This window comes from Squalius cephalus (genome assembly GCF_949319135.1).
Source record: "Squalius cephalus genome assembly, chromosome: 3".
Taxonomy (NCBI): Eukaryota; Metazoa; Chordata; class Actinopteri; order Cypriniformes; family Leuciscidae; genus Squalius; species Squalius cephalus.
Window position 1 is genome coordinate 22,877,803 of NC_137124.1, and position 144,179 is coordinate 23,021,981.

The 144,179-nt window shown below is 38.2% G+C and overlaps 3 protein-coding genes across 3 annotated transcripts in view; 2 read left to right on the plus strand and 1 right to left on the minus strand.

The window, feature by feature from the left end:
• Positions 1-2,012, minus strand: part of anp32a (acidic (leucine-rich) nuclear phosphoprotein 32 family, member A) — a 5,793-nt gene extending 3,781 nt beyond the window's left edge. The window contains exons 1-2 of the mRNA XM_079866923.1: positions 1,510-2,012; positions 147-211 (exon numbers count right to left, since the gene is read on the minus strand). Coding sequence (XP_079723049.1) covers positions 147-211; positions 1,510-1,525 — 81 coding nt within the window. The 5' untranslated portion in view covers positions 1,526-2,012. The remainder of the gene's footprint in view (positions 1-146; positions 212-1,509) is intronic.
• A 25,934-nt stretch (positions 2,013-27,946) lies between these two features.
• Positions 27,947-89,161, plus strand: glceb (glucuronic acid epimerase b). Its single transcript, XM_079866661.1, has 5 exons — positions 27,947-28,083; positions 68,428-68,542; positions 77,494-77,999; positions 82,853-83,092; positions 86,750-89,161. The coding sequence occupies exons 3-5, from the start codon at positions 77,504-77,506 to the stop codon at positions 87,772-87,774; spliced, it is 1,761 nt and encodes a 586-aa protein (XP_079722787.1). The 5' UTR covers positions 27,947-28,083; positions 68,428-68,542; positions 77,494-77,503; the 3' UTR covers positions 87,775-89,161.
• A 7,480-nt stretch (positions 89,162-96,641) lies between these two features.
• On the plus strand, positions 96,642-104,423 carry paqr5b (progestin and adipoQ receptor family member Vb). The gene is made up of 7 exons (XM_079867954.1): positions 96,642-96,761; positions 97,056-97,183; positions 99,009-99,214; positions 100,016-100,142; positions 101,708-101,804; positions 101,971-102,115; positions 103,135-104,423. The coding sequence occupies exons 1-7, from the start codon at positions 96,666-96,668 to the stop codon at positions 103,392-103,394; spliced, it is 1,059 nt and encodes a 352-aa protein (XP_079724080.1). The 5' UTR covers positions 96,642-96,665; the 3' UTR covers positions 103,395-104,423.
• Positions 104,424-144,179: the final 39,756 nt, after the last annotated feature.

Below are 144,179 nucleotides of genomic sequence, written 5' to 3' on the forward strand. Positions count from 1 at the left end.
TAGGCTTGTAACAAAGTCGCCGCAAACTTTTCATTCAAGACATCAACTTGACGCGTGCACATCTAGCGTTGTCCATCCACGCAGAACTACTCTAACCAACAGTTTTAATAAAATCATATCACTCAGCAATTAATAAAGATGCTTACGTCTGACGGCGTCCGGTTCCGCAACTCCAGGTGAATTCTCTTTTTCATATCCATGTTATTGAACTCTAAATGAGTGATTTAAACCAAAGAGCGCAGTTTAGACTTGGAGTCTTTGCTGCACATTCAGCTATAGCCTCTTAACAAACTAGCTATTGCGAGTCTCACAAACATGATGCCCCAGTGGGTGGGAGTTGGGTGTGGGATTGTCGTCACCGGCGACCAATTAGAAACGCGGAATGAAATGTGAAAACGCTCACAACTACACTGGCGACCAATCAGCGTTCGATCACAAGCTGGGTGGGGTTACAGGGACTGTTAGGTTGATCCAGCGAATCTGTTTTAGGGTGACATCTATGCGATAAAATCAACCGAACTGTCGAAGGCGCCAGAGACTAAGCAGGGTTATGGTAGTTACTTTTGTTTTGATTGGATTTATCTACACTTAGACGGGAACATATGGGTTATAGGAATACAAGGACATTTCGAAATACACTGACTGACGCGTTGGTTAAATAAAATGCTACGGTCGGGTAAATGAGGGCTGTGCATATATGTAATATTTAGTCAAACTGCTTCTTCTGTCTTGAAGCGTTTTCCTGGCAGGTAAGTACAGTCACTTTGGACTGATGGATGGTGGTGGACCGTCAGGAAAACACGACCCCTCCCCCTTTTGGAGGGAATGCACGGCGGCGACCACCGAGACTATCTGCGCTAAAAATCTTTATTACTTCTCGTCTAACGTTAGATTAGGCAGTGAACATATCTCACTATGTGTCAGAATAAAGTGGGTTTCCCGCATTGAAAGATTTACATTATTTGGTCCCGTTTTTATAAACGCTGATATGTCAATTGTATTAATGGTTTAAACAGATGAAGCATAATAATTCAACAAGAACGAAGGGACGGTTGCATAACAAAATGGACAAGCCAAACCCGTAAGACATATAATAGCGTGATATATATATATATAGATAGACATATAAAGCGAATAGAGGTGATATGACATATATCGACGTAATTATTTTTCAGTTATTACAAGTGAGCACCGCTACGGCAGAGCCCATAAGTTACCAGTAGCCACTGGTCTTATTAAAAACAAGTTTGTGTCACATGCACTTGACTGCCACATCGCACACTCCAACCACGGGCCCACGCTTTTTCCTACAGTTCAAACAAGCCAATCGTATTTCAGGGGGAGCATTCACTTCCGTTTCTCGCTTTGACTATTGTTGGTATTGAGGGGAAAAAAACAAGGTCACCTGACTGTGCCCGGCGCCATCTTGATTCGCAAAATACAACACATTCAAATAATTATAATACCATTTATTGACTCTTAAAACGAACAAAAAGCAATAGACTTTACCTATATTTGATGTCATGTCTGTGTGTCGCTCCGCTACCCCTTAGAAAAAACTGTAGAGCAACTGCTTGGCGCATGATTGTTTTCACAAAAGTGCACCGGCTGGGTTGTTTGTTGAGAGAGCGCATTTCACTGGCGACTCTGTCGTTTTACAACGTTATTTCGAAATCACTTCATACCAGGACATTTTGCCCTTGAAGAAAACAGAAAAAAAATCTTCTTCTCTCGATCTGGCCACTGACTCCAACCCGCGCAAGCAGGCTATTCTCAAGCCCTTTTGATTGTGCTTGCGCATTAGTTGAGACCATTTTTCCTCTGGGTGTGTCTCACTCGTTGTCTGAACGTACTTGCTAGCAGTACTGCATCAAATGTGTGTGTGTGTGGATTGCATTGCAGAGTGCGTCCACGATGTGCGCAGAGCCAAATCGTATTCGCACGCTTTGTGGCACACACACGTACACGGTCGCTCCTTTTCACACCACCGACGGCTAACTTTTGTGCGTGAATGACGAGGAACGTCATCTGGTCAAAACGTAGAAAATTAGCGAACGTGGACGAACATGTGAATTAGAAATCACATCAAGGTCAAAGGAAACATTTAATTTTTTTATTTTTTTGCGCGGAAGACTTTATCGTTTTGAGAATGACAATGAACACCACATATCATGTGACAATCACCTAGATTCGTCAGAAATTTGAATAAAAAGGCATTTGGTAAACCGTTAGGCTATTTTAATATGACAGATGGATTGATGAACATTTGCACCGTCTGTTATGCTAAAGCAGCAATTCAAAGGATCAACTCGTGAAGTGTTCAATCAACAAGCAATTAGTTGGTGTAATCTCAAAACAATGCTTCTCTATTTAGTAATATCTTCCTTACCCAAGATCATTCATTTTGTAAGGCACCATATCAGAGGCATTCACTGTGTTTTCACAAAACTGGAGTAGCCTGTGTTGAGTTTTATTTATCACAACAGCACTGTAGGCTATGCAAAAATGAGATTACACACATTTTCAGAGGGTGCGGACAACATTAATAGGGCAGAACCCGTTTCCGAATCATGTCACAAATGTGTGGTTCTTGCCACTTACTCCATCAGTTACAGGCCTAATGGATACCTCATGTCACAAAAGTCCCATTTCAATTTATTTACTCCTTGTCAAGCATTTAGTCATAGCTAGACTTCTCTACCACACATAACACCCCATCTCTTTGCACCAAAGAATAGCCAGACCACAACATTTGAAAATGTACCATGCTATTGGATCTGACTGTTTCAGGGTGTTTCTGAAGTGACCTGGGACTGTAATAAAGAAACTTCCTATCTTACGTCTCTGTTAAGATTTGACGAGTTCAGTTTTCTAAATGACATCCTAACTGAAAATGTTTCTGTAATAAGACCCCTGTTCTATTATTTTGACTGTTTTAGGGCTGTATTCACAATTGGTGAATGGCTTACATAATTTTATTACAGATATCGTGAACTCTTGAGGCCAATTAGCTACCTGCTAAATCCTGCTTATGCTGTATGTGCATATTTTAAGTTTTGCACTTTATTAAGAAAGTTTCTTAACTTTATTAAGAAAGCATCAAATAACAACATGAATGTATGGAGAGATTTGGGGAGTATTCAGTACAGATATTATCACTCCAGAGGCTGTTTAATGTCACAATGAAATCAAAATGGACAATTATTTAATATATATAGAATATTGCAACATTTATTATAAATTACTTATTTGTGGGCAAACCACAATGATCCAATCAATTCCTGATGGACAAAAAGAGAAGAGATGTAAAAAAAATGTCTTGCCCGAGAATCCATTTCACCACATCACAATAGGGAAGAAAAGATTATCGCAACTTATGTTTCATGCCAACTTTAAGCAGACGCAAGAGAAGCTGCTTTTTGCTGACTGAAGTTTGTTTGTGATCTGAAGCATCTTTCATCAGGAAGATTTCCTGGGTGGAAGGTTTTGGCAGTAATATTGTCTTCATACTTCATCCCTTTTGTGTCGTGTAGGGCATTGATAGAGGGCAGCTGACAGCCAGTGTTGTGAGAATGCAAACCAAATCGAAGGAAGTCTGGTCTGGATAAAACTTGATTGGCTCAACAATATTTCTCTATATCAGTAACAAGATAATGGAATATGATGAGCTATATATAGGTAAATACATTTCTGAAGTGTGCTGTTTAGGGCTCACTTTGTATATGACTGTCCACAGAGTTATTCAGAAGAATATGGGTGAAAGACGGTGACCTAAATGGGTCAGCCATGATTTAGGTTGTAACTAGTCAACATGGCTAAACGCATTCTGCTGAAACACCACTAGATGACAGTCTTTCATAGGCTGAAAACTTTAGCTCTGCATACCCAATTTAACTTCTATATTTTTTCAAACGTTTCAAACTCTGTTAGAGAAATTTGGTGTATCAGCCGCTTATTAAAATGTAATGGGGCGATTAGATCTCTGTCAGATGGAGATAAACTGTCCATCCATCTTCTTCCGCTTATCCGGGACCGAGTTGTTTAATAATATTTAATTACTGTTTCTATTATTTATGACTAGATGACTTAAAAATGAGCCATCAAAATAAATTGATGTTATTCTATTATTCATGTTCCTATAACTTATTTTCATTACATTACACAAAAAAAAAATATATAGATGCCGCTTAGGACGTCAGTATACAGGCCTTTTATGAGGATTAATCTAAAAACGTTATGTATTTAGGGCTGATCCTTTCAGTGACCACTAAACTGATTATAGCCTTTCACGATCAATAAACTTCAAAATTGAAATTTTTTCATAAAATTAAAAAATCTTCTCTCGCCTTTCTTTGTTTCTCAACAAGCACATGAAAGACCATTGGCATATTGCTGCCATCTAGTGGTTAGTTAGTTAGTTATACATGGCATACAAACATAATCAGATTAATCACCATCTTTTTGCCTCCTGCCGCTTACTGTTCGAGTTCATGAAAGCTAAATATCCACAAAAGATTACCTTTCTATTATAGAGTAATGTATACAGTTTTTCCTTTCCCTTTTTTGAAGATAGGCCCATATAGGCATTGTTCACGTCTAACCTTTTTAACACAAACAAACAAGTATATTTGCTGTTAAATCATACATTTACAATAAAAATATACAGCAGAGTACGACTTACAACCTTATAAATATCCTTTTTTATACGCTACGAGTACTTTCTTGAGTCATCATTGCAGTAAAATATATTGACCACAAGAGGGCAATCTAAGAAAACAATTGTGAACACTTTAGGACGAGTAGGCTATAAATATAAATGGCGAGGACTGTATTCAGGAGTCATATCTTCAGAGATTCTGCTGCTTTGATGTGTCTCAATAAATATTCCCAGAGGAATCTGATAGAAAATGAGAATCATTACGAACACTTCATCCATTAGGGTGAGAAACACGTGTACAAATTCTATATCTCTTATTTACTTAAAGTCCCCCTGTAGTCAATAATTGTATCCCTTATAGCCTACTCATCATTGATCACCAAAATGACATATTTAAAGTTTTTTTCCTTGAAAAAAATGTCTCCATACCTTAAAATAGCTTGAATGTTACTCTACACCCTTGCCTAATTTAGTATAGCCTACGCGGTTCTATGAATATGCAAATAGTCCCGCCTCCACTCACTCACACCAGCTCAGATGCCGCGTTCCAGGCAACCTGTAACCCGTGTTTTTCCAACTCGTAACTAGTACATCGATCTAGTACGAGTTCACGGGTGGGAAGTTACGGGTTTTACTGCTGTTCCAGTGCACTTTCACGGGTATAAGGTTGGAAAAACACAGTTACAGGTTGCCTGGAACAATGTACTCCCAGTTACGAGTTGGAAAAACACGGGTTACAGGTTGCCTGGAACAATGTACTCCCAGTTACGAGTTGGAAAAACACGGGTTACAGGTTGCCTGGAACAATGTACTCCCAGTTACGAGTTGGAAAAACACGGGTTACAGGTTGCCTGGAACAATGTACTCCCAGTTACGAGTTGGAAAAACACAGTTACAGGTTGCCTGGAACAATGTACTCCCAGTTACGAGTTGGAAAAACACGGGTTACAGGTTGCCTGGAACAATGTACTCCCAGTTACGAGTTGGAAAAACACGGGTTACAGGTTGCCTGGAACAATGTACTCCCAGTTACGAGTTGGAAAAACACGGGTTACAGGTTGCCTGGAACGCGGCATCTCCACTGGTTGACGATCACACGTTGACTTGATTGGTTACAAGGTAGATTGTGACGTCAGAAACACCAGCATTTCAAACCGCTTTTCTGAGACTGTCTTTGATTCACTGCAGTTTTAAAGAGAAAATACTCAGCAATGGTGTTGACTAATGAATTTGCACATGGTTTGTCTTATACCACATAGACATATAAACAACATTAAAAGCTTGATTTTCACCACAGGGGGACTTTAAATCAGAGGCTAACTGTATTTTTTCTTTGAAAAAAAAAAAAAGTAGGCTACTCTATGTCAATTCTAAATGTCCACAAATAGAAATAGTTTGGCTGGATATACCCATGCATTTATTAATGTCATCTAGATATACCCATGCATGTATTAATGTCATCAAGCTCAATAACAAAGACTTTCTGACAACATCAAGAAGGAGTGATGGCCAAAAAGGGGTGACTTGGGGGATGTGTTTGTCAGATGAAACAAACTGAAATAAACCCATGCATTCATTATTAATGTTAATTGACTTTTGGATCAGATCTAAGACAGAGCTTGTAATTTGATATCCACTTAGAGAGAGGGTAATGAATATCCTGCTCTACGAAAGCATTCTAGACCATGTGGCTGAATCAAATTATGCTGTCTAATAGTAACATTACATGTGGCTAAGATAGTTACATGACTTAGAAGGGCAATGATTCAGATTTTAGGAATTATAATGAATACACAACTACTAAGGGTTGAATTCTACAGTACTCAAAACTTTAACAGTGCTCTATATTATACCTCCGTGTAAACAAACATTCTTCTTTTGTGCTCCATGGACTAAATATCACCATATGAGTAGAATGACATGAGGAGGAGTAAATCATGACAGAATGTAACACCACATGCTTGGAGAACAAACATAATTCAATAATTCAGAAACTTTCCATGATTCACTCACATGGGCGACATGAACATGCCCACGTCTTTTTTTGTGATTAGTCTTGAGCACAGATCACAAAAGATTATGTTGTATGTAGTTTTATCATGTTAATTTCCTAAAATGTGTTATTTTGTGGTTATGTTGGTGAATGAATAATAATAAAAAGAAACAGATGGCCGTAATAAAGTGCTGAAAATGAAAAAAAAAGCAAGATAAGTAAAAAGAGAGTGTGGCTCTATAAAGTTATGTTCTTTATTATTAACAATGCAGCTCTCAGCCCATCTTCTCAAACATTCATGAAGATTTCTCAGTCCAACAGGATCATGAAATGTCGTTTGTCTTCAGCTGTCCTGTCTTCAAGTTCCTCCCCCACATTTTTTTAAATGTTACCTCTTGCTCTGACTCAGTGCTTTATTGTGCTTTATTGTCATGACATAATTGCACGTTTGTATTGCCAAAACTGTTGCAGCTTACAAAGCAACCAAGAATAAGGCAGGAATCTGAAGTTAGGAAAACGATAGTTATTAAAGTTATTAAAAATAAATATGAAATGATTTATATTAGACATTAGAGAATAAAAAGTAGAGGCGAAGGCAAAGAAAAGACATAAATAAGGAATAGAAAGAAACTAATAAGGAAGAGCATAGCCTAATAAACTGATTTTATTTCTCTTGATGGTGCCAATACATATATGAAATACACACTGCATACACTGCAGAAATGAGTTTACTTTACATATCCCTTTGTTTAAGGCCTAACTGTATCCACGTTTCCCAGTCATTTAACCAAGCCACTATGATCTATTGACACGCGTTTTCATTCATCTGGTGCTATACAGACTGGAGGAGAGAGCTGTGATGGCTCTCTGTGTCTGATAATCATATAAGACTGATCTGCACAACAAGCTCTTTCACTCAGATTGCTTGTGCATCATTTTGTATTCCCCAGCATCTGTGTCTGCTAACATTGGTGTGGTGCATTATATTAGAACTGCTTCCTGTCTGTGTGTACTTAACAAAAAGATCATACATAAATGAAGATACACATGCACACACATACGCAAACAGACAGTTTTTTGTTTTTGTTTTGTTATTATAAACTCTCTTTCTATCTCGCTTTTTTCTCTTTTCTAATATCTCTCTCTTGATCCATATTATGTGTATGACTCCATCCTCCAACATGTAGATAATCACATTGTAGCACAGCAGTGGATTTGTAATTGTATATTTACTGTCTGCAATAGGCCACACTGGTGCCAGAAGGACTAAACCAGACAGACAGTAACTTTTGGCTCTGTAAATGGAAATCTGCCAGACGGTATAGATATTGCAAGTGTGGCTCTTGCTATTCGGTTATCAAATAATAAAGATGATGGACTGCTTTTTATTGAGGGAGCACCTTTTTTAAATCTAACAGTTCACATTTAAACAGAGGCCAGCGGATTTTGTTGAGAGGATATCCCAAGGCTGAACACAATTATGGAAAATAAAGGAAAAGGTGATTTTAGAGTATAAGATTAAAAACCATCCCGCCCTGTAATAAATCAGCACTGTCCTCTGAAAGTGTACAAAAGTTTCTCCCTGCAGAAACTTGGCTTCTCTCCAATTGCTCCCTTGTCCTCTACTCCTGCTTCACTAGCATGAAAGTAAGATTCACGATTCATGATAAGGAAAACTGATTTACTTACAATGACAGTCATGGTGTCCTTGAGCACTGCCCTGCCAAGAACACCAGCATAAATGGCCACCGGGATATGAGTTTTAGATAATGGTCCAAAACAATAGGTAGTGTATAAATATGATAAGTTTGATAAAACTGTGCTTGGCAGATCTTTACCATATAGGGGATGGTGCTTTGGTGACAAAGAGCACACACCCACACTGATACCATCAGCAAACTAACAAAATACTATCAGACTAACACACAACACCAAAATAATGCAATAAATGTAAATTAGCTTCTAAATATAATAAGAAAATATCTGGTTATATGCTGATACTGTTAGGGGATTTAACAGTTTACAGACCCAAGGAAATATGATTAAATAAGACCCGGAGTCAGAAGTGCAGTCAATTTAAGACAAGAGTCAGAATTATAATAAATTAAAGAATTTTTTTACTGAAGATAGTTTGCAGTTTCATCAGCAGAAGTCAGCTTCAAGACTCACAAGGAGTTCGTAGGCCGGCCCGCGCTTACAGTTACAAAGATCACTGTACACCAAGGTCTAAGCTACATCCTTGCTTCAGGTTGAATGATTCTCATTGGAAGAAATAGATAAACACACATTTTCCACACATGGACAGATAGACTAAAGCATATCTCCATTGATTATGCTGCTGACACTCGGACCCTGGCTTTAGGCACGTCGTGACCTTCCAGGTCGTAGATCTGGGTTGCAACATGTTGAAGAAAACAAGTCAGTTAATCTCCAATAATGCCAGTTGTTCCTTAACCTGTAACCATACTAACACACACACCGACACACAGCTTCTTCAAGGTTGGATTTGGCCGGGCTCTAACTATAAACAGGAGAGTCTTCTCAAAACATCAAGATAATACGTTCTTTCTCTCAAGGAGAGGACACTTTTAATCTACATGTAACAGTAAAGTAAAGACTTTAACGAAGAAATGGTCACTTAAACTGTTGGTTCCAATGACCCTTGAGACCTATAGTCGTCATGGTGAGCTAGAAGAACACACACATATATATATTAACACGTTGAAGACCTTTCTCAAACACAAAACGAGTCCATACTTCATTTCTGGAAGCCGGGCTAAATGAGCAAGCACTGTTTCTGCATTCCTGGCATTTGAGCCAGACCCTTCAGTCACCTCTCAGATATTTAATACAGACTTTAGAGAATACATGAAAAGAACATTTTCAATTATCACATTGGTCTTCTATAACTAAGTAAAATCTCATAAGCCTAGAGAAGTCATTCACTCATGTGATATTTAGAAGGAAAAATATTGATTAATACCCCTTCAGTACTATTTGCTCTAGACTAGCTGTAAGTTTGTTCTGCCCACCTTAGAGGTTCTGTGACACTTTAGAGACAAACTAGAGTGCATTTGCATGTTGTGTGTATATATATGAGCAGAGAATTTGTCGCTCATCGTACCCTGCACTAGGAGACAGTCTTTGAGATGCAGAAAGAAGAAAGAAGCAGAGATCTGGCAGACTCAGAAATATAATAGATGGATTTGTGCAAAGGCTTGGGAGAGGAGCTCATGATGAGAGTAAGAAAGTAGAAAGACAGCCTGCCTGTCATACATACAGACACTGAGAAGAGGATTTAATGAGTATGTGCATGTAGGGGGAGGGATGAGAGAAAGATGGGGATTTGATGAGCAGTAGCGTTCCTGTTGCCACCGTCTTCTCAAGCTCCCTCACCCCCAAACCTCTCTTTTTCTCTTTCTCTCGCAATCCTTCTGTGTGTCACCCATGAGAGGAATGCACATCTGCTTAACATGCAGCAGATATACACAACCACATACACAGTGACTGGTGAGGATGCAGTTTGCTCCAGTGTGGCATATTGCAGACAGCCTGTTAAATTCAAGCCCTAGAAAGGGGTCTGAATTGATAAAATGTTTACATTCACTGTTAAAATTATCCTGTTAAATGTAGGTTATAGACAAAAATCTGAATTAATGAGAAAATGGATTTTAATGATGAAATATAATATCTTACAATAGACTATTTTGCCAAGAAAATTGCCAAGGGCTTTCTATCATTAGGCTCTTATAGCAACATTTTAGTTAAGGACAGTCTGCTTCAGAAAGTCACATTTTGATTGGCACATTTGACACACGAACTCCCCGCGCCACGAAGAATGCAGCTCTACTGAGTAGGCTAAAGGTTTAATGAAATCTTTTTTTCATGTTTAGAGGGCTAGAAAATTTGTCGTCGTTGATTATTTCACTGTATTGTTATTGTTTGTCATCAGTTGCAGTTCAGGCCGTTCTCACTTACCATCAAATTATGCATCTGTTAAACGGGTCGCAATGAGTGTACATTAGTGAAGAGGTGTTTTATAAAGTAAAGCAGACAGTTAATTGCTTTTGGTGGTGGTGGTACCATGGTAATCATGGCAAAACCACTCAAATTGTGAAGTTTTTATATGGTGATCTAAAATGTGTTTATTTCATGGATATTGATGGGTCAAGTTTTTGAATGTGTTGGCCTATTTTCCTTTTTGTTTAGCCTAATATTGTTTAATGCCCTGCCATATATATTTTTTAATATATATGTAGCTTTTTTTCATAGTTGTAGAGACAGGTTTGTTTACGGTCTGACAAGTATCTGAATGGGCCACATATTTTTTTTCTAGCTGGGGATACTTTGTGTTACGTCATCACCCCCTTTCATTACTTTAGACACCCACTCTTCAGTGCTCTGCTGGCCATTGGGATGCCATTTATAAGGGATGCCTGTATGTTTTACAACTTATTAACTTATATTTCATTACATTAAGTAATATAATGTTATTATTCCAATCTCTTTCATTACATTAAGTAATATAATGTTATTATTCCAATCTACTTGGACTTCCAAAACCTGCATGCACCTTAAAACATGCAGATAACCACACAGGTAGTAAATCACAGTAAGCCATCCAAAGTCATACTCAAAGACAAAACATAATCGGGGTAACACAAACCAAAATAATTCAAAAAAGAAAGAAAGAAATACAGAATTATAAGTGATGACAAATAATAACATACAAAACTGATTATATAAAACAAAGCCAGATAACTCATGCAAGAACTTGTTCCTTGTTTAACAAATTCAGAATCTTTTTATTATTATTATTTGAATACAAACCCAAATCAAGAAAAGTTGGGACATTTTGTAAAACGCAATTAAATCAAGAATCTGTGATTTGTTCATTCTCTTTCAACTTCATTTAACTGACAAAAGTACAAAGAAAATATTTCCAATGTTTTCACTGAACAACTTAATTGTATTTTGTAAATATAAACAGATTTTGATTTTGATGGCTGCAACACACTCCAAAAAAGTTGGGACCGAGGCACGTTACCACTGTGTTACATCACCTTTCCTTTTAATTACACTTTTTAATATTTGGAATCTAGGATACTAATTGTTGCACCGTTTGCACTGATGCACCCCCATACCGTGACAGATGTTTGCTTATACCTGTCAGTGATGAAAGTCTGGATGGTCCCTTTCGCCTTGGTTAATGAGAACTCAGTTTCCGTTTTTCCCAAAAACAAGCTGAAACGTGGACTCATCTGACCACAGCACACATTTCCACTGTCTTTTAGACCATGAGATGAGTTTGGGCCCAGACAACTCGGTGGCATCTCTGTATAGAACTGATGCATAGCTTTCTCCTTGCATTACAGAGATTGATGTTGCATTTCTTGATACAGCGTCAAACTGTGTTAAATGACAATGGTTTTCCAAAGTACTCCCACAGACTGAGATTTCTCTGGATTCCCTGAATCTTTTCACAATATTATGTATGGTAGATGGCGAAAGACCTTTTTCTGCAATCTTGCATTGAGAAATGTGATTTTTTAAATGATTGACAATTCCTCACCTATTACCATGTCACCTACTTATTGTGGACTGTTTCAAAAGAGATTAACTTGTATATTACTGTATATAATCTTTTCACTTCTATTTTGCCTCAGTCCCAACTTTTTTGAAGTGTGTTGCAGCCATCAAAATTCGTTTATATTTACTAAATAAAATGATGTTTTTCAGTGAAAACATTGGAAATATATATATATATATATACAGTATATAACTCTTGTCAGTTAAATAAAGCTGAAAGAGAATTAACAAACATTCTTGATTTTATTGCATTTTACAAAAAAAAATGCAGAAAATTCTGTTACTCACCCTCATGTTGTTCCAACCCCGTAAGACTTTTGTTCATCTTCGGAACACAAATTAAGACATTTTTGATGAAATCTGAGTTAGGCTTCTCTGTTATTGAAACAGTGACTACAGTGGCTCAACCATAAGTTTATCAAGCGACGAGAACCACCCCCCCTCCCCCCGCAGCGAAACGTCAGAACGTAGGCTCACTATTGGCCAGCATCACACACATGACCAGCGTCGGCCAATAGTGAGCCTACGTTCTGACGTTGCGCTGCGCTGCACTACGTGAACTCACTCAGAGGCCCACACAGAAGAAAATGAATAGTTGAATAAAGTAGTTATTTTGGGGTTTTTTTGTGCACAAAAAGTATTCTCATCACTTGATAGACTTATGGTTGAGCCACTGTAGTCATTTGGACTATTTTAAACATTGTCTTTACTAACTTTCTGGGCCGGCAAGTTTCAATAACAGAGAAGCATATGAAGTAGTGAGCCAGCTCTCAGATTTCATCAAAAATATCTTAATTTGTGTTCCGAAGATGAACAAAAGTCTTACGGGGTTGGAACAACATGAGGGTGAGTAATTACTAACAGAATTTTTGGGTGAACTAACCCTTAAATTAAAATGAATACATTTAATCGTTTATTAGTGGAAAATATATAAACTGCAAGTTTGAATATCTGTCAACATCCACTGAATGACATGCTTCAGTAACACCAGTAGTGGATTTGATGAGGAAAAGAGCATTGCCATGAGTGCTTGGTCTGTTATTGCTGGTGTCATGGTGATGTCAGTCTTGTTCAAGCAGATGTGACTGGTCGGGTGCCTATAGTAGTTCAACAAGCATGTCTCATGCAGTGACCCACAGCTGTCTTAACTACTCACTTTCCTTTAGAAGTTTTGTAAACAGTGTGTGTGTGTGTGTGTGTGTGTGTGCGTTTGGTGGATGCACGTCTATGCTTATTTATTTCTCATTGACAAATAAGCATGCTGGGTGTATTTAAGTGTGTATGTTTAGCAACTGATCAAATCTCTAACCTACTTATTATGAGAAATACCCAACAATTCCTAAAAAATAAGCTGGTATTCTTTCCATTCTGTCATCATTACATCCTTTCAGATTGCCTAGTTTTCAGCCAGTGTCACTTTGGCCTCTTCATGGCAGCGTGATCTCAGAAAGAGTGTGACAGCAATAAGCAAAGAAATACAGAGAAGAGGAAAGCAGAAGGAAGAAGAGGCCAGGCGTAGTAAATATTTATGAAGGGGCGGCTGATGTTCTCTGGCTTGGTGGTGCAGCGCATTGAAGTACATTAACAAACACAGTAAGCATTCTGCATGAATCTTTTATATGCTTTGGAGGTCAACGACAATAAAAGACAACAAAGGATTGCAGCAAGCACACACAGCAACCCTGAAATCAATCAGCTGTCAGCCCCCTTCGCTCTCCCCAACAGGATGTACCATGTGAAAGAAAACAAAATAATGTTTAAGAGCTGGATTTGGCTAATTGTGTGGATTATTCTAGTAGTAAAATATATGTGCTAAAATAAATTGAACATGTTTGATTGTTGATAAAGAAAATGTAGCGTTTTAATTGTGATTAAATCAAAACAGAATTTGTCATTTATTCTGTGTTTTGAGGCATATTATAAGATAAAACTAACTAAACTTGATTTAGTTTTAGAACATATTTACAATTTTAATACATTTTATTTAATTTAAATCAACAGTCTTTCTCTTAGAAACAAATACATCAAAAAAATATTTTTAAATCAGCACTTTGGTAGGTTTTGCCCAAATCTCCTAATTCAATAGATAATTTGTCAACAGAAAATACATCTGTACTTTTAAAATGATTTCATGGGGCCTCTAAGTTTTTTATTTGACAGCGCTAGTATTAAACTTAAACAGCATTATTTAAATAGTGTGGTATTTTGATACAGAATTGGCAAAAAATTATGTCCAGGGGGGATATTTGTTTTTAAAGACCATACAAATTTGATTAAACCATAAAAATGTGGAAAATATTTTATGCATTTTAAATATGAGGAAAGAACACAACACTAAACTTAGTTAAGGTATTCACAAAATTAATTGACAAAAAAAACAAAAAAACAAAACAAAAAAAACACAACAACATACATAGCTACAGGTTTTAATTTTAGCATTTAAAAAAAAAAACTGCATGGAAAAACAAGGCTCACAGAACAAAGCACACATTAATCAGTTAATATTTTGTTGGTTCTCTTTTGTTTGCATGCGTTCATAATTTCAGTGACAGCCTGGCCAAAGATTAGCCATGTCTGCAAATTTGGCATGTTTCATTGTGTTAATTACAAATAGCAGAACTGACTACGCAATATGTGCTTGCAAAAATCTTTAACAAATTTAATAATATTTGGGAAAAAAAAAAATGGTGAGGATGTGAATTTTAGGTGTTACATGCATCCAGATCCAAATGCAGCTTTGAGTGTAATCCATAAAACAGGCAGAAGGTCAAAACCACAGAATAAACCATCCATAACAAAAGTCCAAGGCAAATGTAAACAGTGAAATCCAGGGAGACAGGCAAAAGATCAAGACCATGCCACGGAAACCAGCTGTCATGGCCACCATGCCAGAGCCTCTATACACCATGACCGCCACGCCAGAGTCTTCAGCTGTCATTGCCACCACGTCAGAGTCGATGCTCAGTCCAAACGCTCCTGAGACAGTCAGATAAACTCAACAGAACCAGAAGGTCTGGAATCCATCACAGCTTGGATGGATCACCCAGGAGGACATTTGACTGACATGTAACGCAACCAATCACAGTTCGCTTTGTTCTGTGTCATGTTCAGGGTCGTGTAAAATGTAAAGTCAATATCTCTACGATAACAGACTGGCATGCATCAAATAAATTATTCATTCAAGAACATTTTGCAAGTTTACTGCAACAATGGAGCCTGGAAAGCGCTTATTGTCACAGGTGTAAACGGCTTTCTTCTTCCACAAGGGGGTTTGGCGTTACAATGGCTTTGTTTCCAGGCGGACCGTTAAAGAACGCTACAAACACGTCTCCTGGATATCCTGGAGAATCTGACCAATCAGATGACCACTTTGAAAATCCTGAAGGGTTTCCAGTTAAAGTGTTCCATATCCGACGTTCAGCCAATGGTCCGTGGTCGTATCTCGGCAGACAGGAAAACCTAGGCAGACAATCCATAATCGTAATCCATAATTGTTATCTATAAAACAGGCAAAAGGTCAAAACCACAGAACAAACCATCCATATAATAATAAAAGTCCAAGGCAAAGGCAAACAGGGAATTCCAGGGAGACAGGCAAGAGATCATGACCATGACACAAAAACCAGAAGAAGCACTCAGAAATGCAGCATAACACCAACAAGACTTCACAGTGAGCCAAAGAGCACACATATTTTAAACTGGCAAACATAAGCGAGATAATGACAAACAGGTGGCAGTAATCCATACATATTGTGTCCAGGCAATGGGTTATGGGAAATGTAGTTCATGAAGCGGTAAAATAGATGGAAGGAGTGCCCTCTGGTGGTCATCATGGGCACTACAGCTTGCAGGTGTAACACTAGGCCGAACATCACTTTTGGCCACTACTGTAATTATTATATTTAAAGGGATAGTTCACCCACAAATCAATCTCATATTGTTCAAAACCTGTATGACTTTATTTCTTCTGTGGAACATTAAAAAAGATTATTTGAGAAATATCTTCATGTTTTTGTCCATAGAATGAAAGTCAATGGTAATTTTTTCATGAGGGTGAGTAAATGATGACAACATTTCATATTGTGTGGATTATCCCGTTGAGAGAATTACAGATTCAAAATATACAATATTCTGGAAATGTCTCATTTTCTTTGATGTGTTTGAATGTTATTGGATTTATTGCCTTCAATCATTTCTCTCCACAATCCTCTCTTTTTCTAAGTTGAATGTTTTTCTTTTCCATTAAGGTGATAATCACAAAAGGACATCAGAGCATCAAAAGAGAGCCTCATCATTCTCTGAGAGGAAATGAGAAGCTGACGTGGACTATAAATATCCAGGGTCTAACTTATCTCTGTCATTCAGTCTTCTTTGCTGAATTACTGAAACTACAAATACCTCAAGAACAAATGCACTATTTTCCTCACACACACACGCGTGCACACACACACACACACACACACACACACACACACACACACACACACACACACACACACACACACACACACACACACACACACACACACACACACACACACACACACACACACACACACACTGCAAGATAACATCAGCCATCTTTGTGTTGAGCATTTCCACACTGCTTTTTTTCCTTTCACTTGTAATTCTTCTGCAGCTGTGGAGGAGCAAAGAAACTACAGTCCCCGAGGATTACACTGACTGTGATGGCTCAAGAAGACTCTGAATGGACCATTTTCCAGACCCAAGACTGCCCTGTCTTCAAGACTGTTTTTGGCATTCAACAAATGGATAGAGGGAAACAGATTTCATAGAAATGATATTCTAATTTGCAGCTGCATGACTAGAGTCTAACAGGTAAAGAAGCCATGGACTATAGTTCATAAAAAAAAAAAAAAAGTTTTTATTTTTTTTAAGTAAAATATTTTATTTCATAATAATAACATGTAAAAAAAACTAAAAACAACTACAATAGCTCAGGCCATTTATTTGTAGTAGCTAGGAGGACATGTCATGTCTACCTAATACAGCTGAACACAGATATAAAAAGACTAAAAAGACTCCCACTCTTCCCCGAGAGAGCTGTCAAGATAGAAGATTAGGCTTTTAAAGTTGTTCTAAAGGCTTTTGTTTCTTAACTTTAGCATATTTTAAAAGGAAGTAGTTAATTCAACATCACAGCCCTCTATGGTGAAACAGTGTGTGGGTGCATAATCGCAACATTTTGTGACTGATGGCGCAGCTTGACATGCTTTTGCTGGGGAACTCATAAGGGTCATGGGGCTGGTCATTAGGATTGCTTCCAGAAGGATCGTGGGTAGTGATGCAGTACAGTGACAGTGTACCCTTCACTCTGAAAACTAACACAATGAGTCAGTTTTTAGAGTCGCATATGGATAGATGTTTATTTTTAAGATGCTTCTCAAACAGGACAAAATAAAGTTCTTCACAGCATTCTTACCATTCATTGTGACCACAGCAACAGTCTTTCCTGGACTGACCCTCAATGACTCCGGTGAACAACCACAGATTTTGTCAGGCATCTGCACAGGTATAAGCTGCACTGAAAAAGATCATGCAGTACATGTGAATTATGATAATTTGTATTGACTGAGTGATATAAGATTGAAATGGATCAATGGTAATGATGCACATTGCTGAAAAAGTACACAAGATATGCTCAGAAAGCTGACTGACAGAGTATTCACATAAATTCAAAATCAAACAATAAGAGAAAAAAGAGCTTAACTGTTCTGAGAATGACATATATATGTTGTACACACACAAACCAGAACTTACCACAATGGGAAAGAGCCTTATCCACCTCGAAAGTTGTTGGAGGCAATGGCTGGAAGAATCCAGTAGCCATGGCATCTCTGTTGTGGATGCTGATGTCACATTCAGCACAGAAGAAGAGACGTGGTCGACAGTCACAACACCGGACAGCAGCTGGATTTCTCCCACACTGTTGGCAGATGTGTGTTGCCACATTTTCTTGTGCCGCACCAGACGGGGTCTCTCTGCCCTCCACCTCTCTTAAAAGAGACTTTGTTGTGTGCTCCAGTTAGTGTCAGGAGCATTGAAGAGAGGATCAGTGTTCCAAATGTGATCAGCTGTAGAGGATAAAAACAACACAAATCAACATTTATTACTTTTAAATTTCCAACTTGTCCCAAAGCTAGTGGCACATTTTTAGCCTGGTTACCACCAGCCTGAAATGGTGCAAGCTCACGGCTTGACATATAGAAAAAAAAAGTCTAGTATACTTTTTATTTCCCAAACCCTAACATGGACAGTCCAATTACTGTCGGTTATCTGCCTATAATGTGTCATATAGATGATGGCAGCAAATTAGAATGCTTATAGAAGCATATTAAAAAGAATCAGGTTGACTGGCCATTGACAACACACTCTGAAGAACAAACTGTTTCAAACACAAGACCAATAACTTGCAAGATATTTAGTATGATGGTAACCAGGCTAGCACATTTTATTGCATAACCATAATATTGACAAGATTTCCTGACAATGTCATTACAGCCCACAATTAAACATTTTTTTATGCGCTAATTTTGTAGTTTATACTGCTTTACACACAAATATGTCATATTAACCTTAATGTGTATCTTCACTTAATACAAGACTAGTGACATCTTTAATAAATCTACTTTTTATGTCAAAAATCAAATGATTGGTTCTGATTTGATTGTTTCCCTGACATATCAAGCTAAACGTGTATTCCTTGATTTGATACACTCATAAGTTCCTAAACAATGTAGATCTTCAAAATAGCAAAATATCTGCATGTGATATTGATTTTATACAGTCCAATAAACAAAAAGTTAATATTGTTAATTACATTTCAGACAAATATTATAAAAACTAGACAAAAATTGTTGATAATGAATGTTTTTCTCTAGTTCCAAACAAAGCCACAGCAGAACTGCTAAAAATTATATGAATCAGTCAATAAGTTATGACAACATTACTTATTAATTATACACATGAATTGTTTTATTTCATTTTAAAAAATTGTGATGAGCCACAATAATGTTGTTGTTATGATTTTATTTGTATTGTTATTATAGATAATATTTGGGTGTTTATAATATCATTTTTTGTGGATTTGAAACAATTAATGGGCTGGAAAACATACCAATCTGGCAACACTGTTCTTCTTCTGAACATTTATAATGTTGGCTAAAGTGGCTTAAAGGGCACCTATTATGCAAAATTCACTTTTACATGGTGTTTGAACATAAATGTGTGTTGGCAGTGTGTGTACACAACCACCCTATGATAAAAATCCACCATGTGCTTTTTTTAAAATCCCCATAATTCATAAGCACTGTCTCAGAACGAGCTGTTCTCAGATTCGGGGCAATGTGACGTCACTTTGCACAGGCCCCTCCCACGACTGTTGATTGACACTGCAGTTTGAGCATAGACCCACCCTAAGTGAGCTGGACACAGAGTCCGCCATTGTTTCCATGCTGGAGCAACTGTACACAAGAATGTCTCCTAAGAGATTGAGGTGTTTTGTTGATGGATCTAAGAATGAACATAGCAGTCTTCATTTACTCTCATTGTTACTCGAGGATGGATCTGTACTGTTCATGATCCAGCTCACAGTCTCCAGAGCGACAGGCCTAACGTCACTGACCACGGCAAAAATGAAAGTGAGAGCACGCACTTTATGACAGCTCATCGAGTCATTTTACGGATATAAGGTTTACCAGTTTATTGAGCACCCACTGAAAAGGTGTGTATATATTTGTTTACTGTTAGTTGTAACGAGTGTTTTGTGTACTTCGCTGTGTATGTTGATGATAATGAAAGGGAGAGAGAGAGAGTTTATGGATAAGACTTTAATGCGCACTTCTTTTACTGTTTATTCAGCTCTAACAGTGATTATCTGGAGTAAAACTAAGGCTTCATCATTTGTGTGATGTACAATAAACTTCACTGAACTCGTCAGTATATTTTGGTCATCATTCGGACGGGGTCTGCTACAGCAGGCTTGTATTGATAGTGGATAAAAGCAGATGACAAGTAAATTATAACCATAATTAAACTAAACTATACCTGTTCTATCTCCATACAGCATATATTCTCTGAGTCGAAATGAACACCGCAACTGAGAGTTTCTGTTCTGATATTATCAGATGAGATTGTCCTGGCTCTGAGTAGTGTTGCCAGATTGGGACGGTGATTTCCAGCCCAAAAGCTCACCAAAACCCGCACACTACAAGAAAAAAACACCCAAAATTTTACTGCCAAAATAATGTGATATAATTTCATTACCATGTCATTCAAGGTTGATAAGCACAATTTGTATCTCCTTAAAACAAAATAACGATGATAAAATAAATACATTTTCCAGGAAAACAGATCAAAACAGGGCAATAATTAAGGAGAATTAGCCAATATGACTAAAATGTCCAGGTGGGCACTGTGGACACTGTGGACGGCAATCAAGAAATGAACCGATGACTTTAACCCTCGGAAGTACACATTGCAGAACATAACGCAGAATTTAGCAGTCAAAACGGATTCATCGTTGATTCAAACCTTTTTCAGCAGCTGTCAGTCGAGTAGAGTGCATGCAGTCTGGATGGTGTAAAAGTTGCAGATGTCTGGTTAGGCTAGTGTGCACATGACTCGGGACCAGTACAATATGGGCGTGATGGCACTCCTCATTATAGTTTTAAAACAAGACGATGATTATCTAGTCGCTCAGTCAAGGTTTAGTTACAACTCTGCACTAATGCAATATGGAAAGCAATGTATTGTTGACTATTGATGGGCTCCATTGAATTTAAAATGTTGATTGGCTGGAGATTCTGGTCAATATGGATGCACATCCCTCAGTAAATAATAACCATCAAGTATCAAGAATTAATTTTATCATTTAAAACACAGTGACATGCTATGGCGCCATTTTAGCTTTTATTCATTCACAGGATATGCATTTTTGATATCAATAATTCAATTTGTACTATTTAAAATGTGAATTCTTGATATTAAGAATGAACTTTTTACTAGTAACAATGTCTTCTGATATCAGGAATTACATTTTCACTAGAACTAGTTAAAGGAGGGATTGTAGTGGGAACACTGGGGTGTGTCAGGTGTGACTGTGTGGCAATGGCAAATGGTTCATGGCTCACGGGCAGAGGCGGACAGAGTACACAGCTACATGAGTAAAAGTACAGATACCCCTTGCTAAATTTTACTCAAGTACAAGTAAAAGTACTACAGTCAGATGTCTACTTAAGTAAAAGTACTAAAGTACTTGTTTTTAAAAGTACTTGAGTATCAAGAGTACAAGAGTACATTTTCTAAATATTGCATTACTACTGCCACAGTGCTTACATTGGTAAACACAGCAAACACTTGAAGCGAAAACTATCATTAACTTGTTCAGAAAATTGAAATAGTCTGGCGAGGTGGGGCCACGGCTTGGCACATTCCCGGGATGCAATATTTTTTTTCCCAGGATGGTAGGGGAAGACTCATGGATATTCATTAGGGAAGTCATCCCTGATTGGTCTGATGACCTACCCCTAAACCCACCCCTAAACCTATCCGTCACTGGGGGTCTTATGACCTCTATAACCCCGCCCCTAAATCTACCCGTCACTGGGGTTAAGACCAGGGATGACTTCCCTAATGAATATTCACGAGTCTTCCCCTACCATCCTGGGAAAAAAAATATCGCTCCCGGGATGGACCTGCTGCGTCTTCATCCATTGTTTTGTCCATGGTTTCGTCTCTTATCTAAATCTGACCATGGAGTTGACTTTGGCGGAAAGCTGAAGGTGATTGCTTATAGGCTGTCCCAATCAGTGGCGCCTGCACAATCCTATCACATTTGAGAGGGTTTCCGAGATGTTTCTTTTTTCCTTTTTTTTTTATTTTTATTTTTTAGAAGAAGTAACGGGTACTCACAGTTATGGATAGAAATGTAGTGGAGTAAAGAGTACAATATTTGCCTCTCAAATGTACTTGAGTAAAGTCATGTACTCCCCAAAAATGATACTCGAGTAAAGTACAGATCCCTTAAAATTGTACTTAACTACTGTACTCAAGTAAATGTACTCAGTTACTGTCCGGCTCTGCTCAAGGGTCAGGTATGAGGGCCCCTAAACAGAATTTTGCTTAGGGTCCCAGGGAGGTCAGGATCGGCTCTGCACATGACCATGGACAGGACTCGTCCCATATTTGATTTCAATTCAAGTCATTCAACTGTGCTCTCCTCTCAGAGTTATAGTCACCATCGATATCTCCCACCACGTGTACGTTTTTAGAGTTGCACACTATCTCACTCTTTACTGTAGATACAACTTACTGTATAGTAGGTTAGATCACTTTGGCATTAGCGATCACTTTGAATATACAGCTACAACTTATCACGCTCAATCGCATCTGCCTGCTGATCGCTGATTGGCTAAAAGTGCGTGCTCGTCGGTGATGTCAACACCAACGCCAGCTGACTCTGCATGGGCGTACAGTAATGTCATGATGACTGATTTTTTGGACTACATGCACACTTTAGTTTAGTTTTTTAACCAATTAGACTTTAAAATGTAGATGTTTGAAAACTGCCGAACTGACCCCAAACCAGCCCAAATTTTGTCCAACCGCCCAAACCCTTTTTTACCCGCACAATCAAATTCAAAAACGCCCAATTGGGCGGGAACCCGCCCAATCTGGCAACACTGGCTCTGAGTGCGAGCTTGTGATGCTCCGCCCCCTGGGCCAGCAGCAGCAGTTCATTTGCATTTAAAGGGATACACACTAAAACAGCATGTTTTTCTGAGCTCCAAAAAATGACAATTTAAACATGCTGTAAAAAATTATCTGTTGGGTATTTTGAGCTAAAACTTCACATACATACTCTGTGGACATCAGAGACGTATTTTACATCTTGTGATAAGAGTCATAATAGGTGCCCTTTAATAGTTCTGAGCTATGTGATTTACATTCCCCGCCCTATGATTGTACCTTGCATGATTATATGCAAAAAAACACTGCACATTTGGTGCAGAAAGCTATTTTTATAATGTCTTCTATCATTTACCGTCATAAGAAATTGCCACCTTACATTTAGAACACTAAAGGTGATGATACAGGGCAACTTTTTGAGCAATGTTGCTGGGCAATCTTGCAGAGCGATTGTTGCTTGGGCACTTTCCCATTGAAAATGGGCAATACATTTCTATCTGGATCATTTAGACCGGTCGTGGGCCCTGTGTCACGGTTCATGAATCCACTGTCTCCCTCTTGTGTGTTTGTGTGTGTGTGTGGGCGTGGTTATCCAATCTCAGGCTGATTATTAGCGCCAGCTGTAATCAATTCCCTTTCCCTTTATATGTTCAGTGATCACTATCTCATGTTGTCAGATTGTTGTGGCTTCCCCGGTGTTGTGTCCATTTCCAGTGTGCTTCTCTTGCCTTCCTCGTGTGGATTATCTTCGCTGTGCTTCATCTTCGTTTGGATTGTTTGTTCCCTGGATTCCTGTGCACGCCATCCCCAGGTTGCCCGTCGAAGTCCCTGCGTCATTTGTCACCTGAGTGTTTTGTCCTCTGACCTGTTATCTCGAAGCTCCAATAAACCGTTGTACTTGCATTTGCATCCGTCTCTGTATCATTACACCCTGTGTCTCACCTGGTTGCCCGTTGACAGCAACATTGCTAAAAAAGTTGCCCTGTGTATCATCACCTTAAAGATTCTAAACACAACTTGTCATGATTCACCATTTTTTGTTGTGTAAATTTAAGAATTGTCTCCATGTCTTTTATTTAACTCTTCTACTTACCGAGTGGAGAATCGCAATGGACAATCGTAACATAATAGCCTATATATATTTATCAACATCAACCAACCTCCGATAAAAATACGTTATCCAGCATTAGGGCTTGCATAGACTAGTCGAGTAGTAGATAGATCGACTACCTCAACCACTAGTCGACGCTGTCGGAAACAATCGACTACTCGACCGTTCATTAACCATAAATGAATTAAAAATGGCGAACGTCACCAACAGACACCACACGTCAGATGTGTTAAAGTATTTCATCAAGGATAACACAAATATTGTAATTGGCCAACTCTGCAAGAGGCCGTTCACATATTGCGTCTAAAAACGTGTGGAAGCCGTGCCGCTGTCTCCTACAAGCGCTTGCGCTCCCATGGCGTCTGTCGTTGCTATGCAACCAACCATGAACTGCGCTCTCCATGATGACGAGGAAGAAGTATCAGCAAAGCTTTACTACTAGATATATTTCTGGAGATGAGAAGGAAAAACGCCCTGTACAGCTACGATCAGCTGTTCGGCCGAGCTTTCGATGATGTTACGGAAAGGCCGAAGCTGATTGGTTTTTGTCGCATGACCTGCTGTGCTTATAGCTTGAGGCATTCTGAAAAGTTGAGATGTTTTCATCTCGCCGCGGCATCGGCGCGCCTGAAAAACTAGCGCACCACGTTGCTTCCATTATGAGCGTGCTCGCCGCGCGCCTACATTTGAAATAACGAACTTGAGCGTGAAAAAGACGCGATATGTGAACGGCCCCTAGAAGCAGACGTCTGAAATGAAAGGCAAGAACAGCTATTTATTTGGCTTTAGACTGTTACATGAAAATTTCTAAATGAAATGTCATAATTATAATGTTTTGAGAGTTTACTTATGTAATTGTTGCATTAGGCTATGAATTAATAAATGTTTATTGATAAGATCTAGCTATTTCATGTCTTTTCATTTACAGTAGCATGAACCACGAGTAGTCGAGTAACTCGAGTGTTGTTTTGATAAGAAATCGACTAGCAGAAATCAGTAGTCGTGCAACCCCTATCCAGCATGCATCACCTCTAGTTAAAGCCTTACCAAACTGCTTAGGCCTACTTGTACGCGCCGTGGAGCGTTGTTAAACTCACATCTGAATGCTGTTGCCTATGAATGCTAAACCTTTGCACAGAGGGCACTTTGATAACATATTGCGAGGGTTTTTTAACATCAAAAACCAGTTGGAGGGCCAGATAAGGATGATCTGGGGCCGCCATTTGACTAGCCCTGGCACAGATCATTTATTGTAGCCAATTCCTTTTTATTTTATTTATAGTCTCGAGCCATACACAGCAACGGGCTGTGGTGTGCTGACGTCAAATTTAAATGCAGCAGGCTCCGGTTCAGAGTTCTAGGGACTACCCTGCACGTTGAAACATGACGCCAGGTGTACTCAGTGCATTAAACAGTGACGCCAAGGGGTCCTGGCCAAGTGTCCATAGCCTATGTGACGAGTTGGGAGTGAGAATGTGTTGGCACATGCACATGTTCTAGCAAGAGAGACGGAAATGTCTCTAATAATGGGTCTCTCTCTTAGGTCAAACTTTCCACAGAGGAAGCAGTTAAAAAAAAAAAAAAAAAACTGTTTTGAAGCATATAAATCATAATAATAAAAAAAGTTGTTTTATTTTCTGGATTAATCAACTTGCCACTAATGCTGCTTATTTGTTGAATGTTGTCTTGAACTTGGAATATTCCTAAAAAGTAATAAATATTGCCGTAGTATTATGGGATATTCACAAAAGCTTTCTTCATTACCTTAATTAAGTTGGGCTTTTTTTGAAAAAGGTTCAATAAAACAAACTCTAGTAATCCACATGAAGAAAGGCACCATGACAGCGTGTAGAGCAAAACAATACCGGAAACTGAATGGAGCACAAAGTGGAACTTATGCTGCCTTCATGTGTTATAGTAATTATTGTAAAAACTAGTTTTAGTTAAAAAATTTGACATGAACGCCCTTTCAAGTCAAATTTTGAATACGATGTGCTCGTAATCATGACTTCAGAAATAGGAGGAAATTTCCAATAGCATGTGAAGGCAGCATTGAATATACAAGTGATGATGACAAAATAATGAGTGTCCATGGCAACTACTGACTGGCAGGAAACAGGAACACATGAAACACATGAAACAGGTAGGCCTAATTGATGAATACAAACTAAAAGTCCATGAAAATGAAACTAAACACACAGATCGTGACAGGTGAAAAATTCAGATGCATTCAAACAAATCAAATAAGCAACCAATTTGAAAGTATTTTTATATGAAACAATTGTTTAGCAAATTAAGTTGCAACATATTTGAAGATGTGTATGTGTGTGTGTTTGTTCTGATAAAGCTCTTGGTACTTTAGCAGATAGCGCTCTAGACATTTGACACCTTAAATCAGCCTCCTCATGAATTTAAAGTATACGTTTAAGTCCCTTAAGCTATTTAGAAGATTCCACCAAATAAAGCCTAATGTAATGTTCAGTACGTTAATTCCTAAGACCTCTAAATTATCAACAAGATCAAAACATTTTGCACAAAATCTATGCCTTCAGTCCTCTGATTGAGTTCATACTTTTTTTGAAGAGAAAAAAGTGTCTTTCTCTTGTGAATTGTTTAAATTATTTTTATAAAGTAAACATATAATACCTTTATATTGTTAGTACATTTCAAGATGAACACTTACTGGACTGACAAGTCTTTATGTGATTCATAATCCATTTATTATGTTTTTACTTGCAACATGCTTTTGAGGAATGTTTATTGTACATCTTACAATTGTATTGTAGCCATCTATCATTTTTGTATTGCATTGCATCATATGTTTTGCCCTCAATTCAAATTACAGAGCTCTGCTAAGACATATTATTGGGAGATGTTGTGACAACTGATATTTATATGCATTGTATGTAAGTAGACTGCTATAGTTTTATAAAAATCTCATTGATTTACAATATATCAGAATTACATCATTTTGGCCACATAAATAAAAACAATTGAACCAAATATTATATTTTTGCTCAGTTTGGGCCTCTGAATAAAAAAAAAAAAAAAAAATATATATATATAGCCTACATATATAATATATATCAAATATAGGCCAAAAGAAAATTATATGCAAACTTTTTTTTAAATAAAATTTAGGGTGAATTCAAGTTGATTTGAAAACTTTTTTTTTTGCCATTGAGATGACAGGGGAAAAATGTACATATATATATATATATATATATATATATATATATATATATATATATATATATATATATATATATATATATATATATATAGTCTAAAGGTTCTATAAACTGTTCCTTAAAAAAAGAAAATAAGATTTTTCGGACTATTATTTCATTTAGTTAATAGTTTATAGTATAGTTAAAGTCCAAATGAAATCAAAATTGACCCTATTTACTTTGTTAGCGCATATTACTAGTCTTGTGGTGAAAAATTAACCCGTGCAAGTTAATACACAGAAAAAAATTGTTTGCCGTCGTAATCTTTAATAGCCTGAGTTATGAGTTGGGTTTGCATAACAACACACTCGGGCCTGTCATACATGGTTTTAAAGTCTGAAAATGTCTCATATCTGCTTTTCGGCATTCCTGTGTTTGGTTTGGCAAAACTCTTTGACATATTACACACTGCAGTTCCCTCAGAGTCTCCTCAATCTTGCAAACAAATTAGAACAGAAGATTGAGCTCTAAATTACTCTAGATGTCGAGGATGTCAATCATATCGAACTGACCAATAATGCCGAACATGTCTTACCCCCGCTTTCTTATTGGACGACGTTTCTTGAGTATGATTGGTCAGTTCAGCGCCGTCAGTAGTGTTGTGATATCGCGATATTTCAGGCATATGTTCTCTCGCTGCAGCGCTGTAGCGGGCTGAGTGTGGGTGCTTGACTGCCAGTGGAGCCACCGTCTCTCTCTCAAGCGAACTGCAACCTGAGACATTGAGGCTCTGTTTACACTGCCTTTTAACTTTTGAAGGGCCCGAGGAACAGTGTGCTTGAATGTTTCAAAGGTAAGTGATTACTGCTTCTCTGCTTCTTGGAGAATAGGAGTGTTTTTGCTCATTTAGTTGCAGTGCTAACATGTCGACAGTGCGGTGCCTTTCAGTTGAGCACCAGGACTGCTAGCAGCTAGTCTCAGTCATTCTAGTTCGTTAAACTCTTAATTACTGAAAATCAATAAATGACCAACTCCAGTTCCCATAGCAACATCACTGTACTCGTCCCTTTGACAGCATGTCCTTGCGACTCTCGGGGAATGTAAAGTTCCTGTAACTTAACGTTACCCTTGCTAATCAGTGCTAGTGTGGAATAAACAGAGTTAAAGCTCACATTTGTGTGATGACAGTTCCGTAACATTGACAACAACAGAAATGAGCTCTTCTATCTCTCCAGGGTCTGTCAGTGTTTGTCTTGCGTGTACGTGGCTTGTGCTCGACTATCAGTGATCGGACAGTGCTCTCTCACTGATAATGAATCTTTGCAGAATTGCCTCGTTTTGCCATATGGTTTTGTTTACAAGATAGTATAGATACATTGATAAGCACGTTTTGTTTGACTATCTGCTTTTCACCGAAATGACAACAGTTATTTGTGCTTTTATCAGCTGAAGTGGTCCTTGGCATAGTGCAGAGATTAACGTTACATGTTGAATGAGCACATACTTGAAAAATGAAATTACTATTGTATTATAAAGGTGTACACTGTACTGTTTGTATCATTTAAAAAAAAAAAAGTTTAGTCGAGAAATCTAATTAAACTTACGTGTACATATGAAATAAAGACTTTAGACCTAGACCTCTAGATCAATCTTTTCCAAAAAAAAACAAAAAAAAAACCTGTTTTATTCAACGTCAACATGCATTCGCCATGACATCACATGACCAGCTCCAGTTGATAAGATCATAGCAACTACATTAATAATACGTCTTCTTTCTTTATTACATGATGGCTCTGTGAAATACTTGATTCTGGTTGGTCAATTGCGGTGAGATATTTTCCAATATTCGCTGTCGTTCACGATCCAGGAACTTATTTTAGTATTATCTATATTCATATACTATATTGCCTTTATTTATATTTTTTAATTTTCATTTTATTTTTAATTAACTATTAGTAGCTATTTTTAGGTCCTTATTTCTGTAAGATTTTTTTTTAATATTTATATTATTAACCATTTAACTATAAAAATAGATATTTTAGTACTTCAACTTGCACTTATTTCAGTTAGTTTCCTACATTTTCTACATCCTACAGTCAACACTTCTAAATTTCTTAATTTTTTTCCCATCTATATAATATTTATATTTCATTTTAATGCATTTCCACAAAAAAATAGCATCGTAAATAGAACAAAAAAAATATATTTTATAAACGTAACACTATACTTTGTGTTATATTACTCTGGCATTAAATTACAAAAACAGTCAAAACTGCTGCCGTGAGGTTTGCTACTGAAGGAATGACTGTAAATTTGGCATCTTCCTCTCTTCTCACGGGTGTAACCCATCTCTCTCTTTATTATTTCCTTCCGAGGAAATGCAATGGCAACTTTTTTTTTTTTGTTTTTGGAGGGAATGGGAATAATAATAGGCTATTTGCTATACTCTCCATTGTAAATCTATAGAAGTTTAGACTTCTGTAGTTATATACTTAAGCCTTTCAACCTGAAAATGTGAAAATGTGCAAAACCATTCTGTTGAAAGGAGTCAGGTGTTGTAGTGAAGGACTTTTATAGCAAGAATGTTATGAATAGTTCTGTGAATTGTTTCAGATTGCCACTATAATAGCAGCTAGCTCCCAATTTGTGACTATGCATGCTGGGCTAACACTCTCATTTGTGCATGGCAGTCACCTGGAGCTGTAACAACTTGGCTGCGGTATGGGCTTTACATTAGCTAAGTGCTATCTGAAATGGCTACATGAATCGGTTATAGTTTCAGGGATCAGGTGTTTAAACTGGACAGAACGGAGTCATCATTTTAGGGCTGTGTGGAATTGGCAAATTGTCCATCTGATAGCCTCACTTGCAGAAAAGAGTCCACCAAGATACGATTTGTGGAACTATTTTTTTCAGTTCTAGGTTGTGCCAGCTCTGCTGTCTCCAGAAAGAAACAAATAGATAGCCTATTCTGTGCTGCTCTTCTTCAAGTAGAGAGTCTGGAGTCACCACTCGGGTGTCAATGGGGCAGTAAAAAGTAGGTGAAGTCTTCATTTCACAAGTATGTGATGTAGCCTAAACGTTGGGGTGGTTAATTTGTGATGTTGTGTTTTTCAACGAACTTTGAAATGTTTCTCTAGAACAGGGATGGGCAACTTCGGTCCTGGAGGGCCACTGTCCTACAGAGTTTAGCTCCAACCCTGAAAAAATCACCTGCCTGTAACTTTCTAGTAATCCTGAGGACCTTGATTAGTTTGTTCAGGTGTGTTTGATTAGGGTTGGAGCTAAACTCTGTAGGACATTGGCCCTCCAGGACCGAAGTTGCCCATCCCTGCTCTAGAATAACGTCTGCATTTGTGTAGGCTAGTAGCAGTAGTGTGTTAAAAGCAAAATAAATGATTTAGTGATAATAATTGTGAGGGAAGAAAAGCTCCAGGTTTGCTGTGCTTGTTTGTAGGGCTGCACAATTTGGCCAAAGATGGTTGGCGCAAGTTGCGTTCCCAAAGTTCCCAGTTGCGTCAATGCACGTTATAAGCAACCCAAACTCAGAGCTGATTCAAAGATGGAGTTGCTCTGAGATGTTAAGAACACAGTACATATATTTATTTATTTATTTATTCACAGCCTTTGTTATTTGATAATCACACTAAGCCATATCACGATTTTGTTTTTATTTCAATTAGTTGTGCAACACTAATAGGGAGGGAGAGTGTCCCTGACTTTGATAATGTGTCTGTACTGTAACCTGTAACTGAGGCAAACAATTCTCAATGGCTCTGTCACGTTCCACTGTCTCTGATCAGCTTTATCACATGCAGCACATTTGCACTAAGAAATGAATTAAAACAATCTAATTTCATTTTCTCACATAAGCATAACAAGTCGGTCTCCTCTCATAACAAAACACCACCTTCAATTTTCCTGATCTCTTGTCTTACTTGTCTTTTTTTTATCAACCTTTTATCACAACTTAACGAGATTACTTCAAACCCCCTATAGTTCAGTTTGATTAAGAGGCATATGATATTTTGTCACACTAATTATAGTGGAAGGTACATGGGAGAATTCTTGCTGATTTTGGCCAAGGGGGAAATTTGGAGCACAAAAGAGTGTAGTAAGAAAAGAGGACAAGTAAATTGGCAGGAGCTCGAACTCATTATGAGTCCTGGTTTTCGAAAGGCCGCTGAGACTATGTTGGTGTTCAGCTTCTGTGGCTGCATTGTTATGTGGGTGGAGGAAGAAGACCTTCAGCTGTTCATAACAATAAAGCACTGTCATAGTCATCATGGGGATGTGTCTACATAAAGTCACTGCAGATAATGCTTTCAGGCTACTATTCACTACTATTAGTAGTATTCAGGCTTCAACATGAAAAGGCACTATTCACCTGTTCTAAAAAAAGTAGTATGTTGATTTGGAAAGCATTGTGTGTGCCATACTCAAGCTGACAGAGTCCGTTAATGTATGGTTCTCTGTGATACTGTTGTAAGCAAGCACATGGCCAGGGCCTCCTGTGGGGACTAATAACAGTCAAATATGGGAAGTCGGTCCCACTTGGCCCTTGGCTGGACACTTCCTGAGCCCTTGGACACAGGGGGCACTCGTAATTTGGATCACTTGGATGCTCTTGATGACTGGAAAGCTGGCCAAGGAATAGTTCTGATGCAGGCCCTCTGCCAGCATCGCTAATCCACCGCTGCCGCTCTCCCCCCTCACAGGAAGGTTTAAAGGAAACTCGAGCGAAAGCTTGCTCTACCGAACTGGGACAGAAAACACTGAGTATGTAAAGGGCGCTAATGGATTTCAGGCATCCGAGATCAATAACACCAGGAGACAGAAAAGGTTTATGGCTTTCTTGTAACCAATATGCTAACTGTGTTGCTTGCTTTGAAATTGACATTTTTCTCAATTGAGGAATAGAAGGTTGTACTTTTCAGCAGTGTGTATGTTCTTCTGTTTGTTTCCTATGAAAGATAATATCCATTATTTTTACAGAGGGTGTGTATTTTGAAGTAGGGGCCGCTTTTAAAAGATGAATTCACTTTCTTAATAGCGTTTTCATTTGCTGTATTTACAGATTGTGTGTTTTGTTTAGTGAGATGCTCAATTCTTTTCGTTGTTTTGTATCTTTTGCACCAATAAGCGCACTGTTTAGACTTTTAATGTAAAAATTTTGTCGGACCCAAGTAATTTGTCTTTTTGAGATTCAAATGATATAGGCTAAGGCTGGAATACACTACACAGCTTTTGCCCAGATTTTTTCTTCAGTCTAGACAAGCTGACTCTAGTTATTGCTGAAAGTCAGAGCCAGTGTGCAGATTTAGAGCAGTCTAAGATTGAACGATTCTACAGAAAAGAGCATAGTGTATGATGGGCAGTTGGGCACAGACTCTGTTTCCGTCCAGTCGCACGATATCAAACACGTTTAATATTTCAATATGGTTTTAGAACACATTGTTTTCATTTGCACGTCTCCTAGAAATGAGGCATATGTTTCTTGAACGTTTCTACATCTTGAAAGTCTGTGTGATACTCAGTTGTTAAGTGTATATAATAACCAAGTGTCATATATAATGACCAATGCAATCTACCAAGAGCAGCGCAAATTAGCGTCTGGTTTAAGACATGCTTTTTTTGGGCGTTAAATAATGGAGCAAATACCAGTAAATTGACTAGCGCAAAACCTTAGTAAATCACCTTGCATTGTTCATTTAAATAGCCTACTCTTCTCCCATAAATTTTGCGTATGAAAGGGAAACTCCTGCACATGCATATGCAATAAGGTCAGCCGCAAAAAATAACCCTGTCCACACCATTTCAGCATTGTTTTTTCACTGCGTGTCTTTAGTAAATCCTGACAGAAGGTTTTTTTTATGCCAAAAGAGGGATTGCGCTAGCGCAAGGTGTTAGTAAATCTAGCCCATAGTGCGTTTAAAATTGGTTTTAAAAGTCATGGAGTCTTTTCCAGCCTATGGTTGGACTGAAATCATAACTGTTCATTTTTTGCGAATTTGCAATATCAGACCTAAATAATGGGACTGTAGTTTGGCTTCATCACACATGTATCCACATTAATGGGCTACATGTTGGCTGTACCATTGTGAGCTTTCTTTGATTGACATATTGTGTAATGTATTCTTTAACAGACAGAACAATGCTGTTGCTTAATTAAAAGTACTGTCACTGGGGGAACTGGGTTTCATTTCTTCTCTTACTCTGGTCAGCAAGAACAATAAACTTCGTCTTGACTAGCCCCTCACTCTCATATCCCCTTTTCAAATATGCATTGACAAGCCTTGATCTTAGTATTTCTCTTGGGCCGTCTTTTGTCCTTTTAGCTCTACAGCCAGTGTTAGCAGTCAATGCTGGATAATTTCTGTCTGTTTGGTAAATTACATTCATCTCATACCTTAAGGTCTGTTCTTAAAAGTCTTTTAAGCTCTGTGTCTGAGGCCTTTAATGAAGCCGTTTTAGTGCAATGCTGCCTTGTTTTTTTTCTTTCAGATCTAGTTTGCTTCTCTTTGAAATACTGTCTTCTGTAGACCACAAATTGGTTGTTAGATTCCTGACTAAATTGCTGCTCAAGTGTAAAACAAGCCATTTTTTCTTTGTTTATTTTAAAATAAACATGCTCTGCAAGTTTTTCTTTTGGTTTTCTGCTTTGTAGCCTAAATAAATAATAACAAAAAGTTTGTGTTGTGAGCTGAACTTGCAGAGGGACTGTAGACATCTCATCTTTTGTGCTACATTACATACAGTATGTAAGTGTCATTCATGGTCCATGTGGATCATTAAAGGGGGTTTGTTTATCCTGGCAGTTGAGCCCCTTGCTGTGTCACCCGGGGCACCTCTAGCCCATTTCGCTTCACAAATGCACCCATTCATATTTGAGTAATGCCAGACTGTCCTAACCTCAATAGTTCAAATCCCACCATCCATGCAGCAGAATTTGGGCCCTGTCTACTCATCAATAAAAACAGTATTTTAATAACAATACAGCTGGTATTGTTCTTTCTCTTATCTATTGTTTTAGCTGCTGAATGAACAAAGCAAATGGAGGGGGTCCAGTCTAGCAATTTTTATTTGGCCAAGCAGCCACAAGCCAGACTTTATAAGTGCGTGCCAGCTTTGTGACGTTGTCAGAGTTATGGAAGTGATCAGACTGCACACACTGGGTTTTGATTGAGGAGTTCTCATTGGCCTGCTATGTTTCCTGCTGTCCAATAAGCTGTCAAGCTATTGACATGACTGTTGGACATGTCACACCCCACCTGCTCTGCTCTGCCACCCAGCTGAGATCAGATGCAAGGGTCTGGACCCTTCCCAAGCTTCTAATTCTTTACTCTCTTTAGTGATCCATATGGCTGGGCGATGTGTAAAAAATATTAGGGCCGTCACGATTCCTAGCGTAAATTCGAATACTGGATTTTTAAAAATCCTCGATTGTAATTAGTCGACTAATCGCACGTTTATAGTAATTTAATTACTTAAATATTGGAATATAGGCCTATACCTTGCGCTCAAGCGCACTCAGAAAGATTGCCGCAAAGCACTGGCAAAAGTAATGATTATGAATGTGTCTGAAAAAATAGCAAGGAGACATTTTAATTGTTGATTAATCTAGTGTTTTCTGAGTCAGCGTTGGCTGCAAAGATGACGTTGACGATGCTGACCCGTCATCTCCGCAGTAGCCTGTGGACGCGCCTTTAGAGAGAAATGCACCTTTTATACAGTAAAACCTTACATAATCATAACGGATGATTTTTAGCATGCCCAGGAGCCACCATCATTGCGGAACATAAACAATGTGACGAATCGACGCATTCCACGTAAATCTACACCATCGATTACGTTGACGCATCGTTCTAGCCCTAGATTAATCTATATAACTTATACAGCGAAGACTAGGCAGTGCTGTTTTACATTTGATTATTAATTTTCTCTACCTGAAAATTACTGTTAGACCTGAAAAACTGAAAATCAGTGTTTATTTTATTTGTATGTTTGTTCTATTGTATTTGTGCTATTGCTCGTAATTTTTATGATTTGTTCTTATTTTATTACTGACAGTTTACTTTTCTTTAACAATATTTTATATTTTTATGAGTTAGGCTAGTAGTTTTTGGTGTCACAACCTCATTTATTAAGGTTATGGGTCAAAAACAAACGAAGACAATAACTAGGCCTATTTTACTTATTACTTTATTACTTCATTTTATTTTGTGAGGAGAACTGTTGAAGAAAATTTAACCGAACCCAATGTTAAGTTCATGGTGAAGGTGGACATTCTGGTGGGGATTGTAATAATGATTAATGCATGCTGATGCCACATAGCAATGTCTTGCACAAAAATAAAATGGATTTCATGATAATACGTTTAATTTCCTTAATTATAACATTTGTAGCACTGGTTTTAAACTTGTAGTCAATCTATAATGTACCAGTGATTAAAAACGAATTGGTTTGTTCTGAACAAAAACGGATAAGGTTATTTTTTTCATTCTGAAAATAAAAATAAAAATAAAAATAAATACTTTATTTATTTAGAAATAGAAGTAATTTAAAAATGTTATTTGTGTAATTAAATTAAAAAATATTTAGGCTGCAGTTAAAGTGGGCTATAATGCTTCCGAGCATGCATGAGATATTTAAAGCATGCATGAGATTAAAGCTTTTTGAGATTAGAAATTTAAGATTTAAAGCACCATAATTTCTTCATCTGCCTGCAACAAAGCTACAGTACTGTGCAAAAGTCTTAGGCATGTTAATATCCCCCCCCCCCCCCCCCCCCCCCCCCACACACACACAAAAATGGTTTTAAGTCATTTATTTATATCTTTTGCTGTAGTGTGTCAGTAGGAAATATCAGTTTACATTTCCAAACATTCTTTTTGCCATTAATTGTAATAATCCAGTGAGATTTTTGTATGCACAAGGAATCTGACAGCAGCCGGGATGATCTGATCTCACCATCATCGAGTCCGTCTTCGATTACATGAAGAAACAGAAAAAACTGAGACAGACTAAATCAAGAAGAACTGCGGGAACGTCTCCAAGATGCTTGAAGAAACCTTCCTGCAAAGCTACAGTACTGTGAAAAGTACTAGCACTTGTGTTAAAATGCTGTAAAGTGAGAATGCTTTCAAAAATAAAATCACAAATTGAATTTATTTATGATTTAACTTCTATTAACTAATTCAAATCAATATATGGTGTAACGACCCTTTGCGTTTAAAACGGCTTTTGTCCAGGTACACTTGCGCATAGATTTTCAGGGAGCTTTGCAGGAAGGTTACTTCAAGCGTCTCGGAGACGTTCCCGCAGTTCTTCTGGATTTAGGCCTAGTCTGTCTCAGTTTTTTCTGTTTCTTCATGTAATCACAGACTGACTCGATGATGGTGAGATCAGATCATACCGGCTGTTGTCAGACTCCTTGTGCATACACAAATCTCACTGGATTATTACAATTAATGGCAAAAAGAATGTTTGGAAATGTAAACTGATATTTCCTACTGACACACTACAGCAAAAGATATAAATAACTGACTTAAAACCATTTTTTGGGGGGGATGGGGGGGATATTAACATGCCTAAGACTTTTGCACAGTACTGTATATATATATATAAGAGTTCAGATGCAAAAGCCTCTAAGTGCCATCTGAAATATTCTTCTAGAATGATCATTTTTATCAAGCTTGTATATTTAAGTTCAGTAATTTCACTTAAATGGCAATGCAAATTACCTATTAATTGTCATTTAAGTGAAATTACTGAACTTAAATATACGAGCTTGATAAAAATGATCATTCTAGAAGAAAATTTCAGATGGCACTTAGAGGCTTTTGCATCTGAACTATTTATATATATATATATATATATATATATGTGTGTGTGTGTGTGTATGTATATATACGTATGTATATATACGTATGTATATACGCGTGTGTATATATACGTATGTGTATAGATACGTATGTATATCGATACGTATGTATATACAGTACTGTGCAAAAGTCTTAGGCATGTTAATATCAGACAGTAGACAAAGTCGACTGTGTTTACGGTGATATTTTGATATAATTTTGTGTGTATTTGTCCGTTCAAGCACAAGAAGACTAAGTATTTGCGCACTTTATGAGAGGCGGCTCTCTCTGCACACTAAAGTGTACAGCACAGAAAACAGAGCGTGAGTACAGTGAGTTTTCTCTCACATCTTGTGCTTAAAGAAAATAACATTAAAATACATACAGGAATCGATAAGCAGAATCAAAATTTGTATTTTATAACAAGTATTCGATTCTTGACCTTACGTGTCCAGTACCAAAATTAGAATCGATTTTTGATTCTCAACTAGGGCTCGGTATCAAGTTTGATACTTTTTAGGCCCCGACCGAATTGCCTCATTACCATCGAGTATCAAAAAATCTCTTGTGGTTCAGTACCAAATTCCGATACCTAAGGGGTTAATCTCGTCAGTGAGCCAATAAGCATGCAGCATGATTGGCTGTGGCGAGGCATTAAGGAAAACGCCCAGAGACGTTGCTCACATGTGAGGCTGTAGTGTGTAAGCGTCCCAACCCCCATAGATGTAAAAGATGTGAAAAAGATCAAAACTGTGGCTACATATCACCAGGCTCGATGCCAACAGCGTGTGATGCAATATTTGCAACAAGATAATTGCTGCCAAGACCAGCAACACGTCAAATCTGATGAAGTACGCGACTTATAAACTTAAGAGCAGAAAGTCTTCGACTGCAGGAAGAACTGGAGCACATCACAAACGAACCGAAACTCTGCGTATAGGCTTCTTGCCTCACAGACCTGAGAAATATGCATATAAAAAGCTTGAAATGTCTTTTAAACGAAGAACCAATTTGAATCGAAAACAAATTCTCTCTGATTCCAAATGAAAAGTGCATTTATCTCTATAGGCGCATGTGTGCGTTCACTATACTGCGGAGATGACGAGTCAGCAACGTCAACTTCATCTTTGCAGCCAATAGTGTATGCCTGATCGAGCTAGTCGCTGCACAGCTGTTGTTGTTTTTTTGGACAACATTTGCTGTTTTGAAACCAAAGTATATAACTTAAAAGAGTCCTGAAGATTTGAAGAGGTTTTTTTTTTCTTTAGAAAACATTGTACTTTTCCTGTTGTTTTCCAATTTTCAGCCAAGATATGTTGTCCTCGGACCTCCTACAAGGATCTACTTTCACGCCATGTCGCCTCTCAATAGTTTGCAGGTATGAAGAGAATAAGAATGCGAATGTCTATGAAAGACAAGGTGCAACTGTAGAGCTTTGCCTTGATCTTCAGCAAATATTGTGCTGGTGATTATCTTGAAGCTTCTTAAAATCCATCAAAGGCTTGTCACATGAGAGCTTCGGTGTCTATGACAAGCACGAACCCTTTGATTTCAGATAATACAAAGAAAGTTTCACAAATCTGTAATGCAATTTTGATGTGCTAGATTTGATGTTGGCCTGTTTTGACTGAAAAGGCTGCATTTTTGAAAAGGACAGTTCTGTCCAGACACTGCTAGGCATTGTAAATTCAATTTTGTTATTGCACCTTTTTAACAATGCATGTTTTCTGAAAGCAGATTTAGAAAGATCAATGCTTTAAACCCCCAGTGACAGTAGCAAAAGAACTCCCTTCCTTCCTATATTATCTATCCTCTGGATGATACTTATTTGTCCTTTATAGTTCTAGCCATATAATTAACAGACTACGGCAATAAAGAGTACTGGAGGAAAGCTTTGAAGTCTTATAGTGTTATTTAAGGGATGCAGAACGTAGATGAAGGATCTCCACACACTGTTTAGGTCTCACAAACACCTCTTGAACCAATTCATTTAGAGAGTCAGTTAAATATAGTTAAGTATAGTTTCTATAAAAAATCCTGTCCATTTTACATTTTTAACAGGCAAACTATTCAACCACAACTATATCAAGCAATTCTGTTCTTGGCAACTTAAAAAAAACGGCACCTAAATGTTTTAAAGTCTACAAAAACTGATGGCATTATCCAAGATATTAGTGCATTGAATAGACATAAGCTCACATTTAGCTGCAGAATAAAGATACTGATCTCAAAAATCTATTTATCATTTCCGTAGCCCCGTTTACATGCACACTTTTTAGCTATTCTGATTGAGATCGTTCTGATTGACGGATTCCGGTTGACTGTTTACATGGGATGTTATCTAAACCGATCAGGTGTTTACATGTGCTGACGCTTCCAATCGAAATCATTTTGTGACATGCGCACACAGCTTGTCTGCCGGATCTGGAAGCTCATTATTTCCCACGTTTTCAATCCTGTCAAGATGGTGCATCACTTAACGTTATGGTGCATCACTTATACGTTAGGCATTAACCGCGTTTCCAATGTCGGGCCAGTGCGATCCAGGGCTTTAAACGGGCCTTGCCAGGCTAATAGCCTCGGGCCAGTAACGTTCGCACCGTGCCCAAAATCTGCTGCGTTTCCACTGCGCAGTGGAGCCAGAAGCTCCACAGCGCTTCACTAAAACACGCCCGTAACACGCCTCTCTGGAACAACGTCACACTAACCCATCATTTCACCAATAAAATGGAAGTTTTATCAGAAAACTAATCAGAAAGAAATCACTGGAAACAGCGTGATCGCAAAACAAGAGCGACCGTTTGCTGGCATTTTTGTTGTTTAATTGAATATTTTAAACCCAAGAATATATGTTTTACCACAGGTTTACAATAAAAAGCGATACATCACAATGAATTAATTTGTGTCAAAATTGCACATTAGTCACACAGAAATAAAGTGGTTTACCGTTTATGACGTTTGTGAACGTTCACAAAAGAAAGAGGACACACAATTATTCAGTCGCGTCTGTTTCTGTTTATTTGGTAGCCTAGTTACAGGACATTTACATCACATTTAGAAAGAATGATAATTTCTACAAATATGCCACCAGAAATTTGACCTGAGGAGCTTTAGCACTCTCTCCCTGAAGGATACAGTTATATTTAAAAGAGGATAGTCCAGTATAAAGAGATAAAATAAAAACAGGATTAAGATAACTTATGATTTGTCTGATTTCTTCAAGCGTTCATATTTACCATGTTTACTATGGTAATGGTTAGCGCGCATAGTTTTTTGCATCGGGTATACATATTCCTACCTTATAGGGTGATCAGAATCCACAACGGATCACAAACAGAAGGCGTAATGTTAGCTGACAGAATTATCTGGCGCAAAACCAGGCATGCGCAGAAAGACGTACACTCAAACTAATCGGATCAGCTCGTTTACATGGTGTAATCTTTCGTTTGATCGGTTCATGAAAAGGTTTATTCCACCCCCTTCAATCCGACTGAAATTTCAATCGGTTTGAGCATTTTTATTCCGATTGAGGTGTTGACATGGAGCATTTTCATTCTGATTGGACTTTTAAACTGGTTATAATCGGAATACAATGCTACATGTAAACGGGGCTAGTGTCTGCAATAAGACTGTCTTATGATAATTGATAATGATTTCATATGAATTCAGGTGTCCTTGTTTCTAAACTTCTATTTATAAAGTTTGGCAGTTAAACAGACTTTTTCCACAGGGAGAAGCAATGCTTTTTTACAGTGCCTCACAGGGGCTTTCGGAAAAATCCCTTCAAAGTGCACAGCTCAATCGTCTGCACTTATTTGCCCATCTCTCTGCATGCATAATAGCTCTTTTTTTAAGCATCCTTTGTGCCGCTTTGTCGTCTTTGGCTGATGGAGTGCTTTGAGGTCAAGAGAACCACTATTTATCAGGCCTTCTTTAGTGAAACCTATAGGAGTGTTCTTGAAAAGCACATTTAGCCAGCACTTTGAAGCTATGCTTAAATGGATCCCTGAGCCTGCTGCCTGCCTAAAAGAAAGTCCTGTTTCATGAGGTCCATGTATTGGCCTTTTTGCAAGTCTTCGGTCTTTTGCAGAGAAGAGGAACAGTTAGCTCTAGGGGTCTAAAGGGCGTTGGGCAATGTCCAGGCCATTTTTGAGTGTCGGTCGGCTTAGTGTTCTGCAGCGTTGGCTATAGTCAGATGAATCGGCGGTGGAGCTTGTCAGTGAGAGAGATCACTCTGATTGGCTGTTCACCTTAGCCAATCAGCGCACAAGAAAAAAACGGAACTGACGAAAGCAAACAAAAGACGGAGTAAAGAGAGAACACAGTACACTTGTCATTCTTGTCATTTCATCTCATTTGAAAGGTGATTTTTAATAATAACATGGCTTTTTGGAATCAAGATGTCGAAGCTATACACAAATCCATCTGTAATGAACGAGACTGGTGTAAACAATGGTAAAAACAAGCGCTGCTTGCTTTGTATATCCACAGTTTTAGCTCTTCCGGTTTCTCTTTTTGAATGCTGAATACAGACTACTACCACCTGCTGGTATGGGAGAGTTAGGCTATATGCGCTCGCATAGGCGCAGAATGTACATGTTAGTTGGCCATCGGCTGTAGTCTGTGCGGTGTGTGCAAGCTCAGCTTTTTTGCCCTGACGCGAGACAACGCCAGGGCTTTCATCAGTGCTAGTTCTTTGGCGTCGGTTTGTTGTATCACTAAGAGCAGTTCATATGAACTTTTACTCACTTGAATGCTTCAAACTAAATTAAAAATGATCTGAACTGACAATTTCAAGCAGTGGTCTGAGTATGGTTTGCTGTAAGTGAAGCGAAAGTGTGGTGTGGTTCGCGTCTAACATGCTTTCTGAATGCAAACCCAAAGAGTAAAGCCACTTATTTTAATCTAACAAGATTGAATTTGCCTCTAAATTAAAATATAGTGTGTCCTATTTTAATGCTTTCATTTTATCTTTTAGGTTTTAGAAAAGAAAATAATAAAAATTATTTTATTGATCCCAAACAACAATAAAAGATGGGCACCTGTGCTGGTCATTATGTAGGGTGCTGATGAACTATTTACATTAATCCAGATATTTTTTTTTATGTGACTGTCCTTATTGAACTCAAATATATAATAAAGAATAAAAGTAATCATCATCATCATAATCCATAAAAAAGATGAAAGGAAAATTAACTGAGTCCCTGTCACAGGAAGTGAACAAATAATGAGATTTCGTGAGCTTAGAATTATAAGGTTCTATCTCCACTTTTGGTCGAAATTGAGTTTTTGACATAATCTGATCCATTAGGTGTTTATTAATGCCTGTGTGGTGTTATTTTTGTAAAAAAATATTTTGTTAGTAGTTATTAATAAAATAAAAAGGCCCCATCTCTCCATTGCCAGCTGGGATGTAAAAACTTTGATGCTCAATATCTCAGAACTACACTAAACGGAGATAGAACCTTATAATTCTAAGATCACGATTATGGCAAGGTGTGGAACAGTGTGAGTGTAATAAAAAAACTTTTTCATTTCATTCACTTTTTGGTTCATTTAAAGGAACTGAACTGAATTTTATTCTTTTAAAGGGGTCATAGACTGGATTATTTTATTATTTTATAATGTTTCCTGGGGTGCCCTTATAATGTTAGTATGATTTTAACATAAAAAATTGTCATAATTTATAAATAAAAGGCATTTTTCCAAGCCTGATTTTAGCCTCTGATTTGAACGCTCTGTTTTAAGGGGCGTGTCTGTGTGAGACTTCAGTGTAAACGCCCACTGCTCTGATTGGCTGACATGTTTGCATATGAAATAGCTAGTATTACATGTGGAACTCTCTCGAAAACTTTTACTACGTTTTTACTATTACAGCTATCGAGATTAAGGAAACGTGAAAAGTAGGCTATTGATCATAATGATCTATTCCCATCACATGAAAGGTTGCAGTGATGAGCCATGTGCAGATACAGACAGTCTGTTGATCGCGTATGAAATTACACCTCTGGCTTTCACCAAATAACAATGCAAACACGATGTAAAAATACAGTAAGAGCTTTGTTGTACTGTACATAACAGCGTCATGATTTTGTGATGATTGATTTCAACAAGTTTTGGCAAAACGTGTCCAGATTGGATAAACTCGCGCTGTTTGATTGACAGCTTGGGCGATTGGGTAGGGAACGTTCTTTGATCGCTTTCTTTATTAATCACAGTTTAAATAAGATTATTTTAGAGGAATGACGTGAAGTTGATTGTTTAGTCTCTGGCTTGATTTACTGATGCATAAACATTATTGAACGATATTTTGAGAGATAATCTGTCTGAACTTGAATAATTACATCAGAAATCACTGATCACAGATCAGGCATTAGAATAAACATGACTACTTACTTGACTCGTAAAAGTCTGCTTGCAAAGCCTCCGCCGAAATTTACCAAATAATCCACAGTGAAATACACTGAATACAAACAAACAATGCACTGCTGAGACATTCACATTGTTGGGAATCATCCCCCCCCCCCCCCCCCCCCCCCACTATCCTAGCATTAGGATTGTTTGTAAGGTAATGGTATTGATCCTGCATCGATCTTTTCTCATTCTCATGTCACTGTTCACTAATGCTCCAGTGGGTGGGGCCAAAGCTGAAGTGTGACGTCACAAGTCTCCACTTTTTAGATCCTGTCGTTTGCTGGCCTTGGTTTCAATAAAAGCAGTTTTTGGAATAACAAGAAAGTTTTGAGTTTTGAAACTTACAGGGTATTTTTATAGTATAACAAACTCTTAACTGTCAAAGGATCAAGGAACATTTGAATTCTCATTCTATGATCCCTTTAAGACTTTGTGGGAAAACATCCTATATCACCTCCTTTCTAAAAAAACAACTCTCAAACAAGTTTGCAAAGTTACCAGTTGCGATAATGATTGGAAACGGAATTGTCTCTATTTGATGATTGCTTTCAAAATAAGCCTGTTGTCTTTTTCTTTGGCAAGAAACAAAGTTGTTGAGAAAACTGAGGGTTTTCACCAGGAAGTACTTTCCAAGCAGACAGCCTTGAATAACCCCTGCTGTGCATCCTGTCTTCAGATATTTTGCAGAGAAACACTCATATACACGGGCATGGTAATCGTAAACCTTGCAAATACGTTTTTGTGCTCGCTTTGAAGAGGAGCAACAGCTTAGAAATCTGTTAATGTGTTGAGTGCCCTGAAAGCCCTCTGACTGAAACATGTCATTTCCATAGGAAGTTTAGATTCAGTTCCAGCAGTGTACATCAAAGAACGCTCTGAAATCTGAAAAAGCTCTCTGTGGATGCAGGATGATATGACTCATATTGGTGTGCTTGTGCTCTCCCGTTAAGTGCCCTTAAAATACAGCTGAGATTTTTCAGGATTAGATTTCAATTGTTTTAATAATCAGTATTGGCACTGTCTTTCTAATTTGCAGTTAGGTGCAGACAAGAGTGAGTTTTGCATTTTGTACCGTGCCAGTTTATTCCAGGTTCAGAGGGGCTAAAGCATATTTTCACCTTAAAATGACCCACGGTATTTCAGTCATGCACTAAAATTCTATACTTTGCTCCTCATAGTGCTGTACTGCAGGCACACACACGCTCTCAGAAACCCAGTGCACCTAGTTAGTTGTCTCTCTCCCTGCAGGCCTGTGGAATATTTCAGCCTGTTTGGAGAGTGGGGGCTGGGGAGCCCAGTGTGGGCTCTCTCACTAGGGAACAGAGTTTTTCACATGCTCAGTAAGAGGATTTTTCTCCCTGTTTACTGTCATGATGCCAGGTAGGGAGCTCAGCAGTGGGGGGTGGGGTGGGGTGGGGGACTTTTATCAGAAGGTTTAGAAGACGAGTATGGTCGAGGAGTCAAGTGGCTTCCTTAGATCACCTTTTGCACATTGCTGCTCCAGAGACAAACAGAAAGAAGAAATCTGCATTCTGTTTTATGAATATTCATGAATGTTTTGTAGCATCTCCTTGTTAATATCAAAACTAATATCAACTTTCATACCAGAGGCCGGTTGCAAAAACTTCCAAGACTAGTCTTACAAGTTAGTCATCAAATTTATTTTCTGTTAGACTGTTCATAAACTTTTTAAGTATTCAGTTATATAAAAATGTAGATTGGTCTAATTTGATACTGTAAGACTGCTTGCCCCTTGGCTAATTTCTAGTTGGTCAGACTAGTTCTTAGGACACAGTCTGTTTATGCAACTGGCCCTAGTTGACGGAGCTGTAGCTCAACTCACTGTACTTGCGTTCTTGTGTAACTGTGATTTTGTTAATCATTTACTGTGGTTTTATTAACCAAGACATCTGGAACACATGAAACAATGTTTTTATCGTTTTGTTGTAAAAAGTTTACATTATCTTCTAGACTGTCATATTTTTTGTTTTTGAGTTTGAGAATGAGTTGAGAATGAGTCATGCAAGTATCAGAAATATTTGATCATTATAAATAAATAAATAAATAAATAAATAGGCCATTTTTGGCACCACATAACAAAGTTTTCCATTAAATTATAGGCTAGTTCATACATTTATAGCTGCCATTGAGTTTCATTTATGAGTGTGAAATAGCTTGTTATTGCTAATTACAAAAAATATTGTATATATAAAATATTCAATGTTTTAAATAATAAATAATTTATAGTTAACTTTTTTGTTTTTGTTTTGCCATTTCAACCCTCTACGGCTACGCACACCAATAGAATCGCCATTGGCTAGTAATTTTTTTGTTTACTCGCCAGACTGATATATATAGCCTAATGTATATATATTTCGATTTCGCCAAATCAGTTTATGTTTTTAAGTATCTGAACATACACTCTTAACATCAGTCAATCAAGCACTATATTATGATAATCAAGCACTATTTAATGATAGAACTTTAGTAATTAGAAGTAAAACTTGGTAACCAAACCATGTATGAATGCATATTTGTCATTTTAACTCAACTAAGGACTGGTGATGCTTAAGATATTGTTGGTCATTCAGTTACTGTAAAAAAAAAGATGATAGGAATAGATAATATAAATTATTATTAAAAGATAATACTAGGCTACTACTACAAATTCTACTACAAATAACCAGTGTTGGGGAAAGTTACTTTTAAAAGTAATGCATTACAATATTGCGTTACTCCCCAAAAAAGTAACTAATTGCATTACTTAGTTACTTTTTATGAAAAGTAATGTGTTACATTACTTTTACGTTACTTTTTCTTCTCACCTGGGCTGGGCTTGCTTGTTTGTTTTTTTAATAACAAAACCAACAAAAAAGTTATATTTTTGGCAAATGTTAAGGCCCTTTCACACCAAAAGTGAACTGAATAAGCCTCAGGCTGAAGGAAATGTATATTTACGCTTGTACAGTAAAGGGTGCCGCTCGCGCTGCTGTTCTGGATTAAAGAACAATAATATACAGGAGAAGGAAGTTCAACACTCTTATTTCTAAATCTTAAGTAATTTTTGCTTATTAGTATGGTTGAATTAGATCATTGAAGGTCAGCAGCAAAGACATTAATAAAGTGAGATTAAATTCACAAAGTATATTTGTGTAATTTAATAGTTAATTATAAAAGTTGAGTAAAAAAAAAAGTTGAGATTGCATTTTACTGTTTTTATTTATTTTGAGCAGTGAGATGAGTAAGTTCACATTTACTCTAGAACTACAATAACCATCATGTTTACACAGCGCACACACCACCACCTCACTTTGTTTCTCTCAACATAGGGACAGGAGAGCTGTCAGTCAATAAATGTGAAAAAGTAACTAGCGTTACTTATTTGGAAAAGTAACTTAGATATTTTATTGCAAATTGAAAAAGTAATGCATTACTTTACTAGTTACTTGAAAAAGTAATCTGATTACGTAACTCAAGTTACTTGTAATGAGTTACCCCCAACACTGCAAATAACAATATACAACGCACTAAGGATTGATTAGCTGCTGGGTTCATGAATATTAATCACGTTGTCAGCGTTCGCTCAAACTGATTTGCTGAAATCAAAACAGGGTTGAATCCCAGCCAATGAGATTGCCATTTGCGCATTAGTTCCGCCCACTACCGGAGAAACCGACATATCTTCTAGTGATGGGCATTGTGGCTCTTTTTCATGAGCCGGCTTGTTTGACTCAGCTCACTGAAAAGAGCCGGCTCTTTTGGCTCACAAACGGCTCTTTAAAAAATAAATGTTTTAACTATGACTTTGACTATGATGGGTGTGAAAACAATTCTAATTAAATTATTAAATTAAATTATACTCATGTCTCACAATTTCTTTAAAAATGCATTGATTTGTTATGAAAAAAGAATACTATTAAACATTTGCATTTAAATTTCAACTATTTAATGTATAGAAACAACATTCAAAACAAATACAATCTGAACAACATAATAGAACCCATATTAAAGAAAAATAAATAACTGAAAGGATTAAACTGGTCCCTCTTATTCTCTCTTCTTTATTGCCATGTTATAACCAGCATGAACTATCTCGTTATGTAATGTATAACTGTAGCATGAACACACACACACACACACACACACACACACACACACACACACACACACACACACACACACACACACACAATGCTGACCATATTTTTATTTTATGAGAGATTTGCATTCAGAAATGCAAGCTGCCTCACTTTCGAGGGGCTGATGCGGTTTCTTCTCTCAGTAATTTTATTTGTCCTATTTTCGAGAAGACCCTCAGAGTGAACGTTGTTCTTCCACCAGCTCAGAGGATCTGCAGATCTTTGGAGGAGGGGCTCCTCCAAATAGGATCGGACCTCCATTATGGCATCTGCTGAGGGATTCCTTCGTGCTGCATCCCCAGTTGCTCTCTCATCAAACAGCATGCAAACAGCAGACGTTTGTGGCCCTACTGCTAGTGCTTCTGCTTCTTCTGATCCCTCTGCTTCCTGTTGCCCTGGTGTCTGAGCCAGCTGACTGCTGGGGCTGTCCCTCTCTGCTGCTGAGGTGATTCTTTGAAGAGCCTCATCATTTGCTATGGCATCACTGAAGGCTAACTTCTTAAACCTGGGGTCAAGTGCCGTGGTTTCTGATTCACGTGATTATATTCCATTCTATGGAACTTCCTGTCCATTGATGAACATAGGGTGTCCATCAACTCTTTGCTTCTCTTTGGCGGTTGGCTGTGATTCGCTGCAGACCCTTACATAGGAGTATCATTTTTGAGGCTGTCACATAGCTAAAAAGAGAGAACAGATTATATATATATAAATATAAATATTAAATATAAAATACAGGATAAAATGTAGAAATAACTGCTTACTGTACCTCTCTCCACTGATCTCCAAAGTAACCTGCTCAAAGGGCTCCAGGACTCTGCACACCTCCTCCACCACTTCCCATTCCTCTTGGATCAGAGGATCAACAGGTGCATTGACAATGGCCAGGGTATAGATGATGGCATCCTTTGACTCAAGAAACCGTTTCAACATATAAAATGTTGAATTCCACCTTGTAGTGCAGTCTTGTTTAGGCCTTAGCTCAGACATTCCCATCTGGCGTTTTTCAGCACCTACTGTGCTCCTGTGGAAGTATTCCACAGCTGCTTTTACTTTGTCCACAGTGGGCTTCATCACCTTCAGAGCATCTCTTACAATCAGGTTGATTGTGTGGGCAAGACATGGATGATGGGTCCACTTAAAAATTTTCATTGCTTTGGTTATGTTAGCTGCATTGTCACTAACACAACAGACCACTTTTCCATCTATGTGCCATTCTTTTGCCACCCTCAACAGTTCCAGAAGACAGCTAGACATTGAAAAATCTTCAATGAAGTGACATGTAACTGACATGTAATTAGTGGTTATCCTTGATGTCCAGCAGTCAGTGGTAAGGCAAACTGCAGTAGCTTTTTTGACTCTTTCCTGTACTGAAAACCTTGTGCTCTCATACAGTTGTGGAATAAGTGATTTTGAAATTACTTTCCTGCATCGAATTGTGTACATTGAATTTAGACTACTGTCCTCCATGATCGAAAATGGCTGGAAATCGGTGGCAAACATTTTAGCCAATGCAATATGAATTTGGCCTTGTTTTGCTACAGACATTGACTTCTGCATAAACTGGTCCATTATAGAAGACTGCTTTGCTGTGGGTCGTGGAGTAGGCCTACTTGACTGAGTGGATACATCTCCACGTGTGGAGGTGCTGGCTCCAGTCGCTCCACCACCATCACTAGCGGGACCGTTAGTTTCTCGAAGCTCCGCTAGCTTCACATTTGGGTGCACAATTCGCATATGCCGTTGTAGGTTGTGCGTAGAACCGGCTGTATATGAGATTTTGTTTTGGCGAATTCTACACTGTGCTTTAACATGGTCTACATCATTAAAATTATTCCAAATGCTGCTGTGCTTCCTACTCGTTTTCCTGCTTTTGTTTTCACAGCTGTTTTTCCTCTCCTCCGAGTTTCAACTACTCGTCTGACTGTGTGTGTGTGTGTGTGTGTGTGTGTGTGTGTGTGAGTTGGCTTGGCCCTCCTCCATGCAGTATAATTGGTTGACGCCGCGTGTATGATTGACAGGAACAGAATGTGAGGCTGATCGGACAGTCAAAACGAATGTGTGTGCGCCTTTAGGCCTATATCATTATTTTTTTGTTGTTCTTTGAATTAGTCAATTATTTTAAATAAAATGTAATTATTCATTATTTCATTATTACATAATGATTTAATTTCTATAGTCTATATTTTTTTTTAAAAATCGCAGGTTCGCGATATGCGAACCTGCTCCCGACGTTCACCCACAAGAGCCGGCTCATTGGCGAACGACCCATCACTAATATCTTCCGCTTGTTCTTAAAAGCTGAATAATTCAAAATGAACTCCGTTATTTTGACAGGAGAATACAACAAAGAATATTATTTACATGTAGCGCGTCGATTCTGTGTGGTATGTAAGGCTCTTGCTCTCTTTCTCTTTGCATGTGTGTGAGAAACCCAGCGCTCTCAGCAAATCGACCGTGAGTTGTGCGCCTTCAAACTAGAGTGTACTGTCTGTCAAATACAGGTACACTGCACACATCCATTGAGCTGAATAGAAATAGTTGGCTACAGATCGCTTGACTGAGAGCAAAACTCTCAAGCGCTCAGTCTGTGTGTTCACCGAGTGAAAATATGAACTTCTATTTATCCTCTAACACACACACACACACACACTGGCGAGCAAAATCTAAGAATTTATTAGCCTATAATGATAGACATTACTTAGTCGCCCAGAAAGATTTAGCCGCATGTGCGAGTGATTTGCTCGCATTGTAGAGGGTTGGGCCATTTGAAAATGTTGGCATTGGCAAGTATAAAAATCTGAAACACGAATCAAGCTTGCAGAAAGAAAACTGAATAAAGTGAATATTTATATACATTTCATGTAGGGAGTGTTTTTGGGAGAGTTTGATGAGATGGAACTAAGTATAATGCAGATTTAGCCTCCATGCGTTGATGTTTTTCCATTTGTGCTCATGGTTTCTGTCACAGTCACTCATGTTCGGCCTCTGAGAACTTGCCATATGCTGCTGTCTGAACGCATACCAAAGACTTTATATAGACTCCGATGTGTCAGCACTGTTTAATTCTGTTTTGTTTGCTAGTTTGTCGTCTCTAATTAATGTCTCTGAGTGGTTCTGACTAGTCATAATGGTTGTTTGAGTAAGCTCTGAAAACACTGACTGGGAAAAGCTCTGAAACGTCTAGGCTATGGTGTTGCAAGTCCCTGCTATGGGATTAAAGGTAATTCCTAAATGTCACCCTCTGTCACGCGCTTCATCTTATCCATCAGAAAGGACTTTCTTTGTTCAGTAGTTTTTCTTTTTGCCGCTGTTAGATAAGCTTGGCTAATCAAGCCGTGGCGGTCCTCTGAACGTCTGTGTCTGAACTCTTTCCTGATTCTACATCGGTTTAAAAAAACGGAGTCTGAGCTGCCATTTCATTTTCCTCTGGTTTCTATTGGCTTTATGATGAGAATTGGGGATGATTTTAGTGACACATTCATCTCACCTCTAATTTAAAGGTAAAACGCAGTGAACCTATTATAAAATATTATACTTGACATTGTGCATTTGTGTCTCTGAATGTGTGAATTCTTGCATATACCTAACCTCATATTATTGTGCAGTTATAACAGCCTCCTGTTACAGGGCTGCCTTTTGTTACATTTGCCTTTTATTTGTGTTCTATATAGAGGAATTTACCAGTATTGACCTATAAATGCGACTTTTTATTGTTATCAATGTTGGTCTAGGCTAATATGTAAAATAAGCCGCCTATATTTAATCAACTTAAATTTACGCACATGATTGTAGGACCCTACATTTATCTCTGTATGACCAACCTCTTTTTTGTTCTTTTATTTTACAGATGTTATATTATTCTTTGTTATAGACTTAACAAAGACATATAATATAAACAAAGGCGCTTACTAAATCCCCTATTTATGTTTTTTCTTCTGCATTTCTAGCTTGTCTACTAATCTAGTTTATATTTTAAACTTGACATTGTGTAATTTTAGGTTTTGGCATCGATCAAAGTACTGGTACTATTGATGTTGGTAGATTGTAAATAGTGGATTGGTGTAGTAGTGGTATATTTGTCCCGAACCGTCACGTTATGGACTAGGGTGTAACGGTTCGGTACGCATTTGCACCGCAGTTCACCTCAGATCTGATAATATGGTTTGTTGAAAATAACAAAGCGTAAAAAAGACAGTTCCGCTAATGTATGTTTCTTTCGAATGATGCAGATGATGGCTCACCAATAATACATTACAACAGCGATAATCAAAAAAATGTGAATTAAGTGGTCACTCTTTGTAAACATTGTTCAATGAGAGTGCCGTATGCTCGAAGATGACCAGTCATTAAGTCATCATCACCCGGGTGTTCATAGCGCAGGAACGCAGGTGAGACCTGAACAGCACACGTTTCTATCTGTGTTTAAACTAAACTCATTCAAGCCCTGCCAATTTAAACATTCGAGCGCAAGACTTTAAAGAGAACTCGCAAGCCTGTGTTTGTGTGTGTGTGTGTGTGTGCGTGTGTGGGTACTCACTGCTCTTGATTGAATAGCTTTTGTAACTTTAATAAGGATTAGCCTAATCTTTATTTTATACAGTCAAATATGTAATGTAATTTTACATTTGATTACTTTATTCGATTTATGTACCTGAAAACTAATGTTAGACCTACCTGAAAAACCTGAAATGCACTGTTTATTTTATTAGTATCTTTGCTCTGTTGTATTTATTTGTGCTGTTGCTTGTAGTTAGATTATTTGTTCTTATTTTCTTTATTTTTATTTGACAGTAGTCCTTTTTCCCCTGGACATAACACATACCGAACCGTACAGAAACCGTGATACAAACCAAACCGTGAGCTATTTGAACTGTTACACCCCTAGTATGGATGTCACAATTCGGTGCATACAGTCAGACAATGAATATGTAGTCAGTCACAGGTGAAGGGGTCCTGGGGTCAGGGGTCCTGGGGTCCTGTTTGCTAATCGCCACAACAGGAAAAAGAGCAGAAGAAGAAGAGACCAACCCAAAACAAGAGTTCAGATGGCATGCAGATGGCTTGCTAGTAGCCTATACACTGAGTTACGATTACTTTTTGCGATGCGCTCCACTAAATTTAAAGAAAGGAAATCCTGCATCCTGTTTTCTTTATTGCACAAAGACTCAAAGACCCTTTACCTTATCTGTATGACCATAAGGACAGAGTATTTTAAATTGTTTCAGCTATTATAATGAGACAAAATCATTTGGCATTGTGCCATCAGGAATCAGAAATGTACCGATTCTACCGAACTCGTATCGAACCGTGACCAAAACCGAGGTATGTACCAAACCATGACTCCTGTGTGTTGCTGCCTTTTGCATAGAAATAGCATTAAGAAACTGACAAACAGTACAGACATGCTAGAAGACTTCCAGCTGTCGTTTGTAGCCTCTGTGCAGAGAAGCTTTGTCACAATGACAAGAATAGGAATTTTCGACAGTTCTTCTGTACTTTTGGGGTTTTGTTTCAAGCATTTGATTTGTGTGGTGTCAGCCCCAGGCTTGGTAACATCCATTTGCTGCACTGAAAAGACCTCTGGAGAGACTGATGGGAAGACTTGATTCCAGATGCTCGCTGAAGATCATCATCATCTATATCTATGAAACTGCTTCTTCCATCCCCATCTCTCTCTCTCTCTCTCTCTCTCTCTCTCTCTCGCTCTCTCTCTCTCTCTCTCTCTCGCTCTCTCTCGCTCTCTCTCGCTCTCTCTCTCTCTCTCTCTCTCTCTCTCTCTCTCTCTCTCTCTCTCTCTCTCTCTCTCTGTGTCTTTGATTTCCCCCCCCACTGTGACAGTCTCTTCTCATGGAGTATGAATTATAAATCCTGATATGAATACCAAGCCTTTGATTAGTAAATAATGCCTGGCGCTTATGCAAAGTTCAGATATGGATGAATAATCCTCTCCCTCTTCCTGTCTGCTCCTCAGAAGCTCTTTCCTGCTGCATTTTGTGCATTTTGTCCTTGCCCTCATATCACCCTGACAGAGATGCTGTGATATGGCCCTGGCTTTTTGAAGCACTCTTCGCTCAAAGGCTTTTGATTTCAAGCATCAGCTGATAAATATTCCATGCAAGTTCCTTTCATAAGCAAACAAGGTGCAGAGAATGTGGCGCTTATCTCTTTGTTAACAGCTGGGAGACGTAGCCTACTTCCGCTCTCAGGACTGACACAAGGGTCAGAGGTCACAAGATGCTCCTGTGACTTTTTGTGTTTTTGTGTTTCGTATCTCTGTAATCGGCAGAAGGCTGCCATGAGTAACACTCTGCTCGGGCTGGTGGGTTGCGAGTGGGCCTGTTCGGTGCTGTCACTGAAGCATTAGCCCATCTGAACTCGTCATCAGTGAATAATCGCACACATATCCCGGCAGCCAGGCATGAGCCCACAGCCGTCTGACCGAACGTCTGTTTGTTTTGTTTGTGCGATCCCACGTCTTTGGTTTATGAGGAGGATGGAACAGCCTCCCTTTAAACCAGAACTTTGAAATCTCAGCCTCAGTGCAACTGTTTAATATGTAAGGGATCGAGTCTGGACTTAAAAAGGTACTTCTTTCTTTTTTAATTTGCTGGGCTTGGGGGCTTTGGTGACTCTGATGTAGAGCTGCACGATTTGGGATAAATTGAGAATCACATTTTTTTTTTTCAAATAGAGATTCTATAACATGTAATTTACTAGAGGTTCTGACAAAATGATAATTGCCACACTCTATTTAAATTGCTTAATGAATCTGAATGAATTATTTAAAAAAAATTGGTTTGAATGAATGATTCAATGACTTACTCATAAATACTTCATTGTTTTCATTTAGTTGGTTCACTCAGTACAACACATGACTATGGGATATCGCGCTCACTTGTGGGCCGATCTTTGGTCATGCGACACTGTTAATAGCACTGGGAGATCCAGTGAGAAATCATTTGAATTCACTGCAGAATTAATAATATTCAAATTCAGTGCAGAATTCTCTTTTATAAACCATATCAGATCAAACAGCAGTGACGTGGAAACTGAGAAATGTTTTGCCATGAATGAACAAGTTATAGAAGACTTTCCTGTCCACAAATCACCAACGTTCATCATGGATTTAGTAACGCTAACTGTAACCATTGGTAATTACATTCAATTCAGGGTTCGTACAACCTTTTGAGAGTGAAATTCAAGCACTGTTCAAGAACTTTCAAGCTCTACACAACTTTTTCCAGCACTTCAATGCTCTAAATGTGAATAATTTTGTTGCAGCTTGATTTAAGGTGTGCCCTTATACATTTTCAGTAAGAAAAAAGTTAGTCTGGAGCCCTGGCACTCTGTGTATATAGTGTTACTAATGAGTTGTCACTTGTCAGCAATCCACGTTTGCTTTTGGTGTGAGTAGCCTTTAAGCTTCCTTTTGAGCCATGTCTGCACTTGAGCACTCCAAGAGTTTCCTTCAAGGGTGTTATTTTTTTTATGGCAAGAGCTTTCAGGAGAATGCCTTGGGTCTTCAGTTCACAGTGGTGCTGCGGAAAAGGTCTCTTGTAATATGGAATGACTCTGCTTTGAATTGATTTGTACTTCAGCTGAACTTGATTGTGACAGTGCGAGATGTCAAGAAACGAAAGGAAAAAAAAATTTCCATTGCATTCTATGCCACTCTTTTTCTCACTTGAAGGCAGCTGCCTAATTTACCATGCCTAACTCTCGCAGTGATCTGAGATTTGATGATGAGTGGAAAGAGAGATCACAGTTATGAGAAACGAAGTTAAAACATCTACCACAAAATCTGCAGAAGGCAAGAATGATGGATGAATGAGAGGGGGAGGTTGTGAGAGAGAGTTCCTGAAAATCATGAGATATCTTTGAGACACTCGGCAGGGAAGCACTTATGAAGCAGCTGCTAAAGTGTCGCAGGCCTTCGATCCAGAGTGAGGATCTCCCTTCTCCATTTATGGAGAGATGGCAAGAGAAAGACCAGAGTCCAAAATTAACACACGCAAGCTCCAAATGCAAGTTTCAAATTTAATTTATTTATAAAGCACATTTAAAACAACCTTGGTTGACCAAAGTGCTGTACAAAATTGCCTATCTAACACCAAAATTAAAATAAACATTCACAAGACGTTAAAAGCACAAGAGTGCAAATGGGTTATCAAAATACTTTTAAACTCAGACACTGTGGTCACTGTTCTGATAGAAAGTGGCATTTTTTTCCATAACTTCGGGCCAGTTAGTAGTAGTCTGGATCTGGGTACCCATAGTAGATGACTTGTCTGTGATCTGTGCAATCTGACTGGATAGTGTTCAGTAAACAACTCTGAAAGGTACTGAGGAGCGAGATTGTTTAACGCTTTGTATACTAACAACTAAATTTGGAATTCAACACGATAATGAATAGGCAACCAGTGCAATGAACATAAACTAGACTCAATAAGGTCCCGTTTGCAGCGTTTTGGACCAGTTGAAGTCAATGATGAGACGGGCAGCGAATTGCAGTAATCAAGCCGTGATGAAATAAAAGCATGAATTACAATCTCAGAACTCTTAGGAAGGGTTTAACTTTTCTCTTAATTTTCTTCTAAGGTGGTAAAAGCTGGAACTGGCAACAGCATTGATTTGTTTGTTCAGCTTTAGGCCACTATCCAGAATAAAACCCAGATCCTTTGCTACAAAAGAATGATATGGAGTGAGAGAACCCAAGTCAACAGTGTATGAATTGACTTGAATTGTATTTCGCCATATTGTCTAGTTTTTGTTAGTGTTTATTTAAAAACATCCAATTATGCAAAATAAAAATATTTAATTGATGAGTTGTCAATACAATTTATAACAATGCAATCTATAGGGTTTGATTTTACCCCCAAATCCAAGATATTGACACAATATGATAACTGCAAATCCGTGTTTCGCCTGGAGATCAGTTGTTTCTGTGAATTTCAGCGATCCATTTGCTTTCTGTAGCTTTCGGCAGTCTGTACAAATATACCTCAGATTTCTTGTCAAATCCATTTGTACAGTCAGTCTCAAAGCTCTTTCCCATTTTAGATGTGTTTTGTGTTTTTCGCGCCATTCACGCTGAAAACCAATGCTGCCACTCAGTGGGCGTAACCGCTGTCACTCTGTCACGTGCATACCCTCTATAAGTGACTATACAAATCAAACCGTCTAATTACAGGGCACAACAATAACAATGGCCTATACTAGCAATAAGAGCATTTCAGGCATGTTAACAAAACATTCACTTGCTCTTTCAAGTCACTTGCTCTGTGCTGCACTGCCACTGAAATTTTGACATTCATTGATCTTGTAGCCTACATCCCCGTTTATAAATTTCAAACTTCAATGTGTTTTTTATTTATTTATGTTTTCTACATTATTATATTAATTACTTATTGACTTTGTTGTTTTTTTGGTATACACTACCAAAATTATAGGGTCAGTATGTATGTATATATATATGTATGGTGTATTGTATGTTAAGATAGGACGATATTTGGCTGAGATACAACAATTTGAAAATCTGGAATCTGAGAGTGCAAAAAAATTGAAACATTGAGAAAATCGCCTTTAAAGTTGTCCATTTATGTTTGCGATTTTGCTGAATTTACTCACAAAAATATTTGTTTTATATATTCATGGTAGGAAACTTTACAAAATATCTTCATGGAGCATAATCTTTACTTAATATCCTAATGATTTTTGGCATAAAAGAAAAATCGATAATTTTGACCCATACAATGTATTGTTGGCTATTGCCACAAATATACTCGTGCTACTTGTGACTGGTTTTGTGATCCAGGGTCACATATAATAAATGTTTTTCTATTTAAATATATTTTAAAATCGAATTTGTTCCTGTGATGGTAAAGGGGAATTTTCAGCATGACATGCATGAGAGTGTCACATGAAATGATCCTTCAGAAATCATTCTAATATGCTGATTTGGTGCTCAAGAAACATTTCCTATTATTACCACAGTCGAAAATGATTGTGATGCTTATTATTTTTGTGGAAACCGTGATGCATTTCAGGATTCTTTAAATAGAAAGTTCAAAAGAATAGTATTAGTTTGAAATAGAAATATTTTGTAACATTTTACATTTCTTTACTGTCACTTTTGATCAATGTAATGCATCCTTGCTGAATAAAAGTATTAATGTCTTTAAAAAATCGTATTGACGCGAAGTTTTTTTTAAGACATTAATTCTTGACCCCACACGTTTGAACAGTAGTGTGTATTGTTTATTAAATCAATGTAAACTACATTTTCATAGCTGGTAAAAGAGCCAGTTACCCGCTGTTAGCATGTGTGGCAAAAAGTTGATTTTGGACCCTGAGAAAGACGATGAGATGAGACTAAGAATCCCAGGAGGCAGTGCAGAGATAACGGGAGAATGTATGCAAAGCCTCTTCAAGAGCCATTGGAATTTTACAGATGAGCACCATATCCCTGAGAGACTATGACAGGCCCCACACATCTCCCCTACTGCGACACTCAAACTCCCAGCTTCTCTTTGTTCCCATAATCCACTGTGACGGTGAGGGTCGCATTTCCACTGCGAGAGGGCCTGACTGGAGGAGGGGCTGTCGGATCACACGGGCCATTTATAGGGCCACAAAAAAGTGCTGGGGCTCTGGTATGTGTCCACAGGGTCAAACAAAGAGGTCTTTCTCCTTTTTGAGACACTTGATGTTGCTTTTGTAGCTGTTGTTTTGGCTCTCTTATTGTTTTTAATGTTGTCCGTGGTATACATGGGGCAAGACGAAGTAAAGGGATGCTGGGCAATATTCAAGGAGGGGTCGGTTTCTGACTGTTTTTGAAACTGTTTATTCTCTTTTTCTATTTGAACAAAAGGCTGACCGTTTCCAGGCTCCTCCGAATCAGATATTAAGATGTTCTTGTCCAATCTATTCTCACAGGCTCTGAATCTGCCAGCCTGCAGTAAGTTAAGAATGGGGTGCTTTCAAGTGCACATCTGATAACTGGCCATATTTTATCCTCCGCTCCCCTTTCAGCTTCTTTCTACCACACTCCCACCTTCCCCGCTTTTATTCTTTCTATCATCTGAAGCTGAAACCTCCATTACTCTCGAACACAGTCTACGCAGACAGAGCTGGGGAGATGAAGTGTGAGATGATTTCCTTCAAATGTGGCCATGTGCTCACTCTCGTTACTTTCGCTCTTAATGGATTCCACACTTCTGCACATTGTGAACGTACTTGACAAGGACTCCTGGATATGTCCTTGTTCTAAAGAACATCATAGTTGCTTTTATAGAGTAGATGTGTCTAGGTGTTTTTTGTTTTCATATTCAATGCATGTCTGAGTCTCTATTGCTATGTTTGGGACATATTGCAGCTGGAAGTATGGGTTATGGCTTGGCGATATACCGGTAGACACGATTAACCAGTAGAAATTTGTCAACCGGTAGAGAATTTGGACTATGGTCTCTATCGTGGTTACGCTAACATGGCGTTGCTGTGCTAAGCTGTCATGAAAGCTCATCTTTGCATGCATTTTAAGTATTGCGGTTTAAAAACAAGTGATTTTAAACCGTTGAAGCGCCGTAAGCAGCGAAAGACAACTTATTTCGCTATATGCGCATGCTAAACATGAAGCCGCTGCTTCTAAAGCGCGTGAGAACTGAACTGAGTGCTTTGAGCTTGAACTATTAAATGCACGTACTTATGTGTCAAAGTGACCATGTCTTTGTAAGTAAACAGTCATTTATGTCTTAAGTAAACGTAAACAGTTGAGAAAGAAAGCGCACAAGTATCGGATCCGTGCAGTCAGTCTTAAAGTGGCAGCATCCAATTTACCTACTGTCATTATTAATGTTCATCAAACAACAAAAAGAATTACCGAATCACTTTTGTAACTTTAATGAGAATAATTGTATAATTTACACAGTGAAGACTATGCAGTGTTTTGTTTTTTTTCTATTTAATTACATTATACAATTTATGTAGTGTTTCTTATTTCTAGAGCTTGAAATTTTTCAGGTAGGTCTATTTCATGTGTATTCTAATGTAGTTTGTTTTCCTATATGCTTGTAATTAGTTTCTTTGCTTTCTTTATCACTGTTTACTCGTCTTCAGTAAGATTGAGTGTTTTTTTTTTAAACTTAGACTAGTATTAGTTTTTTGTGATATTGAAAATGGTGCCAAGAATTATGAAATTTCAATGGTATCAAAACCTTATTTAAAGCAAAAGTAACTCATATATATATATATATATCGTGAAATACAATTCCTCATATCGTGATGTAAGATTTTGGTCATATCGCCAGCCCTAATGTTAATGATAATTTTTCCTGTCTCTACAAAAGGAGAATTGAAGAAGCTTGTTGTGTATTCTTCAGAATAAACTCTTCAACCTCAAACTCTTGTTTTCCCCCGCCCCCAAAATCTCAACTCTTCAAAATCTCCTCCTCTCTTAGTCTTTTAAACTCCACTCTCTTCTTTTGAGATTTGTCTCAGACTAATTTCAGTTAGCTTTTTAATTGCCTTTTGTGTGTATCTGTGCGTGCAGACGTGTGATGGTGGCTGGATTTAGAAGAACCTCAGTTCATTCTAGGGATAGACGTGACCTGAGGGAGCTGCCACGTAAATGAGTGCATACCTCTCTCTCTCTTTTTCTCTCTCTCTTTTTTTCAAGCATATGGCATTTGCTCTGAACAGTAACTAACCCTCTAGGGCTTTTAGCTAAAGTACGTCCTTATTTGGTGTATGGAAAACATGAAACGCTACACATGGACAGGGTTGACAACCTGTATTTAAATGCATCATTCATTCACTTTGGATATGTTTTTTCCCCTTCATATCTTGACAAACATGAATGAATAACAAGTTTGTGTGTGTAGAAGAAACAATGGAGAAAGTTTGACCTGTTAAAATGAATAGTTAACCCCAAAAAATTGTCTATATTTATTGTCTATATATATATTTATATATATAATTGTCTATAATTGTGTACTGCAAAACTTAAGTTTTGCTTGCTTGGACTTACAGAGGAGGGACAAACATAACATAAATTATAATAATAAATTGATAATTATTATTGATTAATAATAATAAATTATGAGATTTTAAAAATAACTTAATTTGTGTTGCAAAGATGAACGAAAGTCTTACAGTTTTGAATGACTTGAGTGTGAATAATAACAGAATTTTCATCTTTGGGTGAACTAACCCTTTAATGTCACCATGAAATCAAAATTGACAATCTTCTTTGGCTCTCACATGAAACGATCATAAAAATGAAAATATGACAATTCAATTGATTCCTGATGGACAAAATCCCACCCTACATTTTTTTCTCTCGTTTGAGTGGTTTCACTCAGATGTGCCACAACAGGGAAGGAAACGGCATTCACAATTTCTTGTTTGTGCTTACTTGAAAGGGTAGTTGAATCCTAGTATTGAGCTAATTAAAATATGAGCTAAATAATTTTGTAATTTACTAGGGGTGTAACGGTTCACAAAATTCACGGTTCGGTTCGATACGACACAGCGGTGTCACGGTTCGGTACATTTCGATACGGCAAAAAGGAAGAAATGGCAGAGAAATGTCCTTGATTTTAATATATATATATATTTATTAAAATAAATTTTAAATAAGTGTGAGTTTTCCTACATCTTCAAACTTTTAGTTTTAAAAATGGGGGTAATATTTGCATACCGAACCGAAAGCCTCGTACCGAACGGTTCAATACGAATACGTGTATCGTTACACCCCTATAATTTACTCACCCTCGTTTCATTCCAAACCCTCATATGATTTCTGTTTTCCAAATCTTCTGAAGTCATCTGGTAGTTTTGAATGAGAATCAGGATGAAATTGAAGTTGTTATTCACTGAAGACTTATGATATTTGCACTAGCCTTTCCTTGGCATGTCTATAAGTGATGTTTGATTCGTGAACTGATTTTTCAGACTGAATTCGTGAATGAGATAAACTGATTAATTGAAAAGATCATGTTCAAAAGAATGATCATTTCACAAGGGATTACTATCAGTAGCTAGAAGAAGTGACCTGGCACATTGAGCTTAGCTCAAGTTTCTCATTGATACGTGATGTCACGCTTCTTTTGTTTGTAGCCCTCCTCCTTCTAGTCCATCAGAGTATGACATGAAGGAATTTCTAAATTGCTGGGATTTCATCTTTCAGCTTCTGTGATTTAGGTGAGAAACAGGCATGAAAGACGAGGCTTTTAATAGTAACCGTTGACAATGCCCAGCAGACAGCCGCACGTAAATAAGGTGTTAACAAGCACTGACTCCAAGACAGACAACCTAAAGATCAGCATCTGTGAAGTGCATTGAGAAGCATTAAATACATTTTACCATTAAAATTAGTGTTGCTTGCTTATGTAGCCTTTTAAAACCCTACTTGGCTGAATCGTCATGAATTATCTACATCATGTCTAATCATTACTGGTATATCTATTTTTTTTTAAAAATATTCTATAACATTTTTACTTTGTGACGGATGGGAGCCCTGCCAATGAGCCTTGTATCCAACATAATGTTATAAACTAGAAAATATCAGATTTAAGTGCTTTGTCAATATTCCCATTTTATGAAAAATGATCAATACCTTCTTTACGGTGTGATTTACTGCAGTTTTTAATTTAACAAGCCTCTCCTCGGGTGCCGGAAAACTGTTATGGCGGAGATTAATTGTGGGGTGAAGAGTTACAGTCACTCTCCACTCACTGTGGTTGATGGATCGTCACTACATTAACGACCAGGCTGTCGACAAGCCTGTAAATTCATCACGAATGCAATTACTAATATGTATTTGTTTCTTCTCCATCATTTATGGTCTATTTAAAGACTGTAACTCAGTGTTCCTTGACGTGAAAGTGTACTTAACGCCTAGGCCGAATGTGCTGTGCCAGTTTCATTTTCCCTCACAACAGATTTCATTTATGGATAACTGGCCAATTAGCTTGGAGTTGATCTCCTCTTAACATCTTACAACAGCATTAGCTTTGCCATTTTTTCATTTAGTCAACTAAAACAACCGCCAACACCATCAGATGATATTTCATAGTACATTTAATCTGTGGGTTGAATTTGTCCTGCTGTGGAAGCAGTTAAAGCTGTTTGCAATCAGATGTTTATCCCAGGAAGTGGATATGCCAATCGACGTAAACGAACAACCAATATACAGGCTTAGCTGGTGTTAATAGATGATATCTGAAATTGGTCACCACCTCAGAAGAGATAAGCACACAGTGATAACTTAGCCTTCAGGTTGCAGAAAATATTTTAGTGAGCTCCTTCGTTAAGTTAGGTTTGGGTACTTTATTTGTTCACGCAGGTAAATTTGTTTTGCAGTAAAATATGATAATAGCATCCATTCTTGACACACAATTTTCAAAAACACATAAAAATCCCAATATATCACAACAAAATAACAATAACATGATACATGTGCTCAAGACTCCACCACTCAAGACGTATCATAAAAAATTAGTTATATACATATATGCCCATGTATACATGTATACCTATATACATACAGTGAGGAAAATAAGTATTTGAACACCCTGCTATTTTGCAAGTTCTCCCACTTGGAAATCATGGAGGGGTCTGAAATTGTCATCGTAGGTGCATGTCCACTGTGAGAGACATAATCTAAAAAAAAAAATCCAGAAATCACAATATATGATTCATCTATTTATTTGTATGATACAGCTGCAAATAAGTATTTGAACACCTGTCTATCCGCTAGAATTCTGACCCTCAAAGACCTGTTAGTCTGCCTTTAAAATGTCCACCTCCACTCCATTTATTATCCTAAATTAGATGCACCTGTTTGAGGTCGTTAGCTGCATAAAGACACCTGTCCACCCCATACAAGCAGTAAGAATCCAACTACTAACATGGCCAAGACCAAAGAGCTGTCCAAAGACACTAGAGACAAAATTGTACACCTCCACAAGGCTGGAAAGGGCTACGGGGAAATTGCCAAGCAGCTTGGTGAAAAAAGGTCCACTGTTGGAGCAATCATTAGAAAATGGAAGAAGCTAAACATGACTGTCAATCTCCCTCGGACTGGGGCTCCATGCAAGATCTCACCTCGTGGGGTCTCGATGATCCTAAGAAAGGTGAGAAATCAGCCCAGAACTACATGGGAGGAGCTGGTCAATGACCTGAAAAGAGCTGGGACCACCGTTTCCAAGGTTACTGTTGGTAATACACTAAGATGTCATGGTTTGAAATCATGCATGGCACGGAAGTTTCCCCTGCTTAAACCAGCACATGTCAAGGCCCGTCTTAAGTTTGCCAATGACCATTTGGATGATCCAGAGGAGTCATGGGAGAAAGTCATGTGGTCAGATGAGACCAAAATAGAACTATTTGGTCATAATTCCACTAAATGCGTTTGGAGGAAGAAGAATGATGAGTACCATCCCAAGAACACCATCACTACTGTGAAGCATGGGGGTGGTAGCATCATGCTTTGGGGGTGTTTTTCTGCACATGGGACAGGGCGACTGCACTGTATTAAGGAGAGGATGACCAGGGCCATGTATTGCGAGATTTTGGGGAACAACCTCCTTCCCTCAGTTAGAGCATTGAAGATGGGTCGAGGCTGGGTCTTCCAACATGACAATGACCCGAAGCACACAGCCAGGATAACCAAGGAGTGGCTCTGTAAGAAGCATATCAAGGTTCTGGCGTGGCCTAGCCAGTCTCCAGACCTAAACCCAATAGAGAATCTTTGGAGGGAGCTCAAACTCTGTGTTTCTCAGCGACAGCCCAGAAACCTGACTGATCTAGAGAAGATCTGTGTGGAGGAGTGGGCCAAAATCCCTCCTGCAGTGTGTGCAAACCTGGTGAAAAACTACAGGAAACGTTTGACCTCTGCAATTGCAAACAAAGGCTACTGTACCAAATATTAAGATTGATTTTCTCAGGTGTTTAAATACTTATTTGCAGCTGTATCATACAAATAAATAGTTAAAAAAATCATATTGTGATTTCTGGATTTTTTTTTTTTTAGATTATGTCTCTCACAGTGGACATGCACCTACGATGACAATTTCAGACCCCTCCATGATTTCTAAGTGGGAGAACTTGCAAAATAGCAGGGTGTTCAAATACTTATTTTCCTCACTGTATACACAGACATAATACCCCTACCGTTTATTCAACAAGGTTAAAGCAGCAGGAACAAACCTGTTTTTACACCTCTTTGTTCTGCACCTTGGGACTAAAAACCTCCATCCAGAGGGAAGAAGCTGAAACTCACTGTGCAAAGGATGGGAGACATCATTTAAAATAGAAGTAGCCAACGTCTGTAACTGTCTAGTATACAGGGATGCTGGATACAACTGTGACTCACCAACCAATCGACTAGACCATTTAACTATGTGGTTTAAATGGTAAATGGTAAATGGACTGCATTTATATAGCGCTTTCACAGACCCAATGGCCACCAAAGCGCTTTACAATATTGCCTCACATTCACCCATTCACTCACTCATTCATACACCGACGGCGGTGTCAGCCATGCAAGGCGATCCAGCTCGTCGGGAGCAGCTGGGGTTAGGTGTCTTGCTCAAGGACACCTCGACACTTGGTCAGGTGGAACCGGGGATTGAACCACCAACCTTCCGGTTTGTATACAATCTACATGAACCACTGAGCCACTGCCGCCCCTTTAAGGAATTTCTTTGAATGACCAAACCATACCACCAAGGAAAAGGACAAAACTGATTAAAAAAAAAAAAGCATGATAAAACATGTTCATTATCATTTGGTCAATATGAAAGTGTAATAGTTTCCTTAAACAAGTTAAGCGCTGGTGACCCTTTTTGCACACGGCTGCACTATTAGCTTCAAAGTTAAATTTTGCATCAATAATAGTCCCAAGGTTTGCACATACTCAATGGTCTGACCTTTCATTAAAGTAGCTTCATTCATGCTATTGTTCCTACTAAAATCAATGACCATATCTTTAGTTTTTGAAAAATTAAGCTGGAGGTAAGATTCCTCACACCAGTGTACAAAATCATCAATAACTGGGCAGTTGCTAGTCTCATTCTCCGGAAGCAGACTAACAATAACCGAATCATCTGCATATTTTATGATGGTTCCATTGTCATAACTGCATATTTTATGATGGTTCCATTGTCATAACTGCTCTGACACATATTTGTGTAGAGAATAAATATCAAAGGTGACAACACACACCCTTGAGGAGACCCTATAGAAGAGCTTTTTCATTCAGACAAAATACCATTGACCCTCACTCTCTGTGTCCTATTGGTTAAAAAGTCAAGAATCCAACCCATCAGACTACTACTTAACTCAAACTGTTGTAAGAGCCTTCTGGTTAAAATGTGGGGTTGGAATATATTAAAAGCCGATGAAAAGTCTATAAATAGAAGTCTGGCATGTGTCCCATTTCCATCCAAATGTCTAAAAAGCAAATTAAGCAATGTTACTGCATCTTCCACTTCTCTGTGGATTTTATGCAAGCTGCAAGGGGTCCAGTGCATGTTCAGTCTGCCTCAAGATCTCGGACCTGACCAGTTTCTCAGAAATCTTCATTAAAACTGAAGTCAAAGTGACCGGACTGAAAATACAACCACAGTATCTTTCCAGAGGGGACTTTTGAACGTGATTTAAGTAACCGGCCACAGATATTATCATGAGCAGGGCTTTTGTTCACATTTACTGAATTAAAAGCATTGATCCTGAAGATCAATGTTGATATGCTGATTATCCATAAGTTTAAGACTCAATTCCTGAATTTCTTTGCTAAAATCCAAAATTGTCAAAAAAAACAGTTGAGAGCATTTGCAAATGCAATATCTGAGTTAAAACCATCTAACATAACAGTGAACAGTGCTGCTGTTTAAATTGTGAAGGCCTGCTATAATTTTTATACTCGCCCAAGCTGAACCAGAATTTTCTTTTTCTCCAATTCTACTTAGTAGTTTTGTTTAGTTTTCAATCTTCAACTCTTTTGTAATTCGTTACATTTACATAGCGCTTTTCTAGATACACATAAGGAAGGGGGAATCTCCTCAACCACCACCAATGTGCAGCATCCACCTGGATGATGCGACGGCAGCCATATTGCGTCAGAACGCCCACCACACACCAGCTTACTGGTGGAGAGGAGACAGTGATGAAGCCAGTCAGTGTATATATGGGGATGATTAGGGGTCCATGATGGACAGAGGCCAATGGGCAAATCTGGCCAGGATGCCGGGGTTAAACCCCTACTCCTTTTTCTGAAGGACATCCTGGGATTTTTAATGACCACAGATAATCAGGACCTCGGTTTAACGTCTCATCCGAAGGACGGTGCTCTTTGACAGTTTTAGTTCTAGGAACTAACCACCATGATGGTTCCCCGAGGACTAATGGTTCCCTTAGGAATGTTTTCTGGTTGCATTCGCACCGCCAGTAGGAACTCTGAAGTGACATAAGCCGCGCTTGTTGTTGTGACTTTTATTTTGACGGCGTGACGGACCTTTATTTTGACGGCGCTGAGAACGCCAGAGCCTGAGCAAACAAACAATGCTTGCATTCTCCGTGTTCATTAGTTTACGATCTGTCTAACAGTCCTGTCTAATATGTTATTTGATAGAACTATTATAAATAGAAATTAGACAGTAATAAAAAGTTAGTAGTGTATACCGTGTGGTTGATGTCCAGTAATGCTAGCTGAGCAGAAATACATAATCATCTTTCGCTTGGTCCCCTCAAAGTTGCGTTGGATTTTATCCTCAACGTAAAGGTTAAGAGGCCTGTCTATCACTGTTTTCCTTGATCGTAGAGTTAGTTTGTGGAGTAAATATATAGTCTATAATCTGTGTGTTTACAAAACCTTTTTAAAAATGGCAGGTGCTGGTGTTTTGCGTGCGTTCGACCAATCAGTGTACACTAATGTCACGGATAGTTCCTATAGTGCTGGTTTAGACCCTACTCTGAAGTAGGAGCTAAATTAGTTCCTTCAAAGTCCCTAGAACTAAAATAGTTCCTAGTTCCTGCGGTGCGAACGCGCCAAAATCCGGGTACTTCCGGCAATAGTTCTAGGAACTCTGAAAAGGCTCCTCCGGTGCGAAAGCCCCTATAGTGTCCCCATCACTTTACTGGGGCGTTAGGACCCACACAGACCACAGGGTGAGCGCCCCCTGCTGGCCTCACTAACACACCTTCTAGCAGCAACCTGGTTTTCCCAGGAGGTCTCACATCCAGGTACTGACCAGGCTCAATCCTGCTTAGCTTCAGTGGGCAACCAGTCTTGGGGTACAGGGTGACATGGCTGCTGGCAACTATTTTGTAGCCATATGCAATCAGAGGCTGCTCCCTGTTTAAAGGCGTTTTTTTTTTTTTTTTTTTTTTTGCAGGACTTAACAGATTTAGTAACCCATGGTTTGTTATTAGAATGTAATTTAACACGTTTACAGGGAATTTCCATGTCCCTGCAAAAAGCAACATATGAGCATGTTACATCCACCAGTGAATCCAAATCATCACCACAGGACTGTGTAAAAATGTCCCAATCAGTATACAGCTGTAACATTCCTGCAAGCGGGACATAGTTTCTTCTAACCATACTCTTATGTCATTGATCTTTGATCCTTGATCAAGAGTATGAGCAGAAGAAACTGTCTTGCTTGCAGGAATGTTCATGGATTAGGCTACAAGTTTCTTGAGGAAAAGGTCAAATTATTCTGTAAAGATTTTCTTATTTTTCTCGCCTTATTTCTGTTTCTATTTCATCTGTTTCAGGTATGACAAACTGTTCTGTGAAGCAGATCCCTAAATGAACCGGAGCAGAGTATCCTAGCTGTGGCATAGAGCACAATGACGGCACAGTCAGACGTTCACTGATGATTGGAGCTGGGTAAGAAACACGAAACAGTATTGCCATTTACAAACCTGAAGTTAGCAACTGGTTAAATCACTATTGTGTTATCCACTCACTTTTGTTAGACACTGCTTATGATAAGTTATTCACTCTGTGCTGTCTCAGTGTTGTGCCATATGAAATGGTTGAAATCACTAAATAGTTTCAGTATACTATTGTTCAATAGCATGGGGTCAGTAAATTTAAAACATTTTTTCTTGTTTCAAGTTTCTTATGCTCAGCAAGGCTCCATTTATTTGATCAAAAGTATTTGAATGTATTTGATTCCTTTGATAAACTGTGATACATTTTTTTTTCATTCTAACATTATACATTTATTTAATGCATCCTTGCTGAATAAAACTATTAATTTCTTTCAAACAATTGACTGACTCTAGAGTTTAGAACAGTGGTGTACTTGTATTTTACACTACTTTGTTGTAAATATAGACAAAGCCCACATTTAATTTACATATTACAGATCTAAGCTACATAACAAGGTACTTTGCACAAATGAAGCAGAAGTAGATTTAGCAAGGAGTCAGTGGAGAAAAGGACTTTTATACCTCCTCAGTCAGTCAGTACAGCACACAATTAAGTATATCTAAATGTGGGGTGATCTGATGTAAATTTAAGCCTCTCTACCCATAAAGTCTCGTTCACACCAACAGTGATTAAATCACTGGAAGCCGCAGTCTCTGTACTAATAGATGTAAGCAGGCTATATCTAGCCTGTGTCCAGTCTGCAATTTTGGTAGTCGTTTATTGTGAGATACCGCAAAAGACACAAGATGAGAGTACAACGGTTAAAGACGCCCGTCTAGTGTGTTTACATTGAAAAACAATGGAAAAGTAGTGCAGTGGAATGGAAAAACACATTCTGTGAACAGCCCCTAAAAGTGACTGCAGTCTGTTTGCTAGTGCTGTTTGTGTATGGGGTCATAATGACTCTGTCAGACGGTTTGCTTCTCCTGTCTTCATTTTATGAGAAGTGTTTAATCCCTCCGTTGGCCGTAAGATCGTAAGCTTTTTGGTAATATAACGGCTCTAATCCCCTGACTGCTGATGAATTTGATGAGGGGCATTACTTTCAAAGCAATTTCTCTGCTCACCCACTGCAAGAAGAGATATGCCTTGAAATACTGGTTTATGACACAGACTAGTTTAAAGACCATTGACTAGTGCATTTGATTTGGTGAGGGTATTTGTTTTATTTTAGTATTCTGGGGTTTTTTTTTTAAAGATACCAAATAATGTGCAATCATAATATACCAAAATGCTGTCATCCTGGAAATGTCCTTAATAACCCTGTTTTTTTTTAGTTCCCCCAAACAAGAATAGATGGATTTTGGGATGTACAGAACTTTCTTCCAATAAAGTGATGTATAGACCAGTGGTTCTGAACTTTTTTGATTAGAAGGCCCCCTATTGTCCAACACTTAGAACCTGTTTACACCTAGCGTTACGATGCGTTTTGGACGATCGGATCACAAGTAGATGACCTACTCTCCGCCTACTGATCTAATGTGTAAACATTATGAGAAGCGTACTAGCCAGACGGGATTTAAACTTTGTCGGCTGAAGACGCACGTTTGATTTGAAGATGAAAAATGTAACAAACACTTTATCTCACCTTTCCTAATTTGTAACATGCACTGAAGGCCATGATATACTTCAAGCAAAACCGAAGAACGAACGGCTGTGACATAATTTCGAACAAAATCAGGCCAAAACGAAGTTCGTTTTGAGAGTTCGAAACCACTTGCCTAAGCGAACTTCCCAGAAAAGTTTAAAGGCTGGTAAATACCTTTTAGTCCAGTCATTTTATGAAAAAAGGTTCAACAAATTGCAACAGAAGCAAACTCAACTGATTTTGTATCCTCAATATGTTCATTAATGAGCATTAATACATAGAGGCAGGAAGAAGTACTTTAAACCAGCCTCTGTTGCAATTTGTTCAAGGTTGACCCCCATTTTGGCTTAAAATGACTGTTGACTATTTGTACTACCATTGGTCCATAGTGGTTAGATTCATAGCTAGCATTTGTTTAAAGAAGCTATAGTAAGAAGTAAGTATATATCGCTGGTTCTGTATTTCGAACTTCATTTTATCCCTAAGCGAAGAAAACGAAAATTGCTGTGCCTACATTGGGGTTTTCGGCAGGGTTTTTAATCAGAGCAGAAATTAAAGCTGCTTGTAACGAGGTTAGTTGCCCAGGGGAAGAAGGATGCGGGAAACAGCAAACAATGAAAGACTTTAATTATAAATCAAACAAACACAAACCGAAAGTAAAAGCGGCAGCCCCTCACGGACGACTGCCACACACACATAAATAAAACATAGCCTAACATAAAATAGTTTAACTCTCTCGTCCTTTCCTGTTGTCACTCCTCCTTTTATGCTTTCGAAGCTCCTCCGTGAGAGATACGAGACCGGTGTAGCGTGCAGGTGGCACTTATCAATCAGGCCACCAGCCTCGCGCCACTCTCTCACGGTTCTGCCCCGCACTGCTTGCCACACTGCTGCTCTGGGTGTTTTTCTTTCGGATCAGGTCACGTTCATTTGTAAATCGGTTGAGCTCATTTCTACCATTAGAAAGATCTGGAAAAAAAAACATACATTTACCCACGCTTAGACCGAAGTGGTTGAAAGTGGACAAAAGAGACTGATTAAAACACCTGGTGTAAACAAGGATGTGTCTCCCTCGTCTACTTATGATACGATGAACACTTCTTAATACCAGGTGTAAATAGGGCCTTACTTTAACCCCCATATAAGGTAAGACATATCCTCCAGTATTTCTGCTATAATTATGACAAAGCTCCTTGTTTTAAATCATTGTTTTAAAATGACAACTGGAAATTAAATGGAAATAATAGGGGAAAAGCCTGGTCATACAATTGATATATACTCCTCAGGATCTCATTGGCTTCATTAGCACCCACTAGCAAAAAATACCAGGTTTTAGGGTGCTCAGAGACACTGCAACAAAGTTTTCCTCCAGGGATGAACAGGAGTATAGTCCTTGCAGTATTCTTTTTCACAACAATCGCCTACATTTCACAGTATGTGGAGCACAAGATAAGCTGCATATTTTAAGTTTGAATATTAAGCTCAAGATCTTTTTTTTTAATTTTTGTAATTTTTTAATACGGCATACATAAGATGCGTTTCTGCATTTCTGGTGTCTCAAAGGTTGAACTTTTGAAGTAAACAAGGTGAATAATAGTTTTTGAGCCATCTCTCTCTTGTCAGTCAGGTATCTTCATGAATGGCACACCTCAGCCCTTTCAAGCTGTCTTTAGTGTTGCTCTTAATTGCATTCATGTAGAAACCAGTGTTAATTGACTTCATGTACTAGCCAAAGTTGTTTTTATCAGGGCCTTCATGGTGCTGATGAACAGGTGTGTTGATTAGATCATGAATCACAGCCAGAAGGAGATCTTTGCAACATCTTCTCTTTGATCATCTTGCATTTCCAGCTATAAACTCTGGATTTGCACCCGTAGCCAGAGAGTAAATGGCACTGTACCTTTGTCTAATATCAGATCAAACCTGCAATGAGGTTCAGTCCTAGTGCATCTGATTGGCTGCGCTTGAGCCTTACTCTCCTGATATTACACCAATATGAAGGTGTAATTTTAAGACTTGACCCCAGATGCCGTGTGTGTGTGTACGTTTATGTGTGCGTGTCCTCTATAACTGCCGGGAGTTCTTCCATGCTTCCTTTCTAATGAGAATTAGACTAAATTACATCCAGTGCATTATTATTAGCCTGTCAACTGTGCTTATTATGGGCTGCATCTGTTACACAGGGGGGGGATCCCTGTGGTGTCCCTCTGGCTGTATTTTTTTCTCTAATGAGCCTAATAATGTAGCTGTTTCACACTGGAACAAAGGGGATCAGTGTGTTTTTGTTTCATTGGTTTACTTCTTTCATTTATTTTCACCCATCCTTTAGCTGCCAGGTCTGGTATCAGTAATAAACTCCTTTTGAAGCTGCTGATTGCCCTTGATTCGTCCCCAGGCTGATCAGCAGCTCAGAGGAGTTGAAATGTCCAGAGTTAAGTTCAATCTGACACACCTGAGCTCATACACATGACTCGCTTCTCAGTGCTGGCCAGAGGGCAACACATTTCCTTGGCATTGGACTTGTACTATTTCTGCTGTTGTTGGCAGATCAGACTATGTCCTCGACTAGGAGCATGCCAACACTTGACCCTGACCATTGTGCCATGAAGTTTTGCAGGAAATTATTGAAGAACATTGCAGAATATTCTTATTTTACAGTAAAGTGGAAGCAAATTTTGCTACACTTTTTCCACATTTCCTTAAAGACAAGATGAACATTGATCTTATTGACTTTAAACATTATTGTGTACAATTCATCAGTGCGCATTATTCTGAAATGGTTTTATAATTTTTTCATCAAAATGTGTTAACGTCGACACGTGGATGGAGAAAAACTAATCAGCAAAAATATTAAATCAAATCCTGATGGATAAAATCTGGCTGTTTTGTCAAAATGAATTACTCAAATGCATAAAATCTTATTTTTTTTTAGTGCTAAATGCATTAAATAAATATGTAGATTTGTGTTGTCTTAAAAAGAACAATGATGGTTTGTTTATACTGAAAAAAAAAACACATCAGCTAACATTTTTCTAGTTCTCAGTTGTAAAGGTTGAAGAAAGAAAGTCGGTCATTAAGCGCTCACCTCTAATTGGGTTGCCATGATCCAGAGCTGGATTCTGACTGCCAATTTAGCCAGGGATTTCTGTTATGCTAACAATTTTGTGCAGCTGTTTGCAGGCAGTTGGCAAATTGTAGTCTACAGCTCCAACAAGCCAATGAGTGACAAAAGACTTCAACATGGGCGTAACAGCCCTTCTGAGTCTTGCTCTTCTTTTCCAGAAGCCATATTGTGTATGATCGAAATCTTACCTCAGGAGACTTGAGGTAATGTCTTTCCTGTGTTTGGTTTGAGATGTACGAGCCAGCACAATGGCTTATATTTGAGGTATTCTGTGATTAATATGTTGTGTAATAGAGCAGGAAATCCTATTCCCTGTGGCATTTCAAAATGCTGTTGGATACCATTTAACCCTTATTAAGTTTCCTTAAATAGGTCTTCGATTCGCTATCTGTTTCTTTCACTGCCAAACCCTTGTCACAAAACCTTTCAGGTTTGAAAGAAGTTTCATAGTGGATTAAACATGCACATTAGTAAATATACCCTTTGGTTAGATTTGTCACTTTGTTTCCCATTCTAAGATTTTCTAATTCTAAAGCCAACATTTAAAGCTTTCATTCTCTTTAGCAGAATTGATTGATTACCATAACTTACTCATTATAACATGTAGCATAAATGTAAAAAAAAAAAAAACATCAGTGGGGCTCCAGCTCCTCTCTGCATTGTCTGGTGTTGCATGAAGAGCCTGTGGCAGGCCGGAGTAGGGAGGACAGGCGTGCAGTCTCAGGAGCAGGTCTGTGTGGGTTGTGGTGACAAATGAGCTGAAAGCTTGGTATTCATTGCACCCAGCTCTCCTGTGCCAGCCCTGTCCCCCCTTCACTGATGGCCTTTCATGTGTCAACAATACCTCCCACTGTTCCCTGAGCTCAAGGTGCCAACAGAGGACAGCAGCCTGGGATGGTGCGGCCTAAGGCTGGGCGGTAAGACTGTATATACCATGCGATCTTAGACATGTCAACCAGTAGAGATTTCACTGTCTTTCACACCTTGGTAGATATATTATCAGTGGGCTAGACTGCTACATATGATCAAGAAACAAAGTAATGTAGAAACAGATCAAGACAAGGAAGCCTTTGTTATTAAAGGTACTTGCACACTGAGTCCAAAATTTTCGTATGCGTTTTTGCTTATTCGTGATCCTAAAAATTTGTCTCACACAGAAACCTTGCGCTTTGAGCCAGATGCATATTAATTAATCCATTGTGGAAAAAATCGCAAAACAGTGCAAAATGGAGTCTTCAAGCCTATGCTTTGCTAGCTATACTGGAGCCACATATTAAAAAGAAGACCACCAATTTCCGTGAACCAATTGATCCTGAACAGTTCTGTTTTTTGGCGTTCGCTAATATAACTATTTGGGGTTTTTTTTGGAACTCAAATGTTACATCATCTAAAGATACTTTTGCACTAATTAATACCATTATATTGATTAATTATGAGATTACAGTTATACTGCTGTTTTTGGATTGACCAGGACAGCTGTGTGTGTCAAGGTCCTGATCCAGGTAGCAGGAAACAACTGAAGATGTGGAGAATCGATAGCAGCCTGCATTAGATGAAAGAGCAGCACATGAATCAACATAATGAGGATTCAGAGGGGGCGTGACCAGCGTCAGGTTGTCGCTGCGACTGAGACAGCGCTAAGCGCATTCTAATGGGGACTGCTCTGCTGAGATGGATGTGCTTGTTTTGAATTCTGTTTTTGAGAGCACTGTGTTTAATAAGTCAGCTCAGCTCTGTTTTCCTCAAAGGAGTCGATCGGCCACAGCTGTGGCTATGGGGACGGCACAATGTTAGACCGCATTCATCCCTGACTCCTATTACCAGCTGTAAGCCCCTCTACAAAAAGCCTTTTTCTTAAATCTAGCGTGGTATGATGCTCTCTAGGACGTGGTGTACTCTTCCTTTAAGTCCGCAATGCCACTTGTTCAGAGAAGGGATTACAACCATGTTCCTCCTGTTTTTAGTTTGATCTCTGGATTATACAGAGCTCAGCCATATCTCCTGCATATTAGTGGATTTGAATGCAAATTATCCTTGTACACAGATGCACCCTGCACTGCGTTGGGCCGCCTGATCCAGATGCTCCATCAGGCAAGCTTGATCAGGTGCTTTGCGGTAGGGTTCAGACAGGACTTTCTGAATATGTCCCTGAATCTCAGAGTAACGGCATGTGAACTCTGCCTGTGAAAGCCAAAAAGATCAAATTATTTATAGCCTCAGCAAACAAGATGAGCTGCTTATCTTTCACGATGCAGTCAGACGCTGCTCTGCTCTGCATGCTCTGAACAGTCAACGTGGGGAAGACGAAGTAAAGGGGAAAGAGATTAGAAAGAGATGGAGCGCAGGTCTGTGAAACAAGTGCAGACTCTGCAAAGAGGATTAAACGGGAAGATTGGAAGAAAGAATGATTCAGTTGCTCTGATCTTCCTTAGCAGTGAATATTTCAGAACTATATGAAATCAGGTTTCCACGTAATACACATGAAGGCCAGGATGAAGGCGTGTATGTACGGCTACCATTCATCACGGCTGGGTCCTTTTTGCTCGGTTCGTTAAATATGGAGTGTGTAGCAATATTTGGCACTTTGTTTGGGTTGATGGATTGATGCGTTTTTGTTCTCTGTTGACCTTAGTATCTTGCTGTAGTTTGACAGTGGTGTGGACTGCTAATGATGGCATTGGCATGTTGTCCATGCTAAACCCAGCACAGTAATTAGCTGTAGTGAGAGGCAGTGCTGTTCTGTGTATTGATTTTTATTCTTTGAGAAGAAGATAACATGCCAAAGAGGGAAGAGATGATATGAGTTAGAGGCTGCTGATTTGCCTTATGAGCTACGTTTACGAAGTAATGTGATTCTCTCCCTAGTGCAGAAACCGCAGAAGCACAATATGGTTTGTGAAAGAGGAAAGATGTGTAGAGAATATTGAATTCTTTCTTTCCTGTTACACTTGTCACTATTGCAAGAACAGTAGTCACAATAAACTACCTTTTGGCTTTGCATCCTTATATTTTTATGCAGAATTTGGGATATTACATAAAAAATTATGCATGTAAAAACCAAAATGTGATAAGTATCTAAAAAGAAAAAAAAGCTTCTATGCTTTCTTGAAATGTATACCTTTTTTTATTTTGTAAGAAGACCACATAAACTAAAGTGGAAACACTTTTTACAAAAAAACACATTGCATTTTTTAAAAGGCATGTGACTTTTCCTCAATAGGTTATATGAATGATTAATTTATTCTTAAATGAAAATATGATCAGACCAGTATCATTATAAATCATCTCATAAGCTTTATTCAGATTATTTTTGTGATATTACGATTTTCTTGAATGGAAACATTGTCGACTGACTGGGATGCAGAGTTGTTATTGTTAACCAAACTTAAAATTATTTTTGTTCATTTAGATGAAGGCTAAAATAAAATACAAATATTACGTTAACTTTATAAATAACGTTAAATATAATGTTAACTTACAATACTTACATTTTGCCTAGGTAACTAACTGAAATTAAATTGTTTTTTTAAAAATGTACAAAAAAAACCCCCTAAAACTGAAATAAAAAATAAAGCTGAATAGAAAACAAAACAAAACTAATCAAAAACAGAATTAATAATACCTAAACTAAAATTAAAACAGAATAAAAAAAATAAAAGCTAATGCAAAATATTGATAAATATTATAATAGTATATAAATAGTTCTTAAAATAACACTGCTGCTAACATTTTCAACAGAAGAGAATTTGCCTAAATCCAGAAACAGTCTCCATTGTGAATGTGTTTTTTTTTTTTTTTTTGACGAAGGCTACACATTATACCCATAACGATAAACAAACATAGAACAAAAAATAAATGCTTTTCCCCTGCTGCTATGAATTCTAAAAGCAAAATGCAAAACCGTGTACACAGTCATCCAGACAGATATTGAATTTCTCTAATGCTGCATTTGATTATTCATGCAGAGGGAAAAATATTGATTGGACCTTTTAAACTCTGATTAATTCCATGTAGGTATGCATAACATTTCCTCTGACTGGATTACTGATTACTCGATATCTTAAATTTAAAATGTCACTGGTGTAGTGGGGGGACTGTAAGTATATTATTGAATGTTTGCCTGTCATTGCAGTTCATGCAATGGGTGTTTCATAGAATGTGTGTTAATGTACGTTTGTGTTTACATTGTAGGTAAGCAGTGATGATGCGTTGTCTGGCAGCCCGTGTTCACTACAAGACCCTGATAGTGATCTGCGCTCTCCTCTCTCTGCTCACGGTCGTTCTGTGGAACAAGTGTACGAGTGAGAAAGCGCTGCGCTTCCTGCCCCGGCATCCCCAGCCCCCTCCCAGCCCGAAAGTAGACGGCCATCCGCAGCAAGCCCAGCCCCCCGAACCGCCACCTGTGGTCGGCGGAGTACGCTACGAAGAGATTGACTGCCTGATCAACGACGATGTCACCATTAAGGGCCGTCGAGAGGGAAGTGAGGTATACCTGCCCTTCAGCTGGATGGAGAAGTACTTTGAGGTATACGGGAAGGTGGTGCAGTACGACGGCTACGATCGATTCGAGTTTTCACACAGTTACTCCAAAGTATACACCCAGAGAGAGCAGTACCACCCCAACGGAGTCTTCATGTCCTTTGAGGGGTATAACGTGGAGGTGCGTGACAGAGTCAAGTGCATTAGTGGAGTTGAAGGTGAGTTTTGTTTTAATAGTGAAACCTTTTCACATTTGATCGGTCTTATCTGATAATGGTTTCTTAGAATTGCTATGCTGTGGTGTCTGTTAACATTTGTCAAATGTGGCCCTATGCATGAACTAGACACTGTTTACAACTGTATTTAATTGTGATTAAATTTTTGACTAAAACAGCATAAATATTCGGTTTCGGATGAAAGTTTTGGAGCACCAACATCATATAATTAATTGATTGTTAAATTAGCACTTCTGTGATGATGAATGTTGACTGTTTTATTTATTTCATGCACACAACTTGTCAACAGTGTGAACACACTTCACTAAAAATGATGGTAGAGTTGCAATTTAAAAGTACAATTTGTAAAATTTGTTTGGATGAAATATCAGGAGGCAGGTCGTTCCTGAAGAACTTCACTATGACTGGTTTAATTTATCACGTTAGAAAACAATACCCCGAACAGCATACTGGGTTCAATTACCCAAATGTAATTACCGAAACTTTATTTTTTGATATTGGTAAAAAAAATCTTTTTATAATTTTGGTGCATTATTAGTATTTAAGAATGCTCCCATGTGATGTCACCACCTGGGATGGATGTTAATGGAGTAGTTCACTTTCAAATAAAAATTTCCTGATAATTTACTCGCCCCCATGTCATCCAAGATGTCCATGTCTTTCTTTCTTCAGTCGAAAAGAAATAAAGGTTTTTGAGGAAAACATTCCAGGTTTTTTCTCCATTTAATGGACTTCAATGGCACCCAACGGTTTGAAGGTTCTAATGTCAGTCTCAATGCAGCTTCAAAGGCTCGACACGATCCCAGCCGAGAAATAAGGGTCTTATCGTTTTGCTAGATAAGACCCTTATTTCTCGACTGGGATCGTGTCGAGCCTTTGAAGAAAGAAAGACATGGACATCTTGGATGACATGGGGGTGAGTAAATTATCAGGAAATTTTTATTTGAAAGTGAACTAATCCTTTAATGCCAGATATTCAGTGGGCTAGGTTGCCATCGGTTGTTTGGGCTGTAGGTGATGATACACGGGGCAACTTTTTGGCCAATGTTTGCCGTCAATGGGCAACCAGGTGAGACACAGGGCCAACGACTGATCTAAAGTATCCAGATAGAAATTTGTTGCCCATTCTCAATGGGAAAGTGCCCGAGCAACATTGCCCAGCAACATTGCTCAAAAAAGTTGCCCTGTGTATCATCACCTTATACATTCAGTCACCAGTATGTATTCAGCTACCAATAAAAGTATAGTATTCTCAGCATACCCGTTTTACCATGTTTAAATCTGTTCTGCTGGTTTTACCCTTCACAATTAGAGCAGAAAATGTGAGAAAAGTCAGCATATTCTGCCTGGGCCTACTCATAACTGGCTCTCCTAATGTGTCTCAGTAAAATCACAGTTACTTTCTCCCTCATCATCAAGATTCACCTAAATGCATGTCACATTAAAGCAGCACTTAATTGTGGCACACTGGGAGAAGTGAGAGGCAAAGCGACCTGCCTCAGTTCTAACACAACTTGTTAGTGGCCATTAATAGTCATTTAGTGCAGTCCAAGAGGAGTTTCCTGGAAGCCAGGCTTGAATGATCTACGTCTGGTTCTTAGTGAGTAATGCACCCTCAATGGACTTTACATTAAGCAAATGAAAGTGGGATTGATTCAGCCAAGAACTGAATCACAAGAGCTGATTTGATGACCTTAGACGTAATGGAGAATAATTTTGCACTCAGACTTCCATGTGTCTTCTTGTGAATCTCAATGAGAAAAAGCAAAATCAAATTAAAGCAGAATAATTTTCTTTTTTGTTAAAGAACCTAAATGACAAGCATTTCAAAATGAACTGAGAGATGACACTCCTTGACGAGAAAAAGCTGATTATGGTGGTCTGGGTTTTGTCCTTCAGAGGCGTTTTACGCCTCTTCAGAGACTGTGTCAGTGATCCATCACTGTTTCTCTGCCCTGACAGATTACTTTCAACCATTTCCTGCTGGCTCACTCTTCTCTCCATCTCTCTATCTCTTCGTAAGGACCGTCCTTCAGTAGACAGGGTTAAGTGCCCTGTTCAAGGCATCACAGTGATAGAGCTAATCTCAGTCTCACTACATTTCTTGGATCACCTGGAATTGAACCTGCAGGCTTTGTGTTAAGAGCTCAGATCTCTGACCATCAGGCTACCACCATCATATCAAAGCTATTAACACAAAGTTTGTAATGCTTTCTGAAGAGAATAGAGATTCATTCGGTGCCTTTCACTCTTCTGTGTTCCTTTATAATGAGACTGGCTAATGAAGTAATCACTTCTTAAGGAAGTATTGAAAATGAGGTCGGTCTGATCAATACTGGAGTATAAAGAATGCCTTCCAAACCACAACATTACTATTCACTAAAGACGGTGAAGTCTCTTGCAGTGCTTCACAGGATGGCAAACAAAGTGGAAGAATTTTCTAAGAAATGAAAATGAATCAAATACAAAGCAGACTGAGTCTGTGTGTTTGCATATGCGAGTGTACATCGGTGTAACCAATGACAACCTTGTGAGCAAACCATTGCACACTTGCTTTAAAAAAACCTGAAAGCATTCTACAGTACTTTGTTAAAACGCTGAAATGCAGCACATCCAGGCATGCTGCTCTGTAAAGCTTTCACTTTTTGCAAAGTTATTGATCAGCATTCAAGATTAAACCACTTTCAACTATTCTGGTGAAAGCTTTTAAAACACGTGGACCTTGTTCCATGTCCGCATGTTCCATGTCCCATGTCCCATGTTCTTAGAATGCGGACCTTGTCCACATTCTAAGAACCCCCTTTTTTTGTAGCACCGCAAAGAAGCACATTCAGAGCATATTCCTGTGTGTCAGGTGGAAAAATTGGGTTGTCTATAAGTAGAGATGAAATCTTGAAAATGTCTGTTGCAGTTCAAAAACGATGGAGTTTGTACCAGTCCCCTTATGTTTTCTTTCTAGGCTCCTCTCCTCCATAACCAAGAGCCTGTCCATTACTCAGAGGCTGTTTACATGGAACCGCTCTCTGTTCTGCACACTACAAAGAAGCTCTGTAGCAGTAATGACTGTGTTGGAATGAAGGTGCCTGTAGGGAATCATCTGAGGTTTAAAGCATTGCCTCTGAACCTCCTCTGGTATCCATGGAAAATTAAAGCTAGAGCAGCCTCAAAGTGCAAAATAACATTTAAGCTCAGGCTTGAGTCCAGTGTATAAGGAATGTTATGGTGCCGGTGTGAAGGTCGTGCGACCTGCTCTGTCTGTCATTTTTTGATCTCACTAAGGTAGTGTTCTGTTAGCATGTATTTTTAAGTGTCCGGCACCAAATTATTACAGCAACAGAAAAGAGGTATTAATCTCCTCATCAGATTTAATCCACTGTAGTATGAAATATGTTAATTTTTGAAAGGTGTTGCAAATGCACAAAACAAAGATTAATTAGAGGTTCTGTTCCCCTCGTTCTCATCCCGGGCATCAGAGACACAAAAACAGTGTGTTGAGCTCCGAGGTAATAACCCACATGAGCCTGCGGCAGTGTGTTAGAGCAGAGCCTATTATCAGAGACAGCAGACAGACTCATCAGTCTCTACTGAAGGAGAGAGAGAGAGAGAGAGAATAAAAAGGAATGAAAAGGAGATGAGTACGGATGGTGACAGTGAAAGAGAGATCCTTTTTCCTCCTCCTTCAGTTTGAAGGATGGCATCTCCTCTAGCAGAGGATCAGAGTGCTCTGAATAGTATCTAGGCCAGAGAGCGCCTCCACAGTGCCCATATGCCTCCTGATACAGGTCCCACTTAGAGCCAGTGTGTGTGCGTCCTGGAAAGCGGGAGGCAGTCTCATTGGTGTGTTTGTCATCTATATTGCCTTGTTTTGTCTGTGTTTAACCCTGCATGTGGTTTTTTATGTGTATGTTTGTGAATAGACGCTTTAAGGCCAGCAATAAACCAGCAGTGTGGTCGCAGTGTTTTGCCTATGGCTTGATTATTGTCATGCCAGGCTGTAGAATAGATGAGCTGTGGTTAAATGGAAAAAAAAGGAGAGAGAGAGAGTTAATGAAAGCCCGCTGACCTATAATTCTGACAGCACAACTTCATGCTTGAGATCAAGGTAACTGGTACTAACTGAAGAGTGTTTGCTTCAGTGGCTTTGTCCTCCCAGTGTTCACCGCTCGTTTGTACATCTCTGGCTAATTGAAGGTTTATGTTTTCACTTGTCAGTACTTGCCAGTAAAATTGTTTAGAAGTCATGAAACCAGAAACAAGATTATTTATAATGAATGAAGATGGCATCAGTGCACAAACCACTGCTTCACATTATCAGACTCGAGTTAAAAACACAAGACCAAACAGTAAAGCTATTGTTATCAAACGGTTAACATCTTAAGACACATATTAAGCCTAAAATGGTCAAGCTAAACAGTTGGTAGATGTACACTTGTGAATGTTGAATTTTGTGTTAATAAGGCAAGTTGCTAGTGTTGCTTGGCAACCGAAAAGGAAGTCTAAAGGCTAATAACCTATATTACTCAGAGAAATAATTATTTATTGTTGTTTTTTGTTGGATTTCAATGCTGTATTTGGGTCTATATTGCGGTTGTCGCTTTCCAAAAGTTTTTTTAAGGGGGCTTTTAGGCACTTTGCTTTATTATGTGCATCACATTAGACTTTTGAGATAAGTTTGTTGGCAATATCAATGTGAGTACCACTGTGATTACTAGCAGCAGATGTTTACAACTGTAACCCCTGTAAAAAGGTTTTGAATGGTGGTGTATATAAATTTGCTTCTTTTCTCTGTTTAACACCCAGTCTCTCATATCTCTACTTCTGTTTCTTCCCTATAGGAGTACCTTTATCCACCCAATGGGGCCCTCAAGGGTATTTCTATGCTATCCAGATAGCTCAGTATGGCCTGAGTCATTACAGTAAAAACCTGACTGAGCGGCCGCCCCACATGGAGGTGTATGATACAGTGGAGGAGAGAGACAGCAGGTCTAGCACATGGACAGTCCCTAAGGGCTGCTCTCTCATCAGAGTCTACGACAAGACCAGAGCCACATCAGTACGACAGTTCAGCGCTCCCGGTAAAGAAACAGATATTGAACTACATGTTTGCAATTTATTTCATTGATCTAGTATTCTTATGTTCTTCATACACTGCATTCTGTTTTTTATTTCTGTAGGATTCTCTGTCCTCCAGCTTCACACTTAGTATGTTTACAATTCAATTTCAGTATCTTTTTAAAATGCCATGTAAATACTTTAGTCTGATGAAATCAAACCAGTACAGTTTTTTGCATCCCTACCTGTTTCCTTATCTCTTCTGTATTCTTCTATCAGCATCTTTGCATGGCCTCTTACAGTCCTGCTCCACTGGGTATTATCATAAACACCCTCAAAATGTCAAAACACACTCAACTAATGGTGCCTCATGCACTGCTATTCAAACTTTTAGGATCGGTTATATATATATTAGGGCTGGGTATTGACACAAATTTCACAATTCGATTCAATTTCGATTCACAAGCTTGCAATTCGATTCCGATTCGATTCAATATTGATTATTTTGGATATCAGGTACAATACATGGCAAATTTTGGCAAATCCAGGAAAACAAATCTCTTAACTAATGCTGTAAACTGGGAGTCTGTTGTTGGCAGCCTAGTAGGCTTCTTTAGCCTACTATATTGAAGGTAAAAATTAACTGATTTGTATACAAACACTTAAATTACACTTTTATTTATTTTTATAATAATAAAGTTATATTAAATATAAATATTTAAATGGTGGCTGTCATAAAAACTTGCCAGATTTATTCAAACATGCATTAAATATTGAAGAACATTAAACATTATAATGAATATGTAATATGGTGCATATATTTAGCAAAATGCTCCTCTCTAGAGTTAATTTTTCTAGCTGACTAACGGGTTTATGGTCACTAGATATGGTTTTTCTGAGGTAAATGTGACCTTACATGACATTTTTTACATGCTGTTTTACTGACGTCTTTCTACGGTTGAAACAGTGATTGAGCGATCCCATGTGATATGATACGGATTTCGATAAGTTGTACTCTATCTTTTAACACACTTTCAGATGTTCATTCATGTTTATTTCGCGCTGTAACTGGTATTATTAAGGCAGAAGAGAAGATCATGTGCTCTGCTGCTTCTCTTGAGCTGAGCCAGAGCGATCTCACACCAGAGCGCCAAAACGGTATTTATGTTTTTGTATTTCGTAAGAAAATGGATGTAATTTGGAGACTTTGTTTCATATCAATAGTAACAAAGCACAGCAAAGATTTGAGATTTATTGGATGGGATGTGCGCTACAATGTTCCCTTCATTCATCAACTGAAAACAGGATGACTAGCCTAATCGATTCTTGGGATTTAAGAATCGTTATCGGTTCATAAAATGAGAATCGATTAAAATCGTGAAATAGATATTTTTTACCCAGCCCTTAAAATAATAAATAATAAATAAATAATTCTTTTTTTTCTTTTTTTTTTATTACTTTTATTCAGAAAGGAGGCATTCAGTTGATCAAAAGTGACAGTCAATGCATTTATGTTATGCAACAATTTATTCATGTTTTAAATGCTGTTTTGAATTTTCTATTCATCAAAGAATCCTGGAGAAAAAAAAAATCACAATTTCCACAAAACAGTTTTTAACATTGATGATAAGAAATGTTTCTTGAGAACCAAATTGAATGTTAGAATGGATCATTAGAATTTCTCAAGGATCATGCTGAAAATTCAGCTTTGCCATCACAGGATTTATATGATATATTCAACCGCCACGGTCATCTTTTACAACTAACAAAGAGGCTATTTAATGACGAAAATGCTTGTTTGTCTGTAAAAATAGAATCATATGCTGGAAAAAAACCTTCTTTCATCAGAAAACATATTTCTTTCAACATTTGTTTGCCAAATTGCACACACAGGATTATAGGGTATCGCAGGTAGTGAAGGAGACATCTATGCTGCTTTCAGAAATCGACCAGATGGAGGCATCACAGTAGACAGTACATTCTGTTCCTCCCTCAGGATACTGCATGATAAGGCAGCATTTCTGAGGTCTTGGACACGCCGTGCTGCTTTTTAGCATTGAGCTAATCAATAGCCATTAGAATTAGCAGGGCTGTCGTGCTGGCAGGCAGTAATTGGTGTCATCACCCAGAGCATTGATTAGAGCGGAGCCAACTAGGACACACTGGGTCCAGGGCTCCAGCAGGGCGCTGCCTCCCTCCCACTCTCTCCGTCCTCCACATCACTGCTATTGATGCGAGGGTAATCAAAGCAGGACAGTACAAATCCACTTAGTCTCTGCATTGCCTTAAGTAATGGATTTATGAGTGCATTAAATAGTGATAGGGGCTGTTTGAGCCAAAATGCCCTCTACTGCCTTTTTTCTTTTCCTTTGATTGGCTTTTGTCCTTTATCCCTCTCCTGTCCCATTATCTGTCTTGCTTTTATGTTGTTGATATTACTTTGTCTTGGGTGTTTACTCTTGCTTAAGTCTTCAACCTTATTCTTTTTCTCTTGCTCTTTCATGCCTCCTTTTCTCCTCTCAGTTGAGGGTATGAATAGGTTTCCTTTTTTGTTCTGCATAACCTTGTCAGAAGGCAACACAGACAGAGGCAGCGAGAGGGATTTGACACTAACAATGAGAGATGACTTTAGGATGAAGTGTTGAATGTGCATTTCTGTAAAAAGAGAGATAAAGTACTTTGATTGAGAGTTGGGTAACTGATCTGCTCGCTTTGCAGTGAGTTGCACTGCAGTGTGTACCAAACAGTCTCCTGGAGGAGAAATGAGTTTTAGCACTGTCCAATGTCAGATAGATTGTTGTAAAGTTATTTCACGGTTATTTCACTTTCTGCCTCTCTGACACCAATGTGTCTGTTTGATTAACCCCAAGAGAAAGTGACAAATGAAACCTGTACCATCACTATTCCCAAGTACTATCTCTTAGTGTGTGTGAATCTGTACAAACAAGTGTGTCTATGCATATGATACTGTAAAGAAACGGGAGAACGTTTTTGTAGGCGTTATACCGATAGTAATACTGTGATGCAAAAATTTAAAAAAATGATGTGATATCAACATTGCACAAATTTTGTTACCAGACAACAGTTTGGTAGTTTACATGGTGTGAAGTGCAGCACATGGTGATAATGTGAAATATGGAATTTTTGTGCACAGACAAAACTAAAATGGCGAACCAAATGGCAGCAGCCTGCAAACAATACCATGTCATGCCAATATGCTGCTATACACAGGTTGACATTCATCAACAAATTAACACTTCCCTAATAATTTCAGAAAACTTTTTTAGTTTGAGCTGCATGTTTTATATTAATAATTAATCTAAAAATGAAAATTCTGTCAACAATTAATCACCCTTGTGGCATTTTATAATCAATAAAAAAAAAAAAAAATAAAAAAAAAAACGGAAAACAAAGTTTAAGGGTTATTGAAATTAAAATGCTTGGAAAAACATGCAACAAACCCTTGTACTTCCAATGGTTTTATACTGTGCGTATAATTTTCAGTTTAATCTTAATAGTCATTAAGGTTGATTATTTGTTGTTTATGGCATCGATTTAGAATCAGTACCATGAGTTTTTTGTTGTTGTACCAAAGCCAAAATTTTGCTATGGATCCAAGATTAGTAGACATCCTGTTAAATGTGTTGTGACATTTCCTTTTTCTGTTCCTTGTGTTTTAGAAAACTCAGAGGGCGTCTCACTTCCTCTTGGCAACACTAAAGATTTCATCATCTCTTTTGACCTGAAGTTCACATCTAATGGTAGCGTCTCTGTCATTTTGGAGACCACAGAGAAAGGGCCTCCGTTTGTTATCCACTATGTCACCACTACCCAGCTCATTTCTTTCAAGGACCGTGACATCACCTATGGGATCGGCCCTCGGACAGCATGGACCACGGTCACCCGTGACCTTCTCACTGATCTCCGCAAAGGCATTGGCCTCTCCAACACTAAAGCGGTCAAAGCCACCAAGACCATGCCCCGACGTGTCGTAAAGTTATTGTTGCACGGCCACGGGACGATAGACAATATCACAATCTCCACCACTTCACATATGGCGGCTTTTTTCGCCGCCAGCAACTGGTTGGTGCGCAACCAGGATGAGCGTGGTGGTTGGCCAATCATGGTGACTCGTAAACTTGGGGAAGGTTTCCGTGCGCTGGAGCCGGGTTGGTATTCGGCCATGGCGCAGGGGCAGGCCATGTCCACTTTAGTGCGTGCCTATCTGATGACAAAAGATGACATGTACTTAAAGGCTGCCCTGCGTGCCACCGGACCTTTCAAACTGCCATCGGAGCAGCACGGCGTCAAAGCCGTGTTTATGAATAAGTATGACTGGTATGAGGAGTATCCCACAATCCCTAGCTCCTTCGTTCTGAACGGGTTCATCTATTCCCTCATAGGCCTGTATGACCTGGCGCAAACCGCAGGTGAGAAACTCGGTCGGGATGCAGGTCAGCTGTACAGCAAGGGAATGGAGTCTCTGAAAGTTATGTTGCCCCTATATGACACGGGGTCGGGCACCATCTATGACCTGCGCCACTTTATACTGGGCATGGCGCCCAACCTTGCCCGTTGGGACTATCATACAACGCACATCAACCAGCTCCAGCTGCTGGGTACTATTGACAACTCACCCATCTTCAGGGACTTCGTCAAGCGCTGGAAAAGCTACCTGAAAGGAGGGAGGGCAAAGCACAACTAGAGCGGAGCACACCTCTAAGATCTCTTTAAACCCTCACGTCCTCTTCCTGACTGCCTCTGTGAGGGCCACTGTGTCTTGCATGGAGGAAAAACTGGCTGAACACTTCGGTAGTCCTCTGATTTTTCTGTTTGAGACAGTAATTGAAGTGCTTCTGGTGTCTGTGCTGAGGTTTTAATTAGGTACAAACGCAGCTGCTTGCAGCATGTGTCTGGATGAGGAAGAGGGAGGGCTTAGGTGTTTAATATTCAAAGCTCCAGATCTGCAGGTTTTTTGAGTGAGAAACACGTCTACTGAGATTTGCCACATTTGGGCCTGCTTCAGTCAAGACATGTGGGATCGAAAAACAGCTTTCAGAACCTTCTTCCAAAGTAAAGCTCGAAAAATAGTCAGTCACCAGACAGGCAAAAATATTGAAAATAAACTAAAGTTTGCTGCAATAGTCATTTAAGTTCGTAGCCTGTGAGCTTAACACTAATGCATACAAGCTACGGAGAAAAATGATGAAAAAGTGTAGCATTATTATGTTTCAGTGAAGGTTTACTTAATCGGTTTGACATTAGAAGGAAACACAACGCCTTTTGTTCAACCTACTGTCCAGCCTTCAATCTGCATTTCATGATCCTTTGCTCTGTCAAAACCTCGCCACAATCAGATTGAGCTGCCACTAATGCGGCCCAGTCCTGCCCATAATGCACTTAAAGCTTTAGAGAGTAGGTCGTAGGTCACTTGCTTCATGTTTACAACAGATTTCAGGAAACATTGCTATAGGTATTAAAACACCACTTTCCTAGATGATCAAACACAAAGCCTAGATTATAACAGTTTGGTTGCTTTTTGAGAAACCAGAGTGAGTCTGAATGGTCGTGTAGCCTGTGTTCATCCCAGTAAGAAGTCAAACCTCAGTTGAATTGTGCTACATGTAGACTGGTCATGCACTTTACTTGTGTGGCATGCGTGTGTGGTGAGGATGCCTTTATACAACCATGTGATGAATTGTGACTTAATTTCTGACATCAATCAAGTTTTTTTTCTCTCTCATGCCTTGATGGCAGTGAATCATTTTATAAGGGAATTTCCACCTTTTGTTTGCCGATTGCAAGGTTATTGTAGCTGTATCCATTTCCTCAATTTTTTTATTTTTTTAATATACAAATTGTTTTTGGACAACTGTATTAGGTCTTGTAATATTTCTTTTTTTTAGGTAACATCTAATTCACTTTGTTTTGAGTGTCAAAAACACAGTTGCCATTATGTAGAGCAAAAGCATGTTTCTTTCACATCCAGTTCAATAATTAGCATCTTAGCCAAGCAAAAGATGCAGTTTCATGTATTAAAATAAACACATTATTAGTTCTTCCTCATTAAAATAGTGAAATGATTTGCATGTAAGACTATAGCATCTGTTTTTTTGTGTGTTTTTGTTTTATCCAAAAGCATCTCCTCACATCAATATAATACTACACAGCCCTCTGACTAGTGCAGCCAAGTGTTTGAGACTGCAGATGGGAATATTTTCTCGAGTTCAAGAGTTTTGGCCGTGTCACTTCCTAATGTTTCTCAGAGCGTTCAGCCTCTTGACCTCAGCAGTCAAACCTCCACCTGGCTGAATCCTGTCGATCTTAATCTCACATAACTGCAGCCGTTAAGATGGCGAGATATTATCTCATTATCTGACAACCTGCTGTTCAGAACCATCTCAAACAGATGTTCATATTCCAGTGTGGGCTTTTGGCTTCAGATTTTCAGAAAGTAAATGTCAGAGAAGAAAAATGTGACATTTCTAAATGTTTTATTACAAAGCTTCTGGTTTGTTTGGCAGAGATAGCTTTTAGAGACTATGGGTGCTTTAGCCTGGTGGCATACCTTTGTGTTGACCTTTTTGGTTTAAAAATCATGTTTTCCCATTAAAATCTGGTTGCTCGTAGTTTCACCAACACGGATCTCACATATAATACTATGCACATTTCATACTTGTTGCTTAATGGGCAGACATATGTATGTTGAAAGGCAGAGAGCTATTTCATTTATACTGTACCAAAGTCTCTAAAGTTTGCGTTATTTTTATCTTAAACTTTAGTTTTTGTATTGTGGTATATGGAAGGCCATGGAGCATTTGTCTTTTTTTCTTCTTTTTTTTAGTTTGGAAAGATTGTGATTAATGGAACATTTTGAGGTGGTATATACATGCCTTCCTCCTCTGAAGAAATGCCTTTTGATACAGTTGCTTTTTTTTTCTTTTCTTTTTTGATCTCCAGTATAGATTTTTATAATATAGAATGAATATAGAAGGGAACTGGGAATTTAATTAATCACTGCTATCTATGGGCATGTGTGCAAATCTTGATGTAGAGCTAACGCTCAGCGCTACATATTTCAAAAGGGAAAAGAGAGACTTGGAACAGCATGTCTGATCTTGAAAGCCTGGTTTCAAAGCAGCCTCTTTTTTGAGTTGTGTTTACCAAATGTTGTTTGCATTTTAACTCCTTTGAATAAGCAATGTTAAAGCACAACTATAGTTTCTTGAATTTATTTATTCTCTCTCTCTCTCTCTCTCTCTCTCTCTCTCTCTCTCTCTCTCTCTCTCTCTCTCTCTCTCTCTCTCTTCTCTCTCTCTTTCTCTCTTTCTCTCTTTCCTCTCTCTCTCTCTCTCTCTCTCTCTCTCTCTCTCTCTCTCTCTCTCTCTCTCTCTCTCTCTCTCTCTCTCTCTCTCTCTCTCTTAATATATATTTCCAGTCTGGACAATGTGCAAAGCCTTCCTCTGCAAGCTGCTGCATTGTAGAATTGTAAAACGGTAGAAATGTGGTTGATCTTTTTCCCTCTTCTTTTTTGTCACTTATTTTTCATTCTTGAGTTATAAATTGACTTGTACTTCATGTGTATGCAATAAATGGTTGAACTGGATCGCAACAGCTGCACACCCAGAGGTTGTACAGACTTTGCAAAGGAAGCACAATATGCGATCGTTTTTATGCAGGACAAATGTTTATTAAAGTCTTTGTGCTTTAAATTGCTTTTTTTAAAGTTGTATAAATAAAGGCATTTCGTTTTATACATAAATTAGTCTACTGTGTTTATTTGAATAAAGCAGCATTTTTGACTTTAGCTCATTTATTTAGAATGTGGTTTATAATCAGCTATAAATGTATTTAGTCCCTTATCTCATTTTTAAGTCTAATCCGGTCACTCATACATACTCCCTCACTAGCTGAGCAGAAATGACCGGTGTTGAACACTGCCTTAGGGGTCTACTGCATCACCCCCCAAAAACATTTATCTCGGATGTCCCCGTTCACTATAATCCCTGTGACATTCTCTCTATCTCAGTCACACATATGGTCACTGTGGTTTAATTACTAGCTGCAGCCTGGGGTCTGATCCAGCACATTAAACTCCATTCTCATTCTTCTGTCCTGTGTCTGCCTCTGCCTCCCTCAGTAGTCTGTATGTTGTTTTAGCCAGCATTAGCTGAGCTCATACCACTGCTAGACTGTGAGTTAAGGCGCCCATGGAGCTCATCTTTTAATGACTGTCTGATCAGATTATCACTGTTTTAACCCAGACTCAGCCAGCTGACGCTTGTGGTCTGTGGTTTATATGAGTTTTTTTCTTCTTCTCTTTAATGCTGGGTAATGATAGAGGTTTCAGTTTGATTCATTTTGGCATCTGGATTTTTAGAATCAAGATCATTCAGATGAAGATCTCGATTAATAAGCAAATAGATATCTTCCCTTTCCCTCCCAACCCTACAGTTTAGTCTTTTAAGGCAATACGCTACAGGCAAAACCATAGGTTTAATCTAAAATAGGGAAGGTTTTTTTTTTTTACGCTTTTTCTATTTGCATTTGTAGATTCTGTACTGGAAAAACCGTATACCAAAATGTATTTAAAATACATTTATTTCATAATAAGTATACTATAAATCCATTAACGTGTTTACTGACGTATCGCTTGACAGTTGACACTGATATAAATATTATAATTAAACTTTATTTGGAGTATGAGTACTTCTTTTTTTGCACATTTCTTAATATTAAGCCTAAAATGTGTAAAAAAAAAAAAGCCACTAATAAGGATAGTATGATCTCTGTATAATATCAGTCTTTAAATGCAAGATATTTAAAGTGTACCAAAGTATACTTGTAATAGTTCCACTTTAGCACAATCAAATATACTTATGTATGTCTTTAGTTGGACCTCAGCACTATTTCTGGATAACTAAAGTGCATTAAGTACAAAATTAGTTGTTCCAATTTAGCAGACTTTAAGTATATCAATTTAGTATACCAACAGTACAATTGGAGGGTATTTACAGTGGGAAGAACAAGTATTTGATATACTGCCGATTTTGCAGTTTTTCCTACTTACAAAGCATGTAGAGGTCTGTCATTTTTATCATAGGTACTCTTCAATTGTGAGTGACGGAATCTAAACCAAAAATCCAGAAAATCACATTGTATGATTTTTAAAAAATTTATTTGCATTTTATTGCATGACATAAGTATTTGATCACCTACCAACCATCCGGCTCTTTCCGGCTCTCACAGACCTGTTAGTTTTTCTTTAAGAAGCCCTCCTGTTCTCCATATCATTCAACATCATTCTTTGGGGATGCTTTTAGGCAAAGGGGACAGGACGACTGCACCGTATTGAGGGGAGGATGGATGGGGCCATGTATCGCGAGATCTTGGCCAACAACCTCCTTCCCTCAGTAAGAGCATTGAAGATGGGTCATGGCTGGGTCTTCCAGCATGACAACGACTGGAAACACACAGCCAGGGCAACTAAGGAGTGGCTCCGTAAGAAGCATCTCAAGGTCCTGTAGTGGCCTAGCCAGTCTCCAGACCTGAACCCAATAGAAAATCTTTGGAGGGAGCTGAAAGTCCGTATTGCCCAGCGACAGCCCCGAAACCTGAGGGATCTGGAGAAGGTCTGTATGGAGGAGTGGGCCAAAATCCCCAGTGTGTGCAAATCTGGTCAAGAACTACAGGAAACGTATGATCTCTGTAATTGCAAACAAAGGTTTCTGTACCAAATATTAAGTTCTGCTTTTCTGATGTATCAAATACTTGTCATGCAATACAATGCAAATTAATTACTTAAAAATTATACAATGGGATTTTCTGGATTTTTGTTTTAGATTTCATCACTCACAGTTGAAGTGTACCTATGATAAAAATTACAGACCTCTACATGCTTTGTAAGTGGGAAAACCTGCAAAATCGGCAGTGTATCACTTGTTCTCCCCACTGTATATTAAGTTGCCTACATAAATATGTAAATATATTTGTAGTATACTTAGCATAAAATAAATGTATTTCAAATATATTTTGGCATATTTATTTTTTGAATAGGGTTTCAATTACAATATGAGCTGTTTTGGAATTCTCCACTTCAGTAGCACTTACACCAGGCTTTCCAGTTGTATTCTCATCTATTCTATTTCTTTTTCATATATCATTCGCCTGATTCATTTATTAATAACAACATGGTGTTTTTTTCTGGCTGTATCATTCCTATGATCCCTAGAAGAAAATGGCTTTATCCAATGTTCATAATTGTATACATCTTCTGGAAAGTTATGCACATTAGTGCATAAGACTCATTTGCTTATTTAACCATAGTATTTCAATAGCATTCAAATGTCTAATACAAAACAATTATCTTAATGTTTTGTGGTGGTTAATCGACTGTCTATTAGTTTTTTTGTGTTTTTTTTTTTACCTGTGGTGTACCTTTTTAAAACTCCACTTGTTCAGAGAAACACTCGCTCACCCAAACCTGCAATGCACAGGAAAAACAATTCCCAGACTAACACTGAACTGTCAAATATCAGTTTATTCTTGAGTGTTTCATTACATTCAACTCATGTCTGCCTCCCCGATGTCTGCTTGGTTTGCCATTGTAACAGGACACTGTGAGTGATGTGTGCTTTTGTGTCTGAAAGAGATTCCCACACACGCTTGTGTCATTTCCCATTTATGACCTAATACCTCAGCTTATGCAGAGTTCAGACTCTTCTCATCTGAGATGTTCAAATATATTTTACCCTTGGTACACTTACTGTGTCCGAGGTGACAAAAATATCCCTGCTGCAGAGCGAGACAGACAGATGTGGAGGCAGGAGTTGACGCTTGCATATTGTGCCAGTCTGGGGGGTCGTATAGGCCATGCCCATCTCTGCAGCACTGTTTGATTCGGTCTGTCTGCATCTGGCCTTCACACCGCTGCTGCTGATGTTTAATTATGCAGCAAGCAAGGCCGCACACACACATAACCCTGCTTACTCCCACAAACATCATCTCATGTTTGCCCTCCAGACGATACACACACAAACACACAGACACACTTAATGAAGCAGAAGAAAAGTGTTTGAGCTGAATAGAGAGAGAGGGGTAATGAGAGAGCTGCTGCAGTGATAAAGCAAATGTCCTTCTCTGCTAATCTAGGAACACTGGACAAGTGCCAGAGTTATGGCGGATATGTTTCTTAAATAGCCTTTTGCATCTCGATTCATTTGCAACCCTCTTCTTAAAAGATAAACTCCTGATAGGTTCAATCTAGACTAGTTGCACTTTATTTTACAGTACATGCACTTTCAATGTACTTGCAGTGTATTACCCACAAAAGTACTGAGTAGTGTAAAGTAACTACATGGGATAAGTCAAGGTTTAGGTGTAGGTTCAGGGTTAGTACCCAGTTATTACTCAGTTAGTGCCATTACTACAATAAGTACATATATGTTCATGTGAAACCGGACTGTAAGTAAAGTGCTTCCGACAGTCTTATAACATTAAATTGCAACATTCTTCATTTAAACTATTCAGTTTTGCTGCAGTTTAGTTCATCCCACATGAAGTATTTGAGTGGAGATAACATCGGTTTCCATCATGTGGAACCACTGTCCATGATTGAGTCAAGTTCAATCAGAGTTTTTATATATGTATATATGTATATGTATGTATAAATGTTTATATATATATGTATATATGTATATATGTATATGTATATATGTATGTATTTTATTTTTTGAGTGAGGGCTAATGGAGCTTTAAAAATAGCTCACATCAGTGGTGGAACAGGGAGCAATAATTTTTACCTCTTACCCTTATATATCTGTCCCTTTTAAATGCTGCCATCATGGGGTGACATTTGGCATTGCCGTTTAACTGTTGCATAACCACTAAAACTGCTTCACCCACACCTTCACTGTAATATTTAAACACCTTCTGTTGTAATATTTAAACATATTGTGCAATGTCTGCTTTACAGTCAACCATCATTTCATTTCAAAATCTGCACACCAAAATCACAACATGCCCACGTCCATACTCGTTTGACAGGATATGGTTGATAGTATATTATGTATCACATTTATCCAAATATCACACTTGATTTGCTGTAATTATTATTCTTGGGAGGTAGCAAGAATACCCCCCACCCTCTCTCTCTCTCTCTCTCTCTCTCTCTCTCTCTCTCTCTCTCTCTCTCTCTCTCTCTCTCTCTCTCTCTCTCTCTCTCTCTCTCTCTCTCTCTCTCTCTCTCTCTCTCTCTCTCTCTCTCTCTCTCCTTTATCCACCTTTGCCTGCTGTAATTGTGGTGTTATTCTAGGGATGGAGCAAATAAAAAAGCAGACAACAAAAGATAGAAATACATATAGGATGTTAATGATACTGACACACACCCCCTCTTCCCCCTCTCTCTCTTCTTTATCCACCTTTGCCTTCTAAGCCAAGTTCATTTTAGTTTACCACACTAACATAGGCCTACTATTCACTTCTGCCAAGGTAAGGGGTAAAAAATAATTTACCAATAATTACAGTTTGCTTAAGATTCGTGTTCTTGAATGGAAATAACGTTTCTGCATTGTCATTGGATTAGAACAGACAGAAGATTGACATTGACTGTTTTAGCATGTTACAATTAGCATTGTAAATATAAGTTATTGCACACTCTCCATTCATTACACACCTTCACCTGCACTTGCACTGACTGAAACTGCCTAAAACACCCCACCCTGAATGAGCAAGTGGGGTATGTCCCAGAACAGCACAACAAGCTCAGTTTTCCATGTATAGGTAGACTGGGGCAATCCAGTGACCTTGTTTGAAATATAATAATGCAAATCTTTGTTATTTTGTGCCAATCATGCATGATTAGCTTGAGTTCAAAAGTGAGAAAGGGGAACTAAAGAAGGAAAAAGCGGAAAATAGGATTTTTGTTGACATAATTCTTAAATATTTGTATTTGTCCTTAAATTGATCTTATATATGCTGCATCTATTGAGAAATATTATTACAATTTAAAATAATGTTTACTATTTTAATATGTTAGTTTATTCCTGTAATCAGTGTATTCAGTGTCACATGATCCTTCAGAAATCATTCTAATATGCTGATTTGCTGCTCTAGACACGTCTTATTATTGTCTATGTTGAAAACCGTTGTGTTGCTTTATATTTTTGTGGAAATCGTGAGACATATTTTTTCAGGATTCTTTGATGAACAGTTGATTTAAAATAGATTCTTTTCTTAGAACTTTTGATTTACTGAATGTGTTCTAAATACAAGTACTACATTTCTTTCAAAACATCTTACTGATCCCAAACTTTTGAACGTACTTCTATACGAGACTGTTGTGTACATGTTTGGAGTTAAACTCTCGGATTCTAAAACGATGTGCTTCTGAATAGTTCTTGTGAGCGTTCTCGCCTAGCTGGTGTGTCAGGTATGTGTGTGTGTTTGTGCCAGGTGTGTGTTTGTGCCAGGTATGTGTGTGTGTGTTGATGTCTGTAGGTGTGATGACAAGGGCAGGGCTAACCGGGCCAGTCTCTGGTCAGGTGGAGTGGAGGAGTGTCTGTATGTGCATTTTTCTCTGTATCGGCTGGTGTGTCTATGTATCTGCCTCTCTATCTGAGGGCCATTCATCTGGGGAACATGTTCAGCTTGATCAGACTACGGCGTGTCTTCACCGTCCACCAGGTGCCCAAAGTAAGTTCATTCATTTAACAAAACACAAAACTGATATTGTGAGATTTGAACTAGTGTAAGGTATTCTTTAAGTAGCCTAGATAAACAGAAGGAAAGAATCACTGGATTTGTATTTTCTTTTATTACTGTGCAACCTGATGTGCAACAGTTTGAAGGTCTGTAGCCAAACATATCATCATATTCATATTAATGCTTTGCGTTATTTTGTTGGCTTGATATTTTACCTGTAGAAAGAGCTGGTTTGTCTTTATCTTACTAAATGAGGATTTTCTGTGTTTTCTTTTCCCATGGTAGGCATTTCATGAGGACAGTATCATCTCTGGATATCGACACCCTCGTAGTTCGGCCACAGACTGTGTGTTGAGTCTTTTTCAGCTGACCAATGAGACCCTCAATGTCTGGACACACTTTCTTCCAACATGGTATGTTATCTCTCGTGCTTGCTTTCTCTCTATGTATGCATAACGTCCTCTATTTGCCACTTTCTCAGTATGGCTTTTACAATAAAACTTGTTATCTCATAACTCACAGACATAGTATAAACTTACACAACTACAGTGATACAACCCTGGGTTCCATGGCAAAAGTATGGGTGTGTATCCATGTGCGGTGCGCTGAGACTTACAGTAGTTTGAATTGAGATCCTCCACAGTGGATTCTCACGTCCCTCACCGAGTGTTAACCCAGCCGAGTCGTTCTCAGGAGAAGGTCTACCATCACTGTTAATGAGTTCCTGGCGTAATTCTCACCAGAGCTTTCTCCAGACGTAAACATGTCGAGAGCTGCTTATGCCACCTTTGATTCTTTAACCTGTGTCAGTCTATGTGTCTTTGTTGTAAACATTTTGGAGTGGTAATTTACTATATTAGCTGTAATGGTCTGTTATAAGCTGTTATAAGTGTTTTATTTTAGATAAATGCCTGCTTGTTGTCATTGCATTGCTTAATTTTCCAGACAACTTCCATCAAGGTCTGTGAACAGAACTGAGATCATTCAAAACCTTATTCACTCATTCAGTTATTACATAAAATGTCTCAATCCAGCCTCATGTTAAACAATGCTCTGCAAAAAGTCACAGACATGCAAATGCTAACTTTTTCTTGGGCATGTAATAAATGGAACACATTTAATAATGAATATTATATTATTTTTATATTAAAAAAATGCTACATCTTATAAACGTATACAATCGTTTAATTATTATTTTTAAATAACTACTCCGTACTGGCAAATTCCTGCATGATAAAATGCTTCAAATCTTCTTGCTTTGAATAAAAGCATCTGCTAAATTATTAAATGTAAATGTAGTTCACAGCAAAAACACATTGCCATTACTCGTCTATTTAAAGTATGCCATATCTCAAAGCTAACACATCCTCTGATCCCACACAATGGTTAAATACACAGTCAACTGACAGTAAATCAATAGGACAAAACTTGGAATCTGTAACTTGACTCCGTGTTAATGTTTGGTTATATTAAACTCTCTGATCCCTCTAAAGCAAACAAGAGTAAATCAGACATGTAAAATTCATCACTTAAGAATCCTGAGATTTAAAACCTAGATTTAGTACAACACCTTGTAATATCAAGCCAGGGCTGACATTGCTAAAGCTCTGATGCTCTTTGTATGAAGGGAATGTTATGTTCACGTGGATATAGCAAACCAATACAATTTGAATGTTTTTTCTTTCATAAAAAAATCCTCTTTGTGACTGCAATCAATATTTGTTCATTTTTAATCTCTAATGACTGCAAGACAAAAGTTGACTGGGGTTCATGGGAACACTGAATGTAAGGAGTCTGTGCCATCTGTATTAATTCTTATCTTTACTGTATAGCTTAAAACAAGCTTTACCGGTGCTCTTTACAGACCTATAGTAACTGATAAGACTGTTTGTTTCTGCATCCACCTGTCAGACACATCCTTAGTAACAAACTCTGCGAGCAAGTCAGGGCAGGTTAAATAGTTCAATACAATCTTCTTACTGGCCTTTGTCATCCTAATCTTTTGTTCACTTGCCAAGATATAGATTCTGTAGTTTCAATATCAGCTATCTGGTGTGGAAACCATGCAAGAAATTGTCCGTCCAGTCTTTCTGTGGAAAAGAGAGGAAAAAGTCAAAGGACTGAAAATGTATATTTGAAATCTCATGCATAGAATGTTGATTTCCACTTTTTTGTTGTGAGTTGCAGCATTGCAGAGCTGTCAACATCATTGTCTGCCTTCTCCCATCTCTCCGTCAGGTATTTTCTTTGGAAGTTGATGACAGTGTTGTTGATGGAGGATGCGTGGTATAATGAGTACACATGGCCTCTGCTGGTCTTCTTGTTCTCCTGCTGTGTGTATCCACTGGCCTCCAGCTGTGCCCACACCTTCAGTACCATGTCTACCCGCTCTCGCCATATCTGTTACTTCTTTGACTATGGAGCACTCAGCCTGTACAGTCTCGGTAAGAGAGGAACACACAGACACATTCACTTAAACACTATTAGTTCCTTGGCTTGTTATGGGAAATATTGCCATAAAGACAAAGTTCAAACTTCAAGGTTGTGCACTGCATATATTTAAAAGACACAATGGATTTCTGACACAATTAACGCAAATTTACATTACACAACCATATACAAAGTACATCAATTCTGTACATTATTTCCAGGAATGACCTGACCCAACACAGATAATTATTACAAAATTTGGCCAATAACTAATAAATGTCCGAAATCTAATATGTTTTGTGTAAATAAATAAAAACTAAAATGCTAGAAACTAAAATCAACCATTTTAAATCACAATGTTATAATAGTATGGAAAAATAGATAGTTATTATCTAAAGCTCACTTAAATGATTAGTTTTTAAAGTTAAAATTTAAGTGGGCTTTAGATGATGGCAAAATGATAAATGATCTAAATGATAAAATGAGAATAGACAGTCAAATGAACAGATCAATTTAGAAATCTCTAATATCAGCCAATAACTGGTATGGTATTGATATACTGTATTTTTTGCATATCTAATCATTTTGAACAGAGTAATCTTCATTTAATATTATGTCTATGAATAAATTCAATAGGTAAGTAAAGTACATACAGTAAGTACAATACAGACAAATTGTGACTATTATTAACTAATAAGTAGTATTTATGTGTCTTAATAAACAAAGCAAAAAATGAACACATTTTCACACGTCATTACCAAATCCTCCCCACCACACTGAGATGTATTTATGTGACTGATGGTATGTTGATGCAGGTTCAGCCATCAGTTACTCTGCATATGTTTTTCCTGACTCGTGGGTGAACAGCACATTTCATTCCTACTACATTCCTGTAGCTGTACTAAACACCATCCTCTCAACCAGCATGGCCTGCTACTCCAGGTAAGGCTCCTCGCTAACAAACACGCCACAAGTTACAGTGAATACAGAAATGCAGTTTGCATAATTGCGGGTTACGTATAGGTGTGGAACAACCTCTAATAATCATTACACATTTAGGGTGACTTTTAGGGTAAATGTATACTAAATGCTACTAAAACACACTAATTTTTCTAACACAATTTACATATATAATTCAAAAACTTAGTAGGAAATATAATTGGTGAATCATTTTTGTCAATCTGTTTATTTAATTGAGTCGTTTGTACTAACTGATTCACTAGAAAGAATCACTTCCAAGCGCAATGACTGCGTTCGGAATAGTGTTCACTCTCTGAGCAGGTACTTTTCGTAACTACGCTGTCATTATCATGTGACCAACCAGCATCAGTTGCATCGCTTCACTGCTTTTCACAACTCCTCTCCTGTGGCCTCATGGGATAGTAAAAAAGTTCAAAATCTCAACCCGAAGTATTAGGTCATTCGGGGACTGTTTGTTTACTGTTTAATGAATATGAATTTGGACATACTACTCTTTCCACATATTTTTCATGCAGTACTGTATGCATAGTCACATGCAGCCTATATATTAGAGAGGACTGTTTCCCTAAAATGAATCGACTTGAGACAGAGGACCGTTTAGATGAGTGTTTTCCTCAGATCAGATATTAGCAATGTAGAGCTTGATCATACATTGGTACTTGTTGGATAAAGTTGTTAATGGAAAAAGTTAAACTACTATGAAAATAGCTTAATCGTGCTACTGTAGTTAAGTTGGTGTACCCTACCTTTTAGTGTAACTCCCCAACACTTACGCAAATAGCACCATAAAAGAAAATCTTCTACATTTTAAATAACAACATAATATGTCTGTGCTACAGTTACTTGTTATAAACATGATACAGCATGGCAGCTTCATAGATTAATAATATTTTAATTTCCGCTTTTTTTTTGCTAAGGCTTGGCCTACCATTCCTACACTATAACCATGACATCGATGAAAGGTAACATAATGTAACATAACCCAATAAACAAATGCTCTATAATATTATCAATGGAAAACACTTCCACCACATGTGGTTATGTATTATTCTGATTTATACCATGGTCTGCGTGAATACTCGATTCTGGTTGGCTGCAGGGTGTCCGTTAAAAAGTGATAATGTACACCTAAATAAACCGTCAGGCGTAACCAAGGAAACCAAGTTATTGTTTGTAACTTGTAACTTTAGATTTCGATTGTAAAACTAATTAAAATATAAACTAATGTTTTAAAAATGTGTTATTTGGCAAGTGACCATGGTATAAGCGGGTTAATCCCCTTCGAGCTGTCCATTGTCAGGTATTAATGGACTTCGGCGGAGGCAACCGTCCTCGCGCCTCGATTCACGCCTCGCCGTCTTCCATTAAAACCTGATAATGGACACCTCGTCGGGCATTAACCCTTACATGAACAATCACCCACTTCTGTCTGCTACTAACAATTACATAACACCTCACCTCTGACACTGAAACTGATGTTAGCATTACTGAACATAAAAATATGTCTTTCACTTCCTACCTTTCAGATTCTCGGAGAAACCGAGCCCAAGGCTGAGTAAGGTGTTTCGAATTCTTGCCTTTGCCTACCCTTACCTGTTTGACAACATTCCTCTCTTCTACAGGGTAAGTTTCAGCATACTGCACAGTACATAATTCTGCCTACCTGTTTTTAAACATACTACAGTTCAAGTGATGTTTATGCATGTTACATATTTATAGTAACTTTAAAGTGAATATGTATACACTTCATGGTGTGACCTGTAATTATTTTTGTGTTGCCTCTTTCCAGTTGTTTCTGTGTGTAGGTGAGGGTTGCACTAATAATGAAGCAAACTCCATTCATGTTCCCCATATATTGTTTGCATTTCTAACCGCCTTCCTGTTTGCAACCCACTTACCTGAGAGACTGGCACCTGGACGCTTTGACTACATAGGTAAGTGATGAAAACATAAATATTTTGTACAGCGTGTATCTGTGCTATGTATTTGTGTATATTTCATACATTATCTCTTTTAAGAAGACCCTATGGGTGTGAACTAGTTGATTACCGATGGTTTTTAGAATACAGACAGTCTGAATTATAGTGAATGTTAAATTATCAAGTTTAAGTTTCAAAGTTTACAAAGAAAATTCAGAAACCATACTTGAAGCTGCAGTATGGACTTTTTGCTTCTCTATCGCCATCTCTGTTTGAAACATCAAATTGCAAGTTGTCGGAATGATCAGCCCTGGTTGTCGCAATCCAGTCAAAAACCATGCCAATATTTACCCTCATTTTAGCACGGGCTCTGTCGCTTTCCCTTGGTTTTGTTTAGCAGTTTCTTGGTTTTGACAACAGAGGATTAACCAGATGTCAACAATGATTATCGTTTAGACCTTTCTATTAAAAGCAGCCATCTAGATGCCAAGTTTATATCTGAAACAACTGCATCCTCAGCACATGCCATTTAGTACTCAGGTCTTTTTTTCTTCTGTAAACGGATGTTTTTAATTTATGCATTTATTTATTTTTACATTTACAGTTACATTTTTGATGTCTGATTGTTTTTTTGTTTTTTTTATTGTTTTTTTTTTTATTGAGTGTTTATCTATGTTGTTGTGAAAAAGTCAATAAATAAATCATATATATTAAAAAAAACATATGTGACGTAGCCACGCGAAGGCAAATGACCTCAAACTGACATTTCCTGCGAAATCAGACCTGACAGCTTAAATTATAAATCATTTTTATAAGCTCACCGTTGTGAATCGGTAAGCTAGAGAGACGGTTTTGAACACTTATGTCGTATGTACTTGCTCAATAACAGATTTTTGTTATTTGTTAACCAAAAAAGTTACATATTGCAGCTTTATTTCAAGAAAATGACTCTTTAACACAGGTCCACAGGTGTTTCTTTAGCATATCTTCATTCAGTGTTTCTCATGTGAATGGCTCTCTTCTGACCCCTACAGGCCACAGCCATCAGCTCTTCCACATATGTGGAATAATTGCAACACACTTCCAGATGAAGGCCCTTGAAACTGACATGGTGCTTAGACAGTCACAGCTGCTGGTCACTGCTCCACCTATTACCTTTAACAACACATTTGGAGCAGCTCTGGTCTGTGTGTGCATCAGTCTGGGGATCATATGTCTTCATATTCTACCTCTACTGTACAGCCACCCAGATACACACCCAACAAAGAATGAAGGAAAGAAATGCAAGCACTAAAAATCTCCTTAAAACAAGGAGTCTCTGAAAGATTCATTGCAGTCTTGCACAAGTTACCAAAGTTATTATAAAAGATATCTAGGACACTCTTACTAGATATTACATTATTAAAATCCTCAAGAGGGGTTTGTTTGTTTACTAAAGCTATGCAACCTGAGACCGGAAAGAGTAATGAATGTGTTAACTGCATGAACACTACTTCTCAGGGGAGAGCAAAAAAGGCACTGAATCTCAGGACAATATAAGTCATGGGTGTAGTGTATAGAAATACACTCACTGAATAAGTGAACAATCATGATTAGGTTTACAGTATCGAACTTGAAAATGTTAATGTAGAGTAAATTCAAAATGTATATAAATGATTCAATAACCTACTGTAATCCATGGACTAAAATTGGTGAATTTTAGTGAATCGGTTCATTTAAATGAATTGTCCGTCCAACTAAGCTGCATATGAAAGAGAGGATCAGTTGGGATGACCTGATTCACTAGAATGAAACAAACTCTCCTATGATACATATGAGAGAGGAACATTTGGAATGAACCGATTTCACTAGAATGAATCAGACTTAGGAATGAGAGAGAAGGAACATTTAGGTGGGTGCGTTTTATTTTAATTTTTTTAGACATTAAAAAACAGTGATGTAGTTTTAGGTTGTAATCTCTGGACATGCAGTATATTAGGTCAATGGGAGGCTGTGTTTGGTCCCATTTCTTTTATGATGTACAGACAAACACACTCGTATACCCAGATCACAGACCTCAACAAATGAACTAACACTGTTGTAAGAAAAAAAAAATTAAAAAAAAATAGCAATGTGCCAAATCTGCCAAAGTCCACCACAGGGACAACAATGATTTATCATACTTATTTCTTTTTTGTAAAACTGCATAATGCTTTACGTGAGATCAACAAAAAATAGTGCGGGTGTATTACATATTTTCATAGCATGAGGTCACACCTTGTGTAGCCAAATCGAAACTATTTATTGTTTCCAGGATTCTTTATAATAAAATATTTATTTCTTATCAGCCTAGTCCTGTTTTTATTCCTAATTGAGACATAGCTATTTTTATAAAGGTGATGCAAAGAGAAGTATATTTTATATGCACTGCCCTCTACAGCCTGCAAGCAGCAATAAACACGTTCTGAGTTGATAAGGGAGATATATGACAGAAAGTGTGACAGGCTTGTCAGGTTAAGTTTCTGTATACATCTACTCAAAGCTCGAAATGCCCACATGTTCGACGGAGGAGTGGTGGCAGTAAAGCATTTGTATTGGAACTAACAAAGGCCTATTTGTTTATGATGTCATATTGTATTTGCTTATCAATGGGGACACATTTGATAATGAACAGCCCTTCTCAGTATATATCTGAAATTTACTAGGCTAAAGTACACAATGTAGTCCATTATTTGCCTTTTTTTTTCACTTTACACATAGAACAGACAGATAAAAATTCAAAGCATAGATAACAAACTGGAATATACAAAAGCTTAAAACAATCAAGTGAAAGGTAACCTAAAAATGTGTTTTTAGATTAGATTTAAAAATGCATAAATTCTGTGCATCTCTAATATTAGAAGGAAGTGTGTGCCACAAATGGCATCCAGCTCCTCCTCTCTGGACATCTAATGGAGTGGAGGGATAGAGTTGTGGGTAGGATTAGGGTGTGGTTGGATATTCTAGCTCCACCCATCAGGCCCAAATTACATATGCTCCTCCTCACTGGACGTCTATCAAGACGTAATACTAAAGAGCTAGACATAAGCTCCACCCATTTGCTCTGCATGCCTGACTCTACAGATTGCAAGCGTATCTGTGGGACAAAAGACCAGCCGCAAATGACGCTTGGGAGTATATAAAATGAAAAGGGCAGACAGAGACAGAGGGGCTAGACTATGCCATGCCTTATATGCAAGCATAAGAATTTTAAAATCAACATGGAACCTGACCAGGGGCCAGTGCAAGGACTTCAAAATTGGAGTGATGTGCTCATTTGTCCTGACTCCAGCCAGGATAATAGTAGCTGAATTTTGCACACATAGCAATTTGTTAAGTGTTGTTTTAGGGACCCCTGCAAGAACTAAGTTGTAGTAGTCAATGCTAGAAAAAACAAAAGTATTGATAAGCCTTTCAGCCACAGTAAAGGATAGCATAGGGCGTAGTCTAGCAATATTTCTGAGATTAGAAAAGGAAGTCTAAATTTTGCACATGTGGATCAAAAGTATAACTCCATCCATGTTTAATATTAGTGAACCAGCATTGCAAAGCTGACGAGGAGAAGAGCCAATGAGCATAATCTCAGTCTTATGAGTCTTAAGATACAGAAAATGTTGGGTCTTAAATATTTTTTTATCTCAGAAATGCAGTGTGAGAGGAAAGAAACATCCACATTTTGACCAGGCTTTGAGTGGACACAGGGGCGTGTCTAGAGGGGGGGCACGGGGTGGCACCGGCCCCCCCTGGAATATGATTGGCCCCCCCTGGTGCCCCCCCAACATCATTGGGCTAGATTTACTGTCAACATGACAATGCCCAACGCCATTGGATCAGAGCGCTGTCAATCACTGCTTGATTTGCGATTCGCAAAGCAGAATCTCTGGTCCGCGTTTTTCAAACAGGAGTCAGGAGAGAGACACCTCGACATGTCACTGTTTATGGTATACACACTCAATTACAGTATATTATATTGTTAATTTCGTTGACTAAAAATGTTCGCCATTATTTTCGTCAACGACATTTTTTCACAGACGAACACGAGACAACAATAACTATATCAAAAACAGTTTTAAATGACGACAACTATAAAAAATAGACGAAAATGTTAGGGAGGGACGATTGGGTAAGAGATCCAGTCAGAACTGATTTGCGTTTGTGGTAGATGCGCACATTTGAATTGTAACGTGCTGATCTACCCAGCGGCACACGAGTTGGAATGCGCTTGATATGCTGCATGTCTCACAAATCGTTCAAAAATGTAAACGTCTGGGAGAAAGAGAAGGGCAGACATATGGACAGATCTGAATAAGAGTGACGACGCGAAAGAGAGCTTTATTCGGTATGTTTTTCTGTACGAACACACACAAACGCGACCCGAAGAGTGCAGCCCTGCACATAGACAGCTAAGCGCGCTGCGCGCAAAAGATTGAATTGAGCTCTCTTTCGCGTCTGAATGGACAAATACACACAACATGTCCGTTTTTGAGAGTATTCACGTAAACACAGTCGGTTATGTCTTTACAGAACGTACAGTTGTGAGAATATCGGATGTGCATTAGCAGTGCAATTGGATCTGCACACTCGGTCTTAAAGTGACAGTGCGTAATAAACCTAATGCCTTCAGTACACTTAATATTGTTCAAACAACAAAATAAAAAGAGAAAAGCATTCACTGCTCTTTAATAGCTTTAATAAAGATTAATTATATTTAATTTATACAAATAAATATATCTGCTTGAAAGAATAAACAATGATGTAAGTAAAGACTGCATAATCATTAATTGAAAAAAAAAAAGACTGTTCTAGGCCTACTTTAGGAGAAGATTTTCCAGTTGAATTTTCTGATTTCCCATGGGCCCCCCCTCACTGGTTCTTGGTCCCCCCTGTGCCCCCCCATTTAAAAAATCCTGGAATCGCCCCTGAGTGGACATAAATCTGAGTATAGATGACAAAAGTGATAATTAAACCTGGGTGATCTTACAAGCAACCAAAGAGGAAATATATAAATGTTAAAAAGTAAGGGGCCTAAAATTGAACCCTGGGGGACACCAGTATGGACAGCGCTAATTCAGACTCATTAAAACAAACTGGTGGCAAACAGATGTAAGATCTAAACCAGGTTAAAACAGTCTCAGAAACACCAAAGACAATTTCAAGACAGTTAAAAGGTTGTGATTGACAGTATCGAAAGCGACACTAAGATCAAGAAGGTTAAAGATGGATAAAGAACCAAAATCTTAAGCTTTTTTTGTTATGCTTTTTTGGAACTGGGTTTACATCAGTAGTTTTCAGTGCTACTGGCACAACACGAGCATTTATAATGCTGAGAACAGCCAAAGAGGAAAAACAAGATTTAAATAAGCTGTTAGGGAGGGGATCAAGTGTTTAAGTGATGGCTTTCATATGTAATACCTCCCTACTAAGCATAACAGAGTCAATTTGAGAAAAATTAGAGAAGGATTTGCCAGAGTAACAAGGCAAGCAGAGTTTTGTTTGTTTCAATGCTTAAAAAGGTCTTGCTAAACTGGCACATTAATCAAAAAACCCAAACGGCAAAAATCTGAGTAGGCCTAAATCTCCTTGCATCTATCTAACAAGGACACACAATATGTGATTAAATTGTTGTAATAATTGCCAGTAGTGGCATAAAAAGTATTCTTCATATCTTTGTTACATATTGTACAGTTGAGCTGATTATTTAGATTCATCTCAGTGACTCGATTTTTTTTATTCACTGATATGTTTTCAGTAGCCGTTCTTTATTTTACCTTACCAGTAGGTGGCGACCAGTGCATATCTTTTTGCAGAATTTAGTAACTGAATATTTAATTCACGTCCTTCATAATTTAAACAATTCTGTTTGTCTTTTTGTAGGCTATGTCCAACTTTATGTACAACTAAGATGCTTACAAAGTTTGCTATGTGTTAGTATATTTATTATTTGGTTTAAGAGCTCAGTTTGGATTCACGCTTTGAGTACTTGATTTGAGATGTGTGTATAATTTGACAGACTGCTTTTGAATATGTAGCATATGATTAAGGGGAATCTACCTGCCCTTTGTGTGTATGTGTGCGTGTATGTGCCTCACGTCACCACCCCACCCCACACATACTCTTTTTGTCACATGGTTTACTGTGCACACACTCTGACTGATGCTGTTTGCTCAGCATTCTGCTTTGTTGGCAGAAGATGAAAAATGACTAAATAAATTGTGAATCGCAAACACACATGCTGACAAAAGCACACATAAACACATTTGACGGTATATTTTAGTGCCCCACTAAGAACGGCTTGTTGGTGGAGATTTAACTGCTGTTCTCACACTCACGCATTCAAAGAGGCTTGATGAAATGACAGCTTGAGATCTTTATGCAGTATTTGTATGTGTTTGTTTTGTTCAAGTACAAAATGGTATGAATGGTTTGCTGGTGAGGAAATCCCCCAAAAAATTATGATCAAAATTAAAATTTAAAAACTTTCCTTGACAGAGAATATTGATCATTTATAAACTAACCTAGGCAATTTCCTCAAGGACATCGGGATTAATCTGACTTCAAAGGCTTTGCAATTAGAAATCCCATCAGCAGGGGGCAGCATAGGACAGTGTTTGTTATCTTGTAGACAAATAATAAGGTTGCATAATTAGTAATTATTTTAGCATTAATAATCTCGTACACTTTTGAACAAATTCTCTAGAATATAAGATATCCTTTACTCCAGTTTTAATAGGTGCTAATTTATCTTCAAAGTCCTTATTCATGACATGTAGGAACTGACATCCTGTCATGTTTGATCAGGGAACAGGGAAACAGCTGTCAGTTCTTCCTCTGCTCCATAGTCTCACTGTTCCAAGACCTCCTTGTAATAATATTGACCTTCCCTGTACTGTTTGCTCAGGCTGCCTTTAAACACAGCACCGGCAAATATCACACAGGGCTGCCGCTGTCTGCAGCACCATTTCACTCTCACACTCGCTAATTACTGCCTAAATAGCCTCTTATCTCCCTGTGCTGCCTGTTTGTGTTAGCACACAGCACACACATTTGGCCACTTAAATATCTACTGAAGCATTGTGATAAATATGACTGATTGACTCTTCAGTGTCTGCCAGCTGGGTGTTTTAATTTCTCATGTATTTGAGGGGTTTAGGAACTGAATTCAGAGACAACAGATACATAATGTGGTGGATGACATTTCAAAACAACAACGGTTATAATTAAACTGATTATAATAGGCCTTCATCATGCCCTGCCTCACCAATTGTAAAATGCTAAAGAGATGAGTTAGCATATTTTATTGCTTACTCTATGGATTCATTTGAGTTGAATTATTTCGAGTGACCCATTTGATCAGTATCACTCAGGTAATTTGCATTCCAGTAGACTATATGCTGGATTTGCTCCAGAAAGCCACACTGCTGGTCCTGACGCTCTGTGTTTGTGCACGTTGATAGATTCAGTTTGGCTGTGTTTGTTTAGCCCTTAGCTCACTACTCATATAAAAGCCTAGGACTCAGCGGTGATAGAAAATATATCCCCATCGCTTTCCTGCCCTCTCTCTGTTTTTCCTAATTACACAGTGTGTGTTTGTACAGCCAGCATGATGTTTTGAAAGTACACAAGCAGGTTTTGAAGCTTTTGTTGGACTTGTTTCCTGTCTTCTCATTCAGAGGCTGCTTTCACCTGTTAAATGGAACAAATCCCATGAGTGATTGGTGCAATGTTTCATTCTCAGGCTCCGTCAGGATAACTGTCACAGCTGTGGGCCAGCGCGACAAAGAGAACAGGTGTGTGTAAGTGTGGAACAACAGTTATGAAAATTACTGCAGAGAAGCTTATTCAGTGTAGATCAGTGTTTTTTTTTTTTTTTTTACTCCCATTGTCCACAACAATATTTAAAAGCCCATGACTTTTCCAGTCATTTGTGATTTACTGAATAATAAGGAAAATATTTTTAAAAATATTTTTTTAGTACTATTATTTTTTTACTCATTCACACATTAGTTCTTTCAGCCTATTTTAATGCTTGCTTTGTCATCCTGAGGCCCCGGTAGTGTAGTTCCTTTAGCTTAAACAGTGGGTGTTTGCACTAGAGAGGGTTTGATTCCCATGGAATTGAAGGTGCATTAAAAGATGCTTGGATAAAAAGTGTCTGGCAAATGCATACACATAATGTAAATGTAAATGCAAAATAAACAGGGTTTGAGAAATGCTCTCTACATGCAATACACAAGTTGAAATGCACAATATATTTGTACCATGCTGAGTACAGAATGATATTAGAGATTTTTTATTAATCAGTTTTATATATCGGAAATATAATTGTGCATGCTCATTTTCCCAGTTTTTTCATTTATCTGTCTCTGCCATCATCTAGTGCTCACTAAAAGGTAATTTTTTTTTTATTATTATTATTTTTTTTTTTTTTTAAAAGAAGCAAAAATAGCAAATAACTGTGTACATGAATTATGTGTTTGTTAGTGCCAGACAGAGGCTCTGCATGTATGAGCATATTACCTTGGCAGTATTATCACACATCATAATGAATTTTTGAGCAAACCCCATAACTCTTTCTAATCTCTGGGCTACAGATATCTGACTGGCTGCCTGTTCTGAACTCCACTGTGTATCTTTACCCCAATCACAAGCAGCTGTGACTATTTAGTGGGCAGGAAACCACCAAAAGCAGATAATTCTCCATTTATAACTTCTGGTTCGCTCTGTTTATTTTCTTGTTGAGTGAGTCAATCCTGGCTGTTCCGTTAGCTGGCATGTGTTGACCAAGAGCCGTTGTGTGCTGTCCTCTGTGTTGATTGCTGGATATTGAATATCCTTGAGCTAATATCAGGCAGACCTAGCTTGCTTTCCATAGTCATTTGTCTAGTGAGGCAAACCACAAGTCTTATTTTAACCACCTCTGAAAGGGTTTGCTTTAAGTGGCTTGTTAAAAAAGGGAAAAGGAAAAGCATGAAAACGTTGGGGTTTTCGAGGCAAACCATAATAGGGCAAGCCACCAAGTATACCAATTAGCCAACAACGCTAACTGTCAGAGTGACATGGGGACAGAGCTGTGAGAGAGAACGGCACAGAAACCAGACACAGACCACACAGAGCAGCAAAGCACTGTGGGACATTCACAGGAAAGCCCAAATTAGATGAAAAACATCAATCTAAATTATGTTTGAAGCATAAAGCACATATCCAAGCTGACAATTCAAAAGAAAAATGAACATGAGAGGTAAATATAGCAGGAAACAATACTGCGAGACTGCACACAGTCAATCAAGATGACACTTTAGAAATGTTTAAGTGTCACCTCAGTGACAGAAGAATAATTGTTTGCCAAAACTGGAACCACTGAACAGAACACACATGAGGTGATTGGCATTTTTAATGTGCAGTCCCTAGTGTAGCAGAACCTGATTTCACCAAGTACAAAATGTTCCTGGATCAACATCTTTGTTGATCCTGAACAACATTATAATCAACCAATCAGATTTAAGGGACAAGTTTACAATGTATGTCAAGTTTAGGCTTACAATCAGGGTTTGGTGCTTCTACATCAGTGTTATTCACCTATCATTTCCCTGATTTTAGGGATAAATTATGGGTAGGGATGGGGTTAGGCTAATGTTGTTTCTGGATCAAAAAAAATATGTTGACCCAGGAACGCGTCTAACTCGGCAAAATCAGGTCACTGTAGTATTCTCTTATGAAGTGAAAGGACCCTATATATGCAGTGGACTCAGAGGTCCCCTTCTCTGTGGAGAATATTAAAGAGTTATTAAATTAATCTTTGATTAGTGGCGCATGTTATTGTGGAGGACAGATTTGCGGTGAATGAAGCTGTTAGGCTGTCGCTAAGCCGATTTATTAAGGTCACCAAATAAACCTTACAAGCTGTTTTTATTTTACATAATTAAAGTGAAATGTACTTTCCATGAAATCTGTTTCTATATGACTCCTTTTTGTTTTCATATTTTGAACAAAGTCCATGTCAGTGTAAACTATTAATGAAGTCTTTATCCAACTGACAGTGAAAGCTAACCTAACCTTGAGTAAAGTAATTAACATACTTATTTTTAATTTCAAAGTAATTAAATATTTTGTCAGAATAGAAAAATTTGCACATTTAAAAATAACATTGTTGCGTGGATGAACGAGTCATTCGAAAAAGTAGATCACAGAGTATGAAGTTCATTTCAATTAACTGTAAAAGTGAAGACTGCATGACAACACTTTACAATAACGTTCAATTTCTTAACATTTGTCTAAACATATAAACTCTAAACTAATAATGAACAATATTTTACAGCAGTTATTAATCTACAGGTTAATGTTAACTTTTAGGCTACATGTACTACCATTGTTCAAATTTCAAATCACAGTATATCTTAACTAATTAATGACAAGCTGTGGTTTAATATAAAATAAACATTTAAATAATGCTGACACACAAGTAAGATGGTGTCTGACCCTCTAATTTTAGTTTATGTGGCTGTTTAAGATCATTATCGCAATTAGGTGATTTCGACTTGTAAAAAGCTTTCATGTCCTCGTAGCGCTCGAAATTACAATTTCTTAACCATAAAAGAACCTTAGTTTTTGGTTTGTACAATGTTATTGCAACGTTCCCCTAACGTTATCCTCTAATGTTCCCCTAATGTTATATTCTAATGTTTCCCTAACGTTATCTTGTAACGTTCCCCTAATGTTATCTTCTAACGTTTCCCTAACATTATAATCTAATGTTCCCCTAACATTATCTTCTAACGTTCCCCTAACGTTAAGTATTCACTGAATTCACCATTATGTAATGTAGTAATGTAGTTTGTCTAACCAATATTATCACTTAAACATGTTTTCTATATAAATATTTTGAAACAAATTTCCATGACTTTTCCAAAACTTTTCCAGGCCTGGAAATTGCCATTTTAAAATTACATGACTTTTCCAGGTTTTTCATGACCATACAAACTCTCTATTTCATAAGCTATTAACATATGAACATATAGATTGTGCATGCAGATTCAATTTCACATACAACTGAACCACATGCTCTCCACTTTCAGGGTGTAAGGAAAATGTGTTTTTTTATGAATTATAGATTCTATCCTAAATTTGATGGAACCTGGCAAATTGATGACTGTAATATATATATACTAGGCATGCAGAGTGAGAAGGGGGTCTCCAAATTGAGCGGGTGGACTCAAATGATCCTGCACTGGGCCCGCAGCCCGAGTCAGCACGGATGGTGCTGCTGGAAAGAGGGCATCTGTGTTGTGGGAGTCCACAGTGACACAATCACTGGGGACAGAACTCACTGATCCAGGGCTGGAATTCAGCCTCATTTAGCCAACAGTATAAACACTTAATCCAGCGTGAGATTTCCAGGCCCCGATGGGTCAACAGTTTAGCTCTTTATTTCTCCCTCACCATCTTGTTATAAACAAAGTTGGCTTTCAGTTACTGCTGTGAAATTGTTTTATAGGGTACATGCATGAATGAATATTCATTATGTTAAACTAGGCACTTTCTTTGTATATAAATCCATATTAGATTTCGCTGGCAGGCTGCCTAAACCACATGAGATGGATTCTTTTCGTAAAAAGGCCCAAACTCCTTAGCAGCTCTTTTCTTCACGGTTTATTTGTTTTTGTACTGATGTAAATGACGACTTGTTGATATTTTCCTGCCCAACCTCTCGGCCTCCCCCTGTTTTCTTCCTCCTCTCTCTCCATTTCTTGGCCTAGGAACACATGGATCCTTTCAGAGAGGGGAAATGTCAGAATTTGTGGTAGGCATGGGAAAAATAAACAATCGTGTCGGTCTGTTCGGCAGCAGAGGGCCGGTGCTTCATGTCTGGCGGTGGTGTGGGGGAAAGGAGAGCCAACAATTATTTTTCAACCAGGGGCCAGCTTCCTTGAAAATATTTATACATTATTTTTACTTGTCGGCAAGCAAAATTTACCTCGGGATTGAGGAGCTCACCTCTAATACCGCAGTGAAAATAAACCCCCTCCTCCTGAGGTACACTTTATTTGACGAGAAACAGCCGCGTATTCAGGCCTGTTTTACCTCAATAGACCATTTTAAAAAGCTTGTTATAAAAAAATCATACAGATGCGTTTCCTAAAGCAGGTGGATATCACATCTCACAGTCAAAGCCACAACAACCTTGTTGTACTGCCAGGTTTGAATATTCTACATCTGGTTTTCATTTTAAAAAGGCTGCAAACGGGTTCGTCAGTGTGGCGTTCCAGCACAGCATCCTAACATCTGTGACTTGGCAGAACTGCAAGGCCAGACTGATTTCAAACCTGCACACCGGATTCCTCTCTGGACAAAACGTATCAGAGAAGTAACACTTTCAGAGCGGAAAAACTGAATGAGAGCATTTCAGTACCCCTGCAGAACTCATTTTAAAGAAGCACTGCTGTTGTATGGTTTCTTTGTTTTATGCCCCCAATCGTTTACAGATACTGAAAAATGAATTCTTCATAAAGATGAGAGATAATATTTTACAAGCTCTGAGTAAACTTGGAAGTTCTCAAGCAGGTCCTTGTCCTTCTCAGAATCCAGTAATTCACATCACTGGTTTTGAGCATTTAAGGAGACCACACACTACGTCTGAGAGAGAGAGATCACATGACCCAGGGACCAACCACAGTTACAGACAATCACAAACATGTGGAAGGAGGAAAGGCAGGGAGAGAAAGAATAAAAAAAAAAAACGGTTTCTTTTCTCATTTCGTATGTAAAATATTGAATTCATCACCATTCATGAATGTTATGCAGAATCAATACTTTGAGCCATTTGGTCACAAAGTAAAACAAAGTAATGGTGTCACCTATGTTTTCTTGTTTCAGTATTTTAAAACGCTCTTTACTGGTGAATGTGGAGAAAAAAAAATCAAAATAGCAGTTGCTTTACCTTTATTTGTCCTTGACCACAGTCCACAGAAAACAGGACAGAATGAAACTTCAATTCAATACTGATCGGCATGTTTTCTCTCTCTTTATGTGTGTGCTCTAAAACCTTTGAAGATGGACTAATATTATGGTCATAAATGTACAGCATAAAGTCAGGGACTTTGAGACTAATTTGATCTTTCTATCCTAATAACTTTTAGTTTTACCCTTTGAAACCTTTTCATTAACCCAAATAATAACACCCATCATTCCATAATTGGATGTTTCAAAAAATGTTCTCAGGTTACCAAATTCAAATGAAACACTATCAAGTCCTCTCTCTCACTGTCTCTGTTTGCCTTTATGCTTTTATAGTAGCATTTATTCCTCAGTGATCTCCATTTAGATGTGTGTGGGTGCTTACGTGTGCATGTGACTGTAGGTAAAATTCATTTGGCTCATTAAGTTTCCTTTCCCAGTTCACTGAGCACAAATCTGTAGAACAAGGTCACAAGACTGTAGGTAGTTTATGGCACTCATGTTCTTAACTGTAAAAAAAAAAAAAAAAAAAAAAGTCCACAATGTACTGTATAAATATAAAGGAATTTTCCTGGATGTTTTTTTTTTTTACAGATGTTTTACCTGTTTTTTGAATTATGAATTGTGTTTTAGAGTTAACGGAAATATCCGTAAAAGTACTGGATAATGTCCTGGCAGAAAATTAGGAGTACATTTTCTGTTTTTATACAATATAGTACAATGAAATCATCTGGTAATTAATCTCAATCAACGCTTTAAATTTGTTAGATGGCGTTTCGTTTCCATATGTAGTAGACATTGGGTACAGCAGACTATTGTGGTGTGATGTGAAAAAGGAGGTCTAGTAGAAAAGTATTATATGTTGTGATTTATCTTTGGCAAACATATGGTTTTGTCAGAATAAACAGTGACTTGAGAAAAGTCCTCAATGGAAAATAGAATTATGGCATCCACCAGAAGGGGTTTAGTGCTCAAACTATATCCTGGGGTCTGACACAGTTTAGGTCCCTTGAATCAGACAAATGCAGACATTTTGACAATTTGAACAGTAAGCAATCATCACATAAGATAATCAGCATAATTAGCCTTGGGAGCAAAAGCTATTCAAGCTTATTAAGTGATTAAATGAACTCCGTTAAAGCTCAACTTGTTTTCTCAGAACTAAATACAAAAGCACATGTCTTTGAGAATGGCAGACAAATTCTGGCAATTATTAGAGTTAAACCACGTTTCATTTGAAGCCATTAAATTACAGTGAGCGCAACACAATTAAACTCGCTGGCGAAACATCACCTTTCTGCTTGAATTCACAATGTTAATTAGCTAGTGCTTGGATTTTTAAAAATGAATTATTGCTCTGCTTTATCTAAGATGTGGGTGAGTGAGGATTATGGGATGCTTCGCACAATAAGAGGGGACTGGATTGGCTCAAGAAAAACTGACACTAGAATTTCTAATACAATCGTGCGCAATATCCATCTGTTCTACATAAAAATGGATTATAAGTGATATCAACATGTCTGCTATTGTGATCATTTAAAATCCTGTCTGTATGCTAATGTTTAAACTGGCAACTTCCGGAAAAAATATGGAAAAATGTTATTTACTGATTTTTCTCAGATTGATTGAGCAAATGACTGTTAGTGTTCACTGACTTGATATCTTATTTTAAACATTATTCAAATGATTTTGAAATCATTATTATTTAAATCATTATTTTATAACAGACTATTCACAGGACAAGAGTATGGCATTTGGACAGACCTCTGTGCAGATGTGTGGGTGTACTTCTGAGGTTGCGTGAGAGCGTGTGGGTTCATGTGCATCAGGGAGGTTCACAGCAGGTCACCCGCTGTCAGGTCTGACCTTATGAGCGGCCAGCTATCATCTATCGGGATCTTAACTTTCACTGTGGACTCGAACACTCACAGGAGAGCAGTCGCTGACATTAAAACTCAATTAGGGTCCCACGCACTAAATAATGCAACAGGAAAGTGCATTACCCACACGCTCAATGCCCACAGCCCTACATCTCAATATGTCAAAAGCTCTCCCAAAGCCAGTGTATTTGCATATGTGTGAGTGAGTATATGAGCATGTGTAAAGAAAAAACAACGATGATGTAGGGACCAGTGAGCTCTCTCAATTAGATGAATGTCATTTAGCAAAACTCATCTATTCACGGTAAATGTAACGAATCACCACACCCTCTTACTGTAGGCTTTGTTTTTGGCCTTGTAATCTTAAACAGTATGACATGCATCACTACACTAACATTAACAAGTTTTAATTGGCATTGCCTATGTTAGCCTAAGCATGTATGGGGGTTGTATCAACTATTTGCACATTTACACATGAATATACTGATATATGAAGTTACACTGGTGTACACTGGTGCTCAAGAAACACTTATCAATGTTGAAAACAGTTGTGTCGCTTACAGATTCCACAAAAAATAGTGATACATTTTTTGTTCAGTATTGTTTGATGAATAGAAAGCTCAAAAGAGCAGCACACACACACACACACACACACACAATGACTTTCCCAGGTTTCAATGAGGCCTCATATAATTTAAACCCAGTAAACATCTCCCTGTTGTATTTAACAACACTGAATAAAATGCTCTGCTGATTTTAATATAACGGATGTATTTTGCCTGTTGGCTTGTCAGAGCTCTGTCTCCACAATTACTTCTATTAATGTAACTTTCATTACAGATTAATGTAATATCACACAACCCAAGCATTTAACATCATTATGCGGAATGTTCTGTTAAAATAAACAGCATCCAATGAAACATCTAATAAAATATTTAACTGCACTGGATAACATTTGATGGTGACTACCAATTGCAAATTAAAAGTCTACTGAATTTTGACTCTTGAAAGCCCTAATAATAATGTATTTTAAACATGTCCATTTTGCGATTATATTTCAAATATATTGTCTTTATGTTGTTTCTACATTATTTTCAAAATTCAGTGTGAAGGTATTACAATATAAAAATAATTTATAAAAATGTCAATGTCATAGGTGCGATTAATCGCGATTAAATTACAGAAAAAAAATGTGCGATTAGTTAATTTTTTCAATCAATTGACAGCACTATATATATATATATATATATATATATATATATATATATATATATATATATATATATATATATATATATATATTTATAAAAATGAACATACCAATATACCAAGCTTTATTGTCTGTTAAGATATACAGCATCAGCACTGTTCAACATTGTGAACAGCTCTAACATTTCCTTACTTAACATCCTCTCAAATTGCTCTATGGGAATTAACGTCATGTCTAATTAACTGGTGTAATAAACATACTACTGTTTAAATGTTAAACGCCCTGGCACCTTTTCCGTTTGGAAAAAGCACTAAGTGAATATAACAGCCAACCACATATCCTGATGAATATCACTGTGCTTTATGAAGTAAAACATTAATTTGAATACAATCTCACATGGTCATTTTATATCACCTTCTGCTGAATTTAAACACCCAATGAACTCTCTCTGCATGTGTTTGGAGAAATGGAAAACTTCCACTGAAATATCTCCTGGCATCTAACACAGATCACTTCAGAACTTGATAGGAGGCCTGGATACTGGCTAATGTCTTATGAAACAACACATAGCTTAAAGTTGTCTCTGCACAGTGAATTAGGAGGACAAAAAAAATTGTAATCACAAAAATGACACATGAAGTGTTAAAATCTGAGTTTCATTTTCATCTCCATTAGAAGGCGCTCATGCAAAAGAGTCATTTCAGAAGAAAAGAAAACAAAGCATCTAGAGGCAGTGTTTCGAAAAATGGTGCAAAGGTGTTAGCATGCATGATTTGAGAATAACAGTCTGTGGTTCGTTTAGCCGACGTCCACGTCAGTGGTGGTACCTGTCTTTTGCCAGCATTAGATGTTTGGTGTGGTAGTCCTGGGAATCGCATTAACCTGTTTTCAGCGGCAGACAGAGCACAACAATTCACAGCAAATAGATTAGAGCTGCTATCCGTCTTTTGCACAAAGCTCTGGCCATGTACAGCTTCAAAATGTGTTAATCTGTCTTTGTTTGCTAAGCTGTCCCGTCGTGCACCCCGCTCCATGCCAAAGAGTGTTCGGCTTACTTTAATACCCGCACAGCCATGAAACAAACGATTGTGTTTTTTTCTGGCATCAGGACTTAGCTGATTTCAGTGGATAAACAATCCTACAGTCGAGAGCCTGTAGTAATGCCCTGCACTTCAGATGAATGACGTCAGACTTCCTGACACAAAGAGTGATGCAACTCCATTGTGGTAATGAATTGTGAAAGATAAAGACATTTATGCCGTGTAAATTTATGCGAGATCCCTTTTGTTGAGGATGGCAGAGCTGCCAAAAACAATACAAATGAAGGGTAGTTTTCACTACACATTGTTGGGAGGATAATCATTACAGCCCTCTCTCTCTGTCTCTTATTTTCTCTTTCACATTTGTCATATACTGTAATAGTGATTTCTCCCTCTTTTTCTTTCCCTGGTTCTCTTCATATCTCTCCACTGAATCACCAACACTGGAGTCAAAGAAAGCCCAGAAAACACACAAAGAAGTTTGACACGTTTCCCCCCCCCAAATCTCTCATTTAATTTGTTGTGGATTCTAGTTTAGCATCTAATTCACTATATGCACGGAACATTCTTATGAACTTCTGCAATAATATAAGTCAGCTGGAAAACGTCCTGGGAAAAGTCACTTGTTGGTGACCCTTTAATTTTCCAAGGTAGCTTTAACAGCAGCAATTATGTCATATTTAGCTTAGAATCAGAATGTAGTCAGTTAAATAGTCAGGCCTAGCATTAATGTATACTGTAGTTGTTCAAATGTAAAACAAGCGGAGCACTGTTGTGACCCTTTAGTGTTCCTCCTCAGCAAAAATCAATTCGACCATCAGTTTTAACCCCTTTTTAACCCCCAAAGAAAGAGATGGATCATAAATAAAATGGATCATCTGTTTCTACACAAGATAAGTTGGTCTTTCTGTTTAAAAGTTGTCCACTCATAAGTCTGTATTGTTATATGACGTTGGTTTATTATAAAATGTGATTGCCTATCTTCCCAGAATCTCTTGTTTCTTTATTGCTAGTTGGCCAATTTGACAGGCAGCTTACAGCTTTAAAGCAGGGCTATGCAGTTTCGGGAATTTCTTCGCTGTATTCTCGCAGGTTTCTCTATAGAGCTCCCCCTACAGCTTCAGAATAGATATTTGACAACACTGTCGAAAAACTCGTTGGCGACTCTCAGATACCAGAGGCTAGTAGATCAACGACATCAAAGCAGATGGGACATTCTTTAAAACGTCTTCTTCATTCAGGTTCGAACAGCGTGAGGGAGTGCAATAATGACAGAAATGTAGCAGATTTTTTTGCCGTAAAGCAATTCGTTACATCGAGAGACCTGATATCACACGATACTTCCTGACGCTGAGGCCGAAAGTTGCAAGGGTGGTTTTTCGGCTCACAGGCGCTTAGAGAAGACCACCATTCAACCCGAAAAAAAGTCATATAACTATTACAATGACTCCGAAGATGTTCGGTTAAGGTAAAAAAGTTACTTAGTTCACCTTTAATGAACATCAGATGCAGAAGTAAAGTTCAGCTTTTTTAACAATGATTGAGTGATTGTATGAGACACGATACTCAGTAAGTCGTTCTATATCTTCCAACATACCTTCTGATGTTCATTCATGCTTATTTCCTGCTGTAGCTAATAGTAAAGGGGAAGAGATGATCAGTTCACGTGCGCTCTGCGCTGCCGCTTCGCTTGAACGACAGCGATTTGTCCCGCCTCAATCATCAAAATTTGAATCGATTAAAATGTTGACCCGAGGCAGATCCTGAAGGCCGCTGAGTATAGAATGACATCTTGACAACTGACAGTTCACAGGAAATGCCCGAGCTGGCTTATCAAAAACCAGGAAATAACCGCGCATATAGCGAATTGACCTGTAAGATAGTTCAACCAAAAATGACAATTCTGCAAATCATTTGTTTTGAACACCACTGACTTTCACTGTACAGACAAAAAACATTCTTCAAAACTTCTTTTATGTTCCTCCAAAGAGGAAAAAACAGATTTGGAATGAGAGGGTGAATAAATGATGGCAGAATGATCATTTATGGTGAACTATCCCTTTGCAACCTTGTGCACTGCTAAACTTAATTTGTCAAATCCTGTTACTGGCTCTTCTAGCATTTCACAAGTAACTATTATAGCCTACCACAAAATTTGGGCAGTGAAACTCAAGTGGTCCTGAAGTATTTGGGGAATGTGTTTGGCTCAAGCACCTGCGCTGGGAGCTCACAGTGGAGCCTGTGCAGTGGATTAGTGTTCCTAGAAATCCCCTGCTGATTGTGTTTGGAATTTAATAACTGAATAGGTGACTCATAGATCTGTGAAAAAGAGCAAATCATCATATTTCCTTAGTTGTTGTGGTATGAGAGGAAGATAAAAAAGCTTTTGCACACAAAGAATCTTAAGGCAGCTTAAAATGACTTTTTTTTTTACAGCTATTTTACAGCTGCTGTACAACTGGACTGATTGAGTGCGTAAGCATGACTGGGAGGAAGAGAGATAATGAACATGCACACGACAACTAACAGTTCAATCCAAGTGAGCTTTAGTGTCTGCATGGTAAACTTTCCTCTCAAATGATAAGTTTAATAGTTGATACAGAGCATGTACAAGAAATGTTTATTGCTTGTCATACAATAAATGTTTATTGGCCTATTGTGCGATTAAAAAAAGCTGTTAAGTAAAAATTCATAGCTTGTGTTCTCCTTACATTAGTTTATGTCTTATATATTTTGAACAAAGATGTTTGCAAATAACTTAAAAATAACAACCTGATCAAGAAAACTTATTGGACCTTCTTGCAGCAGTAATGTTTATAATGCATAATATCAAGTATAGACTGAATCCAAACCAGATGAAACTATTCCCAGCAGGTTTATATTACGAACATTAATGTTTAACTAACTGTATTTAAACCTCACCATCACAGACCTCATTTCATTCTTAATGGCAGGTAATGACAAGTTAACATATGTGTGTGATGATATAGTTCAAATGTTAACATTGCTTAAAGGATTAGTTCACTTTAAAATGAAAATTAGCTCATGATTTACTCACCCTTAAGCCATCCTATGTGTATATGACTCCTCCTTTCAGACGAATACAATCGGAGTTATATTAAAAAATATCCTGGCTCTTCCAAGTTTTATAATGGCAGTGATTGAAGCCCAAAAACGTGCATCCATCCATCATAAACAGACTTCACGTGGCTCCGGGGGATAATAAAGGCCTTCTGAAGCAAAACGATGAGTTTGTGTAAGAAAAATATTGGAAAATGCACTGTTTGAATTACCATTACTTCAAGACAACGACTCTAAGGTTCTACAATGAGCCTTTCACACCCTCATTAAAATGAGTTGTTTCTATGGCAGCACACATAACAGAAAATAGATTATTTTTACAATACTAAAATCACCTCTATTTTTTTCATATACATTTCAAACTACAATATGTGGCTACAGAACTACTTTTAACAGTTGAAGCTTTCATAAAATTCAGTTTCCAACATGTTACTACGAATCTAAAAAAACATGTAATTATGGTAATTCTGTAGCATTACTGTAATAAAATCATGCCCCATACATAGTGCTAAACAGATGAGGTGTGTGTGTGTGTGTGTGTGTATGTTTGAGGAGGGGGTGTGTTTGGCAGAGGGAGCTCCCGGTCTGTTTGATCACCAGCAGTAGAGCCAGCTGCTGCTTCCAGTAGAGAAGTGAAGACCCTTGCGCTGGCTCGCCGGTGCCCCTCAGAGTCTCTCTCTCTCTCGTTCTTCCATATTCTACTACCTGCCTCACCTCAATCGATACCTACATCAAAGGGCCAGGAGGAGGTGGCCACATTCTTTGAAGCTGTTTGCACAGAGCTGGGTTTGCAGAGCTAACACCGGGCTGAGAAGACTCCTCCAATAACCCTGTTTGCACAGAGCTCCTCGTGTTTGCCAAAACACCTAGTGGATTCTAATGGAGAGCAGACTTCACTTTTAGCTCTCTGTTTTTCTCTCCGTCATTTTTTCCCCAAGAATCCATAAACCAATCAATGAGGCCTCTTATTGTGCCAACCTGATGTGTTCTGTGTATGCTGCATGCTGCCAACTCTAATATTTATTCAGCATTTTATTGGCAGAAGCTTGTTGGAAACACTGAAAAGACATGCTGACTATTTCAATAAGGACACAATGAAGACTGTCCATTTGTTCCCTCCAACTGCAGCTGAATTTGATAATTACTGTAGTGAACTACATATTATTATTTAGTTTTTTTCATATAATCTTGTAAGGATAGCAGTGAGAAGACTTTGAACTTGATGACTGCATGGTTGCAACTCACAAATGGTTCATTCAGATAAGAATAAATGGTGTGCAAATGATTCAGATGATATGTGTAACACATTTGAAATATGTAAGGTGATATGAAGTGAATGAAATGTGATAGCAGATTTTTGTTATACAATCAGTTAAGATAAAGGGCATTAAATTCACTCTCTCCAGGAGATGGCAGTACTGTCTATCAGAGTTCCTCTCTCTCTCTCTCTCTCACACACACACACACACACACCACCCCCCATCTACTGGTCTCAATCCTAGTATTTATCGTGACCAGATAAAGCAGTTATAGCTTTATTAACATTAAGAAACATCTCAGCCAGAACACACTATCCTGGTCATTGCTCTGCAGTAGCTGATAAGAGACTGATTATAGTGTTTACGCAAATTTATGGCAGTTTCAATAAAGAACGATACTGAACTGTACAGTTCCTCTTGTTAAGCATTAAAGGCCATAAACTGTTATCAAGTCTGTGGAAAATCATATCCAAACACTCACAAGGTTATTATTACCCATCCTTCTTCGAGAAATTCATCTCATTCATATCAGTTCTGATAGCAGTCATAAAGACAGGTAACTGAAAATTTCACAAAAAAGACAGTTTCAGAAACAGTTAACGTTCAAATGCTAGCATCATACAGCAACACCTGCCCACTGTGACATCACTTCCTGTTCTGATCAGCCCCAGGCAGGGCTGTTATTCCACTGTATCTCTAATGCTCTTCAAATAGTATTTTAAATGGCCAAACTCAATAGTGGCAGTGTTTGGCAGCAGAGTAAATATTGGCTGAGCACACAGACAGAGAGGAGTTGCTATGTGAGTTACTGTGTGTTAAGTGTACGCTCCTCGCAAACCTGGCAACAACAACAAAGACGGGTAAAAAAGGGAAGGAACTCAAACATTCTGCTTGCTTCTTCATGATGTGATTCTTTGTTTGACAAAGAGCAAAGAAAGACATTCCCTCTTTTCGACAACTATCAGTTGTGTGCATTGGATATTGTTAGCTTACATTCCTGCCATCTTTGTTGTGTCAACATGTCCCAGCTCATGTTCAGACAAACTTCAATAGAGATTCCAGGATTTTTGGGTCTTTGGCTTTGTCCTGTGAATGTGTTCTATTTATACACAAACACATTTGGAAAAGTCAATGAACAACTGAGGGCATGTCATTGTGCGTCCTTTTCATACCTAAAATTTTAGGCAAGAAGCGTCTTTTCATTGTAACTGTTTGATAAGAAAGGCTCTTGAAAAAACAAGAGCCATAAAGACACTGGAAAAAAATATCTGGACTAAACTGGACTTTGGTGCAGTCGGAGTAAATAAAAGAACAAGCGTAAGAAAAGATAGCAGTTGTGAAATGTTTGTGGAGATCTTAATCACTTCTTGTCTAAGGCGCAAAAAAAAACAAACAAAGAGAAGACAGACAGTGTGTTTAACCCTTTGCTTAACTGACTCTTCAGTGACAATGTTGATCTAAGCCTCAGCTGCAGCTGTTGTGAATTTGTTTAGCTTTTTAGGAAAAGGCGGAGACGGTGAGAGAGATAAAGAGAGACAGAAAGAGGGAATCGATGTATTTCAATAATAATGTGAAGAATGTGTGTGTTTGGCAAGCAGAGAAACAGAGTTATGGCTGAGAGTTTTTAACTTGCTGTGAACTGACAGCACATAAACAAACACACCACAATAGACGCATTGTGTTCTAAATGCTGTTTGGCATTTTGTAAACTCTGAAAGGATTCATCCAATCTCAATTCAATGACACGATGATATCCATCACTAAATACTAAATGAACAATTAGGGTAGGCAATTTCAGAGAGGCTAGCAATAGCAAGCTAGCTTTGAATAAGATCAAAGCCACTTGAAGGCAAGTCTGCAACCTGGAAAAAGCAGAACGCATGCTAACGCTGCGGTAAGCAGTAAAGGAGGCCATTTTTTTATGGATGTCAATGGAGCTTCACTACGCTGAATAAACCACTTTTAATAAATCGACAGCCCATCGGCTAATCTTCAACATGTTTGCTCTTAAACATTTGTTTTGGGTTGAACTATTTTTAGAGTTTACAGCAGAAAAAAATGCTGTTTTATAAGAGAAATCACTGACAATTGCGTAACAGGTATGATTCAGTTTACGGCACTTATTCATTTCTATGATAGGGGAGCGCGGGGCACAACCTAACGCGGGGTTAGTTGTAACACGCTTGTTTTAAATACTTCCGCACATGCTTGGATGACAAAACTTTGTTTATTTACTAGTTGCCATATCAACACTATATAGAAAAAAAAAGTCCGCCAAATTTTATTTTTTTTTGGAAGATATCCATAGACATTTATTAAACCATAGCAAAAGTACATTTCTTACTTAAGTTAATTTTTCATCTCTATTTTTTTGTGTTTATTTAAAATAAGACAAATCTGATATTATTTTAATCTCCAATATGTTATTTAACAGTTGAGATAGTTCTTTAATGCTTCGCTAACTAGCAGAAGACACTAGCAGGGTTTAAATCCCAGTTGTGCAGGCGGGGGCATGTTGTAACACTGCGTTACAATGTGCCCCTATTAGAAATATGCTATTATATTCTATACTTTTATAGCCTGGGTTTCCCCATGCTGCCTTGTGCGCAGCGCGATTTTATTCACGCTGCTAGGCAGTCTGGATACCATGGACCAGATTTTCGCCTCAGTTAGGGAACCAATCACAGAACGGGGAGGGAGCAGCAAGACGATGACGACATCTATGCGACACACCGAAGCAGTTTGTTTATATCTATGGATCTAACATGAGACGTAAAAATATATGCATATTTTTAGGAACACATCTACAAAAATTTGCCTGTATTTCAAGTTGATAAAATAATTTAAAATCAACATCAGTTTATTTGTGCCCACGGCACGCGCCACGCCCTCCCAGGATCTATAACGTTACCTAGGCTACTTTCATTTTTTAAAAAATCTTCATAACCGCGCGCGCGCGATCTGCTTGCAGTCGTCGAGATGGATGCTGAGGAGTTGAAGAAAAGAATAGCTAGTGGAGATTGTAAAGTTGTCGACAATACGTCATCAAAAATAAAGTCCAGTGTGTGGGAGAAATTTGGAGTTCTGAAGAAAATATTGTGAAAGGCTTATTTGCTGCATGCATTTTTCGTGTTGGATAGCCGCAGATGTGGAACTTCATCCCCGAGGAAGCACGCAGAAACTGTGGTAAGAAAGCAGTTCTATCGAACTTTTTTTTTCATATTTAACACTGTTAAGTAGCCTACAGTATGTGTGGTGTGCAGGGCGTGTTTGAACCCAAAATGGTCAGATGTAGGCTAGACTAAATTGCGTGGCAGATATTGTTGTAGCCGCGTCTGTTCGATTGGTAAAATGTTATAAGGCTACTCAGTTTTGTGGTAACGTTAGCCATGTTCTTCATGTACCGGCCTTTTGAAAGCTTCGGCTGAAGTTGTCCTTGTGTTAATTGTCGTGTAATAACTTCTGTATCACCTGGCAATAAACATTTTTGTAAGCGTGTCTATATGTGATAGTCTAAACTGATTTTATTTCGGCTGGGGGTCGGGTGTCGGTACTATTTTAAGCGGGTCGGGTGCAGATTTTAATTAGTGCTGTTGACGGAAAACGGGTCGGGTGCGGTTTAAGCAGTGCGGGTACAGGCGGGTGCGGATTTACAAAATCGGACCCGTGCAGGACTCTGGTGTACACATAAATCTCTGACCCATCGTCTTCTTCTTTGTTGAATATCTGTCGCTCTACATACGTCATCTGGTATAATTGAAACGATTGGCTATGAGCTACGTACAGGAGCATTTGTTAGACATTTGTAGCGCCCAATAAACGGCTCTGGGCATTCGTAAACCACGCCTCAAATACGAGAAAATGCACATGTGGTTCCCAGACCACGTCTCAAAAAAAGAGAAAGTGGTCTGACGTTAGCCAGGCTAATACTTTTATTAATTTTATTGAGAAAACGTGAGAAAAATGTGAATAAAGACTGAGTGTCAAAGTTCAGAAATTACTAATTATGTATTTGTTTTGAACTATGTTGTATAGCTGTGTTTTCATGTGTTCGTAGTCAAAACTCAAAAATTAGTTTATATTTAATTATTAAAAATTGCCATTATTTTATATGAAAAAGTTTTTTAATTGTATTTTATTTAGAAAATATTTTAGTTTGTTTTGTATATTTTTTTATTAGATCAGATAACATTTTAAGCTGCCATATGTTATGTTACAATGTGCCCCACACATGTTACAATGTACCCCACCTATGGGGCATGTTGTCACATTTCACTTCCATTCTTTCGGGGTATATCAAGAAAAAAGTATATACTGTATTAATAAAACAAAAACACATAATTGTACTAGACATGTGGGAAATTAATGTGGGAAAAAATAAATACTCTGAACCATAAGTAGATTTACTCAAACTGAGAAAGTCAAAAAGCGTTAGGTTGTGCCCCGCTCTCCCCTATCCGCAAACAGTGACTGTCTGTCGTACAACTCTGAACGAAATTCAATGACGTCAAGGCTGTAATGCGATTGGTTATCGAGGCACACGATACAAGTTAGCGGTTACGTTTTTTCCAATGAGCCACGGACCTTCGTATCTCCCAATAATAAGACCATCTCTTATAAGATCCCACACTCCCTTCAGAGTGTCTCCAAACTGAGGCCTCCTCCAAAAGACATGAATGTGCACAGCTAGAGCAGAGTCTGCAGAGCGCCATGAGAGAGACGGCATTAAATTATCTCATGTCTGAGCACATAACATTACAATAATAATAATAATGAACGTAAACAGCTTAAAGGGATTGTTCACCCAAAAACGAAAATTAGCCCATGATTTTGGGGTGGAGTGAAGTTTTCTTAGGTTTCATGAAAATGGTTCAAATGCTGAAATCTAAAGTTACCAATAAAATGACTGCACAACAACGTGAAATGCCAAGTGTAATTATTATTATTTAAAAGATCTTGAAGTCAACAACAACATAGCCAACAATAATAACAGAAAAAGAGAGCCGCTCAATAGTAAACCATTAATTTTTGTCTCATATTTACCAGCAAGCTACTTTCAAATTTCACAAGCTTTTGGCTGGCTGGTAGCTGGTGTTAATTCCCATCTGTGCCTAGCTGTGACATTAGGTGCTTTAGCTTATTTCACTTGTAGTATCTTTGCTCGTTGATGCCCGGAACATGTCCGTTATTTTGGAGCATTTTGCTGCCTCCTCCTCCATATTTTTTTCCTTTTGAGTCTGACCTTCTCAGCGCCACCTTTCCCTTTTCTTTTTTGTCTTTCCATCATTTGGGGCTGTTTACACCTGGCCACTTCATGCGTTTTCTCAGATCGGATAGCTATCTGATTTATCAAAACGATTCCATTTACACCTGGTCACATAAATGTGTTTTTGCAAAATGGATATAAATCCGATCTTCGATTCCCGCGCTATATGCAGATTTAATGGAGTGCACGTCACCAAAAGCAACAGATAGCCTATGAACTGCATTTTATTGATCATTAGCTAAAATTTCAAAATCAAAGACCGCAATAAGAGAGAGCGGCTACAGTCGTGGTAAGATCATTTCAGTACTTTACTTTTAATGAAGATGATTGTGTTAAGTGTCTGCGACTTACTTTCACTTTGATTCACTTAGTTTGCACATTGGCTTGATGAGTAGATGCTTAGCTGCGATCGGATTCGGATTCAAATCCGTCTCGAATGCGTTTCGGAGGGCATTTACACCTGGTCTTTTCACGATCGGATAGCTATCCGATCACAGAAAATGCATTAAGTGGCCAGGTGTAAACAGCCCACTCACTCACACACTGCCTGTTAACGTTAGACTTCCAAAACGTGACGAGGAAAAACAGAGCTGTTCGATGGCTTTACAGTACGTCATAGGCCGACAGGCTATGCCATTTGGGGAGGGGCCGCTCACTGAGCCCCCTATATTTTTGAAAATCCTAGACATGGTTGGACCTGCACTTCGTTAGTGCTTTCTGATTAACCTGTGTTTCTATTGAAATAAGAGGCTAATGCGGCCCGCCGTACGGGTTTAGCAGAGAGGCTGCACAGTTTGACCGGAAGAACTTGCAATGTATAACTATTATCAGACCCTCACGGCCTCAAAACACTACCGGGCCCACCGGGAAAAGTCCTGACTCACCCGATTGCCACTCCGCCCCTGAGGGTGAGTAAATCGTGGGCTAATTTTCATTTTTGGGTGAACAATCCCTTTAAAGAGCACCTGACTTGTACCACCTGACTGCTGCAGATTCATTTTGACGTTGATAGTGTTGTCACAGAAACGCATAAATCTGGGAACATCTCAGAGAAGAACTTCATGGGTTGCCATCTCTGACTGTAATTATGACATGGCGTGAACTCGGCATAAGCTTGTTGTTTTGGTTCAAGAGGAACTGTAAAAGGTGACTGCTGTTTCTTTCTGGCGCTCGGAGACTGTTTGTCTACAACTCTGCATAGCCTTACAGAACGCACTGATGATGTGTGATGTCTACGTGAGCAGGGAGTGCGGAGGAAATACATATGTTGACAGGCATGTTGGACATCCTATTATTCCATTCGGACCGAATGCAATGATTGGACGAACATTTATTGGTCCTGAGATTCCACAGAAGATATATGTACTTTTTTTAAAAATATTTAAATGAATTCTCAAGATTCTTCTTGTGAAGCCATGTGGTAGCTTTTTGTGAGATACAGGTGCTAAACAAAATTGAAGTCCTTATTCACTGAAATTCAACAGAATCATTCTTTTAAATCAGATCTGTTCAGTGAATCAATTTACAAAATTAGATTTGAGTTCAATTCACTGACTCAATTTGTTCACAGTGTTCACAAAGTGGTCACAAAAATAAATTTCTGTCTTTGTCACAGAAAGCTATTATATAACTTCAAAAGACCTGGAATAAGTACAGGAGCCGTATGGACCACTTATATGATAATTAATTTAACATTGTGTTTGCATCATTTTAAATGTTTGAAAGCTCCAGTCACCAGTTGAATCAGTGGAAACATAGGATTCCCATGCGCAGCGGAAAGATGTTTGTGTGTGTGAGCGGCACCTTTCAGAACAGCGAGCACAGTTAAAAGCCTCTGTTTTTGTTGGCCTCATTCAGGATCGCTCTGTTTAAACACCAGCTATCCACATTTCCTCTTCCAGTGAGCAGAAGTAGTCATGAAAATGTCAGTGGTTTTGCATGATTAATGAAGACCCAACCAGATTTTTGACATGGCGTTGACGCATCAGCAGCCTAGCAAAGATCTCTTAATCAGACCATATGTGACCCTGGACCACAAAACCAGTCCCATGGGTCAATTTTTTTTAATTGAGATTTATACATATCTGAAAGCTGAATAAATAAGCTTTCCATTGATGCTATGGTTTGTTAGGATAGGGCAATATTTGGCAGAGATACAACTATTTGAAAATCTGGAATCTGAGGAATCTGAAAAATCGCCTTTAAAGTTGTCCATTTATGTTTGTGATTGTGCTGCATCCGCTCACAAAAAAAAAAGTTTTATATCTTTACGGTAGGAAATTTACTAAATATATTCATGGAACATGATCTTTAATTAATATCCTAATGATTTTTTGGCATAAAAGAAAAATTGATAATTTGGACCCTTACAATGTATTTTTGGCTATTGCCACAAATATACCCGTGCTACTTGTGTCTGGTTTTATGATCCAGGGACACATATAATAACACTGTAAACCTCTAGCTGCCATTGGTCTGCTTGTTTAATTCGCGTTTGGAACGTTTCAACCCATTCTTGCATTTTTCATGCCACCAAGATCAACCTAATAGTAATGCTCAAAGTCAGGTGAGAGGGAAACATGCCTGTCAGCTTGGTAAGAGTTGGCTAGCACTGATCAGTTCTGATGATGAAGCATAGGGGAACTGATATAATTTGAGGGGGAAATTGAAGCTCTGAGCGTGAAATTACCCCTCATTAATCATGGATGGCTTTTTAAGGAAGAAAATTGTAAATTAACTCTCATTCACTCTAATAACTCTCAGTCCACAGACACAAACTGCCAAAAGAAACAGCTCTGTAAATTTTCCATGTTCTCTTTGGTCATTTTAAAGGGCTCCCAAAATTTTTAATTTAGTCATCTTTTACTGACCCTAATTTTGTTCCAAACCTGTATGATGTTCTTTCTTCTATGGAACACAAAAGAAGATATGCTGGTAACCAAACAGTTTTGACCATTTTTATTTTTGGGCAAACTATGTTTTTAATACAGGTGTTGTTCAACTAGTCTGACTTTTAGGAAAAACTCCAACAGTTTTGCCCTAAGAGCTCATTTGGGCACAGGCCGAAACGTCTGTTAATGCACAATATATGCATGAATAGTCACACCTAGTTTATTATTGTTGAAAATAATTATGTAATAATAAAAACTTTACTCTGTTCATTTAATTATCTGGGAAAGAACAATAGGAACTTATATTTGTTGTAAGGGGAATTTGTTACTTCCTGATACATGCACTGTGGGTGATAAAAAGTTTCAGGTTTCTGTTTTATGTGTGCATTTGAAGACACATTGTTAAATACACACACGCCTTTCAAAGGTTTGAGGTCAGTATTTATTTTTTTTATTTTTTTTGAAAGTAAGTAATACTTTTATTCAGATGCAATAAATTGATCAAAAGTAAAGACTCAGTCAAGACTTCTACATTTTACAAAAGGAATCTCTTTTTCAAATAAACGCTATTCTTTTCAAACTTACATCATCAATCTTGAAAAAAAGGCTCTACAAAAATGAGACAAAAAATGTGATAATTCTAAAAAAACAATAATATGCCAAAATAAATATGTGACCCTGTACCACAAAATCAGTCACATGGGTAAATTTTTTGAAATTATATATTATATATTTATTTCTGAATAAATAAGCTTTCCATTGATGTATGGTTTGTTAGAATAGGACAATATTTGGCCGGGATAAAACTATTTGAAAATCTGGAATCTGAGGGTGCAAAAAAATCGAAACATTGAGAAAATATTCTCGATTGTGCTGCATTCACTCACAAAAATAAATGTTTTATATATTTACGGTAGGAAATTTACTAAATGTCCTCATGGAACATGATCTTTACTTAACATCCTAATGATTTTTGGCATAAAAGAAAAATCGATAATTTTGACACAATGTTTTGTTGGCTATTGCCACAAATATACCCGTGCGATTTGTGCCTGGTTTTGTGATCCAGGGTCACATATGAGAAAATCAAATCAGCATGTTAGAATGAATACTGAAGTATCATAAGACACTGAAAACTGGAGTAATGATGCTGAAAAATCAGCTTTGTCATCACAGGAATAAATTACATTTTAAAATATATTAAAATATAAAACTGTTATTTTAAATTAATGCAATTTCACAATATTATCAATTTGACATATACATACATACATACATACATACATACATACATACATACATACATACATACATACAGTGGGGAGAACAAGTATTTGATACACTGCCGATTTTGCAGGTTTTCCTACTTACAAAGCATGTAGAGGTCTGTCATTTTTTATCATAGGTACTCTTCAGCTGTGAGAGACAGTTGTTCTCCACTCATTACCTGTATTAACTGCACCTGTTTGAACTTGTTACCTGTATAAAAGACACCTGTCCACACACTCAATCAAACAGACTCCAACCTCTCCACAATGGCCAAGACCAGAGAGCTGTGTAAGGACATCAGGGATAAAATTGTAGACCTGCACAAGGCTGGGATGGGCTACAGGACAATAGGCAAGCAGCTTGGTGAGAAGGCAACAACTGTTGGCGCAATTATTAGAAAATGGAAGAAGTTAAAGATGACGGTCAATCTCCCTCGGTCGGGGGCACCATGCAAGATCTCACCTCGTGGGGCATCAATGATCATGAGGAAGGTGAGGGATCAGCCCAGAACTACACGGCAGGACCTGGTCAATGACCTGAAGAGAGCTGGGACCACAGTCTCAAAGAAAACCATTAGTAACACACTATGCCGTCATGGATCAAAATCCTGCAGCGCACGCAAGGTCCCCCTGCTCAAGCGAGCGCATGTCCAGGCCCGTCTGATGTATCACGAGATCTTGGCCAACAACCTCCTTCTCAGTAAGAGCATTGAAGATGGGTCGTGGCTGGGTCTTCCAGCATGACAACGACTGGAAACACACAGCCAGGGCAACTAAGGAGTGGCTTCGTAAGAAGCATCTCAAGGTCCTGGAGTGGCCTAGCCAGTCTCCAGCCCTGAACCCAATAGAAAATCTTTGGAGGGAGCTGAAAGTCCGTATTGCCCAGTGACAGCCCCAAAACCTGAGGGATCTGGAGAAGGTCTGTATGGAGGAGTGGGCCAAAATCCCCAGTGTGTGCAAATCTGGTCAAGAACTACAGGAAACGTATGATCTCTGTAATTGCAAACAAAGGTTTCTGTACCAAATATTAAGTTCTGCTTTTCTGATGTATCAAATACTTATGTCATGCAATAAAATGCTAATTAATTACTTAAAAATCATACAATGGGATTTTTGTTTTAGATTCCATCACTCACAGTTGAAGAGTACCTATGATAAAAATTACAGACTTCAACATGCTTTGTGGGAAAACCTGCAAAATCGGCAGTGTGTCAAATACTTGTTCTCACCACTGTATACACACACACATATATATATACATACATATATAAAAAAGACGCAAAGAGATAGCAAAGTAGTGCACTGGCAGCCTGACACCACACATAGGTTGAGAGTGTGTGTGTTTAGTTAAAGCATGCTGCTGGCCCAGACCATGCATTAGTGATGAGACTGTAGGCCTCACAGACCTCACATCCCCTTGGCCAAACTGTCAATCAAAGCCTCCTTACAGCCTGCAGGAATTACAAGAGCTACATATTCCAGCACTATCTACTGCATCTGCAAAGCTATTATGAATATATATTGACCCTATTTTGATAGCATACTAGCGTGTATGTGTGAGAGAGAGCCTCGGCCAGTGAAGCATACTTTCTACAAATTAAAGAGCAACTCTTGTGTAATTTGTGGAATGTTGCACAAGCAAAAAGGACAAAAAGGTGTGAGGCTGAAGAGAGAGATAGGGAGAAAAGTAATGTGATGAAACATTAATAACATTTGTGTGTTTTTCCAATCCAATGTGGGAGTGTGAATGATTGGCACATTGTATTCTATTCAAAAGTTTTAATTGAGTCTGTCACACTCACACCCAATCATAGACAATTACCCCAACCTAAAATAAAAACTTTTTTGTGTTTTTAAAATTAAGAAAAACATTAGCTTTATTTATGAATTTAAACACAATTAAAAATATATGTATATAAATTCAATAAATTAATAAGTATAATGTGTCGCTTTGGAGACACCCGAGGACATCTTGACAAACTTTAAACAGGTTTTTGGAGATTTAACAAATTTCTGTAGAATATTTTGTGCAAGTAAACCCACATCTTGCTCTTCGCCCAGAGACCACGTCTTGCTCTACAAATCGACACCTCAGTGCTTGTATTCTATGTTAAGTTTCAAGGTGAACCTGAGACAGTGATGTGGTGATCGTGTTCCTGAGCAGACGATAGAATAAGTACACACAAACACACACACACCTCCACTTAAGTGTGTGTGTGTGTGTGTGTGTGTCTGGGTATGTCTGTCAAGACAACTGAGCTGACACAACCTCAGGAGGTGGATGGTTTCACAGGGTAAGGGTGACAGTTTCTTGTTTCAGCCAAGTTAGATTGGTGTCACACTAAATTAAGTCTGGCAAAGCCTCACATGCCACTAAATCAGTATGTAGAATTCCTGAGTTGCCAAATATCTTTCCAACAGCTCTTGAATGACATAATGTGATAGGTGGCCTACATATCTACTCTTATGAGTTTAGCTGGTGGGAGAATAAAAAGCAAAACATACACACAATTTGATACTGTGTTAGTCGCCGTTTACAAGATTGTCAAACAATAAAAAGCGTTATGCTTAAACCAACACTGTCACATGCTGTTAAACTATAGCGTTATTAAATCAAGAAGATTGTTCTCACTTTTCCAGCTTGTTCCTCTTCCTTTGGGACTTACAGCTTTGTTTGTTTTGTGTGCTGGTATGAGGTATTTTGACATATGATTACTGCCTCATCCCACACCTGTTCTTCTCTCTCGACCCCTAAATGACCTTTCCGCTTCCAACCGACTTCCCCACGGCCAGCAAGAGCCTCAAACGCTCTTCCTAGCTCTTTAGCAGGTCTGCAGCTGCTCCAAAAACAAACAGCAGGGGAGCAGGAGCAGGTGCTGAAGGTTATGAGGGCTAAAACTCCAAGATGAGTGAGAGGAAGCCCAGCGTCGACTGAAAACGCACCCACACGATGGGAATAAACGGCAGGTTAACAGTCACACAGTGATGTTCACGGGTCAATGAGTACACGGTTCACAGCCTGTGTGGGCACGCGTTTTCTCAGAAGTCCTTGTGTAAATCACGCAGAAAAGCTGTTAGAATGCAGCTCTGTGGTGACTGACAGGAGTTTTGATTTGAAGTGAACCTTTTCAAGACTGTGTACATGGGGGTGTGAGACTTTCCAAAGCAAACTGACCTTTATCATGAAAGACGAGATAACTATCTCTAACCCTTTCCTTCCCTTCATGGTGTTTTGATTACGGTGGTTGAATTAGAGTGTCTTTCGTGTGGGTCGGACACGGCTGCTAAAACACCACAGCATTATCTGAGTACCAATCAGAAAGCAGTCTGGGCTGGCGAGGAGGATATGGGGGTACATGTCCCGTACAACAAACATACTGCGTTACAAAAACACGCTCACCAGGAAGCGAGTCATTTTCAGGAAATTGTGTTTTAAAATTCATTCCTGAGCAGATTTGGAGAATGTTAAGATTACACAGATGCAAAAAATGCACTGGAGGAGTGCAAGCGTGATGTGGATGAAAGAGAAATGTGAACGTGGATTGCTCAGTTTGTTGGCAACGTTTGTGCTGCTTGCTTAGATCTAATCTTCTCTGATCAGAGAAATGCTCCATAAGCACAAAAAATGTCTTGACTGTCAGTCTCATTCACCTCCTATTGAGAAAGACTGTACGGGCAACCCGTACAAACCATCACATTCCACAGACTGTGAGCGTGATAGTTTCTTTTCATCCATGAGCTCTCTATAACCTTGCTAAGATAGTGCACCTGCATTGATGTTGCAAAAACTTGAGTGGTTAGCCTCAGAGAAAGCAAAGCTTCTCTTTGAATTCCAGACAAAAACAGAGAGATAGAACAAGAAGCAGACTGATAAAATCCACGGTCAAATTATCATTCTCTAAAAAAAATGCTGAAGTTCCAACCTTTGATATGATTTTTACATTAAATTCATTCAGTCTGTTAGTAATTAAAAGTTCACAATTAAAAACAGATTCACACTGTGAGTGAAAACTATGGGGACTATCTAAAATTAATTTTCAGAATAAATAACATTCTCATGAATAATATATGGAGAATAATACTAATAACACTACATTAATATAAATAATCAATAGTAACAAAATAAAAACAATATAAATTTACTACATTGATCAAATTAAATATGAATTGAGTTTTGAATTAAATATGAAATAAATTGTAAAAAATTATATTTTAATATAATCCGAATTTAATATAAAAAATAATTACAATAATATATACAGAGCCCTCTGCAGTAATATTAATTAAAAAATAATTTAAATAAATTATAAATACATTTATAAGAAAACAATTAGAAAGTATAAAGTGAAACAGCAGTCCTGTTTTCTGACTTTAGAGAATGTATGTTTCAAGCTATAATAAGCATATTTCAGAAGTCATTTATCATTACAGTTATTAAAATGTTATAGTGCCCCAATATATTATGCTATTTTAAATGTTCCTAATTTTGTTTTGGAAGTCTCTTATAACAGGTAGGATATTTCTCATAATATACATTACACATTAATTAATATACATTCTCATTAATTTTCTCATAATATACTTTACACATCACCACATTTTTCAATGATTCTCAAATGACACGATGGATGAATCAGTCTCTCTAAATCCCACCTTTCTGAGAGCCTGCTCTGCTCTGATTGGACAGATAGCCCTGTCTGTTGTGATCGATCTACCGCTTACAGTGCATGTCGGAAACTACACTTCCATTACCATAACTGAACATCAGCTTTGGAGGCTTCCTAAAGCTCAGCGATTGTACACACTGTAAAGACAGTAACGATGACATAGATTTTACCATATCAATCCGAGCGCGAGTCCGATGATGAAACATTGAAAGAACTAGTTACTCAACCCGAACCTCCATCGCAAGGACGACTTGAGCGGGATGTTTCTCAGTGATACGCTACTCAGTTTGTCGTACATTATGAGGTGTTGAAACCATAATTCCTCACCATCAGCATTAACAAGAGTATGTACATCAACAAACTGATGTGTATATTTCTAATTTATTGCGGTGCACATGTAGGAACTGTATCATTAACTGTATCAATAACAGCGCATACTTTAGCCGAGCACTAACATGAATGACTGATATAACAATAAAGTTTGTAAATCAAATCTTGCTCCCTCCTTTATCTTTACTCAAAGTAGTAGGAACTACAGACAGTCTGCATTAATGGACAATTTTAAGTCTAGTGGCCCACAGCTGATTAGCAGAAGTATTTCAGTGAGTCAGTAGTAACTTGAGTTTGTAACTCCGGTTAGCCGGAGACTTACACAATATAAAACACAAAACAACGTATTTTGAACACTCCATAGAAAATACATAATTAATTATATTTACTGTGATTCTGAGGAACAAGTTGGTACCGTCCCATCTTTAATGGATAAGCATTTTGTAAATCACATTTAGACCTCACAGAGATTTGAACAGCAATTGTCAGAAGGTTATACTGCTGTTGTATCGCTGTGAAACTTTAACCACTGACAGTCTTCACATCATCATCCTTTGTAAGTGTTTACAAAGAGAATTTGCTTTTGCAGAGCAGAGCAGAGTACAGCATCTTCACCACATGTACACAACACGAACCAGCTACAGCGTTTGAGGACGGGACGCTGTTCGCGGTCAGCCAATGAAGACCATAGGTGGGCATTATTTAAACGTGTTACTGCGTTACGTATGCAGGTCATGGAAGTGAGACTGGATTTCCTGACTAATCGTTTAGGCGGTTCAGAGTTGATTCTTTTGGGAGACAATACATTTATTTATCGTGCACTTTTGACTTTACAACTTTGCTGACCGTTTACATTCACAGACAGCTATATTACACACTGCATAAAAAGGTAATATTCTAAAAAGCATAATAGGGGCACTTTAAAGCATTTGCAAAATGTTTAATTTCCTGTTGTTCAACTAAAACTCAAAAGTTCATAAACCCATTTCCTCCAGCCTTGGAGCAGTATGTGTGCGCGAGTAAAATCTGCCGCATGTCTCTGCAGTGCAAGTGTGAATGTTTTTGAGCGTGTGAGTCTGAAGCTGCCTATGTGTTTCTCATTAATAACTGTGTGGCTAGTGCTGACACTTGCTGATTGGAAAGGAGAGCCTGTTATTTACAGTACAGTAAGCTGCCAAACTACCGTAATAAGAGTAGTAGATGTACAGACATCCAGAGACTCTTACACATGTTCAGTATTTCATTAACTATATTACAATTTACAATCATATTCAGATCCTAAAATCATGTTGCTGTAAAATGATACATAAAATCAATCAGCCACTTTCTGCCCCTTAGCTTTAACCACTACGTCATGGTGCAAACACACACACACAAATCATAGTTTAAGTTTCCTCTGCTCTTTGCAGCTTTGTACACTTTGATGAAACTGTCATTGTTGTTTATCACAAACATTTGCTCTCTGTGATCACATATCTAATGTTCTCCATCTTTTGAATATTGAATAGTGAAAAGGGCAGACTGTGTTATTTAGTTGCTAATGCATGAAAGAAAGAACTGAAAGGACGATGAAATGTCTGTCAGTGTGAATGACTTAACAACACACTGCTGTATAAAGCAGTGACCATTGCCTGTCAAATCCCCAGCAAAAACAATGTAAGCACTTTCATCCTGCAGTCTTTTAGCTCTCCAGACACCTCTTCTGTGTTTGAATTGCTAATGTGCTCTCACTCTTTTGAGCCAAGTCTCCCTCAGTATTACCTATTCTGTTGGAAGGGCTGCCAAGCTACATGCAAGCTAGCTTCCATCAAGACACACAGGCGAGTTCTTTAATACAGCCTGAAAAACATGCATGATGCACAAGATAGTGCGAAATTCCCAGAGAAAAGATGAGGACTGTGATGGGATTCAACAAAAATAAAAAAATAAATAAAAATAGTCTAGTAAAAGCTCGTTAAAACTGCCCTATCAGAATGCGTCACCTCACTATGGTTAAAATAAGTGCCATTATTAGTGATATTTAGTATCCACATTATGTGACACAGGTGTTCTTCAATCTCAATAAAATCATGGTGTTTAAATCCATCTGCCTGTCTTATAAAGCTATAAATATTCCAACAAGTGAGTACTGCAGTATACTGTCAGAATAGCAGCGCTTGACACTTCATCGCAGTGAAGTTCACAGTGCAACAGCTTTTTATAACAAAGGACAGCACAGTATAGATATACCATTTCAAAGTTTGGGGTTGTAAGATTTTAAATGCTTTTGTAAGAAGTCATTAATTTGATCAAAATGACAGTAAAACAGATATATTATAAAATATTGTTACAATTTAAAATAACTCTTCTTTAATAACATATATTTTTAATATATTTTAAAATATAATTTATTCCTGTGATGTCTAAGCTAAATTTTCAGCATTATTACTCCAGTCCTCCAGTGTCACATGATATGTACTGATTTGGTGCTCAATAAGCATTTCTTATTATTACTTTATTCTCATTATTTTTGTGGAAGCTATGATACATTTTTCACGAGTTCACACTTACAAATAAGTCAGATAGAATAAATGCGTATTTGGCGTGCTGTCCGAGGAGAGGGCTCCGGGCTCGGTATTTGGCCCGAACCCAGAGTACTCCCCCCGTATTCCTGGCTGTGAAAGAACAAGCCAAGAGTGAGGAGTCGGGGTGGTGGAGGGATGCTGAAAACTGTCAAGGAAAGTTAGGTGAGTTGACAGAGTGAATATATATATGCTTCCTCTCATGCTGATAGGGTAGACATGGTAATTGTTTGATGAGTTGATTGATTGCTTGATTATTTGAACGTGCTCCTCCCGAACTTTGTTAATAAAACATAATTTAGTGAAAACAAAAAATTATTTTAAAATAAATCGTACAGACCTGAAACTTTTGAACACACACACACACACGCACGCACGCACGCACGCACACACACACGTTTTGTTTTCAAGTTTTATGGGGACTTTCCATAGACATCAAAATTTGTATACTGTACAAACTGTATATTCTATCCCCTAACCCTAAAACTGCCCATCACAGAAACCTTTATACATTTTTAGATTTTCAAAAAACATTACTTAGTATCATCTTAACATCACTTAACATCCCGATTTCCACAGTGGAGTGCTTTTAGCGAAGGATCAAGTAGGTTCTTGCAGAAGTGGTAGGGACTACCTTGAAGCGAGCAGAAGCTGAAACTCCCCATCAGCAGCCTAAATGAAGAATTTATGCTAACCCGCACTAGGGAGGTGCTGCAATACCGTGAGTCCTGTGACCCAAAAGTCTCCCAGGCGGGGTTTCATGTCAGGACAGGGCAGAAATGGCAGTTGATGATGCTGAATCACGTCAAAGCAAATTAAGTTTCCAGAAACTGTTGCCATAACATCACTAAGGCCAGATATGGTGCTGATCTCAGAATGCTCCAAGCAAATGATCCTCTTAGAACTTACAGTTCCCTGGGAGGACCAAGTACATTGAGCTGGTACAAGAGTGCCTAAGTAACGGCTGGCAAGCAAGGTGCGAGCCCACTGAGGTGGGATGCAAAGGGTTCGTAGCCCAGTCTCTCTACAGGGCCAATAATATGCTGGGCATCAAAGGCGCCAGTAGCCAAAGTGGTATTAAGTCGGCCACTGAGGCAGCGGAAGTCGCTTCAAGATAGCTATGGATCAGGAGAGGACAGCTGTGGCTGGGGTAGTGCTGGACACAATTCGGGGTGTGATCAACCCCGGCTGGGTCGCCTAGGTGTCTGATTGTCTCATTGACCCGAAACACCAGATGACCCAGATAACATCACTGATGATGTGTCCAGGTGGATCAAATTGTGATGTAGGATAAAAAGTATGATTTATAAGCAGTTTTTCTCATGGGGACCAAAAAACAAACATTATGTCCTCATAATTTAGGGTATACCAGAAGCACACACACACACACACGTTTTTGCAAACACAACCTCCCAAAATAAATCAATGCTATGTGACAAAGCGTCACTGCAACTGGTCATTTAAAAATGAAATATGTGGCCATAATGTGCCACTTAATGGTCTAACTTTTATGCCTTGCTTTTGTCCTCTCCTAAATTTAGTGTCAGAGAAATTATTAGTGCACAACCTATCAAATGAACTGGAAAATAAATAACTTTATCTGTCACAAACAGTATACATTTTCACCCAAATTTGATGTTTTTTGAGGTATGAAAAGAATAAATCGAAGCTAAGACAAACAAACATGCAGCAGAGAACTCCAACCCATGTTTCTCTATCATTGCTGCTTGCTTGTCCTGACTTCAAATCACTTCCACGGTCTGCTTGTCATCCATTGCAACAATGCTCACTAATGACACACCAGGCCGCTGACATGTCTTATCAGTTTTACCGGCATATGTAACAGACATCTGTGCGTAATAAGGGATAAGGGACATTTCTCTCTCTCCTTCATCAGAGAGAGCGAGAGGCATCGCTGTCAACAAGACTGGGGAGCAAGAAAAGATACGGACCCTCATCACTTCTAAAATAGCATGAAACTGCCTTCCGTCACGGATTAGCCAGCCAACACTTTTCATTACCTGCCATTCAAAGAATGGTATTTATGGCGGCAGGGGGTGCAATTGTGTAGGCAGTGTATAAGATGAATACATGTCTTGCAAGACTTTTGGCTTGCTGCTTTCGGAAACCAAGCACAACTGTTTAATTCTGCAGCCAGAATTACGACAAAGACAATGACTATATACATTTAAGCATTATTAAGGATATATAACAGGGAGATCTTATAAGAAATATTTTTTCAGGTTCAGATGGTACATTGACAAGAAAGGCTATTATCTAGTGTTTGACGTGTTTTACATCTAGCAGATGCTAACAGGACAGATTACAACAGAAGAAAATTTAAATAATAGCCCAAAAAATACACTAAAAATAACTAAAAATAAAAATAAACCATCATTTCTGACCACTTCTACTAACATGTTCCTAATACTAATCCTAATACTTATTTGATTATACACTATATTATATTACATATTTTATTATCCATTATTCTATTGACAACACTACAAATATATTGATGTTGTGTTTTGCCTGGTAATTTGTATTTATAGGTCATGTCACAAGAATTTATTAAGAAAACACACACACACACACACACACACAAAATTTAATTATATATACAATGACTTGAACACACCTCTTCTATGAGAAACATTTTCTGAAGTAAAATTTATTTTGATGTTTTTAACACACACACACACACACACACACACACACACACACACACACACACACACACACACTACATGAAAAATTAGCAATGAAAGTTATTTTTATGTTTGTGTCGATGTGCACGATGTAGAAACCAGACCTAGAGAAGAGGGCAGGAAATGTTTGGGCATGAGGGGGAAATAGAGTGATGTCCACAGCAGTTGTCCTTCACCTCCCACAGCAGCAGCTGCCTGAATTTCTTAATGGTCTTTTCATGCTCTTGGACACTGAGTGTCTCTTTGTAGGCCGCTAGCTGTGGCCAGGGTATAATATTACTCCACTGTCTACTGCATACTCGGCACCAGGCGCACTAGCTGAGTCGGTGGCACTCAGTAAAGCATTACTGAAGCCCAATGGTGCATGGCTGAATTTAGAGCTACTTCATTCACTGGTGACCATAGAGAGTGCAGCATTTACACTTCTGGGGAAAGCAAACATTATTGTAGTATTTATTGATATTTTAAATTAGCTTTTATTTTTAAGTTTTAATTTTAGTTTACATTTTTATGTTTTATGTAATTTTATGTAAATGTTTATTTTTAGCTTCAAATAATTTGTTTTAATTTCAGTTTTAGTAATTTTAGTACTCAAAAATAATTTTGAAATGCAAAATTTCAAATTTTTTTTTTTAGATTAAGTTTATTTATATTCTATTTCAGATTAAAGTTGATTAATGATCTTCTTAGGTGTAGTTAACAATAACAGTTAGTTATCAGCTAGTTTTCACTTTCTTTGACTCTAGTCATTGGCTTTTTATTAAACTGTATATATATTTTCTGTCAAGGAGAAATACGACGCTGTGTTTCTTAATGCTTTGAAGAGCAGAGAGCAACTATAACACACACACACACACACACACAGTTGGCCCATCTGCCAGGTGACGCTTGGTCTCCTCAGCAATCATACCTCACCATGGCTTGCCCAATCTGTCCCACCACAAGCAAA

Excerpts from the sequence above, each read along its gene's own strand:
- glceb (XM_079866661.1), top strand. The coding sequence starts at position 77,504 with ATGATGCGTTGTCTGGCAGCCCGTGTTCACTACAAGACCCTGATAGTG. Across the intron at positions 78,000-82,852 it reads GTGCATTAGTGGAGTTGAAG|GAGTACCTTTATCCACCCAA; the intron begins GTGAGTTTTGTT and ends TCTTCCCTATAG. Across the intron at positions 83,093-86,749 it reads ACGACAGTTCAGCGCTCCCG|AAAACTCAGAGGGCGTCTCA; the intron begins GTAAAGAAACAG and ends CTTGTGTTTTAG.
- paqr5b (XM_079867954.1), top strand. The coding sequence starts at position 96,666 with ATGTATCTGCCTCTCTATCTGAGGGCCATTCATCTGGGGAACATGTTC. Across the intron at positions 100,143-101,707 it reads AGCATGGCCTGCTACTCCAG|ATTCTCGGAGAAACCGAGCC; the intron begins GTAAGGCTCCTC and ends CCTACCTTTCAG. Across the intron at positions 102,116-103,134 it reads TGGACGCTTTGACTACATAG|GCCACAGCCATCAGCTCTTC; the intron begins GTAAGTGATGAA and ends TGACCCCTACAG.